Source organism: Stegostoma tigrinum, chromosome 38, assembly GCF_030684315.1.
Source record: "Stegostoma tigrinum isolate sSteTig4 chromosome 38, sSteTig4.hap1, whole genome shotgun sequence".
Taxonomy (NCBI): domain Eukaryota; kingdom Metazoa; phylum Chordata; class Chondrichthyes; order Orectolobiformes; family Stegostomatidae; genus Stegostoma; species Stegostoma tigrinum.
In genome coordinates this window covers 5448556-5592212 of record NC_081391.1, presented here as the reverse complement: position 1 = coordinate 5592212, position 143657 = coordinate 5448556, and the positions used below count along the sequence as shown (strand labels likewise).

General features: G+C 45.8%; 4 protein-coding genes and 1 non-coding gene across 6 annotated transcripts in view; 1 reads left to right on the top strand and 4 right to left on the bottom strand.

The window, feature by feature from the left end:
* Positions 1-13352: 13352 nt before the first annotated feature.
* Positions 13353-13424, bottom strand: trnaq-cug (transfer RNA glutamine (anticodon CUG)). The gene has a single exon. It is a non-coding gene; the product is annotated as a tRNA-Gln (tRNA).
* An 11468-nt stretch (positions 13425-24892) lies between these two features.
* rbx1 (ring-box 1, E3 ubiquitin protein ligase) lies at positions 24893-35879 on the bottom strand. Its single transcript, XM_048521548.1, has 5 exons — positions 35747-35879; positions 30828-30906; positions 28971-29041; positions 27578-27663; positions 24893-25289 (listed from the first exon to the last, which is right to left on the bottom strand). Exons 1-5 carry the CDS (start codon positions 35819-35821, stop codon positions 25277-25279), a joined length of 324 nt encoding a protein of 107 aa, XP_048377505.1. The 5' UTR covers positions 35822-35879; the 3' UTR covers positions 24893-25276.
* An 8228-nt stretch (positions 35880-44107) lies between these two features.
* Positions 44108-81269, bottom strand: xpnpep3 (X-prolyl aminopeptidase 3, mitochondrial). 2 transcript variants are annotated; one of them, XM_048521642.2, is made up of 10 exons: positions 81088-81269; positions 80512-80628; positions 79037-79444; positions 64841-65043; positions 60623-60685; positions 59244-59357; positions 54354-54439; positions 50818-51001; positions 49180-49300; positions 44108-46771 (listed from the first exon to the last, which is right to left on the bottom strand). In XM_048521642.2, exons 1-10 carry the CDS (start codon positions 81143-81145, stop codon positions 46608-46610), a joined length of 1518 nt encoding a protein of 505 aa, XP_048377599.1. In that variant the 5' UTR covers positions 81146-81269; the 3' UTR covers positions 44108-46607. The 2 variants fall into 2 exon arrangements, 1 of the variants encoding a protein (XP_048377599.1); XR_007246535.2 differs by having other exon boundaries at positions 46658-46771; positions 50757-51001.
* A 365-nt stretch (positions 81270-81634) lies between these two features.
* On the top strand, positions 81635-123341 carry st13 (ST13 Hsp70 interacting protein). The gene is made up of 12 exons (XM_048521381.2): positions 81635-81801; positions 95412-95469; positions 96826-96898; positions 98254-98324; positions 99738-99804; positions 101145-101229; positions 103948-104058; positions 110469-110571; positions 115959-116075; positions 119456-119504; positions 121712-121809; positions 122875-123341. Exons 1-12 carry the CDS (start codon positions 81692-81694, stop codon positions 123001-123003), a joined length of 1071 nt encoding a protein of 356 aa, XP_048377338.1. The 5' UTR covers positions 81635-81691; the 3' UTR covers positions 123004-123341.
* Positions 123342-127301: 3960 nt separating this feature from the next.
* The window catches only part of LOC125447164 (transcription factor AP-4-like), a 24315-nt gene continuing 7959 nt past the window's right edge, over positions 127302-143657 (bottom strand). Inside the window, exons 2-7 of the mRNA XM_048521351.1 lie at positions 142531-142696; positions 141369-141467; positions 136658-136804; positions 135795-135941; positions 130954-131118; positions 127302-130573 (exon numbers count right to left, since the gene is read on the bottom strand). Coding sequence (XP_048377308.1) covers positions 130283-130573; positions 130954-131118; positions 135795-135941; positions 136658-136804; positions 141369-141467; positions 142531-142696 — 1015 coding nt within the window. The 3' untranslated portion in view covers positions 127302-130282. The remainder of the gene's footprint in view (positions 130574-130953; positions 131119-135794; positions 135942-136657; positions 136805-141368; positions 141468-142530; positions 142697-143657) is intronic.

The following is a 143657-nucleotide window of genomic DNA, read 5'->3' as shown; positions in this document are numbered from 1 at the left end:
TTAGGAAAACAAAGTTGCTGAAAAAGCTCAGCAGGTCTGGCTGCATCTGTGAAGGAGAAAATAGAGTTAACTTTTCAGGACTGGTGACTCTTCCTCAGAATGGACTTGAAACGTTAACTGTGTTTTATCCTCCACAGATGCTGCCAGACCTCCTGACCTTTTTCAGCAAATTTGCTTTTGTTCCTGATTTATAAATGTGAGGTGATTCACTTTGGGAGGAATAATAGGAAGGCAGAATACCGGGTCAATGGAAAGATTCTTGGTAGTGTGGATGTGCAGAGGGATCTTGGTGTCCATGTACATAGATCCCTGAAAGTTGCCCCCCAAGTTGATAGTGCTGTTAAGAAGGCTTACGGTGTGTTAGATTTTATTGGTAGAGGGATTGAGTTCTGGAGCCGTGATGTCATGCTGCAACTGTACAAAACGCTAGTGCGGCCTCATTTGGAATATTGCGTGCAGTTCTGGTCGCCCCATTACAGGAAGAATGTAGAAGCATTGGAAAAGGTGCAGAGGAGATTTACCAGGATGTTGCCTGATCTGGAGTGCAGTCCCTATAAAGAAAGGCTGAGGGACTTGGGCCTGTTCTCATTGGAGAGAAGGAGGCTAAGAGGGGATTTAATAGAGACATACAAGATGATCAGAGGATTAGATAGAGTGGACAGTGAGAGTCTTTTTCCGAGGGTGATGTCTTCAGCTTGTACAAGGGGGCATAGCTACAAATTGAGGGGTGATAGATTTAAGACAGATGTCAGAGGCAGGTTCTTTACTCAGAGCGGTAAGGGCGTGGAATGCCCTGCCTGCCAATGTAGTTAACTCAGCCACATCAGGGGCATTTAAACAGCCCTTGGATAAGCATATGGATAATGATGGGATAGTGTAGGGGGAGGGGCTTAGATTAGTTGACAGGCCGGCGCAACATTGAGGGCCGAAGGGCCTGTTCTGTGCTGCATTTTTCTATGTTCTATACCTGGCATATATGAGGATGGTTGTAGTTGTCGGAGATCAGTTTTCTCAGCTCCAGGACATCTCTACAGGAATTCCTCAGGTTCATCTCCTAGGCCCAACCATATTCAGCTGTTTCACCATTCAGCACCATTTGCGACTCCTCACACACCGAAGCAGTCTACAGTGAAATGCAACAAGGTTTGGACAATATCTCGGCTTGGACTGACAAGTAGCACGTGTGCCGCACAAATGCCAGGCTATGACCATTTGCAATAAGAGATGACTTAACCACTGCTCCTTGACATTCAATGGTGCTACTATCACTGAATTCCCCCACTATCAACATCCTTGGGGCCACCATTGACAAGAAACACAACTGGGCTCATCACGTAAACACAGTGGCTACAAGAGCAAGTCAGAAGCGAGGGTTACTGCAGTGAGTAACTCACCTCCAGACTCCTCAAAGTCTGTCCACCATCTACAAGGCACAAGTCAGGAGTGGGATGGAATACTTCCCACTTTCCTGGATGAGTACAGTTCCGACATCGGTTGAGAAGCTTGACACCATCCAGGACAAAACAGCCCACTTGATTGGGACCACATTGACATTCGTCGGCTCCCTCCATCATCAATACTCAGTAGCAGCAGTATATACTACCTACAAGATGCACTGCAGAAATTCACCAAAGATCCTCAGACAGCATCTTCTAAACCCATGACCACTTCCACCTAGAAGGACAAGTGCAGCAGATACATGGGAACACCACCTATTTAAGTTCTCCTCCAAGACAATCACCATCCTGACTTGGAAATATATTGCAGTTCCTTCACTGTTGCCAGATCAAAATCTTGGAATTCCTTCCATAATGGCATTGTGGGTCAACCTACAGCAGGTGGACTGCAGTGGTTTAAGAAGGCAGCTCACCACCGCCTTCTCAAGGACAACAAGGGACAGGTAATAAATGCTGACTGGCCAGCAACACCCACATCCCGCAAAATGAAGAAAAAAAAGTTATCCTAATGGCCTAGCCAGTACTTTCCCCTAAATCAACATCACAAAATCAGACTATGAGGTTGTTGTCACATTGCTCTTTATGGGGGCTTGCTGTGCACAAAGTGCAGCATTGGCTACACTTCAGAAAGTGCTTTATTGGCTGTAAAGTGCATTGTGATGTCTGGTGGTCAGAAATACTAGATTTTCTATGTAGCTATACAGTTTTCTGTATAAATACACAGATTTTAATAAAAACAGTTTTCTCTATAAATATACAGGTGATCCATGTAGAAGTGTCTCATCACCTGAATTACTGTGCTATGAGTAAATTCAATGTATCATTTTTCTTCCAAGCTCTGTTGCCGTGTCTATTGACAAACATATTTCAAATTTCTGTTGACACAGGTGAATTGCAATCTTTCATTCAACCACATGCCTCAAATCAATTAAAATGTATTCCCCCAAATTCGTGGACTAGCTAGTGTTCTTCATTGAATAAAGTGACAAAACCATTGCTCTGGAAATCAGAGTGCTATAGCAACTTAAAAGATTTTGAATTTATCATCAACTGCCCTTCTATTAGTGTTCCCTTCCAGACCATGGAGGAGCTAGGGCAATTGAGTCTTGGTTAGCCATGGGACAGTAGGGAGGATATGCAGTGTGTTGTAGGTTCAAGATTTTAAACCAAAGTCTTGCCTCTCTTCTTGGGGAAGGTGGTGAGGGGAAGGCACGTAGACATCCCCACAGCATCTTTCTGAAGAAAAGCAGGGTTGTCCTAACCAACACACACACACACACACACACGTAAAAGCAAATTATTTGGGTGTTTTCATATTTCAGTTTGCGAGAGCTTTGAGTGCCAATTGATGATCGCTTTCCCCATATTACAACACTTCAAAATTATTTGAGTGGATTTGAAGCATGTTGAGACATCATTCAGTTGTAGCGATTGCAGAGCACAGAAGGAGACCCTTCAGCCAATTGTGTCAATGCCAATCATATTGCATCCATCTTATCCAATCACATTTTCCAGTAATTGGCCCATAGCCTTATATGCTAAGGCCTGTTGTAGTAATGGGAACCATGACCAGGTAAATTTCATTGACTATGAGATTTTTAATTGGGGTTGTTAACCTGGGCCAAGCAGGGAGCCTTTGCTGACAAATATAAACAGGAGATTCAGAAGGTCGTCTCACTCTAGTGACTGGCTTTGAGCTGGCTGGTTACAGCCCATGTAAACAAAGGGTGACTTGGTGATGGGATACTGGCCTCTGTGCAGTTAGTTAATATTTCAAGAGCTCAGCAAAACTGTATGTCTTGCCATAGTGAAAGGTGCTATAGAAATACAAATAACAAAATGGTCTCTCAAATGGTAGAGAGTGAGAAGCAGAGGATTTTGAGAGCCTGCACACAATGATCCTTAAGACGCAGCAGTCAGGCACAGAAAATAATCAAAAAAGTTCATGGAATTTTGCCATGATAATAAAATGCCCCAAAATTTAAGACATCAAGGTGTAGAGCTGGATGAACACAGCAGGCCAGGCAGCATCAGAGGAGCAGGAAAGCTGACGTTTTGGGTTTGGACTCTTCTTCAGAAATGAAGAAGGATCTCGACCTGAAACGTCAGCTTTCCTGCTCCTCTGATGCGGCTTGGCCTGTTGTGTTCATCCAGCTCTACACCTTGTTATCCCAGATTCTCCAGCATCGGCAGCTCCTACTACCCCCAAACTTCAAGCAAGTTTTAGTTCAGCCACATAAAGCTCCAGTTAGACCACATCAGAAGTACCAGTTTCAGTGCTGCGGACTTCACCTGAGCAAGAGTGCCTAAATCTCAGAAGGAATGCAGAGTAGATGGCCCAGCATGTTAACAGGTCTCCGAGGATTAGATTAGGAAGAAGCAGAAACGTTGGAGTAGAGGTAGGCCATTCAGCCTCTCTAGCCTGTTCCACCATTCTAGGTCATGACTATTATCAACCCCAGTGCCATTTTATCTCCATATCCCTTAATGTGAGTAGTTTAGAAATTTATTGATTGCTGTCTTGAATTTCTGAGCCTTTGAGGTAGAGAATCTCAAAGATATACCACCCTTTGAGGGAAGAAATTCCACATTGCCCAAGGGCCTGACCTAATCCTGAGACTGTGACCCCTGGTTTTAGGGGCCCCACCCCACCAGTCAGGGAAAGCAACCCTTTTGCATCCAACCTGGTTAGATGCATGAGGCAGGTATGCCCTGCAATATGGAAGGTTAGGGGAAATTTGAATGACCATTTGGAAAGGAATTGATTAGGTAGATTGAGAATGGCTTTTTTCAGTAGTTGTAACATCCCAAACAAACAAAGTAAACTAAACTTAAAACCAGAGCAGGCCATTCTCAACAACAGCAGTAGGGAATGGAACTCTTTACTAAAGAAAGCAATAGACACAAGACCAAATCTGAGAACACTAGAATTTTTTGTACTCAAGGCTACAAAAGGAAACAGAGCTAAATTAATTGAAAGGAGTTCAGATACAAGTTAGCCATGATATAGGGTGAAATAACTCCACAGAGGCCAGTGTCCCATCACCAAGCCACCCTTTACTTCCGCAGAGAAAGTACTTCGCACTAATCCAACTCTCTCATTGCCAGGTCTCAGAGTAAACAGGATGTCTGGCTCTTTGATGAAGAGTCTAGGTCCAAAACATCAGCTTTTTGTGCTCCTAAGATGCTGCTTGGCCTGCTGCGTTCATCCAGCTTCACAGTTTGTTGTCTGACACTCCTGTTCTTATCTGTCAGCCAGGGGTCCCTGATTGGACCAGATTAACAGCCTCATCAGGGATCTCATTCTATGAGGGCCACCTGGTTGACCTCATTATAATCATTACACAGGTTAGCCCTGATATTAGTTAGCCAGGATACATATTTTCTTGGATAGGCACGTGGATGATAATAAGATGTAGGGTAGTTTGATTTTAGTAGGATCATAAGTCGGCACAACATCATGGACTGAAGGGCCTGTGCTGTGCTGTACTGTTCCATGTTCTATGTTAACATAAGTTTGCCAATCTGAAGTTAGCTGGGATACAGGTTAGCCATGATATAAATCAGCCATGATACAAGTTAGCCAGGATACAAGCTAGGCATGAAACAGGTTAACCAGACCTGCTGAATTTTTCCAGCAACTTCTGTTTTTGTAACCAGGATACAGGTTAGCCATGGTATGGCTTAGCCAGAATATGAATGAGCCAGGATAAAAGTTAGACATGATGCTCATTGGCCTGAGATAATGGGAACTGCTCCTGGGATGCTCCTTGGCCTGCTGTGTTCTTCCAGCCCCACACTTTGTCCTCATTGGCCTGACACAAGTTAGCCATGATATAGTCTAGTGATGATGCAGGCTAGCCAGGATACCAATCAGCCAGGAGACAGGTCAGCTGTGATCTGATTGAACTACAGAGGATGCTCACAGGCCAGAGTGGCCTCCAGCCAGCACTATAAAATTCTATATAATTCCATCTAGTTCTGAAGTGAATGGAAGGAAGCTATGAATAAGAAATTCAATTTCCATACCTGCCTCTGTAATTTCTTTATTTACATGCTTCACTTAAAGTTATAGAGAGATTACAAATAGTTATGTATATGCTTCTGAATATTAAACAAAAACAGCTTTCGTGAAATAGTAAACAGATTTTCATTATTTTTCTTTGTGCAAACGTGCCAGGGAATAACGTCACTATAAATGTCACATTAAAGGTCATGTGGAGTAAATCAACAAGGAGAGAAGACAAGGAAAACCAGGAATTAGCAGGAGGGTGATAACAAATGAGTGTCTTAAAAGGCTGTAGATTATAGGGGGAAGAAGGACTGGAGGTGGTGAGAAGCTTCAAATATTCAGCTCCTGGAAAAGAAACATTTCCCACCCAATCCTATTCGGGCAGGAAGTTTAAGACAGTTTCCACATACCCCTGTGTGTGAAGATAAGGAGCATAACAATGAATGGGATGTTATCCCATTAACATCTCATTCCCTCCTTTTATCATTCCATGATAACCCATATCGGAGCCGGGAAGGGAGCTACTAGTCTGTTGGCAATAATTCTGCAACAGGAGTTCAGGCATACCATGAATACACAACAAACAGTTATGACAATCATTAAGATAGCCAACCCATGCAGTAGGTATGAGCCCCAGAAACCGCCCAGAAGCCATCCCAACCATCTGTCCCCAGGTCGGGGTTCCTCCCTGTACCGGTCCAACTGTCCCTCTGTATGGTTTGGATGGCCTGGGTAATATTATAGGATTCATCGGTAACATGGATAATGCTTTATCCCCCTGTAATTGTACATATTCCTCCTTGTTGAGCCAGCTGATAGTCCACTGCATACCGGGTTTGCTGAGCCAAAGTTCGCCCAGTCCTTGATTTACTGCCTCCAATGCCAGCATTGTGCTGTTTCCCAGGGCGGTGAGTCCACATAGAAGGTAGTTTCAGTTTTTAGCGGATACCACCCCTGAGGAGCCTTCCAAACTGACAGTTCCCAGGAAATCGTATCCCAAGGGAGAGCCCAGGGTGACCAGATCCTGCCACTCAGTGCAAAACTTACGGAGCATGTGACAATTCGTCGTCGAGTATTTGCTCATTGGGGACAAGGGACCGTGAGAGATCCACTGGTCCCAACAGCAAACAGCACCAGCAAAGTTGGAGCAGCAGTAGAAAAGGTCCCATTGAGAAGGAAAATGAATCCCTTCTTTGCCCGGCAGCAGGTAACGGACTGACGTACTATCTTGTAACTATCCCAGGAGGATTGACCCTGAAATGGTTGGAAGTCTGTGGAGTGAATGGAAATATCCCATACCCCGTTTTTACATGGGTGCCATTACAACTCCCGTCCACTGTATGCCTGAAGTCACTTTTACCGCGCTTGATTCCAACAGGGGCAGTTCAATAGCCCTCCTTTAGTTGTACTAGTCCTTTTTACACACTGACAGGGCCAGGAAGCATCATGGGGATGGTTAGTAGACAACAAGTCCCAGTACCATTAAAACAAAGCAGACAGCTATTACGATCCATACAGTTGGTCCCTTCCTTCCCAGGCTTAGGTTTAGTAGCTGCACAATTGGAAGGGCCATTAACCACCAATTCTACGCATTTACCCTGCACACCCCTCTTCCAAGTTCCTCCCTCTCCTTGGCAAGGCCTACCAGAATAATCTACTTCATAGAGTTGGTGAGGGTTCCATCCTGGTGTTGCTACAAATAAAGCCTCTACAGACTGTGCTAGTGGATAACATGCTGTTCGATTACCATGCAGTTGGATATGTGTCCTATAAAACGAACTGTCCTCCAGCCCTCGCACGGTCAGAACAATACACACTCCAATCATTAGTTGCAAGCTGGTGAGGGGACCCATCGTTTGCGGTCACTTAGGTAGATCCAGCGATTTTGTCCCTTGATTTTAAGGGCTGTCAGAGTCTGGAGAAGCCCATATCCCTCTAAACCCTTCCTATTCATATACCCAACCAGGTGCCTTTTAAATGCTGTAATTGTTACAATCTCCACCACTTCCTCCGGCAGCTCATTCCATACATGCACCAGCCGTTGAAAAAGTTGCTCATAAGCGCTCTTGTAAATCTTTCCCCTCTGACCTTAAACCTGACGACTTTTATCCAGAGACCAAAGTAAAGAATGGAGATTTTAGTGCAATCCAATGTATGGATTGCAAACTTGGGCCAGGGATTGAGAAGAAACACAATAATCTCAAAAGAAACGCTATTAATTATCTGATAAAACTGTCAAAGTCCGATTAAACCCATTTGTATTTAGGTTTGTGCGTGACTCTGATTTCTACCTGACTTGAGATCTTGTGAGTACACGTTTGCTTTTGGTAACACATTTATCTAATGGCAAAGTGCACACGGAACGGATTTTGACCTAATTAACAAACTGAGTTTTCTATTCTGGAATTTCTCTCTCTGTTCTTACTTCTCTTGGCATGATATCAACAAGTCAGTGGCCCAACTGATTGGGAGATTTGGGCTGATATTTCTTCTCCATTGCTCCTGCATTTTCTGCTGCACTACCTTGCAACACTCCCCCCCCCCCCTTACTTGCTGGGTACCTGGGCTTCACATATTGACGATAACTGTCCTGGGAAAATTGTTTGTCTTAAACAAAATCCTTTGAATTCTTTCGTTGTCTTTTTTTTAAAAAAAGCTTGAGAATAAAGGGCTGTTTGGATGATTTTTGATTATTGATCGATCAGAAATTAAGAGCTCTCCGACTGGTGTAGGAAGGTGGAGTTTGGTGAGGATTGACATGTCAGGGAACCAATAGCAGCAGCATGAGCTTTGATGAAGAATCACCTCGCTTGCTCTCTCTCGCTCCAAGGACGCTGCCTGGCCCGCTGTGATCGCCGGCACTTTTTTTTTGTTTTCAGTAGGACAGTGGGAGGTTGTGTGATGAAACTATCCACTGTCGTTGGTCTCTCTAAGCACTTGGAAAGTGATCCTCGCCGTGTTTCCCCCTCTGTATTGCTACTTGTCCTTATACTAGCTACTCTAACCTTACCATATAATGATCACTTCTTACATGTTCCCTAAATGATACTTGACCTACGTCATTTCTCAGGATCTGATCCAGCAATCCTTACTGCCCTTTTTTGTACTGGAAACATACTAATCTTGAAAATTCACTTCAGAAATGCCTCTCCCTGCACCTTTACTGTCCCAGTCTACATTACGATAATTCACCCCTTTCAACTACTGTAACTTTTATATTTAGTAATTTCCTTCTAAATTTGTTTCATTGTATCTTTCCCAATGTATTGGTTGATGTCCAATAGAATGCACTGATAATTGTAATGGTAACCCGATTGTTTGTTAGATCTTAAAATGTGAGGCTGGATGAACACAGCAGGCCAAGCAGCATCTCAGGAGCACAAAAGCTGACGTTTCGGGCCTAGACCCTTCATCAGAGAGGGGGATGGGGGGAGGGAACTGGAATAAATAGGGAGAGAGGGGGAGGCGGACCGAAGATGGAGAGCAAAGAAGATAGGTGGAGAGGGTGTAGGTGGGGAGGTAGGGAGGGGATAGGTCAGTCCAGGGAAGACGGACAGGTCAAGGAGGTGGGATGAGGTTAGTAGGTAGCTGGGGGTGCGGCTTGGGGTGGGAGGAAGGGATGGGTGAGAGGAAGAACCGGTTAGGGAGGCAGAGACAGGTTGGACTGGTTTTGGGATGCAGTGGGTGGGGGGGAAGAGCTGGGCTGGTTGTGTGGTGCAGTGGGGGGAGGGGATGAACTGGGCTGGTTTAGGGATGCAGTGGGGGAAGGGGAGATTTTGAAACTGGTGAAGTCCACATTGATACCATATGGCTGCAGGGTTCCCAGGCGGAATATGAGTTGCTGTTCCTGCAACCTTCGGGTGGCATCATTGTGGCAGTGCAGGAGGCCCATGATGGACATGTCATCAAGAGAATGGGAGGGGGAGTGGAAATGGTTTGCGACTGGGAGGTGCAGTTGTTTGTTGCGAACTGAGCGGAGGTGTTCTGCAAAGCGGTCCCCAAGCCTCCGCTTGGTTTCCCCAATGTAGAGAAAGCCGCACCGGGTACAGTGGATGCAGTATACCACATTGGCAGATGTGCAGGTGAACCTCTGCTTAATGTGGAATGTCATCTTGGGGCCTGGGATGGGGGTGAGGGAGGAGGTGTGGGGACAAGTGTAGCATTTCCTGCGGTTGCAGGGGAAGGTGCCGGGTGTGGTGGGGTTGGAGGGCAGTGTGGAGCGAACAATGGAGTCACGGAGAGAGTGGTCTCTCCGGAAAGCAGACAGGGGTGGGGATGGAAAAATGTCTTGGGTGGTGGGGTCGGATTGTAAATGGCGGAAGTGTCGGAGGATAATACGTTGTATCCGGAGGTTGGTAGGGTGGTGTGTGAGAACGAGGGGGATCCTCTTGGGGCGGTTGTGGCGGGGGCGGGGTGTGAGGGATGTGTCGCGGGAAATGCGGGAGACGCGGTCAAGGGCGTTCTCAATCACCGTGGGGGGGAAGTTGCGGTCCTTAAAGAACTTGGACATCTGGGATGTGCGGGAGTGGAATGTCTTATCGTGGGAGCAGATGCGGCGGAGGCGGAGGAATTGGGAATAGGGGATGGAATTTTTGCAGGAGGGTGGGTGGGAGGAGGTGTATTCTAGGTAGCTGTGGGAGTCGGTGGGCTTGAAATGGACATCAGTTACAAGCTGGTTGCCTGAGATGGAGACTGAGAGGTCCAGGAAGGTGAGGGATGTGCTGGAGATGGCCCAGGTGAACTGAAGGTTGGGGTGGAAGGTGTTGGTGAAGTGGATGAACTGTTCGAGCTCCTCTGGGGAGCTCATCCCCTCCCCCCACTGCACCACACAACCAGCCCAGCTCTTCCCCCCCACCCACTGCATCCCAAAACCAGTCCAACCTGTCTCTGCCTCCCTAACCGGTTCTTCCTCTCACCCATCCCTTCCTCCCACCCCAAGCCGCACCCCCAGCTACCTACTAACCTCATCCCACCTCCTTGACCTGTCCGTCTTCCCTGGACTGACCTATCCCCTCCCTACCTCCCCACCTACACCCTCTCCACCTATCTTCTTTGCTCTCCATCTTCGGTCCGCCTCCCCCTCTCTCCCTATTTATTCCAGTTCCCTCCCCCCATCCCCCTCTCTGATGAAGGGTCTAGGCCCGAAACGTCAGCTTTTGTGCTCCTGAGATGCTGCTTGGCCTGCTGTGTTCATCCAGCCTCACATTTTATTATCTTGGAATCTCCAGCATCTGCAGTTCCCATTATCTCTGATACTATTTTAACCTCACTGCGAAGCCTCTTCCAGGGATGCCTAACCTGAAGAAGTTACCCTCCTCCCTCCGGACCAACCTCAGGGAATCTCTCTCCCATTGCAACTCTCTTGTAATCTCTACACCACCCACGCCCTCCACCTCCTCCAGGACTTCCAATTCCCTGGCCCCCAACACCTCATATTCACCATGGACGTCCAGTCCCTGTACACCTGCATTCCGCATGGAGATGGCCTCAAGGCCCTCCGCTTCTTCCTGTCCCGCAGGCCCGACCAGGCCCCCTCCACCGACACTCTCATCCGCCTAGCGGAACTCGTCCTCACACTCAACAACTTCTCTTTTGACTCCTCCCACTTCCTACAGACTAAGGGGGTGGCCATGGGCACCCGCATGGGCCCCAGCTATGCCTGCCTCTTTGTAGGTTACGTGGAACAGTCCATCTTCCGCACCTACACAGGCCCCAAACCCCACCTCTTCCTCCGGTACATTGATGACTGTATCGGCGCCGCCTCTTGCTCCCCAGAGGAGCTCGAACAGTTCATCCACTTCACCAACACCTTCCACCCCAACCTTCAGTTCACCTGGGCCATCTCCAGCACATCCCTCACCTTCCTGGACCTCTCAGTCTCCATCTCAGGCAACCAGCTTGTAACTGATGTCCATTTCAAGCCCACCGACTCCCACAGCTACCTAGAATACACCTCCTCCCACCCACCCTCCTGCAAAAATTCCATCCCCTATTCCCAATTCCTCCGCCTCCGCCGCATCTGCTCCCACGATAAGACATTCCACTCCCGCACATCCCAGATGTCCAAGTTCTTTAAGGACCGCAACTTCCCCCCCACGGTGATTGAGAACGCCCTTGACCGCGTCTCCCGCATTTCCCGCGACACATCCCTCACACCCCGCCCCCGCCACAACCGCCCCAAGAGGATCCCCCTCGTTCTCACACACCACCCTACCAACCTCCGGATACAACGTATTATCCTCCGACACTTCCGCCATTTACAATCCGACCCCACCACCCAAGACATTTTTCCATCCCCACCCCTGTCTGCTTTCCGGAGAGACCACTCTCTCCGTGACTCCATTGTTCGCTCCACACTGCCCTCCAACCCCACCACACCCGGCACCTTCCCCTGCAACCGCAGGAAATGCTACACTTGTCCCCACACCTCCTCCCTCACCCCCATCCCAGGCCCCAAGATGACATTCCACATTAAGCAGAGGTTCACCTGCACATCTGCCAATGTGGTATACTGCATCCACTGTACCCGGTGCGGCTTTCTCTACATTGGGGAAACCAAGCGGAGGCTTGGGGACCGCTTTGCAGAACACCTCTGCTCAGTTCGCAACAAACAACTGCACCTCCCAGTCGCAAACCATTTCCACTCCCCCTCCCATTCTCTTGATGACATGTCCATCATGGGCCTCCTGCACTGCCACAATGATGCCACCCGAAGGTTGCAGGAACAGCAACTCATATTCCGCCTGGGAACCCTGCAGCCATATGGTATCAATGTGGACTTCACCAGTTTCAAAATCTCCCCTTCCCCCACTGCATCCCTAAACCAGCCCAGTTCATCCCCTCCCCCCACTGCACCACACAACCAGCCCAGCTCTTCCCCCCCACCCACTGCATCCCAAAACCAGTCCAACCTGTCTCTGCCTCCCTAACCGGTTCTTCCTCTCACCCATCCCTTCCTCCCACCCCAAGCCGCACCCCCAGCTACCTACTAACCTCATCCCACCTCCTTGACCTGTCCGTCTTCCCTGGACTGACCTATCCCCTCCCTACCTCCCCACCTACACCCTCTCCACCTATCTTCTTTGCTCTCCATCTTCGGTCCGCCTCCCCCTCTCTCCCTATTTATTCCAGTTCCCTCCCCCCATCCCCCTCTCTGATGAAGGGTCTAGGCCCGAAACGTCAGCTTTTGTGCTCCTGAGATGCTGCTTGGCTGGCTGTGTTCATCCAGCCTCACATTTTATTATCTTGGAATCTCCAACATCTGCAGTTCCCATTATCTCTGTTTGTTAGATCTAACCAAACTGAATGTCTCCTTCCTTCCCACCTGTTCGGCAGCCACCACCCCCAAACACAAATACACACACACACACACACACACACACAGAACAAGGGCAGCCCAATTCCAAGAATATGACATTGTTATAGGAAACAGATGACAGAATTTTACTTTGCAAAATGACTTATAAATACCTCGAATGCAGTGGCAGCAGATTCATTTTTTTTCACAAGGGTATTGGATAAATCAGAATAAATCTGCATGAACACAGGGAAGAGGCATGCAATCATTTGGAAGGCTATTTCAACGACCCCGCGCAGGTACAGTGCGCTGAATGGCCTGTCAATTCTGTGCTAGGTAGGGAGGTAACTTGACAAAATGAGATTTACAAACATTATTCCGAAGTGAAGGATAATAGAACGGAAACTAATTTTCCTCATTTCGGAGTACCTTCTGATATCCTAGAGTTAATAATCTGTTTTACGAGCTGAATGTTATTTTAAATTACAGCTGGGCGGAAAGATGTTTAGCTCCTGATTCGCGGAGTACAGTATTCATACTGGTTAAAGTGCAAAGTAGATTTAAACCAAAATTTAAAATATCGCATAGGTTCCACCGAGATTTGAACTCGGATCGCTGGATTCAGAGTCCAGAGTGCTAACCATTACACCATGGAACCACATGCTAAACAAAGCTGACAATGTAATTAAAAAATTATGGATATGGGCACCTAGCAACAAAAAAAGTCTAATTCAAATTTTCTCCCCCAGGTCCCTGCGCCTGATTCCTGAAGCCGGTAGAATACCTGGATTCCGAGGTTACAAAAAGGGGAACCTCCGCCCCCAACGGCAAGCAAATTCGCAACATTAGAGACTCCGCTCAGTGAGAATAAGGCCCAGCTCCGATGTGTGGGGAGGAGGAGAGTATGAATTTTATGCCGGGGTGGGGTGAGGATTTTGTACAGGGTTTGGGAGTGAGGGGGTGGGGTGAGGATTTTGTACAGGGTTTGGGAGTGAGGGGGTGGTGTGGGGAGTTTGTACAGTGATTGGGAGTGAGTAGGTGGGGTGGTTATTTTGTACAGGGGTTGTGAGGGGGTGAGGGTTTTGTACAGGGGTTGGGAGCGAGAGGGTGGGGGTGGGGGTGGGGTGTTTGTACGGGGGATGGGAGTGAGGGCGTGGGGTTGGGGATTTTGTACGGGCTGGATGTGAGTAGTTAAGAGTGAGGGGGTGGGGGTGGGGTATTGCGAGGTGAGGATTTTGTGCAGGGGTTGGAAGTGGGGATATTGTATAGGGGTGGGTGTTGAGGGTTCGCTGTGAGGGGGTGGGGGTGATTGTGTGTGGATGAGAGCTGGTCCTGGGTGAGGGGGATGGGGCCGAATACCGGAGACGGGCGCAAAGCTGCAGTTTGCCGGAAGCTGTGTGCAATCGAAACCAGCCGCAGCCTGTCCACAGAACTGGATCCAGTGTGAATTGTCACGCATACACTCTCATCCACAAAAGCAAACGGTCATTACACGCACGCACACACAACCAAATGTTCAAGCCTAATCAGGAAATGCATCAAATATGACTTGCGCCATGTTACCAGCACATTGCTGCATTCACTCTGTCCCACTTTGGGAACTTGTTCTGTTTCAATATTAAAGTTGGGAGAGCAGTTGGGGATGGGGGTGAGAGATTAGAGACCACCGCCTGCTCCTTAAGTTCTTTGCAGGCAATTGAAAACTAGTTTGTCTCTGGTGGGGAATTTGCGAATTCAGTGGTTAAAAACTGAAGTCTGGATTTCATTTTCAGCTGCATTCAGGAATGGAGCACAGGTACAAACCATTTTCACTCGATATTACATTTCTAGTGGGTATATCCGTGCTGGAGAAGGGAGTGCTGAAAAATTAATATTCACAAGAGCCAGGGCAAAAAAAAATCACACTACACCAGCATATAGTCCAACAGGTTTGTTTGAAAACAAGTTTTTGGAGCCTCAGTTCTTCTTCAGGTGTTAGTGAGAAAGGGAGTATCAGACACAACATTTATAATTAGAAGATCGAAGTGTTACTACACCACTGCTGAGGATGTACTAAACAAACCTAAAGATACTGTTAAATCTTTAATTAGCTATAAAGGTTTTAATTGGTTAATATGTAAATGTAAATCCCCAAATTCCTTTCAAGTCATGGTCCCGAGAGAACTAAAGGTTTTATCAGTGTAGAGAGGTGACATTTTACATCGTCGACACACAAAAGCCATTTCAACTCCTTAAGTTATGAAGGTTTCAAATAAAGCCATTTAATGATCGCAAGATGACTGCATTCCAGAGTAAATCATGGGGCAGGGATATGTGGAGTTCAGGGGCTGAAAGAAGACAGAAACTGAGGAATAAATTATTGTAACAGGAGTGACAGCAGGGAAGCAGCCCATAACGATGGAAAGATGGACGGCCCTGGTAGCAGCTGCCAAGTAAATTACAAAGCAGAAATAAGGAGTTGATAAACGAGGATGTGTAAAACAAACTTGTATTTATATAAGATAACAAAGTGTGGAGCTGGATGAACACAGCAGGCCAAGCAGCATCTCAGGAGCACAAAAGCTGATGTTTCGGACCTAGAACCTTCATCAGAAAAGGGGGATGGGGACAGGATTCTGGAATAAATAGGGAGAGAGGGGGAGGCGGACTGAAGATGGAGAGAAAAGAAGATAGGTGGAGAGGAGAGTATAGGCGAGGTAGGGAGGGGATAGGTCAGTCCAGGGAGGACAGACAGGTCAAGGAGGTGGGATGAGGTTAGTAGGTAGGAGATGGAGGTGCAGCTTGAGGTGGGAGAAGGGGATGGGTGAGAGGAAGAACAGGATCCTTCTAGGACCAAAGAATAGCAGCAGGGAGAGTTTTAACAGTAATGTTCTCAGATTTACACAATGCTAGATGTGTACAAAGTGAATTGAGAGGTTCCCAAGGATAGGACTGTGATGAGGAGGAATTTCACTCTCTGAAGGTTGAGAGTCTTTGGAACTCCTTGCCACAGAGAGCTGTGGGGACAGACTTCTTGAGTTGAATTAAGGCCGAGATAGATTCTTGATCAGTTGGGGAAATCAAGGGTTATGGGTAAAACACAGAAAAGTGGATGTGAGGAACGTAGAACAACACAGCGCAGAGCAGGCCCTTCGGCCCTCGATGTTGCGCTGACCTGTCAACTAATCTAAGCCCCTCCCCCTACACTATCCATATACTTATCCAAGGACTGTTTAAATGCCCCTCATGTGGCTGAGTTAACTACATTGGCAGGCAGGGCATTCCACGCCCTGACCACTCTCTGGGTAAAGAACCTGCCTCTGACATCTGTCTTAAATCCGTCACCCCTCAATTTGTAGCTGTGCCCCCCTTGTACAAGCTGAAGTCTTCATCCTCGGAAAAAGACTCTCACTGTCCACCCTATCTAATCCTCTGATCATCTTGAATGTCTCTATTAAATCCCCTCTTAGCCTCCTTCTCTCCAATGAGAACAGACCCAAGTCCCTCAGCCTTTCCTCCAGAACAGGCAACATCCTGGTAAATCTCCTCTGCACCTTTTCCAATGCTTCCACATTCTTCCTGTAATGGGGCGAACAGAACTGCACGCAATATTCCAAATGAGGCCGCACTAGCGTTTTGAACAGTTGCAGCATGACATCACAGCTCCAGAACTCAATCCCTCTACCAATAAAACCTAACACACCATAAGCCTTCTTAACAGCACTATCAACCTGGGTGGCAACTTTCAGGGATCTATGTACATGGACACCAAGATCCCTCTGCACATCCACTCTACCAAGAATCTTTCCATTGACCTGGTCTTCTGCCTTCCTATTATTCCTCCCAAAGTGAATCACCTCACATTTATCCGTATTAAACTCCAATTGCCACGTTTCAGCCCAATTCTGCAGTTTATCCAAGTCTCCCTGCAACATTCTTCCACACTGTCCACCACTCCACCGACTTTAGTGTCATCTGCAAACTTACTAACCCATCCACCTATGCCTGTGTCCAAGTCATTTATAAAAATGACAAACAGCAGTGGTCCCAAAACAGATGAATGTCAGATCAGCCATGATCCTATTGAATGGAGGACCCAACCAGGCTACTCAGATTCATACAGTGCAGAAAAGGCCCTTCAGCCATCGAGTCTGCAGCAACATAAACACAACTAAAGATGTGCTAATCCCAATTTCCTACACTTATCCTTGAATGTTATGATATTTGAAGAGCTTATCCAAATTTTTTTTAAAAGGTTGTAAGGTTTCTGGCTTCCACTACCTTCCCAGGCAGTGCAGTCCAGGTTCTTACCACCTGTTGAGTGAAAAAGCTTTTTCCCAAATCTGCTCTGAATATCTCGCCCTTTGCCCTAAAACTATCCCCTCTCATGATTAAACTCTCAATCAAGGGGAACAGCTGGTCTCTATCTACCCTGTCAGACCTCACATAATCTTGCAGACCTGAATCATGACCCTCTCAGTCTTCTGTGCACTATAAGAAAACAGAACACAGAACAGTACAGCACAGAACAGGCCCTTCAGCCCACAATGTTGTGCCGACCATTGATCCTCATGGATGCACCCTCAAATTTCTGTGACCATATGCATGTCCAGCAGTCTCTTAAATGACCCCAATGACCTTGCTTCCACAACTGCTGCTGGCAACGCATTCCATGCTCTCACAACTCTCTGCGTAAAGAACCTGCCTCTGACATCCCCTCTATACTTTCCACCAACCAGCTTAAAACTATGACCCCTCGTGCTAGCCATTTCTGCCCTGGGAAATAGTCTCTGGCTATCGACTCTATCTATGCCTCTCATTATCTTGTATACCTCAATTAGGTCCCCTCTCCTCCTCCTTTTCTCCAATGAAAAGAGACCGAGCTCAGTCAACCTCTCTTCATAAGATAAGCCCTCCAGTCCAGGCAGCATCCTGGTAAACCTCCTCTGAACCCTCTCCAAAGCATCCACATCTTTCCTATAATAGGGCGCCCAGAACTGGACGCAGTATTCCAAGTGCGGTCTAACCAAAGTTTTATAGAGCTGCAACAAGATCTCACGACTCTTAAACTCAATCCCCCTGTTAATGAAAGCCAAAACACCATATGCTTTCTTAACAACCCTGTCCACTTGGGTGGCCATTTTAAGGGATCTATGTATCTGCACACCAAGATCCCTCTGTTCCTCCACGCTGCCAAGAATCCTATCCTTAATCCTGTACTCAGCTTTCAAATTCGACCTTCCAAAATGCATCACCTCGCATTTATCCAGGTTGAACTCCATCTGCCACCTCTCAGCCCATCTCTGCATCCTGTCAATGTCCCGCTGCAGCCTACAACAGCCCTCTACACTGTCAACGACACCTCCGACCTTTGTGTCGTCTGCAAACTTGCTGACCCATCCTTCAATTCCCTCGTCCAAGTCATTAATAAAAATTACAAACAGTAGAGGCCCAAGGACAGAGCCCTGTGGAACCCCACTCACCACTGACTTCCAGGCAGAATATTTTCCTTCTACTACCACTCGCTGTCTTCTGTTGGCCAGCCAATTCTGTATCCAAGCAGCTAAGTTCCCCTGTATCCCATTCCTCCTGACCTTCTGAATGAGCCTTCCATGGGGAACCTTATCAAATGCCTTACTGAAGTCCATATACACCACATCCACAGCTTGACCCTCATCAACCTTACTAGTCACATCCTCAAAAAACTCGATAAGGTTTGTAAGGCATGACCTACCCCTCACAAAGCCGTGTTGACTGTATTTGATCAAGCCATGCTCTTCCAGATGGTCATAAATCTTATCCCTCAGAATCCTTTCTAACACCTTGCAGACGACAGACGTGAGACTTACCGGTCTATAATTGCCGGGGATTTCCCTATTTCCTTTCTTGAAGAGAGGAATTACATTTGCCTCTCTCCAGTCCTCAGGTACGACTCCAGTGGAGAGCGAGGATGCAAAGATCTTCGCAAGTGGCGAAGCAATTGCATTTCTCGCTTCCCAAAGCAGCCGAGGACAAATCTGATCCGGGCCTGGCGACTTGTCAATCTTAATGTTTGACAAAATTTTCAGTACATCAGCTTCCTCTATCTCTATCCATTCCAGCATGCACACCTGCTCTTCAAAGGTTTCATTCACTACACAGGTCGTTTCTTTCGTAAAGACAGAAGCAAAAAACTCATTTAGGGCTTCCCCTACCTCCTCAGGCTCCACACACAAGTTCCCTATGCTATCCCTGATCGGCCCTACTCTTTCTTTGACCATTCTCTTATTCCTCACGTAAGTGTAAAATGCCTTTGTGTTTTCCCGGATTCCTTCTGCCAAGCCTTTCTCGTGCCCCCTCCTGGCTCTCCTCAGACCATTTTTGAGCTCCTTCCTTGCCTGCATGTAATCCTCTCTAGCTGAACTTGACCCTAGCTTCCTCCACCTTATGTAAGCTACCTTCTTCCTTTTCACTAGAAGCTCCACCGCTCTCGTCATCCAAGGTTCCTTTATCTTACCCCGTCTTGCCTGTCTCAGAGGGACATATTTAAAACAATCCAAGTCTATCTAGTATCTCGTTATAGCTCAATTTCTCCATTCCAGGAAATAGCCTGTTGAATATACTCTGTACTTCCCTTCTGTAGTGATGTGACCAGAGCTTCACACAGAACTCCAGCTGTGTCCCTTATGCCTTTATAATTATCCTATTCACATGGTCTGCTGACTTCAGGGATCTATGAATAATTAGCCCAAGATCCCCCTGTTCTCTAACTACCCAGTGTCCTGCCATTTATTAATACTCCCTCATCTTGTTTCTTCTTCCAAACCTCACACTCATCAGGGTTAAACACTGTTTAACCAGTTTGCTCATTTGATCAACCCAGATATGCCTTCCTGTAACCTACAACCACCTTCTTTGCTATTAACTACTCTACCAATCTTAATGTTATCTACAAACTTGCTTAACATTCCCCACACATTTTCATCCATATCATTTACGTGTATAACATACAACAGTCCTTTTAGTGCACCAGTGGACACCAGCCTCTGGTCACTCAGCCTTTTATCTCTGTGTCCTATTACTAAACTAGTTTCTGATCTGTCTCACCAGGATTCCTTCCATTCCATGTGCTTTAATCATCTCAACCAGTCTCCGATTCAGGACCTTGTCAAAAGCTTTGTTAAAATCCATATAAACTACATTCAACTGAACTTTCCACATCCACAGATTTAATCACATTTTCAAAAAAATTCTAACAGATTTGTTAGGCACAACCTCCCTCTGACAAAGCTATGCTGACTATCCCTAACTAACCCACACCTTTTCAAGTCAGTATTAGTTCACTCCTTCAGAATTTGTTCCGTAATTTCCCTATTACCAACGTGAGACTCACTGCTCTGTAACTTTCTAATTCATCTCTACTACCCTTCTTGAAAAGTGGAGTCACATTAGCCATCCTCTGGCACTTCCCCAGTGGCCAGAGAGGAATTAAAAATCTGTCTCAGAGCCCCTGCAATTCGTCTATTTTTAAGCCCAACATAGCTCCAATACCTCCCTACATGCTACATCAAACAGTATATGTTCCTCACTGGCCCATTTCCCTAATTCTGTACCTGCATTCTCTAATTGCAGAGCAAAGACTAAAGAAGACTCAAAGCAGAGATAGACAGATTTTTAAATCAGTAATAGGATCAGGGTATGGGGGGAAAAAAGTAAAATTGAGTTATTAGGTCAGCAATGATCTCATTCAATAGCAGAGCCAAATAGCCTGCTTATTTCCTGTGTTTTATGGCCTTATTTGCCCTGGAGGAAGTGAGCTGCTTTCCTGAACCATTGCAGTCCTTGTGGTGTGAATACAGGCATGATGTTTTTAGTGAATTATTTGGATACAATTGGTTGGCTTATTGTCATTTCAGAGCTTGTTTAGGAGTAAATATTGGCCCAACCAGGGAAGAGTGTGACATTACCTCCCTTTTGAAACATTAAGTGGGGCATTTTCATGATCATTAATAATGAGACCAGTGGCATTTTATTTCACATTTATTAATGAATTAAACACATCAGCAGTGGTGAGATTTGAACTCTCACTTCCAGTTAGTGCTCAATGCTAGATGGTTAATTGAACACCAAAGTGATATTCTACCTCCATGATGGCATCCATTTAATTGTTGGTGTTAGTTGACTCCTGTTGGGTTGGAGGAGTTTAGTTCAGTTTGACTGCTGTAACTCAAATCAGGGCAATTTGGCTACTGGGGTTAATTGGATAGATTCCTCTTGCTAGCATACACTAATTATTCCAAATGCTCCTTTTAGCTGACTCTGGTTTGTTTTAACCCACATCATTAGCATGATCCAAGTTCACTGAATTTAATAGGGATCTGTATCTCTTTTAAAGAAATGGGTACAGAGAGGCTTTGGGCATAGAATTGCTGTGTTGTGGTGAGGTTTACTGCAAAAAAACTTTGAAAATAGTTGAGTGTTGCTAAGGTTTTGGAAGCAGCAGATAAGAGCAGATTATTTGAGATCTTTAACTTAACTTCAGTTTATCTGCTAAACTCTCAATTTAAACCAGGATGTCATAAGGAGATGATGTTTAGAGTGATTATCCAGTATTTCGATTTAGAAGGGAATCCTGAAATCCTGCTTAAATCCCTAGATGTTGCAGCTAGAATTAGCCGGTATACAGTTAGGCTCGAGTTTGAAGGCAAACAGAACAGGAAAGATAAAAGAAGTGGAAAGTAAGGCAAGAAAGAAAAACAGGAAAATGTAAAATGACAGAGAGGGGAACACAGTCACTAATGGAAAAGGAAGTAGCATTTTAAAAAGCATGATCTCCAAAGAAATTAGGGCAACTACACAATATGCTTTGATCAAAGAAAAGCTTTGACTTAAAAAAAGAGATAGCAAATGTGTAAGATGATTTTGATTCAACTCAGAATTTGGGTGATTCTTCCTACTGACTCCACCAAACATTCCTATTCTGAATACTTACACCAGGTTTCCTCTTAACCTTCAGACAGTGGGGATAAAAGGGGCCTTTTTCAGGGAGGCAGCTGGTGGCTAGAGCATTCTGCAGGGGTCAGTGTTGGGACCACTATAATACACTAACATTCTGGATGAAGGAATGGAGGATATGGTTGCTAAGTTTACAAATGACACAAAAGATAGGTGGAGTGACAAATAGCATTGAGACTGGAAGGCTGCAGGATTTGGATAGGCTAGGAAGTGGAGATAGAACACAATGTGGGAAAGAGTGAGTATTTAGGCTTTGGTAGAAAGAATAGAGGTGTAAATTATTTTGGCAGTGGGCAAAGGTTTTGGAAATCTGAAGCACAGATGGTCTTAGGACAATCCTGAACAAGGACTCCAAAGGTTAACATATAGGTTCAGTTGGCAGTTAGGAATGCAAATACAATGAATGTTAACATTGAGAGGATTAGAATACCCAGAGATGCAGTGCTGAGGCTGTACAAAGGCTCTTGTCAGACAGGATTTGGAATAATGTGAACAGTTGTGCTTGTTATGTTAGGAGTGGTAGAGGACTCTGGGTCTGTACTCTGACTTTAGAAGTATGGGAGCGGATCTGATTGAAACTTATAGAATATTGAGTAGATGTGGGGATGTTTCCACTAGCAGGAGAGACTAGGAGTTGATGACACAGCCTCAAAAGGGAAGGGATGACCCTTGAGAACAGACATGCATAGGAATTTCTTCAGCCGGGGGTGGTGGGGGGTAGTGTATCTGTGGCAGCCAAACCATTGAATGTATTTAAGACAGATAGGACTTGACTAGTAAAGGGATCAAGGGTTATGGACACAAGGCAAGACAATGGGGTGGAGAAATAAATATATTAGCTATGATGAATGGTGGAACAGGTTCAATGGGCTGAATGGCCTAATTCTGCTCTGGTCCTATAAAAACTTAGTCTTGAGGAGAATAACACCAATTTTGTCAATCCTGCCACATAACCAAGCTCCCTCATTCCTCTTAGGATACTGGTAAGCCTCCTTTCTTAAGAGCCCAGAGAGACTACTTGCTTTCCTGATGTGTCGCCTTGAATTATACACAATATTACAAATGAGACTTAAACAGTTTTTTTAATCTTGAGTGTGACTTTCTGTACTAAATGCTTTTATTTACAATTACCTGATACACTTCCTTAACCTGCCATTTTCAAAGGTTTGTAAATATACACCTTCTGCCCAAGTCAGACTTAGGTTTACTGGCATTTTCTTGTTGTTTCTGTCTATGTATGTCACCTTTCAGTTACCCACGTGAACTGTATCTGCCAGTTCACTAATATGTGCAGCAGTGCATGTACTTACATAAGAGGGCTTTCAGTGAAAGCTAGTTGATCAATCTGTTAAAAATAGAAGTCTTACAGCTCACAGTTCCATTCAATTACAATCCCAATTTCTTATTGTATTCTTAAAATGCAAACTTCATCAATAAATATTTCACAGTAATATCCACCCACCACTGAAAGTGCTCCACTAGTATTGTTGGTGAGCAGGTCTTCAATCTATGTACCATGCCCAATTAATTTGGCTTCACTTGGTATGGATTGCCTGCGTAAAGAGGAGCCCAACAAGTAGATATTAATCTATAGCATTTCCGCAACATGCTCCACTGTCATCTTATTCTTCCCTCCGACTGCAATAATTTGTCTCCCTGTTGGGCCCATCTCTTGTTTTGCAGCATCATCATCTCTGGTCATTTTAATCACTTGCAGGTGTCCAGCCAATCATCAACATTCTCTTTTAACTGTACCTTTGCCCCGACTCTTCAAGAAACTGGAAACAGTTGTGGCTTGGCCTGCTGCACGATTCCCAGTGTCTATTTATTTATCTACATTCTGTCACAAAAATTGAACACCAATAGCTGGGCCAGCATTTACTCTCCATCCTTGGGGAAGTGGGGTGGTGAGCTGCCTGCTTGAAATGTGCAGTCTTTACGGTGTAGGAGCACCCATACAGTGGTTAGGGAGTTAAGATTTTGACGCAGTGACAGTGGTAAGGAGGATGATACAGTTCCACATCCAGTCAGCGCATGGTTTGGAGGGAAATGGAAGGAAAACAATGTTTAAGATTTTGTTTTGTTAAACTGGACACCATTGGCAAAAAAACAAAAACAACCATCACCCTTTCCTAATTGGCTTAAATTGAATGGCTTACCATTTCAGAGGGCAGTTAAGAGTCAGGAAGGGACAGCAAGTTTCTCTCTTCAAAAGGATGTTAGTGAACCAGGTGGGCTTTTAGGGACAAAGATAGCTTTATGGTCACAAGTACTGAGCCTATCTTACAGACCCATACTATTAATTAAATTTAAATTCTACCAATTGCACTGGGATTTGAACCCATGCCTCTGGATTAGTAATCCAGTGACATTACTGCTACATTTGAAGTGGTGAATTATGAGAAGAGAGTGGAATTAATTAGATCACCTCTTTCAAAGAACCAGCACATGCACAATGAACTGAATAGTCTTTTCTAGCCCCTCACTTCTCTTTAAAAATTCTTATTTTTCTTTCATACACTCCCACCGACTGCAATCTTGCCTTATTGCTGTATCAAGTTCCACAAAGTGAGTTTAAGAACATTGGAACTAGGAGTGGAAGTAGGCGCTTTGAGCTTATCGACTCTGCTTGATAAGTCAAGCAGATCATGTCTGACATGTGTGTTTTCACATTGAAGGCATTGCCCAAATACAGAGCAGTTGCTGGAACTGGCCTGCAGGCATATACCCATTCCCTTAACCCCAAATTAATTTCAGATACCAAATTACTGGCCCTGTTACATTCCAGGGATTCTGTGTCTGGAAACACAGTAACTGTTGCCAGGCGACCAATTTACAGGGATAATACTCTCAATTCAAACCATATCTTTAATTAGGATCTAAATACAAACATGCACACTCACTCAGAAGTAACCAATGACAGTTTAGAACAAGGTCAATTACTGCTTGTGGATGGACACAAACTACAGCCTGTTGGATACCCCGAACCAGCTGAGCTCCAGGGCAAAGACACCAGGGTGACTGAGTGAGGGAGCTAAACCCATGGTAGTTTCACACAAAGCCATGGCAGCATCACAGCTCAGTTTTAAAGTCAGGTTAGGTTTAAAAACTTCCTGTAGAGACAAAGGAAATAATTACACCTCTTCAAAAGCGGTCTGCTAAAGTAATTTTTTAATTAAATATAATACATAAAGAAAATCCTAATGTTTTTCTATCCATAACATGGAAAAGGGATGGTAAAGCAAAAAAACAGTTTTCACATGGAGTATGCTTTGGCTCTCCACTACAATAGTGTGAACAGTTTCCAGATGCTTATTTTAAACACAAGTTGAAACATTTGCAGCTGCAGAAGGTAAAAGGGCATTTTTTTTAAAAAAGGGTCAAGTTTATGGTCAAGTCTTTGCTATTTAAATAAACATTCCTCACTTAAAAGATTCTGGGAAGGCAGAGCAGGTTGAGTGGAATGCTGATGTCAAGGACAGCACATCAGGGAGGCTGCTAACATTGGCCACTGAGGCATAATGATGCCATTTCCGTTTAATGGCCATACCTGAGGAAATAAAATATTTTAAAGTCATTTTCGCATATTACTCAAAAGTCTCTCAACAGAACACATTGGAGGCAGCTCTTTGTTAAGACTACAAAAATGGCATTTGTGTATCCAGCAAAGTTAACTGTCTATCCCCGAATCTAGGTTCACTACATCCACTGCAGTGCCAATGCCTGGCTTAAGGGGCCACAAATTTTATTTTTCTCCTTGTTCCCTAGCCCATGAACTCCCCCTTAGAAATCATGTAACTGAGGGCAAGTAAATCCTTACTAGAAACATAGGACACAGGAGGGAGGACTAGGTAATTCAGCCCTTTGAGCCTGCTCTGCCATCGTTATGATCATGGCTATTCCCAATTTTATCCCACACCCTATGATCCCTTAGTCTGAAGTGCTATATCCAACTCCTTTGTGAAATCATACAATGTTTTGTCCTCAACTGCTGTTCCTTGGTAGCAAATTCCACAGGCTCACCACTCTCAGGTGAATAAATTTCTTATCCCAGTCTTAAAATGTTAACCCCACATCCTTAAGACCGTGACCCAAGGTTCTGAATTTCCCTATCATTGGGAACATCCTTCCTGCATTCAGGCTTTCCAGTCCTGTTCAGAATTAAGTTTCTATGAGATCCCCCCATATTGTTATGAACAGTAGTGAATATAATCCTAACCAACTTAACCTGTTCTCATACACCAGTCCTACCATCCCAGGAATCAGTCTGGTAAACCTTCACTACAGTCCCTCTTTAACAAGAGCAAGCTTCCTCAGATAAGGAGGCCAAAACCACACAGAATTTTCCAGGTGGAATCACACCAAGGTCCTGTATGATTTGCAGCCAGGCATCCTTGTTCCTGTAATCTAATTGTCTTGCAATGAAGGCCAATGTACCATTTCGCTTCAGAGTCTGCTCAACCTCCATGTTTACCTTCAACAACAGATGAGGACACCCAGGTCTCACTGTACATTACCTCTCAATTTATAGCTAGATAACAACAAGCCACCCTCCTGTTATTGCTACCAAAGTGGATAACTTTACATTTATCCACATTATATGGCATTTGCCCACTCACTCACCTTGTCCCGAATCACTGAAGTGGCATCTTTACAGCTCACCCTTCTACCCAGCTTTGTCTCACTGCACATCTTGAGAGATTACTTTTTAGTTCTCTCATCTAAATCATGAATACATATTATGAATAGTTGGGCACTAGTCCTTGCAAACCTGTACCCAATGTTACCTTCCTGCTATTCAGAAAAAGGCCTGTTTGTTTCCTGTCTGCCTACCATTTTTCTATCCATCTCAATACACTACCCCCATGCCTTGCACTAATTTTTAGTTTTACACATTAATCTTGAGACACTTTTACACCACATCTACTGGCTCTGCCTCAATCCCAACAGTTACACCCTCAAAAAGAATTATAGCAGATTTGTCAGACAACTTGCCTTTCGTAAATTCATGCTAAACAGCCCAATCCTGCCACTATTTTACAAGAATCCTCGGCTTTCAAATCCTTCAGAACAGACTCTAGCATTTTCCCCCCCACTAGACATCAGACTGACTGGTCTATAACTGAGTTTTCTACCACCCTTTTTGGGTGGAGTGGTTACATTAGTTACCCTCCAACCTGCAGGAATTGCTCCAAGGTCTATAAAATTTTGAAGATGACCACTACTCCATCCACTATTTCTAGGGTCACCTTAAGTACTCTAAAATATAGATTACCAGGCTCTGAGGATTTATCAGCCTCCAATCCCAATGTCCCTAATATCTTTTCTCCACCAAAAGAGATTTCCTGTAGTTCTTCTTTCCCATGAAACCCTCCGTTTCCCACATTTGTTACACTATTGCTTCCTCCTCTGCAAAGACACAGCCAAAATATGCATTTAGTTGGTCAGCCATTTCTTTATTCCCCATGATAAATTCCCATTTCTGACATTTGCCTTCACCAATGTTTTCCTCTTCACATACCTATAGAAATATTTTTTTAAAAATACAGTCAACATCCCCTTGTTCACCTTTGCTGATTTATGAACAGCCCACACTCAGGTCTGTTGGTTATTTTTCCTGGCTTTTTTTTTGTGTCTGTTCATTGGATCTCATACTGTATGAAATTTTCATGAAGTACTGAATACTAGCTGTAATATGACCTACATGCACGAATGGACTTCAATACATTTACCATGCAGAATTCCCAGAGTCCTACATAAAGATATTTTGCACAAATGTTCAATTTGTTCCTCTAAAATTCATTTACCAGACACTCCCACAAAAATGTTCCTACTTACTTCTGGAATTCCCACTCCCTGTTGTCCAAGGGGCAAACCTGTCTGGTCTTCAGCCAACGTGAAATGCAGTGGAAATGGAAGGCATGCTGCAAAAACAGACAGGAGAGAGGGAGTGCGAGGGAGAGAGAGAGGTGGAAGGTTAACGGTAGCAGTCATCATCTGCTTGTCTGTACACACAGTATTGTTCTACTGAAGGGGTAACAGTGCTTGCAATATCTTGCCTGGCTTTTTGGTGCTGTCATTTGATCTGAAATCGATGAGGTGGGGCCAAGGACTGTAACAGTAATGTCACTGGACTAGGACTCAAGATCACAGATGATGAAATTTGAATTCCATACAAATCTGGAACTGAAAGCTGGTCTAATGGTGACCATTTAACTACTGATTGTGAAAAGCCACCCAGATTGTGAACGCTAAGAAATCTGATGCCCTTACCTGGTCTGCATTACATATGACTTCACACCCATAGTAAAGTTGACTCTTAACTGTCTTCTGGATGTTTCGGGGTAGGCAACAAATGCTAGTCTAGCCAGTGACTCTCCAATGCCATTACAAAACAAACAAGTCATACGTTTGGATGTCTAAAAGTACAATATTAACAAAAGTAAAAAGACTTTAGGCACTGGAAATCTGGAATAAAAACTGAAAATGCATCTGCTGTCAGATTCACAGGAAGTTTTCATTTAATTACCTGTGATTCTAGATGGATCAGATCCATGTACTGACAAGACAGAATGACAGAACAGTTTCCACAACATTTAGGGCAGTTAAAGGCCACACATGCTCTGATTTCATAGGTCAAACTGCTCAGATAATAGTCATCTTAGGCAAGGTAACACGTAACCATAAAAGTGATGCACAGGAAAACAGTCCTCAAAAGAAGGCAAGGTGAATAAGTAATTAAACTCCAGTTTATTACTTGCTCATTTTGCAAGAAGCATTGCAGGATGCAATGGTTTAAAGATAGAGGTGAAATTATTATACCATGTGGAGGAACCTTGCACTTTCAATCGTTCCTTCATAATACAAAAGCATCACAAAGCACTTCACAGGCAATTTAAAAAAAGGGCTGTAGTGTCTGCTGAATCACTGGAAAATTCATGGCAAGGTCCAAGAACAGCATCAACCAGACACCCATTTTTGGATGATTTTGCTTGGTGGAACAAAGTTGGTCAGGTCACAGGAGACTTTTGCCTGCTGCTGCAGGATATAAAATCCATTTATGAGGGTGGAGGGGACCTGCTTCTCTGCCTTTTCAAACACAAAAAGATGCTGACAATACAGAGTTCTCTCTGTATGCACTGAAGTAGCAGCTCAGATTCTTGTATCTAACAATATCACAAGCTTATGCCCAAAGCCATCAGATACAGTAATGGAGACACAAGATACTTACATTACACACACCCCAAGCGACAGTGCACTCCTCTGAAGTAGCCGAAGCCTGGTTTGCTTGACATTCTATACCTACAAATCAGAAAAATTCAACAGCACGTTACCTACCCAATTTGGTAGCAGTGCATGTGCTGGCATTGCCAAGTGGAACTAAATGTTGACTGAATGAAGCAGGTTCAGGTCCCCATTCTATTGTGTTGTTACAGTGTCCTGGATACAGGCAGATTTCAAACAGCACCTACAAAGCTGTAGTTTCAGGGTTACAGTGAGTTTTGCAGATTCCAGACCACTTTGATTTGTTGAAAAACATCCAGAATTGTATATTATTCAATATTTCAATTTGGATCAAACCTGCCTAACCATAAATTGATCAGGTATGGCAAGCAACAAATGCTGTACAGGGTAACAACACCCACATCCACAAAAGAATAAAAAAGCTTCACTCCAGCCATAGAAATGGGGTCAAAACATTCGCATTCTACTTCTCTTCGGTAGAGAAAGTAGAGAGGTGCCTGATCGAGACATCTGAAATGCTCAAGAATCTGATGGGGGCATGACATATTTAGAACCAGGCCATTTAAGGTGAACCAGTAGGCACCGTTTTCCTGCAGAGGGGAGTAGTCAGCTGGATTACTCACTCTTTCAAAGACTATGGATTGAGAGAAAATTGCAACTTTCAAAATGGAAGTCAATGAATATGAAAAATAGATCAAGTTCATTATCACCACAGTTTCCCTTCCTCTCCCCAATAAATAACTGCATTTATTGGAAGTCCATATATGGGGAAAATTGTGAACTATCAGGTGAAAGCCAAATCATAGGAACAGGAGTAGGTCAGTCAGCTCTCAAATCTGTTCTGCAATTCAGCGAGATCACAGCTGATCTGTGGCCCAATTCCATAACCTCCACTTTGGCCCATAGCCCTTAAAATTTAAAAAAAACAAAAACAACTCTTAGATTCAGTACTAACAAGTGATTCACCATCCACTGCCATTGTGGAAGAAAGATCGCTACCATTCTATATGTACTGAACTGCTTCCTAATTGCTCCTCAAACAGTCTAGGTTGATTCGCAGACTATGACCCCTAATTACAGAATCCCCAAACAGTGGAAATAGCTTATCTTTATCTACCCTGTCTTTTCTTGTTAATATCTTGAATACTTCAAATCAGATCACCCCATAGACCTTTTTAAAGAATTTAGAAGGTTAATTTGTATGATCTCTCCTCATAATTTAACCCCTAAAGTCCAGGTATCATTCTTGTAAACCTAGGCTGAACACTCTCCGAGGCCAATATAGCCATCCTTAGGTGTGGTGTCAAGATCTACTTACAGTAATCCATATGGTGTCTAACCATGGTTTTGTATAGTTTGCAGCATTATATCTGGAGGACTGCAGAAGTAAAGGCCAGCAATTAGCATTCGATTATTTTCTGTACTTTTTCATGGCATTTGAAAAATCTATGCACCTGAATCCCCAAGTCTCTTTGGACATCCATTGTCTTTAACTTCATACCACCTAGAATGTATCCTGATCTATTCTTTTCTAGTCCAAAAGCTAATAAACTCAATTGCTTATACTGAATTCGGTCTGCCACAGTTTTCACCACTGAGTCTACCAATATTGCTTTTTAATTTTATGCTATTATTTACACTGTCTACAAAAGGTGTCTAACTTTGCGCCATCAGCAATTTTAGATATCTGACTGACAATATCTAGGTCATTTATAAATGAAATGAATAATTGAGGCCTTAACACAGATACCTGTAGGACATCACTGGCTACATCCTGCCAAAGTCAAACGGCTTCATAACATATCTGTAATTCTTAAGTTCTCTGAATGCAGCACATACTCACAGAGGTCCATGATGTGATTTCGGCAGATGGCACAGTTATCCACCACAATGTCCCAGGCCCACAGGGCTACTGCATTCCACTGCAACAAAAACCCAGGGTCAACAATATAGTTAAAACAACTCTGGCTAGGGACAGTAGATTAATACCCTATTCGCAGAAGATTACGATAAACACAGGTGAAGGTGGGCCACTGAGTATGCCACTAAATTTAAAAAAAAAGAAAATGCCAGAGAAACTCAATGTCTGGTAACACCTGTTGAGACAGAACCAGTTATGCTTTAATTTCAACAGCTTCGTCAGAACTGAGACTACTCCTGCCGCATTCAAATGCTTTACAACAATTGAAGGGATTTCACTTTCACTATTCTAACATGCATTGATCATATGAAGCATGTTTTGATGAGTCATCATTATCTTTAATTTAGTAAACTTCAGTTTATAATACTCCAGATTAATCTCCTTTGCACCCAGTTATAATCCCTTATGCCTCTTAAGCAATCTACAGATACCTCCTATAGAGGGTGCAGCTTTTACAAAGAACACATTGACTTCAAGTGACAGATTGCTGGCAATTGTAGAACCTAAGTATGTGAAGATATCCATAACATCCAATGTCACACTGTCAAATCTGATAGATGTTGCCACAGCATCATCTGGACCATGATATTTATCTTTCCTATTCTGACAGTCAAACCAACTCTTTACAGATGAGATAGCTATGTAAATGGACAGATTCTATCAGCCTGTAGGGAATGCCAGTGGACAGTCAGTATAGAGCATCTCCCTTAATATACCTTTACCCGAGATCCAAGTCAGTTATTTTGGAATGTAAGTAGATATCCTGTAAGAAGATATCCTGACTTAGAGGCACATGATAGTGGCAAGAAGAACAGGCAAAAGGGTGTCAGCACCAGTACATAACCCTAGCTAAGTGCATTTCACACCTTGAAGGATTGCATTTGTGCCTCAGCTGTCACAGAAAACAAGTAACAGATCAGCATCTTTGACAAGTGAGAAATTTTCACTGGCAAAATAAATACTTTCTCTGCTCACTCGCTCGAATGCCACAGTGCAACTGGTGGAGGCAATAAACAGCGGTGGCCCTTGCTTACAGCATTTTGCCATTGGCAAAGCCTGCTGTCAGATCAACTGAATACATCACCTTAGGAAAGAAAAAGAATTCAAATTGCTCTTCTTGATTGGTAATGTGAAGATTATGTACCTAGAATTGTCAGACAAATTGCACCTGATTGATAACAAGCAAAAGGCAGCCCCAATCGACAAAACTGAGTTTCCCTTCAAAGATCAACTCACCAAAAGAGAAACATAAGCTCATCTGGTATGAGAAGAATTCAGAATAAATACAGAAGCAAGGTATAGGCTTCACTGTAACAATCTCACACATATAGAACTCCCCTTATGGAGTCAGAATGGTCCCTCCAGTTAACCCCATGTAGTCCGTTATGACAGATATATACGGGCCGAATGGCAATATATCCGCCCCGTGGGACGCCCGCTGTCGGGACACACACACACCCCTCCCTGATTCTTCATCTGTGAAGACTGAGAATCAGAAAGCAAATTGTGAAAACAATTAATCATGAAATTAAAGACATTTACAGGCTCCGAGACAATTGTTCTCAGGTTAAAAATCTAACATCAAGGATTTTAAGGACTGTTAAATTATATAGCCTTTGTTTTTCTTGCCTGTGCCAGGCACATTTTTAGAAAAGAACATTACATCTGCACTTGATTATGTGTTTTTACTCATTTTCTTAGCTAATAGGATTTCTTTCACTCAGTAAGCCTTGTAATGGACTCCTTAATTTTGACTAGTATTAAATTTTAATTGTAGTGCGATAGCTACATGCTAAAAATAAATTTAAAATTGCTGTGACTGACCAAAGGGAACTTTTTTAAAAAAAAAGCCAAATTAGACCTGTAACAAACTTTTCAATTTAGTTATTGGATAGTTTGCATGACGGGTTACCTTATTATTATTTAAAATAATACTGGATATCTGGAGAAAACTGGAGGGAAAAATGGACATAGTAAATGGACAATTGCACGCCCCCTTTCGCACTGCGCTCTTGAAATATCTTAGACTGGAATAATGCTTTCCTAGTTCTGATTTCAGACCCTGGTTTGTGGTGCTGTGTACGTGCAATGTCAATAAAAGCATGACATGACGTTGAAGAGACACTTCCACTGCATCATCCCATCAAGTTTGTAAATGCTTCGTATACCGCAAAACTTTGAACGCAAAATAGTTTAAAAAAAAACTTACACAATCCCTCAATTCAGTTTTCAAGTAACTCTTAAAATAACCTCAAAAAAATGAAAGAAATATCATTGGACTTCTGTACCATCACATTATTTGCAGATATTGGACAAACCACACCATAACCAAGTGGGAAATAAGTGGACAGTCTGGAAAAACTCACATCAGCAGAACAACAATTTAACATTAAGCTCTAAACTGAATGTGATATTAGCTTCAAATACTTATGACACTTTAAAAGAGGATCACTGCCTACTGATGGGGGGGGGAGTGGGAGGAAGAGAAGAAAAGAGAGAGAAAAAGAGACCTAGACAGAGAGTTTTTCTTTCCTTCATCTACTTACAAGTTCTGAATCTATTACTAAATTCCTTTCCCAATTCATTCCTAGGATGCAAATATCAACAAGTTTGGCATTTGCTGCCCATTCTAAAAGGCCTTGAAAGGAGTTAACTTGGCAACTATTAGAAACTGAATTTAGCATATTCTAGTTTCCGTAGTCACCTCCAGACCTACTACATTCCTGATCACTGCAGCATCAGCAGCCATGCAGTTCATAAAACAAACACAGTCATTGATATGTCCACTAAGAAATTCAGGGTGAAGGTACTAAGGTATAGCTTAGATGTACTGCAATTAAAGGGAAGCAGGATTGGTACTTAGGGAGAAAGGAGTAAAAGAATATGCTGGCAGAATGAGATAATGTAATAAGAGAAATTAGTGAGAAGCAAATACTGGCAGACGAGACTGCACTAAGTGTAACACAGGTATGTCAGATAAAGACTGAATGACCAACTGCACAGCTTTCTATAAAGGGCCAAATGAAGAAATATCATTAAAGACTGCACTCACCACAAATGTTCATGCTTAGGCTGCACCTAAATTTGAGAAACTCAAGGGAATTTAAACACTTTGGGGCAGTAAGTTCCAAACTATTTTGAAAACAACAACCTCAATTGGAGGAGCAAAAGCAAAAGCAATCATATCACAAGAACTGTCTCCCCTTAGATAACAACCAGCATCACATCCCAGACAGCATCCAGCCTTACCCTGCTATTGTCTGGTACTCTCTATGGCCAATGGGCTACTTCATTTCTTTACCACAGAAACAAACAAACAAACAGTCATATAATGTTTCTTGCAGAAGCACTCCCATTTATAAAGTCTGGTCCCTGGTATCGGGTGCCCCCAAGCTGAACAGTGGCGTGTCTCAGCCAACCCAGAACTGTGATACTACAGAACAATCTGGGATCCAACATCAGTCACCTGAAGACTAGAGTCTATATTTCTGCTCTTTTCTGGCCAACATGCCAGATCCATGACCCAGATTGGCTCACGTTAAATCACTGCACACCCCTAGAGTCAACCACATTGGTGTGGATCTGATGATACATGTAGGACAGACCAAACATGGGCAGCAGTTTCCTTTTCTAAAGCAAATTAATGAACCAGATGGGTTTTTCCAACAAACAGCAATGATTTCATGTCATTATTGGACTCCTCGTTCCAATTTTTAATTAGTAAATTCAAGTTCCACACCTGCCAAGACAGGATTTGAACTGAAATCACCAGAGCATTAGGAACAATACCACTAGGCCTTCACACCGATCCAGGTACACAAAATAACATTTATAAAAAGACATCATAAAATTTATTATTATGTATTTGTAACAATTACATGTCAACCTATAATACAACTTTTAAGTTTACACAGCATTTTGACAATGAATATTTGTTTTTCTCTCAAATAACTGAGAAAAGTGAAAACATTTGTGAACAATGGAAGTGTCTCTATTACTGTTAAATGCATGCAGGGACAAGGGCTACAACCCCTCAAGTCTGATGACAAGTTTACTTCTGAACTCACTTGCACCATTGAAAAGCTTTTTTTTAAAAAAAAGCAAGAACTTCTTGCACAGGGTAGGACTCATTTTTTTCTAATACATTGAAATCATTTAATATAAACTGTAATTAACTTAGTTCTCTGGGATAAAGGAATAAAGTTGAGGACTCAATACATTTAACTTTTCTCTTCACAGATGCTGCCAAACCCAGAGTTTTTCCAGCAATTCCTATTTTCAATTACAAAGCAATTCTTACTTTTATTGTTAAACAATATACCAAAAATGCACGTACGAATGTGAGCGGGAAGTGAACTGTTTGTTTCTGTAGAGTGTTAAAATGGGTCCGTACTGGAAGATACTATCAGGAGCTGCTGGTAACAAGTCCACACCCGCTCCTCTGGTCATCTGTCTCCCTGAGAAACAGACGTGCACCCAGCGGCCTAAAAACAAACACATGTATGTGACAGAGGCCCAATGACAAAGCAGCAAGCGAGCAGTCTGCGCCTCTCAGGAAGGGCAGGCCGGGGGCGTGCGAGCGTGTCAGACTAAGATGGCAGGAGGTGGGAGCGGGATGAGATTTAGGGGGCACGGAGACACTAGGGGCGCAAGAACCTGCCCAATGCTCTTACGGTTAGCTCACGGCCACCATTAGTCAGCTGGTGCTGCCAATTAAGCCGCCAACATCCGGTCGTGTTTCGATCCGCTTCAAACTGCCAGATTTGGAAACATCACACGTTTCAATACCCAGCCCTGCTCCGTTGGAAGCAGTCTGTATCCTGCATCCTAGCATACTGTACCTTCTTAACCTCGAAGCGCTTCTTCCCGCCACTGTTGGTAGAGCTTGGTGCGTCCACATCCATTGCCGTCGCCATTTTGTCTGCCTTCAGCCGGTGGCTACCTGTTGCCAACCAATCAGCTATGTTCAATTTGCACATGCGCAGCCGACTGGTTAACGCCCCGCCTACTTAGCGTCACGAGGATCCCGACAACACTAAACTTCAAAAACACTGTACTCAGCCCCGCCTCCTCCGGTATGGAGGGGCCAGGAGTCCACTAAGCTCCGCCTCTACGTCACATGTTCTCGTCTACACCCCGGAGTTTCCGTTTCCTCTCTTGTGGAGGTACCCAAACAAAAGTCCTGCCCCTTCGCAACGCGTTTCTGGCCACGCCCACTGCACGAAGCAGAGCTCCACCTCCTCCCGCTATTTCGCCACCAAACCCGCTGTACATCAAAGGCCTGCCCACCTACTGGCACGTAAACATCACCGTGTGGCGTCACAGAGCCACGCCACTTTCCGTAACGTCACCCCAGTAAAGCCTCGCCTCTCTATGTCGTCACCTAGTACCGCCTCCGATGGTAGGACCACCCGGATGAGATGCACAAAGCCCACCCCCAGAAGTGACCGCCTACACAAAGCACCGCCCCCATCTCGGCATGGCGCCACCTGCAGGTAGTGGTTTGCCGTGATTTCTTCCTCACCCCCACGAGGCCATGGCCGCTGTTATTGGGGATCATTGCCCTGTTGTTACCATCCTCACCACCAGGAAATCAAATCCCTTTGTGTTTCAATTATGTGGAATTTGATTTTTATTGGAGTTGACGTCAGTTGTGCTTCATCGAATACAACTGAGCATGTTGAACGTGGAATATTCCGAGGGGTTTGATAAAAGCAAATAGTCGAAGCAAAGATAGAATGCTGGCAGCTTGAACGCAAAATTCTTCCATAAAACTTATGGATACTGGAAGAGTGGTAAAAAGATAAGCAGGGCCAATTGGAGACCAAAGTGGGAATTTGTGCAAGACTTGGTGGAGATGTGAAATTAGCACTTCAAAACTTTTCACAATGTAGAAGATACTGATCACACCTTAGCGAGACTAAAACACATGAATTGGAGGCTGGAGCAGGCCACTTGGTGCTTCTAGCTAGCACGGCTGATCTAATTTCCATCAGTCTTCACAGTGGAATTCACCAGCAGCATACCAGAACTGAAAGAATGTCGATGAACAGAGATGAGTGTGGTGGCCATCACTTAGGAGAACATACTTGCAAGGCTGAAAGGTCTGGAGGTGGATAAATCACCAGGACCAGTTGGACTACAAGTGTCTGGAGGAGATAGCTGAGGCGATTATGGATGCATTGGAGGATCTTTCAGGAATTACTGGAATCAGTGAGGGACCTAGAGGACTGGAAAATGGCTGATATAACACCTGGTTAAGAAGGGATGGAGGCCAAAGACTGGAAATTATAGGCCAGTTAGCCCTGGTCAATCATTGGTAAGATTTTAGAATCCATTATTAAGGAAACAAGATGGTTTTTTTTAGATTAGATTCCCTACTGGGTGGAAACAGGCCCTTTGGCCCAGCAAGTCCATACTGCCACTTGAAGCATCCCACCCAGACACATCTCCCTATAACCCACGCAACCCTGAACACTACGGGCAATTTAGCATGGCCAATCCACCTAGCCTGCACATCTTTGGACTGTCGGGGGGAAACCGGAGCACCCGGGAGGAAACCCACGCAGACACGGGGAGAAAGTGCAAACTCCACACAGACAGTCACCCGAGGGCGCTGTGAGGCTGCAGTACTAACCACTGAGCCACCGTGCCGCCCCAAATTGTGTTAGAGGCAAGGTATTGGTTGAGCCAGAGGAATGGCTGACTGGCAGAAGGCAAAGCGTGAGGAATCTGAGCATGCTGATTAAAAATATCGACATTGAAAGTTCTTCCATTTCACATTGAAATGTTTTGAAGTGATTCACCCAAATAACTACTTTTAAAATTGATCCACAGAATAATATAGCAAAGAAGGAGGCCACTTGGCTATTATGTCATTACTGGTCCTTCAAAATAACAGTCTATTACACGGCTCTTTATCCCTGGCCCTGGAGGTATTTTCCCTTCAGATATCTAGCTACTTTTGAATCTGGTTCCGTCACGTTTTCAGTGATTTCCAGATCACAAGTGCACTTCCCTCGTGTCATCTCTGTTCTTTTGCTCATGAAGCCTGACATCGGTGTTGGGAAAGTTGTTGGAGGGGATCCTGAGGGACAGGATTTACTTCTATTTGGAAAGGCAAGGACTGATTAGGGATAGTTAACATGGCTTTGTACATAGGAAATCGTGTCTCGCTAATTTGAGTTTTTTGAAGAAGTAACAGGATTCATGAGGGCAGAACAGTGGATGTGATCTATATGGACTTCAGAATGGTGTTCGACAAGGTTTCTCACAGCTGACTGGTTTGTAAGGATAGATAGCATAGAATACAGGGGGAACTAGCTATTTGGATACAGAACTGGCTCAAAGGTAGAAAACAGGGGGTTGTGGTGGAGGGTTGCCTTTCAGACTGGAGGCCTGTGACCAGTGATGTGCCACAACAATTGGTGCTGGGTCCACTGGTTTTTGTCATTTGTACAAATGATTTGGATGTTACTGTAGGAGGTATGGTTAGTAAGTTTGCAGATGATGCCAAAATTGGAGGTTTAGTGACAGTGAAGAAGGTTACCTTAGAGTACAACGGGATCTTGACCAGATGGGCCCAATGAGCTGAGGAGTGGCAGATGGAGTTTAATTTAGATAAATGTGAGGTGCTATATTTTTGAAAGGCAAATCAGGTCAGGACTTGTACACTTAATGGTAAGGTCCCGGGGAGCGTTGCTGAACAAGACACCTTAGAGTGCAGGTTCATAGTTCCTTGAAAGTGCAGTTGCAGGTAGGTAGGATAGTGAAGAAGGTGTTTGGTATGCTTGCTTTTATTGGTCAGTGCATTGAATAAACGGGTTGGGAGGTCATGTTGTGGCTGTACAAGACATTGGTTTGGCCACATTTGGAGTGTTGTGTGCAATTCTGGTCTCCCTCCTATAGTATGTTGTGAAACTAGAAAGGGTTCAGAAAAGATTTACAAGGATGATGCCAGGGTTGGAGGGTTTGAGCTATAGCTAGAGGCTGAAGAGACTGGGGCTATTTTCCCTGGGGAGTCAGAGGCTGAGGGGTGACTTTTATAAAGGTTTATAAAACCATGACGGGCATGGATAACGTAAATAGGTATTTTCCCTGGGATGGGGGAGTCCAAAACCAGAGGGCAATAGTTTTAAGTTGAGAGGGGAAAGATATAAAAGGAATTTAAGGGGCAACTGTTTCACGCAGAGAATGGTGTGTATATGGAATGAGCGGCCAGACGAAGTGGTCGAGGCTGGTATGATTACAACATTTAAAGCATTTGGATGGGTACATCACTAGAAAGGGTTCAGAGGGATTTGGGCCAAATGTTGGCAAACGGGACTAGATTTATATAGGATATCTGGTCGGCATGGACAAGTTGGACCAAAGGATCTGTTTCTGTGCTGTCTATGTCTATGACTCCAAGTGACTACATGGTAGACAAGTGCAGCAACATTCAACAGAGTTAACATTTCACGTCTGGTATGGCTGTCCTTCAGAAGTCATACTGAACTCAAATTGTTAACTGTTTCTCTCTGCATAGATACTGCCAGACCTTTTGGGTTTCTCTAGCATTCTGTTTGCTTCAGTTCCAGCATCTGCAGCATTTTGCTTTTATTTAAATACTTTGTCCAATGTTTCTTAACCAGGTTCATACTTCATTTTTAGGTATGTCTGACACTGCTTCTGGCATGCCCTCCTCCATTCTTGTTTGAACCAGGGTCAATCGCAAGTTTGTTCATTATGGGAGCGCGCTAGGCTGTCAGATTAGAGGTTGTAGTGGAATGTAATTCTACTGCTGATAGTACACAGTACCTCATGGATGCTTAGTTTCGAGTTGCTAGATCTCTTTGAAATCTATCCAATTAGCTGATGGTAGTGCTGCACTATGAGGCAGGGCAGTACAGTGTTTGGCACTGCTACCTCACTCCGCCAGCAACCACAGGTTCAATTCCAGTCTTGGGGGACTCTCTGTGGAGTTTGCACATTCTCCCTTTGTGTGCATGGGTTTGTGCCAGGTGCTCCGGTTTCTCCCACAGCCCAAAGATGTGCAGGCTAGGTGGATTGGCCATAGTAAATGCAGGGTTATGGGGATAGGATGGATCTGGGTGGGATGCTCTTTAGAGGGTCAATGCAGACTCTATGGGTCAAATGGCCTCCTTCTGCACTATAGGGATTCTGTGAAGATATTGTTGATGAGAAACGGGGACTTTAGCCTCAACAAGGACTGTACATTACTCCTACCAAGACATGGTGAGATGCATCTGTAATGACTAGTTTAGTAGGGATGAGGGCAGGTAGGTTTTTACCTCAATGGCTTCCTCAGCACCTGTTGCGTACTGAGTCTAGCAGTAATGTCCTTTGGAACTTGCTCAGTTGGTCAGTAGTGGCGCTATTCAGTCTTCATAATGGACATTAAAATTCCCAAGCCAGAATACATTCTGTGCTCTGGTCACTTTCAGTCTTTCATCCAATTAGTGTTCAACATTGAGGAATAGTGATTATCAGTTGATGGAGGCTTGTGTGTGGTAATGCACAAATGGTTTCATGCCCATCTTTGAACAAATGGCATGGCACTATTTGGAGTTGAAAGTCAATGTTGTGGACTTCTAGGGCAACTCTTTCCCAATTGTATATCACTGTACTGCTGCTGGTAGGGTAAACCGTGTGGGTGGGATAGGCCATAACCACAGGTGTTGATAGCTGAGATGCTGTGTGTATGGTATGACTGAGCAAGAACAACTATATTAGGGTGTTCCCGGACTACTCTGTGAGTCAGTGCTCTCTATTTTGGCACAAATATCCAGGTGTTAGTAAGGAGAGCTTTGCAGGATCAACAGAGTTGGGTGTGCCATTGTCATTTCCACTGCTTAAATTAATCCCAGTGGTCTGACTGGTTTCATTTTCTTGGTGGCTTGTTAGGCCATTTCAGTGTCAACCATATTGCTGTAGTTTGGAGTCATGTATAAACTGGACCAGGAAGGAGTAGCAGCTTTTAATTCCAGATTTATTACTTGAATTTAAATTCTACCAGTTGCTTTGTTGGGATTTTAACCCATGTCCCTGGACTGCTAATCCATAATGATGCCATCACTTCCATTTTAAATACATATTACTCCTGTGAGTAACTCATCATTCTCCCAACAGGGTGAGCAGAATCCAGGGAAGGGAAAATGGTGAAGGTGTAAGGTTCTATAGCCCAATGATTATGATCCAGCAACCCACAGAAAGCCATTCAGTTCAAGGGCAGACATGGATGGGCAACAAATGTAGGCTTTGCCATCAATGCCGTATCAGATGAAACAAAAACCTGAAGAAGGCTATAGAAAACCCCAAAGAACTGCAGATACTGGAAATCGGAAACAAAAAACAGAAATTGCTGGAAAAACACTACAGGTCTGGCAGCACCTATGCAGAGAAAGCAGTTTGGGAGAATGAATAGCTGCTAATAGGGAGCATTAGTGACTGACTGGGTTGTTTGTGGTAGCAGGCCATGTGATGATAAGATCACGTGTGTGGCGTTAGAGTAAGGACATAGGAGAAGGTGCTCAACTTCTAAAATTGATGAAGTCAGTAATGAGTGCAGTAGGCTACAGGGTTCCCAAGCGGAAAATGAGGTGTCATTTCCAGCTAGTGCTTAACATTGCTGGAACACTGTAGTAAGCCTGAGACAAAGACGTTGGTCAGAGAACATGGTGGTACATTGAAATGGCAGGTAACCAGAAGCTCAGGGTCATACTTGCAAACAGAATGTGGGTGTTCTTAAAACAGTTGCTCAGTCTGTACTTCATCTCTCCAATGTCTCTCTCAAAGGAGACTTCACTGTGAGCAGTGAATACAGTAGAGAAGACTGAGTAAAGTACAGGTAAATTGCTGCTTCACCTGGGAGGTGTCTAGGGCCTTGGATAGTGAGGAGAGAGGAAGTACAGACAGGTATTACAACTTCTGTGATTGCGAAGGAAGGTGCTGTGGGGATGTGGAGAGGTGTTGGGAGTGGAGCAAGAGTAACCAAGTGTCCTGGAAGGAATGGTCCCTGATGAAGGCTGCCAAGGGAGGGAAGGGTAAATACGTGTCTAGTGGTAGCATCCCATTGGTGGAAATGGAGGCTAAAGATCCTTTGCATGTGGATGCTGGTGGGATGGTAAGTGAGGATAAGGGGATCCTATCCTTGTTGTGGGAGGGAAGAGAGGCGGTGAGGGCTAAAGTGCGGGAGAAGGGTAAGACACAACTAAGGGCCCTGTCAACCATGGTTGTGGTGCATCTCAGTGGACGAAGAAGGTAGATATTTTAGAGGCTCCCTTGTCGAAGTTGGCATCATTGGAACAGATATGATGGAGATGGAAGAACTGGGAGAATGGAATAGAGTCTTAACAGGAAGCAAGACGTGAGGATGTATAGTCAAGGTAACTGTAGGAGTTGGTGGACAGTCTATCCCCAGAAATGGAAACAGAGAAGGGAGGAATCAGAGATGGACTAGGTGAAGGTGAGAGCAGAGTGGAAATAGGAAGTGAACTATATTAACTGTTTCAATTCCAGATGTGAGAGGGAAGTTATTGATGTACCGGAGAAATAGTTGATGTTGGGGACCAGAACAGGACTGGAACAAGGAATGTTCCACATACCATGGGAGCATGTGGATAGTTAGGAAGTGGAGTTTAATACAGTCAATACTTTTGGAGAACAGACTTGAAGGGCTGTGTGACCTACTCCTGTTGCTAATTCTTGTGGAAAAGACTAGTAATGGTTGATGCAAAAGCCAATTAGTTCAATAATCTGGAAGGGTCATTGATGCTGCTTCGCTTGCGGAGTATTTCCAGCATTTTCTGTTTTCATATCACTTTTTGAGGAGCCGCTGTATTTTGCTTTTGTAATTCACTAACCTAGTCTGGCCTGACTATGGATTCCCCCAAGGCAACTATGAATGGACAATGCAGTGTAACCATTCCTAGAAACACTCAGAGTTTTGAAAGAAAATTCCACCTGTTTACCCATTGCAAATGAATATGGGTAGTTTGTCACAATTTAATGCCTCATCAAATACACTGCTATGGAAAATACTAATAAAACTTTGCATTATCCATTAGTGCTTAATGTGAATCATCATTGCTTACATTTCATTTACTAATCTTAGAAAACAAAACTAAAACCAGGATCGAATCATGCAATTTGTGGAAATTGCCAATGACGTATAAGCCCTTTGATATTGCCTTGATACAATGATTTTCCTGTTAGGCAGATGCAGTTTTCACATTGTCCAGTTATTGAAATGAATTGCTAGTAGGTCCATCCCACCACATTCATAAAAATGAAAACTCCATGACACAGGTATATATACAATTTATATCCACCTGATATGAAGAATAAGTTTATACTTTTGAGGTCATTTTGGTGCTGCATGCTGAAAATTCTTGAATATTTTCATGCATAGAAGTGGAACCAGTTGGACAGCATTTTGCTCTTGTGGTGCAACAGTACTGTCTCTACCTCTGGGCCAGAAGGTTCCATTCCCACTTACCATGGAGGTGAGTCATAATATGTTCAAACAGGTTGATTTAAAAATTATTTTAAAATGCATCAAATAGCCTCATTCTGACTTATAAATGCAAATTAGGATTGCTAGGCATCAATTAAGATTGAATTAACAACAAAAATGCTACTTTTAGAAAAGGATGCAAACAATAGATTCCTGATTATAAGGAAAACAAAAGGAAGCCTAGTAAAGCACAAAGCACAACATTGTTCCTCATGTTCTAACTAAGGACTGTAGTTTCCTCTGATGTACATGGCTAAGAAAAGAATGACCTCCTTCTGTGATGCAAGATCTGATAATTAACCTGAAATTGCACAGTAATTAATGAAGTAATCAACAATAAATGGGGTGCAGTATTATGTACTGAGGTGTTGCACATAGAGGCACATGTAGAACACCATGCAACCTCCTCAGCAGTTTCGGGTATGGTAACATTGAACTATTCTCCATAGTATATTTGGCTATCTGTCACTAAAGTGCATATAAAAACAATCATCTGTAAGATAGTATTAAATAAACCAGGTAATGGAGGGAAACCTTTAGCAGAGTTTCAAATGTTCTGATGACTCCCAAATCATCGAACATTTTGTAGAGCTGGATGAACACAGCAGGCCAAGCAGCATCTTAGGAGCAGAAAAGCTGACATTTCAGGCCTCTAAGGCCCGAAACGTCAGCTTTTGTGCTCCTAAGATGCTGCTTGGCCTGCTGTGTTCATCCAGCTCTACACTTTGTTATGTCAGATTCTCCAGCATCTGCAGTTCCTATTATCTCTCATCATTTTTCTTTCTTTCAGATGCTGTCAATTTCCAGTGTGCCTCCATTTTATTTAGGAAGAATAATAAAATTTCAGAATGAAAAGTAAAAGATAACATGAAAAGCAAGGAGGGGTGAGATGATGTGTTGTTCCAATGAACTGTTCCGAACAGCATGTAAGTTGCAGAATTCCAAGTTGCAGACTTCAGATTCATTATTGCAGAGAGTGTTTGTGTTGGGGCACCAGAATCTAGACACATCCTGTGACTAGGGATGGGAAATAAAGGAGTTGCCTGAGGTCTACTGTCACATGTTTCATCGGCTCCATCCTCCTAGTTATAGGAGTCAAAACAATTATGGGGAGAGGGAAAAATTTACCTGAAACAGATAGGACTTTCTCTCAACTTCACAAAAGTGCATTTTTTGAAGGGCCCTTTTTTGACACAGTGGCAGTGTCCTTGGATCAGGAACCCTAGGGTCAAGTTCCACCTGCTCCAAAGGTGTGTAATAACACCTCTGAACAGGTTGATTAGAAAAACAGGTGAAACATTGAGTTCTAGTTTTTTTTAATGTTTTGTGCCATTTTTTCAACAAAATTTTATCAATACAACTTATAAAAATACTACACATAGGTAAGACTAGGGCTTTTAAGAAGGTATACAGTGTTTTAGCTTTTATTAATAGAGGGATCGAGTTCCAGAACCAAGAGGTTATGGTGAAGCTGTACAAAACTCTGGTGCGGCCGCACTTGGAGTATTGTGTACAGTTCTGGTCACCGCATTATAAGAAGGATGTGGAAGCTTTGGAAAGGGTGCAGAGGAGATTTACTAGGATGTTGCCTGGTATGGAGGGAAGGTCTTACGAGGAAAGGCTGAGGGACTTGAGGCTGTTTTCATTAGAGAGAAGAAGGTTGAGAGGTGACTTAATTGAAACATATAAAATAATCAGTGGGTTAGATAGGATGGATAGGGAGAGCCTTTTTCCTTGGATGGTGACGGCGAGCACGACGGGGCATAGCTTTAAATTGAGGGGTGAAAGATATAGGACAGATGTCAGAGGTAGTTTCTTTACTCAGAGAGTAGTAAGGGAATGGGACGCTTTGCCTGCAACAGTAGTAGATTCGCCAACTTTAGGTACATTTAAGTCGTCATTGGATAAGCATATGGACGTACATGGAATAGTGTAGGTTAGATGGGCTTGAGATCGGTATGACAGGTCGGCACAACATCGAGGGCTGAAGGGCCTGTACTGTGCTGTAATGTTCTATGTTCTAATCTGTAATATCCTGCATTGCTTCTAAAGCTCTATTTAAAAAGAACAACCCTCAACTTCTGATGACCTTTAGCACCCAATCCAATTGTCCTGTCTCCACAAGATGATAGCATCTGAAGGGTTTTTCACTTAGAAAGATATTACAACCTTTCTGAACTTACACAAACACATAATTTCTAGCATGGACACAGGCAATGTGTCCCCTGTGCTGTACAGATGGGCAGACAGGAATATGTAGCACAGGGAATAAACAGGCTGCATGCAAGAAACATTCTCGTTAAGATGCAGATCAATTTCAAAGGGACTCTGCAGTACAACAAGCAGCTGCACACATCAAACAGATGTTAGAGGGAACACCGGCCATGGATCCAGAATGGTAACTCTGATTTTTTTTTAATTTCTCTCATCCAGTGGCACAGTCCCAAAATCTAAGGACTTGATGGCAGCACGACATAATTCTGCATACGTTGAACAGCACTTCCACTCAGTACAACTCAGCACCACACCAGCATTTCACTAACACACATCACCAGTATAAGAGTTTAAGCAGGTTGAGGTCGTAAGCCAGCTATCAAAATTCCAAGATAACAGTTGGGAGAGATTATGATTAAAAAACCTCTTCTACAGAAAAGGGTTTGGACGGAGCTGAAGGCTTATGACAATCAACACCAAATGTTTAAAGGAGAGCTAAATGGGTTCCTAACTGTAGTGGATATCAGAGTGAAAATCCAGATGGAGTACCTGGTGTGCCATACAGTAACCATCATCTCCGTAATCTGAAGTCAGAGAGGACATCTTCCATGTTGAGTTTCCAACTTGACCAAGGGTCTTTATCTCACAACTGGCTGTTACTGGGGATCAAAGTGTCCAATCATTCCATGTCTGTGCAGCACAAATTTGATTCACCAGCCAATATTTGTCCTTCATTTTAATTTTAAAATAAAGTTCTTAAGTGTCGTTCCGGTGTCTTGTTATATAACTTATGTCCTGGAGGATAGATAAATACTATTCCGAGTTTTACATATCTGAATAGGCTGATAGCATCACAACATACCTTTGCAGAGCTATAACAGTGAATAGAGTTGCAGCATTAACTGGGAATCTTCTTGTCCCTTATAGCATTTAATTATAAATTATGGAGGTATCAGTGCAAGGGCTGTTTGCTAATGGTCAGTCCAGATCTGTTCTAATTCATGTAATTCTTTGGGACAATCTGCAGATAGAATAGTTGGCCCCTCTTCTGTTATCAAAACATCATCCTCAATCCGAATTCCCATTCCTCGGAATCTTGATGGAGCTGATGTGTTGTCTTCTGGGATGTAGATTCCTGTTGTGGAATTAATGATCCAAAAAGCAAAATTTACCAATTGCATACCAAAAGCTTTGAAATAAAATAGTCACTTATGTCAGCAAAAATAAGAATATATGAAAAGTTGTGGGTTAGCATCCTACATAGCAAATTGCCAATTTCAAAGTGATTTCTGCAAAAGCGTTTTCCTGCCGTGAAGGAAAGGGGGAAGATGAAGCGTGTGAGGGATAGGGAGTGTGAGAGGGAAAAAAACAGGCAGGAGGTGACCAATCGGTACTTCTTTCATCAGAAACTTTAAATTATAGATCAAGATATTTAAACAATTAGCAGGCAGCGTCCTCAAGCAAAGAGAGAAAAGCTTGGGAAGGGAGGCGACGTGTCAGGGACAGAGTTTCAGAAGGTGCCAAGTGTCACACTGAAAAGCCTCCTTAAGATATAATTGCTTTAAATAGGATGGCAAAGATATCAAGTGGTTTAAAGTAAGGAGGCTGAAGAGGTGGAGGCCCTTGTAGAGTTTAGTAGGGTAACAGGCTGACAATTGACAAACAGCGCTGTTGAAAATGAAGGAGAGGTAAAGGGTCTGTGACCTGGACTAGTCCAATGGATCTACACATGATTATCTGTGTAGTTTTTATGGGGACTGGGTGATTAGTATGAGCAATGTCTTTAGGTAACCATTGTCTCTTGAAGTATTTTTTTAATACTCCTATAGTAATTAGTTGATAGGATGTGACTGATTAGACCAGCACTTGCTGCTTATCCCAAATTGACTTTGAAGAAGGTGGAGAAGGTGATAATGAACCACCTTCTTGAACCATGTGGTGTGGGGGTACCTACAGTGCTGTTAGGAATGCTGTTCAGGATTTTGATCCAACAAGTGAAGGCATGGTAATGTAGAAAATGCTGGAGAAACTCTGGCAGCATCTCTACAGGGAGAGGAACAAAGATAACTTTGAGTCCAACAGGGCTCTTCTTCAGAACTCTAGGGGGCAGGAAAATTATGGATTTTATGCTGTTGACAAAGGAGAGAGGAGCAGTAAGTGGAAATGATGGTGAGGGGACACAGAGCAAAAAGCAAATGGAATGTCATGGTAAGTGTTAATAGCATGACCCGTGTTGAGAGCTGATGTTAGTTGAGAACTAACCCATGCAAACAAGAAATGGTGGGGCGGGGGGTAGTAGTGGTGGTGGAGAGAGAAAAAGGGAATGTAATCAACACGGGGACAGTGTTCATAGACTGAAGATGTTGAACGGTGTTAAGTCCAGAAGACTGTAAAGTGCTAAAGTGAAAAATGAGGTGCTGTTCCTCCAGCTTGTAGTGAGCTTCACTAGAACAATACAACATGTGTAGGACAGAAATATTAGCACGAGAGCAAAATGCTGTATATCGGGAAGGTTGGGATCAATCTTATAGACAGAGCTGACGTGTTCTGCGAAGTGGTCACTCAGTCTGCGTTTGATCTTGCCAATGTGGACAAGCCTATAGTTTGAGCAGCAAATGCAATAGTCAAGAGTGAAAGAAGTACAAGAAAATCACTGTTGCCTGGAGGTTTCTGTTGGGGCCTTGAACATTGAGGAGGGGAGGAGTAAAAAGATAAATGCTATTGCAATTGCCAGAATATGGTGCCACAGGAGAGTGAAGATGTGCTCAGAGTAAAGGAGGAATGGGCCAGGGTGTGTGAAGGGAATAGTCCTTGCAGAGTGCTGCCAAGCAAGAGGGTGTGTTTGGTTGTGGTATTCTGTTGGAGGTTGCAGAAATTGTGGAGATGATCCTTTGAATGGAGAGGCTGGTAAAATAAAAATTAAGGACAAGTTGTTGTTCTGTGAGGAAGGGAATGGGGCAGGGCAGTTATGGGGGAAGTGGGTCAGACATGACTGAGGGTCCCGTCAAGTGGTAGGGAGGAATCCTCAGTTAAAGAAAAAAGTCGTCTTGTTGGAAGCACCCCTGTTAAAGACGGCATTGTTAGAACAGATGTGACCGATATATCAGATGTGGAACTAATTACTTCAGGTCACATGAAAACATCAGTGAAAGAGGGAATAAAATATTTTACTGGTATTTTTAGTTAAATTTTGCTGGAGAAATAAAGACTTCTAATTGGAACACATCACTGGAGCTTTGTCACTGGTCCTGCTTGTGGTAGTTCATGGAGATTCTTTAAATGGACCCTGTAGACTTACAAATAGAAAAACAGTCTGACAGTGAGACTGACAGACATCTCGACAAATGTATTTTCTTGCTAGTAAAATCATCAAGACTCTTACTTGAAGTGAATGGAATCCATATTGTGGGCTATGATTGTCTGGACATCAGTTCAAATTTAGCTCAAGGCAGAAACTAGTTGTCAGGTGTTCACCCTAATCACCGACTTTGCACCGTGCAGGATTTAGCTTTCTCAACTTACTTCTAGCCCTGTATTTCTTACCAGGTTCGATTGTCACCACCATCCCAGGTTGGAGGGCTATAGACCGGGAGATGCCTGGCGTGTCATGGACATCCATTCCCAGATAATGTCCAACGTGGTGTGGGCAGTAATTGATAGCAGCCTGCAGGAACAGAACAGAACTCTGCTCAATGACAATGGAGAAATCTCTTAGTCCAAAATATGCTGTACTTGTTTTTTTTAAATAGAATGTAAAAAAGGAGATTTCCTTAGTGGCATGAGATTTTTTTATTTACACAGTGTCTTGCATATGCTTAGGATGTTCTAAAGCACTCAGAGATAATATTTATTTTTAATCCAGAGTAATGATGAATCATAAACATAAGATAGTCCATAATAAATATAATAAATCTAATAAGAAATTGAGGAAGAATATTGTTATCCAGAGTGGTGAGAATGGGGAGGCTTGCTATCATGAGGATTAGTTGAGGCACTGGTGCATTTAAGGGGAAATTGACTAAGTATACAATAAATAAATAAAAAGCAAAACAGAAAGTGAATGACAAAAGAAGCAGGGTGGGAGGGAACTTGTCTGGGTCATAAACATTGACATTGACCAAACGGGCTGAATGGTCTCTTCTACGCTGTGAATATGATCTATTTATAAATAACAAGATCCCATAAGTGCAAATGAAATTATTGACTTGTTAAGTGTCTTTAGTGGCAGTGGAATAAATGTTGGTCCTGCCCTTCTATATGTCCCCTCAAATAGGTAAGCAGAACCTTGATAGAATCTCTCATTTGATAGGTGGCACTTTTAAAAGTGCAACTCTCCCTCAGTCTTAAAATGCAGTATGGTATAGTGAAAGAAAAATGAACAACTTGCATGTATACAGTCTTTTCTTCACAAAATCTGAATGTCTCAATGGGCATTACTACTAATAAATTGTATTTGAAGCATAGTTCCAATTGTGATGTAGGAAGCATGATAGTTAAAAGACATTCAGCAAACTCACATAACAGCAATCATAATGGCCTGATAATCTAATTTTGTGATGTAGATGCAGGCAATGAACAGGACAACACCCCTGATCTTCCTTGAAATAGTGCCATGGAAGCTTTTACATCCATCAAGGTGGCATGGAGGGCCTTAGTTTCACGTTTCATCTGGAAAACAGCACTTCTGACAGTGCAGTATACCCTTATTACTGCAGTGGAATATCAGCTTTGATTTTGTGCTCAAGTTCCAGAATCAACCCTTGTGACTTAGTGTCGGGAGTGCAACCAATTGAACCATGTCTAATACCGAGAAGGTGGTAGGGGACTGAACAAGAGCTCCTACTTTGAAACTCAATCTTGCTGACATTTCAGCTTGAGTTTTGCAAGCTTCAAAACATTGACTACATTTCAAAAATATTTTATTAATTGTAAAACAGATTGGTAAACCTTAAAGTGAAGAAATTTGTTATTTATTTCCATTAGTTGTGCTGGTGGGATTTGAACCAGTGTCCACACAGCATTACTTTGGCATCTTTGGACTACTGCATCAGTGACATCACTGCTGCGCTACTCTCTTCTCTATGCAAACCCCTTGCGATCTAACATTTTACAAACTTAACTGTAATTGACTGCTGTGAGCTTAATCCGTGGGCTATAAATGTGCCAGCACTTGGTATTAACCTTGTAAGCATCATTTTGATTACAGTTCTCCTGCAGGATCCCCATGTCTTTCAGCTTTTGCCCAAGCATGGTCAGCATGAAAGTGTAGATATTGTCCAGACTGATACCAGGAGTGCAGAGGCTTAGGCAGAATTTCTGTACATCAAGGACAGCCTGGTACAGCTCAGCCTGGGGTCCCGTGAATCTGCAACAAAACAAGTCAGTCTTAGAATTTTCCAACAGGATACGAGGAAGGTTTTACATGTTACACATTTTCAGAGGAGACAGGTTAGGTGAATTACGTAGGATGTGCAGCAGAGAGGCAGGCTATTCATCCTAACTATTCAATGCCAGTATTTGTGTTCCACATGCATCTTATCCAATCTACTTCAGCCCTCTCAACATATCCATCCATTGCATTTTCTCTCAAGTGCTTCTACACTATTTGCCATGCTGAGTCCCCCATTTAACTGCTCCCTTTCACTTATGCTCTATAACAAAATTACTTTTCTTACACATACAGCAGTAAACTAATTACTTTTGAATGGGCTTTTTCAACTTTCAAACTAAAATGAATTTTTGCGCAAATAGTTCACTTTTGGAAGTGTTTCTCTTGCTTGTTTCGCATTTCTTGTAACGACATTCCGTTACTGATGACCAAGTTATTAGCTTTCAAGCTGCCATTAGCACCCACTCCTCCACAGCGTGCAGTGATCTTTAGCAACTTTGATTTCCATTGAACATGAAATCATCATGTGGAACGGCAGCCTTGACTTTTATCTATTTGTCACATGCATCACACCTTCCTTTCCAACACACTGACTCAACTACACCCTCTATAATACCAATGTTTGTGCAGTGTGTTTATATAGGTCTATTTTCAAGGGACTAGCCTACAGTTTAAGGTTGATATAACAAGCTACTGCAGATGCTGGGAATCTGAAATAATAAGTTCCAGAGAAACGCAGCAGGTTTGGCAGCATTTGTGGAGAGAGGAACACAGTTACTGTTTTGAGTAGAAAATGACTCTTCTTTGGATATGCTTTAAATATTAACTATCGGAGCTTTGCTTAAGGTTAGTTCAAGCAGAGGGCTCCGTAGAAAACAATTAATTACATTTTGTTTTTATACTTTATTAAATTTTTTTTGAGAGACATAATTGAAAAGTAGGAAGATCAAGTTAAACTTGTATAGAACCTCCAGTAGACCACATTGCATGCTTTTGGTCTCCAAATTGTTAAAAGGATTTCAGGACACTGAAGAAGGGGCGTAAAAGCATTACAAAGAAGGCACCTGCAGAGCTGAGAAATTATATGCATTGGAAAAAATTAACAAACTGGGGCTCTTTTGCTAAAAAAGAAAAGGCTGAGGGAAGACATGATCTTTTAAAAACAGAGGACTTTGAAATAGTAGATATAGAGAAGATGTTACCACTTATCAGGGGAGTACAAAAACACAGGCCATAAATATAAGACAGCACTAATAAATCCAATAACAAATTCAAGAGAAATCTATTTTTTCTGGACAATTCTGGTTAAAATGTGGAACCTCAGTAGTTGAGTCATCTTGGGTGCATTAAGAAAGGTAAAGAAGTACATGGGAGGGGAAGGAACAGAATAGTACTGGTCTCCCTGGAAAGGGTTCAGCAAAGATTTATCAGGATGTTGTCAGGAATGGAGGATTTGAGTTGTCAAAATAGACTGGAACTTACTGAAGCATAGGAGGTCGGGGGGGTGACTTCAGAGGTTATTACATCATGAGAGGTATAGATTAGGTGAATGGCAGGTCCCTTTTCCCTTGGGTGGGGTTTTCAAGACAAGGGGGCATATTACTAAAGTTGAGAGATTTAGAAAAGACATGAGGGGAAATTTTTCTTTTTAAACAGAGGATGTTTCGAGAATTAAATGAACTTCCAAAGGAAGCAGTGGTTGTGGGTACAGTTAGTATGAGTACATGAACAGAAAAGGTTTGGAGGGGTGGAGGACTAATTTTAGTTTGGGATTATCTTTGTTGGACTAAAGGGTGTTTCCATGCTGTATGACTCCATTCAATGTATTTATCAGGTGACAGAAGCACCAACATTGAAATGGACCTGTTGGACTAAAATGCATAACCTTGCTGATTAACTGCAGTAGAGAAGTTCCCACTCCTCCCTTGTATACACTCCATAAGGCTGAGGTTCCATAGACAGGAGCAGTCATTTGTACCTTAGCATTCCTTGTATTTACTCCCCCACAATGAACATCCCCTATTCAACAGAACCACAATAAGAATCTGATCCAATCTACCTTGACACACTCCCTGGCTAGGGAAGTCATTGGTTTGGAAATGGGACAGGGAATCCTAGGTGAGATTCCCTCTTTTATCTAGTGTCACTGTGGGTGAGAATGGTTTTACTGCTCTCTTGGCCAAGACTTGGTACTGAACTTTCTTATTTGAACAGCTGGGTCTAAATAAAATATTGTGGTTGCTAAGTGATTTATTGCAGTGCTGGCAGTTACCTTTTCATCAGTAAACACTGTAAGGGCAATTGGGGCTCATTTGTACAGTTTAGGCAGGAACTAGGGACTCATATTAGATGCCGTTATGAAGGAGCCGGCAGAACACAAACTTCTTCTGAGAAGCACTCCAGAAATACCTATCAAATGAGTGCTCCTGAGAAGTAATTACCTTTGCTACAGGACGATTGTTGAAGTAGATGCACAAGTAATGAGATATTGTAACTGTAGTAAAGAAGCAGTTACATAAGGACACCTTGTTTTGATGCCACTGAACAGCTGTTTGCCACAACTAGAACAGAGAAGAGTTGCCCCGTTTCCCAGCCAGTTAGGAACATTATGAAGGCAGGGTAAGACATTGGCTAAGGCAATTAATAGCATACAGTGTTTAAGAACCTCAGCAGGAAGAATGAACTAATTGTGAACCTTCAAACAAATATTAAAATGTTCTGCAGCCATATGCAAAAAACCCCATGTTTTCCAATACTGAGTTAACCAAGCATCAGGTAAAGTCTTTCTTCATACTGCACCTTTCACAGCCTCAAGATGTTCCTAGGCACTTTTACAAACAATTAAAAATGTTATGAAGCGTAGTCATCATTGTAATACATTTAATACAGCAACCAATGGGTTCATAGCAAGGTTCCACAAACAGCAATCCTCATATTCATGTGATGTTGGTGGAGAGATTGATATTGCCCAGTACTGGGGAGAACTCCCTTCTTCCTTTTCTTCAAAATGATGCCATGGGATCACTGACATTCTCCTGAGATGCCCAGCAAGCCCACAGCCTTATACTGTACGTGTACTGACATTGGGTACAGGCACATTCAGGATTAGTATAAAGGCCCAAATTGCTTGAATGGTCTGTTGCTCCTTCGCATCCAGGGTAACTTGAGAAATTTCCATTTAAGCGGGTTCTAAGTGCCTGGGGTTGAAACATACTCAACGTGAGGAAATCCCTTCTCAAACAATGGGCAGGAAAATGGTGGACCATATACCAAAATAATGAGAATGATGGAGGGTGGGGTAAATGGGTGGATCAAATCTGTGTCTCACCTTCCATTGACAGGCCAAACGCGAGTGACATCGCTGACGTAGCCAGAATACTCACAACCACCATCCAATAAGACCATCTCCCCATCCTAGGAAAAGAGTGAAGTTAGTGGGTTAATAAAGAGACAAGAGGAGGTCACCAGCTCCTCAAGCTTTCTCTGTCATTCCACTCGACCATAGCTGATCTGTATCCTAACCCACCTTGATTCTGTAACCCTAATACCTTGCTCAATAAAAAACAAGATCAGTTTTTATAAGTTTCAACTAACTCTCAGCTTCAACAGCAATTCTGAGACAGAGATTTCCAGGTTTCTACTATCCTTTATATGAAGAAGTGCATCTTAACATCATTCTTGTCTGGGTAGTTCTAACTTTAAAGTTAGGTCTCTGTATTGTAGACTAGCCCATCAGCAGAAATAATTCCTCTATAGATCATAGAAATCCCAGAGTGTGGAAGCAGGCCATTTGGCCCAACAAGTCGACATCGACCCTCCAAACGTGATCCCACCCAGACCCACCACCTACCCTATCCTATAACCATGCATGTCCCATGCCTACACATCCATAAGATCATAAGACATAGGAGCAGAAATTAGGCTATTCAGCCCATCGAGTCTGCTCCGCCATTCAAGCATGGCTGATAAATTTCTCAACCCCATTCTCCCACTTTCCTGAGATATGGGGTCCAAAACCGCAAAATACTCCAAATGTGGCCTGATCAGAGTCTTATAGAGCCTCAGAAGTACATCCCTGCTTTTATATTCAAGTCCTCTCAAAATAAATACCAAAGTTGCATTTGTCTTCCTAACTACTAACTCAACCTGCAAGTTTACCTTGACAGAATCCTGGACTAGAACTCCCAAGTCTCTTTTTGCACCTAAGACATCTGAATTTTCTCGCAATTTAGAAAATAGTGCATGACCTCACACTTTCTCACAATGTACTCCATCTGCCACTGCTTTGCTCACTCTCCTAACCTGTCCAAATCCTTCTGCAACCTCCCCACATCCTCAATACTACCTGTCCCTCTACCTATCTTTGTATTGTCCGCAAACCTAGCCAGAATGCCCTCGTTCCTTCATCTAGATAATTAATGTGTAAAGTGAAAAGTTGTGGTCCCAACACTGACCCTTGTGGAACACTTGCCACCAGCTGCCATCCTGAGAAAGACCCTTTATTCCTCACTCTTTGCTTTCTGCCAGACAGCCAATCTTCTATTCATGCTTGCACTTTGCCTCTAATACCACAGGCCCTTATCTTACTCCGCAGCCTCCTGTGTGGCACCTAGTCAAGAGTCTTCTTGAAGTCCAGGTATTCACTGGCTCTTGGTCTAACCTGCTCATTCCTTTCTCAAAGAATTCTAACAGATTTATCAGGCATGACCTCCCCTTGATGAGGCTATGCTGACTTTACCCTATTTTATCATGCACTTCTAAGTATTTAGAAATCTCATCCTTCACAATGGACTCTAAAATCTTACCCATGACCAAGGTCAGGCTGATTGGCCTGTCATTTTTAGTCTTTTGCATTACCCTTTTTTTAAACAACGGTGTCACGTTAGTGATTTTCCAGTCCTCTGAGACCCTCCCTGACTCTTGCAATCCCTGAAAAATCATCACTAACACCTCCACTATCTCTTCAAGAACTCTGCGGTGTAGTCCATCTGGTCCTGGTGATTTATCCACCTTTAGGTTATTCAGTTTTTCTAACACCTTCTCCTTGGTGATGGCCACCATACTCAGCTCTGTTCCCTGAATCTCTTGAATTTTTGGGATATTACTCGTGTCTTCCACTGTGAAGACTGATGCAAAGTACTTATTCAGTTCCTCAGCCATTTCTTTGTTCCCCATTACTATCTCTCCAGCTTCATTTTCCAGTGGTCCAATGTCAACTTTTCCCTCTCTTTTGCCCTTTATATATCTAATGAAACTCTTACAGTCCTCCTTTATATTACTGGCTAGCTTACTCTCATACTTAATCTTCTCCCTCCTTATTTCTTTTATTGTTGCCCTCTGTTGGTCTTTGTAAGCTTCCCAATTCTCTGATTTCCCACTGCCCATTTCTACATTATATGCTTTCTCATTTGCTTTAACGCTATCCCTGACTTCTCTAGACAGCCCATGGTTGCCTCATTGTCCCTGCACCATGGTTCTTCTTCTTAGGGATGAATTTTTGCTGTGACCCCTGAATGATTCCTAGAAAATCTTGCCATTGCTGTTCCACTGTCTTGCCTGTTAGGCTCCTCCCCTAGTCAATTCTGCCCAGCTTCTCCCTCATGCCTCTGTAGTTGCCTTTATTCAACTGTAATACTATCACCTCTGATTTTATCTTCTCCCTTATCAAGGCTGCCTCACTGCACAACACTAAATCCAGTATTGCCTGTTCCCTCATGACCTCCACCACAGTCTGCTCCAAAAAGCCATCCTTGGACAGTATGGGCAATTTAGCATGGCCAATCCACCCCAACCTGCACATTTTTGGACCACGGGAGGAAACTGGAGCACCCAGAAGAAACCCATGCAGAGATGGGAAGAATGTGTAAACTCCACATAGACTGTCGCCCGAGAGTAGAATTGAACCTGGGCCCTTACATGTCTAGGTTTTATCAATAGCTACAATTCCTTTTGGGAAGGTCTTGTGGTGCAATGAGTAGCATTCCTGTCTGTGAGCCCGAAGTTATGGGTTTGTGTCCCACTAAATGAACGTGGAAGGTATGTTCATACCAAGCCAAACAGATTAATTAGCAATGTGCACATCGTTTCGACACAAATGGCAAGAGATAAGATCCTTGCTCACCACATGATGCAAAGAATATCCGAGCCTCCACCACTACCATTTGTAGTTCTGGGCTACAACACACATGTAGAAGTGCATGTTGCTAAAGCACCCACTGCAATTCTTTTAATCATCTTAAAAACTTAAATTAGTACAAGCCTTAAACTTTTATACAGCACTCAAGGAAATACAAGACTACTTTGTGCAATTTGTCTTATAATAACGACTTTCATTTATGTAGTACTCTTGCAGTAGTTAAGCATCCCAAGGAATGTCATAAAATGTTATCAAACAAACTTTGTTTGAGCCTCATTAAGAGAGTTAGGACAAGTGATCAAAAATTTTGTCAGAGGCATTATTTAATGAATGTAAAAAGAAAGGGTGAAAGGGTCAAAGAAGTGAGGGTTTGGATTTGGAGGTCCAGTCGAAATGCCAATTTGAATGATCAGAGGAACTCAAAAATTTTCATTTGTTCATGGGAGTTGGGTGTTTCTACCGCAATTGACATCCATTACCAAAAGAACAGTTAAAGATTCAACCACATTGCTCTGGTTCTGCAGGTGTGAGTAGGCCAAGCCTGGTAAGGATGCTGATTTCCTTCTCTAAAGGACAGTAGTGAACCAGATTGGTTTTTATGAGAATGAACGATGGTTATGTGGTCTCCACGACGAGAGCTTTCATTCTAGATTTTTGTTCAATTAAATGTAACAATGTGAAATCATGTTCCCTGAAAATTACCGTGACTAGTTTCTCGATTTACTAGTCCGGTGACATTACCATTATGCCACCATTTTCCTTACATTGAAGGATGGAGTTATACAATAAAAGGAGGGAGCCACAGCGCTGGAGCCAACAAAATCTTTACTTTGGGGATATCACCAGAAATTCCTCAATATGTAACTACTGATCCTTGGCAGGTGCAAATTAATCCTTCTGCTTCTTCAGCATCAACACTCAAAAGTACAAATGACAGCAAGCGAGTTCTCCTCCAGAAGTAATCAAATTACCCAGGAAAAATTAATCATGGTGACTAAGAAATCTAGAAAGGAACTACTCCTACAAATCACAAGCTGCTTCTGCCCAGTAGTGAGCCTGTCAGCATCAAGCAAGGCAAGTAAACAGGCCCCTGTGATTGAAGGAGCAGCAAGAAGGTAAGATGACACTGAAGTGTTCCCCAGCTGGGAGGGAACATTCTTCTCTGGTGATTGTTGTGTGGTGTCAAGGACGCTTACCCTCTGATCTTCGGATAAGTGTCCTCTAAGGTAATCTTTGAAATACACAACAACGCAGAATTGCTGAACAGAAACTGGTAGCCGACTTCCATAACCATGAAGATGGCCTCAACTGTGATCTTGGGTTCTTTGTCATGCTACATGTGACCCTACCACACTGATCTGTATGTGAAATCTTCGCTACTGCCCCGTTTTATCACCATCACCTGGATAAATTGTTGTGATTTCTCCACCTTAATTACTTTGTACAGTTTTGAATTCCTTATTACTTTGGTTAGATCCTCAGCATGTGACTCTTATACCTAGCGTGTTATTCCAGTCATTTGGCTTGTCTCCAGTGCCACGTTATCTTCAAGTTTTTGTAATTATCTCTCTGCCTCACTTAATCGGATTATAGAGCATCCCTTCGCTTGTTATTCAGCTGTTGACACTTTACTCACAATGTCTAACACTTTGGATCGCCTGCAGAGACTTATTATTCGTCACACCACTCACACCATTTGCATGGTCTTTTGATCTCTCTGCCCTTAATCTCTCGCAGCCCATAAATCCTGTATTCTGCGTGCTCATCTCTCACCTGACAAAGGGACTATGCTCTGAAAGCTTGTGATTTCAAACAAACCCATTGGACCATAACCTGGTGTCATGTGACTTCTGACTTTTTCCACCCCAATCCAACACCGGCACCTCCACATCATGGCAAATACAGAAGCTACCGGTGACTGCTTCTCACCTAATGAAGGAGATAGCGAGAATGAGAAAGCAGCCTCCAAAAATCAAGAAGTAGCCTTTCAGAAATCTCAAGAACAGCCCTTAGGAAAAAGAAAATATTTTGACTGCAGTTCAGCATGTACCTGTGTACAATAAGGAATGATTACACTCTTACCTTAATCATTTGGTTATTTTCCACATAATGCAGTATATTGGAGCGATTGCCACCAGCTACGACCGGAGGGTAGGCCAAGAAGTCCGCCCCACGAGCTCGGCACTCAAAGTCAAACTACAATTGAAAAGTATTATGGAATGGCAAGTTATGAATGACTGCTCTCTGATATGTTTTATGTATGTTGTACATAAACCAAACATACTTCAGGATTTTGTTCCTGCACTTTCGGTATGACAAGCATTTAGCTGAAACAAAAGTATAACACTTCATTAAAGTATAACTTGGGGAGTCTTTCAACAGTAAACCTGCAGTGGAGAGTCAAACACTCCCCTACATATGCGAATGTACACAATATACAAGAAGAGGACCATATTTAATGGCAGTAATCTATCTCCAGTATATTCTCCCTGTGTCTGTGTGGGTTTCCTCCAGGTGCTCTGGTTTCCTCCCACAGTCCAAAGATGTGCAGTTAGGTGGATTGGCCATGCTAAATTCCGGTAGTATTCAGGGAGGTGTAGATTAGGTGGGTTTATAGGGGGATGGGTCTGGGTGGGATGCGGTGAGGTTTGGTGTGGACTTTTTGGGCCAAAGGGCCCGTTTCCACACTGTAGAGCTCCTATGATTCTATGATATGAGATCATGATCTACTGCTTTGACTCATTACATCACTAACTTGCAGCTTTTGTATGCTTTGACTACATTAGCCACTTTGTCTTCCCCATTGCTATTATCTTGGTGGTTCAGTTTTTATACTCTTTAGCTCTGTTTCAATGTGTGGAAATCAAAGCACAATACACAGTGTCCTATTTTAACTCTCAACCTTTTCTGACTTAGGAACATAGGAGCAGGAGTAGGCCATTCAATCCCTCAAGCTTGCATTGCCATTTTAGATCATGGTTGATCATCTCCATGCCATATTCCAATGCCAGTGTCTTTAATGCCATTAATAAGGAGCGGTCTACCAATCTTTGTGTTGAATTGACTTAATGACACAGCTTTCCCTGCCCCGAAGGGTGGATAATTCCAATGATTCACCACTCTGAGTAAAGAACTTCCTCCTCACCTCAGTCTTAAATGGCTGTTCTTTTATTCTAAGATTGAATCTCCTGGTTCTAGACATACAGCCAAGAGGAAACATCCCTTCTTCATATATTCTTTTTATCCCTTTAGGAATTTTCTAAGCTTCAATAAGACCATATTTCACTCTTCTAACCTACAGAGAAAAAAGACTCATCATCTCAGGAGTCAGTATTGTGAATCTCTGCTGCACTCCTGCTAGGATTTAGCACACTTGCTAAGCCACCCCCACCTATTGTTATATTATTCCATGTAGTACTGGCTGCATTCACCCATGAAAGTATCCATACTTTGCTGCTTACCTTTGCATAAAGATAGGCCTCATCAACTGGAGCCTTGGTTGAGAACATTGTGCTGATGAATGCCTGAAAATAAACAGCCAACCTTGTATCAGTTCCGTGGCAATCTGCAAACTTTGCACAAAACACAGAACAACTGCAACACAGCAACATAATTACAAAACTAGAAGTATCTGTACTGGGATGAGTACACATAGTTTTGAGACTCATCACAGAGAAACTTTCTCCAGGCATAAAGGACACCTATTTAGCAATGGGATGATGGTGGGCCAATTCATGCAGCCATACAGTCAGAGATCGACAGCACAGAAAATCATCCTTTTGCCCATTATGCTAGTCAAAAGCAACAACTTAACTAATCTAATCCCACTTTTCAGCACTTGTATAGCCTTGACATTGCAAGTGCATATCTAAATACTCTTTAAATGTTATAACGGGAGACACCGTCATTGGTTTCACAGCAACTGGTTCTACTTTGAAGCTGTGTGATGTATTTTTATGTAACAGAACATAGAACAACACAGCGCAGAATAGGGCCTTCGGCCCTCCATGTTGCACCGACCTGTGATCTAATCTAAGCCCATTCCCCTACACTATCCCATCGTCAACCATATGCTTATCCAAGGGCTGTTTAAATGCCCCTCACGTGGCTGAGTTAACTACATTGGCAGGCAGGGCATTCCACGCCCTTACCACTCTCTGAGTAAAGAACCTGCCTCTGACATCTGTCTTAAATCCGTCACCCCTTAATGTGTAGCTGTGCCCCCCTTGTACAAGCTGAAGTCATCATCCTCGGAAAAAGACTCTCACTGTCCACCTTATCTAATCCAATGATCATCTTGTATGTCTCTATGAAATCCCCTCTTAGCCTCCTTCTTTCCAATGAGAATAGACCCAAGTTCTTCAGCCTTTCTTCACAAGACCTTCGCTCCAGACCAGTCAACATCCTGGTAAATCTCCTCTGCACCTGTTCCAACGATTCCACATCCTTCCTGTAATGGAGCGACCACGCAATATTCAAAGTGAGGCGGCACTACCGTTTTGTAGAGTTGCAGCATGACATCACGTCTCTGGAACTCAATCCCTCTACCAATGAAACCTAAAACACCATCAGACTTCTGAACAGCACTATCAACCTGGGTGGCAATTTTCAGGAATCTATGTACATGGACACCAAGATCCCTCTGCTCATCTACACTGTCAAGAATCTTTCCCTTGACCCGGTGTTCTGCCTTCCTATTATTCCTCCCAAAGTGAATTACCTCACATTTATCCGGGGGGGGGGGGGGAGGGGGGGGGGGTAGAAAGGAGCACGAGGAGGGGGAGGGGAAAGGAGCACGAGGAGGGGGAGGGGAAAGGAGCACGAGGAGGGGGAGGGGAAAGGAGCACGAGGAGGGGGAGGGGAAAGGAGCACGAGGAGGGGGAGGGGAAAGGAGCACGAGGAGGGGGAGGGGAAAGGAGCACGAGGAGGGGGAGGGGAAAGGAGCACGAGGAGGGGGAGGGGAAAGGAGCACGAGGAGGGGGAGGGGAAAGGAGCACGAGGAGGGGGAGGGGAAAGGAGCACGAGGAGGGGGAGGGGAAAGGAGCACGAGGAGGGGGAGGGGAAAGGAGCACGAGGAGGGGGAGGGGAAAGGAGCACGAGGAGGGGGAGGGGAAAGGAGCACGAGGAGGGGGAGGGGAAAGGAGCACGAGGAGGGGGAGGGGAAAGGAGCACGAGGAGGGGGAGGGGAAAGGAGCACGAGGAGGGGGAGGGGAAAGGAGCACGAGGAGGGGGAGGGGAAAGGAGCACGAGGAGGGGGAGGGGAAAGGAGCACGAGGAGGGGGAGGGGAAAGGAGCACGAGGAGGGGGAGGGGAAAGGAGCACGAGGAGGGGGAGGGGAAAGGAGCACGAGGAGGGGGAGGGGAAAGGAGCACGAGGAGGGGGAGGGGAAAGGAGCACGAGGAGGGGGAGGGGAAAGGAGCACGAGGAGGGGGAGGGGAAAGGAGCACGAGGAGGGGGAGGGGAAAGGAGCACGAGGAGGGGGAGGGGAAAGGAGCACGAGGAGGGGGAGGGGAAAGGAGCACGAGGAGGGGGAGGGGAAAGGAGCACGAGGAGGGGGAGGGGAAAGGAGCACGAGGAGGGGGAGGGGAAAGGAGCACGAGGAGGGGGAGGGGAAAGGAGCACGAGGAGGGGGAGGGGAAAGGAGCACGAGGAGGGGGAGGGGAAAGGAGCACGAGGAGGGGGAGGGGAAAGGAGCACGAGGAGGGGGAGGGGAAAGGAGCACGAGGAGGGGGAGGGGAAAGGAGCACGAGGAGGGGGAGGGGAAAGGAGCACGAGGAGGGGGAGGGGAAAGGAGCACGAGGAGGGGGAGGGGAAAGGAGCACGAGGAGGGGGAGGGGAAAGGAGCACGAGGAGGGGGAGGGGAAAGGAGCACGAGGAGGGGGAGGGGAAAGGAGCACGAGGAGGGGGAGGGGAAAGGAGCACGAGGAGGGGGAGGGGAAAGGAGCACGAGGAGGGGGAGGGGAAAGGAGCACGAGGAGGGGGAGGGGAAAGGAGCACGAGGAGGGGGAGGGGAAAGGAGCACGAGGAGGGGGAGGGGAAAGGAGCACGAGGAGGGGGAGGGGAAAGGAGCACGAGGAGGGGGAGGGGAAAGGAGCACGAGGAGGGGGAGGGGAAAGGAGCACGAGGAGGGGGAGGGGAAAGGAGCACGAGGAGGGGGAGGGGAAAGGAGCACGAGGAGGGGGAGGGGAAAGGAGCACGAGGAGGGGGAGGGGAAAGGAGCACGAGGAGGGGGAGGGGAAAGGAGCACGAGGAGGGGGAGGGGAAAGGAGCACGAGGAGGGGGAGGGGAAAGGAGCACGAGGAGGGGGAGGGGAAAGGAGCACGAGGAGGGGGAGGGGAAAGGAGCACGAGGAGGGGGAGGGGAAAGGAGCACGACGGGGAGAAAGGAGCACTGGGGGGAGGGGGGAGAAAGGAGCCCGGGGGGGGGGGAGAAAGGAGCACGAGGAGGGGGAGGGGAAAGGAGCACGAGGAGGGGGAGGGGAAAGGAGCACGAGGAGGGGGAGGGGAAAGGAGCACGAGGAGGGGGAGGGGAAAGGAGCACGAGGAGGGGGAGGGGAAAGGAGCACGAGGAGGGGGAGGGGAAAGGAGCACGACAGGGAGAAAGGAGCACTGGGGGGAGGGGGGAGAAAGGAGCCCTGGGGGGGGGGGGGGGGGAGAAAGGAGCCCTGGGGGGGGGGGGGGAGAAAGGAGCCCGAGGAGCCGGGTGGGTGGGTGGGTGGGTGGGGGGGGGGGGAAGGAGCACGAGGAGGGGGAGGGGAAAGGAGCACGAGGAGGGGGAGGGGAAAGGAGCACGAGGAGGGGGAGGGGAAAGGAGCACGAGGAGGGGGAGGGGAAAGGAGCACGAGGGGGGGAGAGAAAGGAGCACGAGGGAGGGGGGAGAAAGGAGCACGAGGGAGGGGGGAGAAAGGAGCACGAGGAGGGTGTTCCAGACAGATGGCTAAAAGACATGCTCGTCCCTTGTACATGTTAACAAGAGGTTCATTGCCTGGTTTAGGCTGTTCTGCCTTTTACTGGGCTGAATGGAGCTGAAACTGGACCTGTACTCAAGACACTCACATCTTCATTCAGCCCAGTAAAAGGCAGAGCACCGTTTGCTACGTGAATGGCAGTAGCCCTAACACTGGGTTTCATGTTGGAGAGCTGTTGAAGCAAAAGATTATCTTCTGCCCATTGAGTGGGTGAGCCAGGGAGACCAGGAAGGTTTAAAGCTAGTTGGTTAGTTGTGCTGGCAGTGGGACCATGACAATTGATCTCAGTTGCCCTGACTTAGGGAAGGGGTTGGTTTTTGAACCCATGCTTCTCGATGTGCCTTAATAACTTTGACTTGAGTACAATTTCAAAGAAGAGCAAACCTAAACTAAAGGATACAATTCCAAAATAGTGCAGGACAGGTGTGTACCTGAGACGTAACCATTCTGCGATCTTATATTTGTGGCACCTAATTTTGGGGCCTCCCCAAATGGAAGGTGGGGGAAGCAGACGGAAAAATGGAATTAAGGTCAAAATTGGATAAGCCATTGGACAGTGGAGCAGGACCAAAGGGCCCAATGGCCATCCCGTACTCCTAAGTCCTACATTTCCATGAAACTATTACAACTGCAAAAAATGAGATGCATTTTCTCGTCAGCAAAAAAACCCAGCCCTGTAACTCACTCCCAATTCCGTTATGATATGACCTACCTCAGAGGTGACCTTTGCAGCCGTTTTCAAGAGTCCAATCTCTGTGTCGGACTTAGTGAGTCGTAGATATTGAATAAGTCTCTGAACTGGTTGGACTTTGTTGTTGCTCTGCATCTTAATGGCTAGAAGGGGCTGCACATAATCTACGTGCAACCTTGGGTGAACAACTGGCTCACTGTCGTACCACACCGTGCACCCTTCATCTATTTGAGACACAGACAGGAGACGAAAGGCAGTTCTTTATTCAGTGCAGTGCAACAAGTTTCATTTGTATAGAGTCTTTAACATCATGCTTCATGGAAGCATTATAAAACAGAATTTGACGCTAAACCTTGCACATAGATATTTGCATATAAGACAAAAAGCTTTATCAAAGGGCTAGGTTTTAATAAAACAATTAAGGTGTTTGGGATCTACAATATACGGCAGTACAGCTCATTCTGTTCCGAGCTGCTGGGTGTACACCCAAGTTTTCTTGCAATCGTCCCAACTTAATCAAGAATGGTCAGCATGGCTACTGAGGAGGGGCATCATGCCTAACAAATTTGATTGATTGCTTTTAGGTGGCGATTGGGTAGATTGGTGAGGCTGGTGCAGTTGATGCAGTCTGTGTGGACTTCAGTAAGGTTTTTGACAAGGTCTCCTATGGCAGACAGGTTAGGAAGCTGAAAACCCATAGGATCCAGGCCAAATGGCAGATTGGATCCAAAACTCACTTTGTGGCAGGAGGCAGATGGTGATGGTCAAATGGTTCTTCTGTGTCTGGAAGCTTGTGTCCAGTGGTGTAACACAGGATTCAGTGCTGACTCCTGTGCTGTTTGTTGAGCACATAAATGATCTAGACACAAGGATGTATGAAGCTTGATCACCAAATTCATAGACGACATGAAAACTGGTGGTGAGGGAAACAGTGAGGAGGAAAGCCTTAGACTGTAGGACAATATAGTCAGGCTAGTCAGATTGGCTAAATGGTAGCAAATGAATTTTAACCCTGAAAAATGTATGGTGATGCACTTTGGGAGGACTAATAAGGCAAGGGAGTACATGTTGAATGATAGGACACAAGGAATTACAGAGGATCAGAGGGACCTTAGTGTGCATGTCTATAGATCCTTGAGGGCAGCAGGACAGGTAGATAAGGTTGTGAGGAAGGCAAATGGGATACTTGCCTTTATTAATCAAAGTACTGAATACCAGAGCAGGGAGGTAATGGTAGAGCTGTATACAACATTATTTAGGCCACAGCTGGAGTCCTGTATACAGTTTTGCTTGCCACACAAAAGAAGAGTGTCTCAGAAATGGAAGATCTGATTGCGCCAGAGAGGGTGCAGGTGAGATTCACGAGGGAGTTGCCTGGGCTAAAGTGGTGAACAGCAAGTAGATAAGCTGGGTTTTTTCCTTACAGATGAAAAGGCTGAGGGAGGGCTTCTGATTGACAGGGTAGATGCATAGACAGGTAGGTGGGGAGAAACCTTTCCCCTTAGGACAGGGATCAATAACCAGGGGGCACAGTTTTCAGATAAAAAGCAGGAGGATCAGAGGGGACTTGAGGAAAAATACTTCACACAGAGGGAGTGAATATCAGGAACTCATCGCATGAAAGTAGAGCCAGGAACTCTAAAGACATTTAAGAACTGTTTAGATGAACACTTGAAATGCCATAGGATACTTGGCTATGGGCCAAGTGCTGGAAAATGGGATTTTAAAAAATGGATGTCTGATTAACAGGGTGGGCCTCTTTTTGTGCTATACACGACCTGACTCTAACTTGATCCTAGCAAATAGAGATCGCAGTGTGCAGTCATTAGCGTTGCTGCAGGAGAAACAGCATATCTCAACTTCCCAATTGGTTGTACATGGAGATAGAGGTGGAGCAGAATCATACAGAATTGAAGAAAGCCATTCAGAACATCATGCTGTGTCAGCTCATTGTAAGACCAATGCAACAATTCCTGCACCCTGTACTTTCTCCATAACCTGACAAATCTTTCTCCATTAAGTATTTATCCAACTTCCTTGTGAAAGTTAAAACAGAATCTACATCCAACAGCCTTTCAGTTAACACACTACAAAAGTGTGCATATTCTCCATGAATTTTTTGTTCATTTTTAAATCTGTGTGCTCCAGATTTTTGTTACTAGTTGAAATAGTTTCTCCTTATCTACTCAATCAAAAGTCCCCTCTCATTTCAAACACCACGATCAAATCTTTTTCAATCTTTGTGTCCTCAGAATCTTTAGTCTCTCCATATTCTGGTAAAAAAAATTCCTCAAGCGTGGCACTGTTGTCGTAAATCTCCTCTGCAAACTCATCACGATTTCACACTCTTCATGAAGTAGTGTGCCCAGAATCAAACACAATACTCCAGTTCAGATCTAACCAGGGATTTATTGCATTCATTCTCAATGCCGCTACTCTTAAAGCCAATCACATCTGAAGTATTTGTTTTCTGGGTTGAAAGTTCAGGTCTGGTCGTGTCCACATAGGTATATTGTTTAGCCATGTTACAGTCTGTTCTCCACCACTACTGAGAGAAGACAGCAGCAAGGTAATCAATGACAGATAACTCTGCATTCCTAATGACTGATTCACACTGCTTTTAAGAAGGGATAAACAATGCCTGAAGAAGGAAAAGAGAGTGAACCTTTTATTCCCTTTATCATCTTGACCTGTCGCCTTCACCAGGTGGATATATGTCTGTTGCTGCGGTCCATTGAATCTGTATCATTTAATTCATATTTTGCTTTTCCTCATTTTTCCTTCCAAAATGCAACAATTCACGTACCCATTATATTTCATCAGCTTGTGACCTGTCCATTTGAGCAGGTTCACTCCCTTAAGTCTGCTACCTTGCTCCTCGCCACGTATTACACTCCTAACAGGTGTTAACACAAACCTGGCAAAAATGACCTCCTCCCCACTCAAATTAAGATCATGATAGCAAAAAAAAAAGCAGAACCATGATAACCTTACAGACAATCTTGTATACATTCATCTGATTTGGAAAACAATGCCCCACTACTCTGTTTTTCACCTTGCTGTACCTTTGGTATCACTGCCTCTTTAATTTCATGGGCTTCAGTTATACAAACAAATCTGTTGTGTGGTATCCTATTCAATGCCTACTGAAAATCCATATTCACATGGACAGTACTATGTTTATTAATCCTCTCCATTGTTTCAGAAAAGACTCAAGCTTAGTCAGTGATGACGGGCCTTTAACGAGTCTGTGACATCTGTCACTTATTAATCCACATTCTTTCAAATGACATGGAGTTTTGCCTCATTATCTCTAGAAATGCCCTCAGCACAAATGCTAGTGGCTGATTTGCCAATATATTATCCTTCTTCCATTCATTTTAACACAAGGAAAAGGTGTTTGAAAAACTGGAAAAATAAGTGAGTGAAAAAGTTAATGCTGACATAAATGATGTCAACTATGACTAAAATATTCTTGAGGCTTGCTGATTTGTCATCAGCATTGCCCCAGAACATTTCAGACCAGCCTGACCTCCAGTACCATATAGCCAAACACAAGTGACTCAGGTATAATGGGAACTACAGATGCTGGAGAATCCAAAATAATATGTGAGGCTGGATGAACACAGCAGGCCAAGCAGCATCTCAGGAGCACAAAAGCTGACGTTTCGGGCCTAGACCCTTCATCAGAGAGGGGTTGAGGTGAGGGCTCTGGAATAAATAGGGAGAGAGGGGGAGGCGGACCGAAGATGGAGAGAAAAGAAGATAGGTGGAGAGAGTATAGGTGGGGAGGTAGGGAGGGGATAGGTCAGTCCAGGGAAGACGGACAGGTCAAGGAGGTGGGATGAAGTTAGTAGGTAGATGGGGGTGCGGCTTGGGGTGGGAGGAAGGGATGGGTGAGAGGAAGAACAGGTTAGGGAGGCAGAGACAGGTTGGACTGGTTTTGGGATGCAGTGGGTGGAGGGGAAGAGCTGGGCTGGTTTTGTGGTGCAGTGGGGGGACGGGACGAACTGGGCTGGTTTAGGGATGCAGTTGGGGAAGGGGAGATTTTGAAACTGGTGAAGTCCACATTGATACCATTAGGCTGCAGGGTTCCCAGGCGGAATATGAGTTGCTGTTCCTGCAACCTTCGGGTGGCATCATTGTGGCACTGCAGGAGGCCCATGATGGACATGTCATCTAAAGAATGGGAGGGGGAGTGGAAATGGTTTGCGACTGGGAGGTGCAGTTGTTTGTTGTGAACTGAGCGGAGGTGTTCTGCAAAGCGGTCCCCAAGCCTCCGCTTGGTTTCCCCAATGTAGAGGAAGCCGCACCGGGTACAGTGGATGCAGTATACCACATTGGCAGATGTGCAGGTGAACCTCTGCTTAAAGTGGAATGTCATCTTGGGGCCTGGGATAGGGGTGAGGGAGGAGGTGTGGGGGCAAGTGTAGCATTTCCTGCGGTTGCAGGGGAAGGTGCCGGGTGTGGTGGGGTTGGAGGGCAGTGTGGAGCGAACAAGGGAGTCACGGAGAGAGTGGTCTCTCCGGAAAGCAGACAGTGGTGGGGATGGAAAATTGTCTTGGGTGGTGGGGTCGGATTGTAGATGGCGGAAGTGTCGGAGGATGATGCGTTGTATCCGGAGGTTGGTGGGGTGGTGTGTGAGAATGAGGGGGAATCCTCTTTGGACGGTTGTGGTGGGGGCGGGGTGTGAGGGATGTGTTGCGGGAAATGCGGGAGACGCGGTCAAGGGCGTTCTCGATCACTGTGGGGGGTAGTTGCAGTTCTTGAAGAACTTGGACATCTGGGATGTGCGGGAGTGGAATGTCTTATCGTGGGAGCAGATGCAGCGGAGGCGGAGGAACTGGGAATAGGGGATGGAATTTTTGCTACTTGTAACTGATGTCCATTTCAAGCCCACCGACTCCCACAGCTACCTAGAATACACCTCCTCCCACCGACCCTCCTGCAAAAATTCCATCCCCTATTCCCAATTCCTCCGCCTCCGCCGCATCTGCTCCCACGATAAGACATTCCACTCCCGCACATCCCAGATGTCCAAGTTCTTCAAGAACTGCAACTACCCCCCACAGTGATCGAGAACGCCCTTGACCGCGTCTCCCGCATTTCCCGCAACACATCCCTCACACCCCGCCCCCACCACAACCGCCCAAAGAGGATCCCCCTCATTCTCACACACCACCCCACCAACCTCCGGATACAACGCATCATCCTCCGACACTTCCGCCATCTACAATCCGACCCCACCACCCAGGACATTTTTCCATCCCCTCCCCTGTCTGCTTTCCGGACAGACCACTCTCTCCGTGACTCCCTTGTTCGCTCCACACTGCCCTCCAACCCCACCACACCCGGCACCTTCCCCTGCAACCGCAGGAAATGCTACACTTGACCCCACACCTCCTCCCTCACCCCTATCACAGGCCCCAAGATGACATTCCACATTAAGCAGAGGTTCACCTGCACATCTGCCAATGTGGTATACTGCATCCACTGTACCCGGCGTGGCTTCCTCTACATTGGGGAAACCAAGCGGAGGCTTGGGGACCGCTTTGCAGAACATCTCCACTCAGTTCGCAACAAACAACTGCACCTCCCAGTCGCAAACCATTTCCACTCCCCCTCCCATTCTTTAGATGACATGTCCATCATGGGCCTCCTGCAGTGCCACAATGATGCCACCCGAAGGTTGCAGGAACAGCAACTCATATTCCGCCTGGGAACCCTGCAGCCTAATGGTATCAATGTGGACTTCACCAGTTTCAAAATCTCCCCTTCCCCAACTGCATCCCTAAACCAGCCCAGTTCGTCCCCTCCCCCCACTGCACCACAAAACCAGCCCAGCTCTTCCCCTCCACCCACTGCATCCCAAAACCAGTCCAACCTGTCTCTGCCTCCCTAACCTGTTCTTCCTCTCACCCATCCCTTCCTCCCACCCCAAGCCGCACCCCCATCTACCTACTAACCTCATCCCACCTCCTTGACCTGTCCGTCTTCCCTGGACTGACCTATCCCCTCCCTACCTCCCCACCTATACTCTCCTCACCTATCTTCTTTTCTCTCCATCTTCGGTCCGCCTCCCCCTCTCTCCCTATTTATTCCAGAGCCCTCACCTCAACCCCTCTCTGATGAAGGGTCTAGGCCCGAAACGTCAGCTTTTGTGCTCCTGAGATGCTGCTTGGCCTGCTGTGTTCATCCAGCCTCACATTTTATTATCTTACAAGTGACTCAGGTACTGTCTTCACTCTTCTTCTTGGGTCAATGCAGCTCAAGGAAACCTCAATAATCTTCCAGATGTTGTAAACCCTTGCAGATGAACAATTCACACCATACTGAATGTTGACACCACCCCTTGTGTTCCGGAACTAACCCTATTTCTTGCTGAGCAGCCAAAGACGCAGCCAGCTCCCTCCCTGACCTTTTGTGTACATCAACAACACTGCACTATGTCATTTATGGGCATCCATGTCTCATTCCATGGGGCTGAGGCTGAATCCAAAGTAGGTGTTACCTATTGGCACTATTTACCATACCTCTCCTTGGCACAGAATAGATGTATTCCTTCCAGTATACTGCAGGGCCGGTCAACCACGCTAACTTGTGGTGGTTGGCAGTATCAAGGGCACCTATTTGCTTTGAGATAGGTGCACATGGCACCCGACTATTGTCACAACTGCATTTCCAGTCTTTTATCAGTTGTTCAAGGCTAAAAACGTGTCCTTAGTGTACTTCCATTGTAAAATTGCTGATTCCTCAGCATGTTTCCTCTGAGTTTATGTTACAATTTCCACTGTTACAACATCATTATGCACTGCTGTGTTGTTCTCCCCTTTTTGCAACACAGCTTACAGAAGTGGGTCAGGAGGGGTTTTGTGGGGAGGATTGGGGAAGGCTATTTGGAGGCCACATAGAGAAGGAGACAGACTCGCTAGGGATAGGAGTGAGGCTGCACTGGGGATTGGCATGGGAAAGAACTGCTGTAGATCAGGGAAAAACTCACTGGAGATCAGTGAGAGAAGGACTCACTGGAGTTTCGGGACGGAAAAACTCACTGACTAGGTGACTCTGACTGATTTTCTGCATTACCTCTCTGGTTCTTTGCAAATGGCAGTTAGTACATCTCATAATCATGAAGGCCTAAGTACAGGCTTTGCATCACTTCCCACCAGCTTGTCCACAGTGGCCATACCCAGCCCTCAGTGCACTGGTACTTCAATGCCAGGAAATTCCACCTAAGCCAAGAAGAATGGGTTAAGGACAATATTAGGCAAAGCTGGGGTTGAGAACAAACAGCTTAAAGATTACAGATAATGGGAACTGCAGATGCTGGAGATTCCAAGATAATGAAATGTGAGGCTGGATGAACACAGCAGGCCAAGCAGCATCTCAGGAGCACAAAAGCTGACGTTTCGGGCCTAGACCCTTCATCAGAGACGGGGATGGGGAGAGGGAACTGGAATAAATAGGGAGAGAGGGGGAGGCGGACCGAAGATGGAGAGTAAAGAAGATAGGTGGAGAGGGTGTAGGTGGGGAGGTAGGGAGGGGATAGGTCAGTCCAGGGAAGATGGACAGGTCAAGGAGGTGGGATGAGGTTAGTAGGTAGCTGGGGGTGCGGCTTGGGGTGGGAGGAAGGGATGGGTGAGAGGAAGAACCGGTTAGGGAGGCAGAGACAGGTTGGACTGGTTTTGGGATGCAGTGGGTGGGGGGGAAGAGCTGGGCTGGTTGTGTGGTGCAGTGGGGGGAGGGGATGAACTGGGCTGGTTTAGGGATGCAGTGGGGGAAGGGGAGATTTTGAAACTGGTGAAGTCCACATTGATACCATGGGCCTCCTGCACTGCCACAATGATGCCACCTGAAGGTTGCAGGAACAGCAACTCATATTCCGCCTGGGAACCCTGCAGCCATATGGTACCAATGTGGACTTCACCAGTTTCAAAATCTCCCCTTCCCCCACTGCATCCCTAAACCAGCCCAGTTCATCCCCTCCCCCCACTGCACCACACAACCAGCCCAGCTCTTCCCCCCCACCCACTGCATCCCAAAACCAGTCCAACCTGTCTCTGCCTCCCTAACCAGTTCTTCCTCTCACCCATCCCTTCCTCCCACCCCAAGCCGCACCCCCAGCTACCTACTAACCTCATCCCACCTCCTTGACCTGTCCGTCTTCCCTGGACTGACCTATCCCCTCCCTACCTCCCCACCTACACCCTCTCCACCTATCTTCTTTACTCTCCATCTTCGGTCCGCCTCCCCCTCTCTCCCTATTTATTCCAGTTCCCTCCCCCCATCCCCCTCTCTGATGAAGGGTCTAGGCCCGAAACGTCAGCTTTTGTGCTCCTGAAATGCTGCTTGGCCTGCTGTGTTCATCCAGCCTCACATTTCATTAGCTTAAAGATTACATCTGGTGCACTTTCAATAAAACTGCAACTTTTGGAGACATCTGGAATCTGGAGGCAGACCGCGGCAGCGGCCTGGATGCAGGCAGGGACGCCGCGGCAGCGGCCTGGATGCAGGCAGGGACACAGTGGGAGCAGTGTGAATACAGGTGCACCACGGGAGCAGTGAGGATACAGGAAGTCACTAATGGACCCAAGTGCAGCACAGGCTCCATGACCAATGTCAAGGTCCATGTGGAGAACTGAGCTCACCATGCAGTGGCTGCATGCATGGGCTGAACTGCAGTGCTGGACCAGTGCAGCTTGCAACCTTTAGCCCAAAGCCTTTTTGATGCGCACTTGCTCTTTTGATTCCTTGGATGTTCCCTGCAGTCAATGCCAGTCCTGCGTCACACTTTGTGGAAGCATTAAATGAACCATGTCACACTGTGAATTATGCTTTGTGTCTCTGTCATTCCAAGATGATGGACTTGATGCAGCTATGCCAGTATCAATCACTGGCATTTTTGCTCACTCTCCTGTTTTCCACTACTCCATCTAGTGATCCATCTATCCCACAGATAATCTACCAGGACCCAGCAGTTCAATTACTGAATTGTGAGCATTGTCAGCAAATGGAACCATGTATTTAAAATCAATTCTTCTACCCAGTCTTCGAGTGAAAAGTCATCCTGGCATCTACATACTCTCACACAACGACTGTAAGGACAGAACGTGTGTATTCTGCTCAGTCCTTCACTGATGAATAAAAGCTTTTTCTCAGTTTGGCTATTTTTTAAAAAAATCACGCATGGGATGAGGGCGTCGCTGGCTAGGCAGCATTTATTGCCCATCCCTAATTGCTCAGTGGGGAGTCAGTAATCAACCACATTGCTATTGGTCTGCAGACAGACCAGGTAAGGATGGCAGTTTCCTTCCCAAAAGGACATTGGTGAACCAGATGGGTTTTTCCTGACAATCAGCAACGGATTCAGGGCAATAGTTAGACTCTTGATTTCAGATTTCTTTCTTTGAATTCAAATTCTTTCAACTGACGTGGCAGAATTCGGATCTGGGTCCCCAAAAGATTACCTGGGTCTCTGTATTAATAGTCCAGTGATAATACCACCTGGCCATTGCCTCCTCTATTTCAGGGATGGTTAAGAATCAACTACATTACTGTAAGTCTAGAGTCCATATTGGAGTACTAAGATCAATTGAGATCAAACTTACTGTGGTAAGAAGTATTTTTGAAGTTTTGAACCTATTTAATTACTGAATAATACTTGACACTGAAGATGTTTACAGGGTCATTAATCACAATGTGATTGGAGATTTAACAATTTCCAGATCGGGCCTTATAACAGGATTATGACCCCCTGCGAAACAGGAGGATGGTTCATTTTACACTTTGGGACCGAGTTGGGAGTTACAGTACGTTGAGCAAAAGGTGCAATATTCTCTCTGTTTCTCCAAGGTGATGCATTGGATGCTGCTTCTGTCTGACATATTAGTGTTTTGTGTTCCATTAAAAAACATTTTAAAAAACCAAATGCCTGAAGCTCATTTTTGTTTTTTTTTCTATAGTTTTGGCTTTTCCTGCTAACAGCACATACCCGGCCAGCAGCCAGTCCTCTGCTAATGTTGATCTTTGAGAGGTCATTAAAGGGAGTGTCCACTACTGATTGTAACACTAAAGTCAGGCCCTAAATTCAATTCCCTAGCCAGGTTTCTGGCAGTTGTCAGCTTGTGCAGTTTTCTGGGAAATTTCCACAGAACCATGGAATAGTATGAGTGATGCAGAAAGGGGTTAAGTTTGTAATAAATAACCTGAATTTTGAAAGGGACTGTCTATTTATTTTGCCTAACTAATACTGGCACGGTGGCACAGCGGTTAGCACTGCTGCCTCACAGCACCAGGGGACCTGGGTTCAATTCCAGCCTCAGGCAACTGTCTGTGTGGAGTTTTCACATTCTCCCCATGTCTGTGTGGGTTTCCTCCCACAGTCCGAAGATGTGCAGGCTAGGTGGATTGGCCATGCTAAATTGCCCGTAGTGTTCAGGGAGGTGTGGGATGTGGGAGGGTGAGTCTGGGTGGGATTCTCTGAGGTTCGGTGTGGACTTGTTGGGCTGAAGGGCCTGTCTCCACACTGTCAGGATTCTAATTTCTAACATAATGATCAGCACCAGACAACTTAATTGATCGGAGAAGTCTCTGGCAATTGTGTGACATTGTATAGACAAGCAGCTATCTAACACATTCTAAATACATTACTACCTGTCCGCAGTGATGGCTCTGCAGCTTTTGCCCCACTGCCTTGTCACCCAGCCTTTGCCAGTTGTCCTTCCTGGAGTATGAGGCCATGCCTGGCTGATACTGCATCTCTGGAAATTAAACAAGGAGGTGGCAAGGTGCAAAAGCAGCTCTGGCCCCCAGATATAGCCGCAGTTGCTCATTAGTTTGCTGAGCCAGTTGTTCCATGGTGTACAGATGTTTTGTTACCATTCCAGGTAACATCATCTGTGTGACCTCTAATCGAAGTGTTGGTACCATGTTCTCTGACTGTCATTTGTGTTGTAGGCAGTAAATAGGACTAAATTGATCAAAAACAAAGTTGCTGGAAAAGGTCAGCAGGTCAGGCAGCATCTGTGGAAGAGAAAACAGAATTAATGTTTCGGGTCTGGTGACCCTCCTTCAGAACTTTGAGGAATGTTCTGAGAAAGGGTCACCAGACCCAAAAAGTTAACACTGTTTTCTCCTCCACAGATGCTGCCAGACCTGCTGAGCTTTCCCAGCAACTTTGTTTTTGTTCCTGATTTACAGCATCTGCAGTTCTTTTGGTTTTTATCTGGGACTAACTTGACATACAGAATCCCATGCAGTGAGTGCAATAAACATGACTTTGGACAAAGAGGGAAGAAACTGATGGCCAGGTCACACAAACACCAGCTGGCAGTGAAAAGGCATAACCAACATTCAAGTGTCTCGATACACACAGACAATGAGGGCTATCGGTTCGACTGCAACAAAGTGACTATACTGGGACAAGCGAGCAACAGACATACAAGGGAATTTCCAGAAGCTTAGTTCTCAACCCGGGACTCCATTAACAAGCGCATAGAAATAGACCCTGTGCACAGACCACTGATAAATAACGGAACTGGAAGTAACAAGACCCACCACACCCGTGGTTCATATAAATTCAGAACAGAGCAGAGCACCAACGGTTCAATTACAGGTCACACTGATGATGTTGCCTAGAATGGTAACAAAATGACTGTACACCACAGAACAACCAGCTTGGTGAGTTAACGAACAACTGCATCCACGACCTGAGCTACAAACTTTCAATAAGACCCAGGTATGGCTTCCCAGCTCTGGAACTGAAAGGCAGTGCAGCATGGCACTGGAGATGGTCAGGGAACTTCTTAATCTTTGAATGTTAATGATGAAGACTTGACAAGGCAATTGACTTCGGCTCAATTCTGATCTTTCCTGATCCGCAGAGTCATCTGGGAAGCTCCTCATGGTCAGCCCCAGCTTACTGTGCCCTGTTTTCACTTCCAACTGGAACAATTGGCAGTACAATCTTAAAGGTAGGCCTGTCGCTTCCACCAATTCATAATTAGACTGAGAGGCCCCAGCTTGGGTGCCCCCACGGACGGTATTGACAGCATTCACAGCCTTAAGTTTGTGACTTTCTGTTATCTACCAATCTGCCAGCAGAATCAGTTGCTCCCTGCTTACCATGGCAAAACTAGTTGTAATTTTGAGTATCTTCATTCAATCGTTCATTAACTTCCTCTACGCTTAAAGACAATCTCTCTAGTCATCTCACATAGCTGAGCTTTGCACATTTACGCATCTGAATTCCAAATTCACCTCCTAGCTAGTCAGCCAAACTTGTCAACTGGCCTCAGTAGTCACTGTGGCCATCTCTGCAAGTCTAGCATTTGTTGCTCATCCTAATTGTCTTTGAGATTGGCTTTCCAGGCCATTTCAGCGGGCAGCTAAGAGTCAACCACATTGCTGTGGGCTGAACACAAATGTTCAATTCCCTAAAAGACATTAGTGAACCAGGGTGGGTACCTAAAACAACTAACAATAGTTACATGGTTGCCATTCGCCTCATTTCTAAATTTCACCAGCTACCGTGGCAGCACCCATGTCCCCAGAACACTGGTCTGGACTATGGATTAACCGTCCAGAGATATTATGGCTTTGCCTCTATATGTAACCAACATCAGGTTCCACAGTTGCTCTGGAAATTCAAGCTTTTCCATCACCAAATGTTTTATGTATAAGGCGCTTTAACAAAGATCTTGAATTTAGGAGCATCCTGGTCAATGTAACTCTTGCTACTGTGTCTACTATTTGGTTGTTACAAATGTAGATGAAGTCACCGCAGGAGGTATCACATTTCTGGCCCTAGGTTCCATATCACTAGCAATTCCAGCACATCAAACTTACATTAATGGATGCAAAAATCAGTTGGGCTGGATTCTAAGCTCAGCATGCAGGAAATGTAATGCATTAGGAATGCCCAAAAACACAGTACTTAACACATTCTCAGGGTCCATTTTCACTAGATCACCCACAACTCTACCCAAACCAATCTCATTTATGAGCGATTGTTGAATAGCAGCTGATCACATCAGTACATTTGTCGCAAAAAGTTGCTAAATACCTAGTCCATCATCTACAAAGTACAAGTCAGGAGTGTGATGAAATAGCTTTCACTTGCCTGGATGAGGGCAGCTCCAACAACATTCCAGAAACTTGGCACGATTCAAGACGAGGAAACCGGTTGACTGGCATTGCAGTCACCACCTTAAATGTTCATGCGCAAATTGATGTAAATGGGTACGATATAATTGAGATTATGGAGACGTGGCTGCAGGGTGACCAGGGGTAGGAATGTCCTAGGGAATGCAGTATTTAGGAAGAACAGGCAATAAAGAACAGGTGGTGGAATGGCACTGCTGGATAAAGAGGAAATTAATGCAACAGTGAGAAAGGATATTAGCTCTGACAATGTGGAGTCTGTCTGGATAGAGTTGAGAAAAACCAGGGGGGCAAAAACATTACTAGCTGTCATATATAGACACCTAACTGCAGTGGTGATGTTCAGAATGGCATTAAACAGGAAATTAGAGACACATACGATAAGGGAATATTGGTGATCATGGGTGATTTTAATCTGCACGTAGATTGGGAAAACCAAATTAGCTACAATGCCATAAAGGAGGAATTTCTGGAGTGTGTACGGGATGGTTTTCTTGACCAATATCCTGGAATTCCCTTCCTAAAACCATTGTGAATGTCCCTCCACCCCAAGGATTTCAGCGATTCAAAAGCGATTCACCACCACCTTCTCAAAGGCAATTAGGGATGGGCAATAAATGCTGGCTTAACCAGCAACAGGCACATCGTATGAACGAATAACCAGAACAATAAGAAATTCATTGTTAAAATTAAATTCTGGTATGAAACTGTATAAAAAAAGGCCCGCATCATTAGGACCGTTGATGGAACTAGATCAACAGAATTGGCTTCCTACAAATGAAGATCATTCTTTTTTGTTTGATCATCCCCATGTTTACTGCTGGGGAAAGTAATGGTTTGTTCAAGGACCCCACCTAGAATACTCTCAGATCAGCAGCACAGCAGAACTGATGTGGAAGTCCCTTTACTCTACCGTGTACAGGATCGTAACCTCCAGCCTCTGAATGATGACTCTGGCCTGACATTTCCATTCCCCCAACAAAAACAATTCTACACTGGTTGAGATTGTCTCTCCAGTCCCAATGTGGTTTCCCACTTACACAAAATGCCACTGACCTTTAAACCTCTGCATGTAATGTCTGAATTCCTCTGTAGTGTAGGCCTCATCCACACCTGTGAGGGAAACTGCACCATCTACCCCAGAGCGTGGTCCATCCCAGAGCTCTCGGCTTTGGTTCCTTCTTGGCACAAATAAGACGGCTTTGTGGGAAGGAAGGCTCTTTCCGGGAATACTGTGGAGTAGCAGTATGCTGTCTGGCTCCTGAAAGCCGCAGAGGTAGAGGAAGTTTGTGTTCTGGTGAAAGGGAAACGGGATGTCATTCGTCATGTAGCAGGTGGGGTGGGACAGCTGAATGATGGCATGATCAGAAGTCCCCAACCTCTCGGCTTCTTTGTGGATGAGGCTCAGCAGTTTATGTCGACGCAGAGCATATTCAACCTGTGACAGCCCGGGAGTGACCTCGCCTGTCGATGATGCAGAAATATGGTCATACTCTGAAATATCACAGCTTCTTGAAATGCTCTTCATAGAAACAAAATATGTTAGAACTTCGTAGCAGGTGAGAGAGGGAGGACAAGTTAACCATTCTTCCCTCTCAGACCAACTGTCAGCTAGATTTCCAGCATTGTTTTAATTGCAAGAATTGACATTTTCTTTTCTTTAAGCAATTGTTTATATAGGATTTGGATTAATCAGAACAAAGTGTAGTCCATTTGAATAGCACATGCGTTTAACAATGTATATCTGTATAGCACTTTTAATGTAATCAAACATCCAAAGAGAACTGCTGCACAACAGCGTTATAAAACAAAAAAAATGACACCGAGCCACACAGGAGATAATGACTGTTAAGACTGGTCAAAGAGGTAAATTTTCAAAATGTGTTTTAAAGGAGAAATGTGAGGTTGAGGTGCAAAGAGGTGTAGTGATGGAATTCCACAGCTTGGGGTCAAGGCAACTGAAGGAGGAGTCACTGATGATGAAGCAAGTATGACCGGAATACACACAACACCAGAAATAGAGCAGGACAGTTATATTTAAGGTTAAATTTGACAGATTTTTGAATGACAAGGGAGTTAAGAGTGACAGAGAGAAAATTGGAGTCAAAGCCACATCAGTTCAGCCTACTCCTGCTACTAAGTTGCATGTTTTAGATTCGATCATAATTTTAAAAAAGAAACAGTCAAAGGGAAAAAAAAGGACTAATGAGGAAAGGGCAGAGGATTGGGAATAACTGGGTTGCCCTGTCAAAGTGCTAGCAAACACATGTTGGTACTTCTGTGATGTATCATGCTATAAGCTTGAAGCTAACAAATCATATTGTCCTTAATTTGCACCAATAAAGCCTTTTTTATAAGCAGGCTTTTCCAAACCTCCCATCTTTTAACATCTTGAAACCAACTAGGATGAAACACCATGAAATAAGGAGCTGAATTCCTTGGACTTTGTGGACTGATCTGCCTAGGTTTGGAAGCGGCATGTCCAACAAACACGTAATCATCAATCGCTCATTTTTTCATTAACTTCATACCTGTTTTAAGGAGATGCGGGTGTGTGAAGGGGCTAGGCTGACCAAGGTAGCGAGGGGGGAGGTTCTTCTGTCCTGAAGGTATTATGGAAAATCTCCTGTGGAAGCAGATACTGCATCCTGAAGAATAGAAAGTGCACTTAACATTAAAGGCCAAAGAGAAAATCTTCAGGCTACTTCACACACTTACTGATGGGAACCTGTTCTGATAAACGGTCACAGATCTGAAACATATTACTGCTTTTCCATCTTCACAGACGTTGGGTACACATTTCCAAAACTTTGTTATTATTTGAAACAGTTGCAGGTGGCTCACGAAGGGGGGTTAAAAGAATTTTTTTAAAAAAGTAATTTATAGGTTTAAAAATTCCTGTGCACCTTTTTATCTGCTTCTTGGAGTCATTTACAGATCCAGTACGGGCTTTCATCTTGCCCAAAAGTCCCTTCATCAACTCAGTTTAATTTGTTTTATAATTCAGCAGTTTAACACAACTGAGCTTCCTACATAATATTGGAAGTTCCTATGGGTGTTAAACAGCTTTCCACCGTGTTCCCTCCCCACACTCTTGAGAGTCTAACCTTCAACACTGAGATTCTTTACAGGTGTACTGATATTTCTTAATGTTTTGAGAAACATGACTGATTATCCGTCAGTTAGCACCATTATTTATAAACACTGCAGACACAATCGCATTAACAAGCAGCCAGCACGTTATCTACAACATGGCCTGAGAAAGCCGCCTCAGGTCAAAAGACATCGCTCTTGCCTGTCACAGCCTTGTCGCAGTCTGATGACGAAGGAACAGCGCTTCCGATCGTTCGTTGGTCGAGAATTACGCAATCTTTAAGACAATTGGTTAGCCTGGAGATCACGTGGGCAGTTGCCGCAACCGCGCTTGTAGGTGGTCTTAATACTGCCTGACATTGCAAACTCCTCGCCCGGTAATGAGAGACGGAAGGCTTTTAAAATACAATAAAGAAACAAAACAATAAGGGTTTGATGTTAGAAATTGATTTGGGTATTTTCGGCTGAGGCCAAACCACGATTTGTAAGCAGGCTGTGCGGTGGGTGACAATTTCCAGAAAGTTCCTGAAGTCGCAAGCACCGCGGCGGTGTTGCGCATGCGTGCTAAGGGGTGGGTGGGAGCAGGGAAGACTTGCAGCGCGCAATCACTCAGCCAGCATGGATCCACAGAAACTGCGGGATCTTAGCGCCTTTGTGCAGCTTTGCAAAGGGAACCCGGCTGTGTTGCATCTGCCCGAGTTACGCTTCTTTAAGGAATGGCTTGAAAGGTAAGCATTCTATGGGTGGCACTAAAAGCGGGGGGGAGTGGGCGCGCGAGTTGTGCGTGAAGTGTGTGTTCGTGCGCGTGTTGTGAGTGTGAAGTGTGTGTTTTGGGGGAGGTGTGAAGAGTTCATGCGCGTGCTGGCGGGAGTGTGTGAAGTGTGAAGGGGGAGGGGCGCAGAGAGCGCGCGCGCAGGGGGAGGGGCGCAGGGAGGGCGAGAGAGCGCGCGCAGGGAGGGCGAGAGAGCGCGCGCAGGGGGAGGGGCGCAGGGAGGGCGAGAGAGCGCGCGCAGGGGGAGGGGCGCAGGGAGGGCGAGAGAGCGCGCGCAGGGGGAGGGGCGCAGGAGGGCGAGAGAGAGCGCGCAGGGGGAGGGGCGCAGGGAGGGCGAGAGAGAGCGCGCGCGCAGGGGGAGGGGCGCAGGGAGGGCGAGAGAGAGCGCGCGCGCAGGGGGAGGGGCGCAGGGAGGGCGAGAGAGAGCGCGCGCGCAGGGGGAGGGGCGCAGGGAGGGCGAGAGAGAGCGCGCGCGCAGGGGGAGGGGCGCAGGGAGGGCGAGAGAGAGCGCGCGCGCAGGGGGAGGGGCGCAGGGAGGGCGAGAGAGAGCGCGCGCGCAGGGGGAGGGGCGCAGGGAGGGCGAGAGAGAGCGCGCGCGCAGGGGGAGGGGCGCAGGGAGGGCGAGAGAGAGCGCGCGCGCAGGGGGAGGGGCGCAGGGAGGGCGAGAGAGAGCGCGCGCGCAGGGGGAGGGGCGCAGGGAGGGCGAGAGAGAGCGCGCGCGCAGGGGGAGGGGCGCAGGGAGGGCGAGAGAGAGCGCGCGCGCAGGGGGAGGGGCGCAGGGAGGGCGAGAGAGAGCGCGCGCGCAGGGGGAGGGGCGCAGGGAGGGCGAGAGAGAGCGCGCGCGCAGGGGGAGGGGCGCAGGGAGGGCGAGAGAGAGCGCGCGCGCAGGGGGAGGGGCGCAGGGAGGGCGAGAGAGAGCGCGCGCGCAGGGGGAGGGGCGCAGGGAGGGCGAGAGAGAGCGCGCGCGCAGGGGGAGGGGGCGCAGGGAGGGCGAGAGAGAGCGCGCGCGCAGGGGGAGGGGCGCAGGGGGAGGGGGCGAGGAGGGAGGAGCGCGGCGCGCAGGGGGAGGGGCGCAGGGAGGGCGAGAGAGAGCGCGCGCGCAGGGGGAGGGGCGAGAGAGAGCGCGCGCGCAGGGGGAGGGGCGCAGGGAGGGCGAGAGAGAGCGCGCGCGCAGGGGGAGGGGCGCAGGGAGGGCGAGAGAGAGCGCGCGCGCAGGGGGAGGGGCGCAGGGAGGGCGAGAGAGAGCGCGCGCGCAGGGGGAGGGGCGCAGGGAGGGCGAGAGAGAGCGCGCGCGCAGGGGGAGGGGCGCAGGGAGGGCGAGAGAGAGCGCTGCGCGCAGGGGGAGGGGCGCAGGGAGGGCGAGAGAGAGCGCGCGCGCAGGGGGAGGGGCGCAGGGAGGGCGAGAGAGAGCGCGCGCGCAGGGGGAGGGGCGCAGGGAGGGCGAGAGAGAGCGCGCGCGCAGGGGGAGGGGCGCAGGGAGGGCGAGAGAGAGCGCGCGCGCAGGGGGAGGGGCGCAGGGAGGGCGAGAGAGAGCGCGCGCGCAGGGGGAGGGGCGCAGGGAGGGCGAGAGAGAGCGCGCGCGCAGGGGGAGGGGCGCAGGGAGGGCGAGAGAGAGCGCGCGCGCAGGGGGAGGGGCGCAGGGAGGGCGAGAGAGAGCGCGCGCGCAGGGGGAGGGGCGCAGGGAGGGCGAGAGAGAGCGCGCGCGCAGGGGGAGGGGCGCAGGGAGGGCGAGAGAGAGCGCGCGCGCAGGGGGAGGGGCGCAGGGAGGGCGAGAGAGAGCGCGCGCGCAGGGGGGAGGGGCGCAGGGAGGGGCGAGAGAGAGCGCGCGCGCAGGGGGAGGGGCGCAGGGAGGGCGAGAGAGAGCGCGCGCGCAGGGGGAGGGGCGCAGGGAGGCGAGAGAGAGCGCGCGCGCAGGGGGAGGGGCGCAGGGAGGGCGAGAGAGAGCGCGCGCGCAGGGGGAGGGGCGCAGGGAGGGCGAGAGAGAGCGCGCGCGCAGGGGGAGGGGCGCAGGGAGGGCGAGAGAGAGCGCGCGCGCAGGGGGAGGGGCGCAGGGAGGGCGAGAGAGAGCGCGCGCGCAGGGGGAGGGGCGCAGGGAGGGCGAGAGAGAGCGCGCGCGCGCAGGGGGAGGGGCGCAGGGAGGGCGAGAGAGAGCGCGCGCGCAGGGGGAGGGGCGCAGGGAGGCGAGAGAGAGCGCGCGCGCAGGGGGAGGGCGCAGGGAGGGCGAGAGAGAGCGCGCGCGCAGGGGGAGGGGCGCAGGGAGGGCGAGAGAGGGCGCGCGCGCAGGGGGAGGGGCGCAGGGAGGGCGAGAGAGGGCGCGCGCGCGCAGGGGGAGGGGCGCAGGGAGGGCGAGAGAGGGCGCGCGCGCGCAGGGGGAGGGGCGCAGGGAGGGCGAGAGAGGGCGCGCGCGCGCAGGGGAGGGGCGCAGGGAGGGCGAGAGAGGGCGCGCGCGCGCAGGGGGAGGGGCGCAGGGAGGGCGAGAGAGGGCGCGCGCGCGCAGGGGAGGGGCGCAGGGAGGGCGAGAGAGGGCGCGCGCGCGCAGGGGAGGGGCGCAGGGAGGCGAGAGAGGGCGCGCGCGCGCAGGGGGAGGGGCGCAGGGAGGGCGAGAGAGGGCGCGCGCGCGCAGGGGGAGGGGCGCAGGAGGGCGAGAGAGGGCGCGCGCAGCGCAGGGGGAGGGGCGCAGGGAGGGCGAGAGAGGGCGCGCGCGCGCAGGGGGAGGGGCGCAGGGAGGGCGAGAGAGGGCGCGCGCGCGCAGGGGGAGGGGCGCAGGGAGGGCGAGAGAGGGCGCGCGCGCGCAGGGGGAGGGGCGCAGGGAGGGCGAGAGAGGGCGCGCTCGCGCGCAGGGGGAGGGGCGCAGGGAGGGCGAGAGAGGGCGCGCGCGCGCAGGGGGAGGGGCGCAGGGAGGGCGAGAGAGGGCGCGCGCGCGCAGGGGAGGGGCGCAGGAGGGCGAGAGAGGGCGCGCGCGCGCAGGGGGAGGGGCGCAGGGAGGGCGAGAGAGGGCGCGCGCGCGCAGGGGGAGGGGCGCAGGGAGGGCGAGAGAGGGCGCGCGCGCGCAGGGGGAGGGGCGCAGGAGGGCGAGAGAGGGCGCGCGCGCGCAGGGGGAGGGGCGCAGGGAGGGCGAGAGAGGGCGCGCGCGCGCAGGGGGAGGGGCGCAGGGAGGGCGAGAGAGGGCGCGCGCGCGCAGGGGGAGGGGCGCAGGGAGGGCGAGAGAGGGCGCGCGCGCGCAGGGGGAGGGGCGCAGGGAGGGCGAGAGAGGGCGCGCGCGCGCAGGGGGAGGGGCGCAGGGAGGGCGAGAGAGGGCGCGCGCGCGCAGGGGGAGGGGCGCAGGGAGGGCGAGAGAGGGCGCGCTGCGCGCAGGGGGAGGGGCGCAGGGAGGGCGAGAGAGGGCGCGCGGGGAGGGCGAGAGAGGGCGCGCGCAGGGAGGGCGAGAGAGAGCGCGCGGGGGAGGGCGAGAGAGGGCGCGCGCAGGAGGAGGGGCGCGCGGGAGGGCGAGAGAGGGCGCGCGGGGAGGGCGAGAGAGGGCGCGCGCAGGAGGAGGGGCGCGCGGGGAGGGCGAGAGAGGGCGCGCGGGAGGGCGAGAGAGGGCGCGCGGGAGGGCGAGAGAGGGCGCGCGGGGAGGGCGAGAGAGGGCGCGCGGGAGGGCGAGAGAGGGCGCGCGCAGGAGGAGGGGCGCGCGGGGAGGGCGAGAGAGGGCGCGCCGTGGAGGGCGAGAGAGGGCGCGCGCAGGAGGAGGGGCGCGCGGGGAGGGCGAGAGAGGGCGCGCGGGGAGGGCGAGAGAGGGCGCGCGGGGAGGGCGAGAGAGGGCGCGCGCAGGGGGAGGGGCGCAGGGAGGGCGCGCGCAGGGGGAGGGGCGCAGGGAGGGCGCGCGCAGGGGGAGGGGCGCAGGGAGGGCGCGCGCAGGGGGAGGGGCGCAGGGAGGGCGAAGAGAGCGCGCGCGCGCAGGGGGAGGGGCGCAGGGAGGGCGAGAGAGAGCGCGCGCGCGCAGGGGGAGGGGCGCAGGGAGGGCGAGAGAGAGCGCGCGGCGCGCAGGGGGAGGGGCGCAGGGAGGGCGAGAGAGCGCGCGCGCGCGCAGGGGGAGGGGCGCAGGGAGGGCGAGAGAGCGCGCAGCGCGCGCAGGGGGAGGGGCGCAGGGAGGGCGAGAGAGAGCGCGCGCGCGCAGGGGGAGGGGCGCAGGGAGGGCGAGAGAGAGCGCGCGCGCGCAGGGGGAGGGCGCAGGGAGGGCGAGAGAGAGCGCGCGCGCGCAGGGGGAGGGGCGCAGGGAGGGCGAGAGAGAGCGCGCGCGCGCGCAGGGGGAGGGGCGCAGGGAGGGCGAGAGAGAGAGCGCGCGCGCAGGGGGAGGGGCGCGGGGAGGGCGAGAGAGGACGCGCGTGGAGGGCGAGAGAGGGGCGCGCGCAGGAGGAGGGGCGCGGGGAGGGCGAGAGAGGGGGCGCGGGGAGGGCGAGAGAGGGCGCGCGCAGGAGGAGGGGCGCGGGGAGGGCGAGAGAGAGCGCGCGGGGAGGGCGAGAGAGGGCGCGCGCAGGAGGAGGGGCGCGCGGGAGGGCGAGAGAGGGCGCGCGGGGAGGGCGAGAGAGGGCGCGCGCAGGAGGAGGGGCGCGCGGGGAGGGCGAGAGAGGGCGCGCGCAGGAGGAGGGGCGCGCGGGGAGGGCGAGAGAGGGCGCGCGGGGGAGGGCGAGAGAGGGGCGCGCGGGGAGGGCGAGAGAGGGCGCGCGGGGAGGGCGAGAGAGGGCGCGCGGGGAGGGCGAGAGAGGGCGCGCGGGGAGGGGCGAGAGAGGGCGCGCGGGGAGGGCGAGAGAGGGCCGCGCGGGGAGGGCGAGAGAGGGCGCGCGCAGGAGGAGGGGCGCGCGGGGAGAGGGCGAGAGAGGGCCCGCGTGGAGGGCGAGAGAGGGCGCGCGCAGGAGGAGGGGCGCGCGGGGAGGGCGAGAGAGGGCGCGCGGGGAGGGCGAGAGAGGGCGCGCGGGGAGGGCGAGAGGGCGCGCGGGGAGGGCGAGAGAGGGCGCGCGGGGAGGGGCGCAGGGAGGGCGCGCGCAGGGGGAGGGGCGCAGGGAGGGCGCGCGCAGGGGAGGGGCGCAGGGAGGGCGCGCGCAGGGGGAGGGGCGCAGGGAGGGCGAGAGAGAGCGCGCGCGCGCAGGGGGAGGGGCGCAGGGAGGGCGAGAGAGAGCGCGCGCGCGCAGGGAGGGCGAGGGAGGGCGCGCGGGGAGGGCGAGGGAGGGCGCGCGGGGAGGGCGAGGGAGGGCGCGCGGGGAGGGCGAGGGAGGGCGCGCGGGGAGGGCGAGGGGGGGCGCGCGGGGAGGGCGAGGAGGGGGCGCGCGGGGAGGGCGAGGGAGGGCGCGCAGGGAGGGCGAGAGAGAGCGCGCGCGCAGGGGGAGGGGCGCAGGGAGGGCGAGAGAGAGCGCGCGCGCAGGGGGAGGGGCGCAGGGAGGGCGAGAGAGAGCGCGCGCGCAGGGGAGGGGCGCAGGGAGGGCGAGAGGAGAGCGCGCGGGGAGGGCGAGAGAGGGCGCGCGCAGGAGGAGGGGCGCGCGGGGAGGGCGAGAGAGGGCGCGGGGAGGGGCGAGAGAGGGCGCGCGCAGGAGGAGGGGCGCGCTGGGAGGGCGAGAGAGGGCGCGCGCAGGAGGAGGGGCGCGCGGGGAGGGCGAGAGAGGGCGCGCGGGGAGGGCGCGCGGGGGAGGGCGAGAGAGGGCGCGCGCAGGAGGAGGGGCGCGCGGGGAGGGCGAGAGAGGGCGCGCGCAGGAGGAGGGGCGCGCGGGGAGGGCGAGAGAGGGCGCGCGGGGAGGGCGAGAGAGGGCGCGCGGGGAGGGCGCGCGGGGAGGGCGAGGGAGGGCGCGCGGGGAGGGCGAGGGAGGGCGCGCGGGGAGGGCGCGCGGGGAGGGCGAGGGAGGGGCGCGCGGGGAGGGCGCGCGGGGAGGGCGCGCGGGGAGGGCGCGCGGGGAGGGCGCGCGGGGAGGGCGAGGGAGGGCGCGCGGGGAGGGCGAGGGAGGGCGCGCGGGGAGGGCGCGCGGGGAGGGCGCGCGGGGAGGGCGAGGGAGGGCGCGCGGGGAGGGCGCGCGGGGAGGGCGCGCGGGGAGGGCGAGGGAGGGCGCGCGGGGAGGGCGCGCGGGCAGGGCGAGGGAGGGCGCGCGGGGAGGGCGAGAGAGGGCGCGCGCAGGGGGAGGGGCGCAGGGAGGGCGCGCGCAGGGGGAGGGGCGCAGGGAGGGCGCGCGCAGGGGGAGGGGCGCAGGAGGGCGAGCGAGAGAGAGCGCGCGCGCAGGGGGAGGGCGCGCGGGGAGGGCGAGGAGAGGGCGCGCGGGGGACGGCGAGGGAGGGCGCGCGGGGAGGGCGAGGAGGGCGCGCGGGGATGGGCGCGAGGGAGGGCGCGAGAGGGCGCGCGGGGAGGGCGAGGGAGGGCGCGCGGGGAGGGCGAGGGAGGGCGCGCGGGGACGGCGAGGGAGGGCGCGCGGGGAGGGCGCGCGGGGAGGGCGCGCGGGAGGGCGAGGGAGGGCGCGCGGGGAGGGCGAGGGAGGGCGCGCGGGCAGGGCGAGGGAGGGCGCGCGGGCAGGGCGAGGGAGGGCGCGCGGGCAGGGCGAGGGAGGGCGCGCGGGCAGGGCGAGGGAGGGCGCGCGGCAGGGCGAGGGGGGCGCGCGGGGAGGGCGAGGGAGGGCGCGCGGGGAGGGCGAGGGAGGGCGCGCGGGAGGGCGAGGGAGGGCGCGCGGGGAGGGCGCGCGGGGGAGGGCGAGGGAGGCGCGCGGGGAGGGCGCGCGGGGAGGGCGCGCGGGGAGGGCGAGGGAGGGCGCGCGGGGAGGGCGAGGGAGGGCGCGCGCGCGGGCAGGGCGAGAGAGGGCGCGCGGGGAGGGCGAGAGAGAGCGCCGGGGAGGGCGAGAGAGAGCGCGCGGGGGCGCCGGGGAGGGCGAGAGAGAGCGCGCGGGGGCGTCGGGGGGGGGGGCGAGAGAGAGCGCGCGGGGGCGCCGGGGGCGGGGCGCCGGGAGGGCGAGAGAGCGCGCGCGCAGGGGGAGGGGCGAGAGAGCGCTTGTGCGCGCAGTGGGGAGGGGGCGCCGGGAGGGCGAGAGAGCGCGTGCGCGCAGGGGGAGGGGCTGCAGAGAGTGCACGTGCGTGCCTTTTGCTGAGGAGATGTGGCGGGCATTGCTCCCGCCCCGTGATTGTGGTGGAGGGCGTGTGAAGCGCTTGCGCGCGCTGTGTGGGGCAGAGTGTGTGAAGTGCCTGCCATATGCGCACACCTGAAGTCTCCCTACAGTGTGAAGTGAGTGTACATGTGCTTTTGTTGTTGGGCGGTGGCGCGAGTGAAGTGCTTGCGTGCTGCATGAGTGTGTGCATATGACGGTAGCGGGCTGATGGTCAGATTGAGGTGGAGGAATACCTCGGTAGGACATGGGATGACTTGAAGGCAACGAGGGGAGTAGATGGGGATAGTTAGGTGTACAATACGTTCAGAATGCAGTTCAAGAGCTGAGGGTAATAAAAAATCTGCAAGAATCGTGATTTGGTCTTCTTTCAGCTTCTGCTAGTAGCAGGAATTGATTTTATACCAGGATTGTATTACCAATGTAGAATTCAACATTTTCTTTGTGCTTTTGAGCTTCATCAATAAGTATTAAAATTTCACAGTATTTGCTCCACATGCAGCACCCATCCCCATGTAACGGGAACCTCCAGGCATTTTTGGAATTTGTGCACGTGGTGGTGTGTGGCAGCTAATACCAATTAACCTTGGCTGCATGGTGGATTGGATCATTAGTTGTCTGCTTTTGTACAGTGGAGTCTGGGTTTCAACAAACAAAAGCCATACAGTAAAACAGCAACAGGTTCCATTCATTTCAGACATGTAGGCCCTGTGCATTGTGATATACACACTCATCTGAAACCACATTACATATCAGGGAAAAGAGATAACAAGGCGTAGAGCTAGATGAACACAGCAGGCAATGCAGCATCAGAGGAGCAGGTAAACTTACGTTTCGGGTCTGGTCCCTTCTTCAGAAATGGAGGTGGGGAAGGAGATTCTGAAATAAATAGAGGGAGAGAGGTGGATGGAACATGGATAAAGGAGCAGATAGGTGGACAGAAGATGGACGGGTCAAGGAGGTGGGGATGGAGCCGGTAAAGGTGAGTGTAGGTGGGAGTTAGGGTGGTGGTTGGTCAGTCAGGGGAAGACAAAATGATCAAGGAGGCGGGGATGAGGCTGGGAGGTAGGAGATAGGACGGACAGGTTAGGGAGGTAGGGACAAGCTGGGCTGGTTTTGGGATGCGTTTGGGGGCGGGGAGAATTTTGAAGCTTGTGAAGTCCACGTTGATACCATATACATGGTCACAGAAATTTGAGGGTGCATACACGAATGGTCGGCACAACATCGTGGGCTGAAGGGCCTGTTCTGTGCTGTACTGTTCTATGTTCTATATCAGGTAAGTGGTTCACCAATGTTGTAGTCTTTTTTTTGTTTGAAAAAAGATGACTGAGAGGCAGTGTTCAAGATGATGAAAGTATTGGATGTTTCCACTTGTGTTTAGGACCAGAATTGCCTATGAAATGTAGAAGTTACTAAAATTCAATGTGAGATTCTGAAGAAACCTTTCAATGTGAGTGGCAAGAATGTTTAATTTGTGACTAAGTGGAGTAGTTTAGGTGAAGAGCATGCAGAAGGAAAGCTAGATAACATATGAAGGATAAAGGAATAGAAAAGTATGTTGATAAAATGTGAGGCTGGATGAACACAGCAGGCCAAGCAGCATCTCAGGAGCACAAAAGCTGACGTTTCGGGCCTAGACCCTTCATCAGAGAGCTCTCTGATGAAGGGTCTAGGCCCGAAACGTCAGCTTTTGTGCTCCTGAGATGCTGCTTGGCCTGCTGTGTTCATCCAGCCTCACATTTTATTATCTTGGAATCTCCAGCATCTGCAGTTCCCATTATCTCAGAAAAGTATGTTGATTGGATTTGAGGTGGATTGTGTACGATATAAGTGCAACCCATAATCTGTTGGACTGAATGGTAGTTTCTGTACTGATAATATTGTGAAGCTTTTGGGAGAAGGTAGAAAACAGAAATTAGGCCAATTATTTTGGCAAACCTGTAAAATATGCCATTCGCTGCTTCAGGTGATTGAAACTGGTTGAGAAAAGATCACGTGAACCTGACCTAAGATTGCTTTTGTATCAGTAACATGTCTGGAAACAGTAACATCCCTGGAAATATTAGTGACCTCAGCTCAATAAACTTGAAACAGATCATTGAGCTAAGGCTGCTTTGAAGCATACTGGCTTGGGCTTAAAGAGTTATCTGCATAGCTAACAGGTTTCGAGCTAGAAATCAATGTTGTACTCATCTTCTGCAGCTTTTCCAAAGCCTGCATCCATGTGAGGGCATCAAGGCTGAGGAGGTGGCTTAATGAAGCCTAATCGAGGTTTTTCATAGCACAAAATGGTATCCTTTGTTTTGTAATGAACTGCCCTGTATGTTTAGCCTGTTTGCTTTAGATTCATGGTAATAACTGTGGCCCTTTAGAGGCAGATTGTATTACCAGAACTTTTTCTTCCACTATAGGTTCAGTTCTGTCACCTCTGGGGTATACGTATCTATATCATTATGCTAACCCATGTGTTACTGATTTGACCATTTTATTCCAAATATGAATCCATTCCTCAACATGTTGAATCTTACATTGCTAAAAATACATTTTGTCAAAGTCTCTAACTAGCACTCATCAGGGCAATTTACAAGAATATCGGGTGAAAGGGAAAACTAACATTTAGTGTCTGAGAGGAGAAGGCAGATTGATTGGAGAAAAGAAAAAAAAAGTGTGTTGCTACAGAAAATGCTCCAGTTAATGATATGATTTTATTTAAACTTTAGACTGGGTTGCCTTCGGTTGAGACATTGCCCTGAGAAATGAGCCAACAAACAATTGCTGCCTAATTTTTTGAGCTGAGTCATTTTGCATTTCTTAAATCCTTGCAAATTGGCCTGATGGGTGCAGGATGAAAATTTTGCCAAAAATTTATTTTTTTTGGCATTACGCAAATTCTGTACTACCAAATGCTGAGATCTGTTTGTAGTTGAACTGCTTCTACAGTCCCAGCACTTGGGAATGTCTGCCAGCTGGTAATCACGTGTAATACTTGCATCTGGATCATTAATGGATTAAGAGCAAGCAACTTGTAATGGGGCTCTGAACAGAACCAGATCTGTTAACTACTTGCTGATGGCATTCAGCCAATTTTCACTCCACACAGATAAATTATTGTAAAATTTTAAGAAGTCAAGATTTTTTCATGTTCTGAAGTTCTGAAATCTCTGCCCTGATCTCTGTTGAACCCTGGATTTCTTTAGTTCTGTTGTTTGATGTCTGCTGCCTTTGCCTGGACTTCTGTAAGCCTCTACTCTTGCTCCTCTTAAATGGATCTTTAAAGCCCACTTCATTAACCCAACTTTGTTCTTCCTGTCCTAATATCTCCTTACCTGGAATTATGTCAAATTTTGTTTGATACAGCTGCTGTGAAGTTGTGCTGTTTTACTATGCTAAGGTTGCTATATGAAATAGCATCTCTTGTGATTTAACTTCTCTTTTTTTTTCCCCCCCAGACAATCAGTGTAGAGCATCTTTTCGTAGGGTGCCAGCTTTGATGGCAGGGTTAGCGTTTGTCACCTATTCGTAATAGCCCTAGGGTGGTGGCGATCTGCTGTAGATACAATCATAGTGCTGCTACAAAAGGAGTCCCAGGATTTCAACTCAGTGACTGAAGGAATGATGACATTGTTCCAAAGTGCATTGATGTGTGACTGGGAAAGGAACTTGCAGTTGCTGGTCCCAGTCACCATCTGATATTGCAATTCTCGGCATTAGAGGTCATGGTTTCGTAAGATGCTATTGAAGTGAGTTCCAGCAATGCATCTTTGTTAATGGATTCTGGTGGCACTGAAATTCTGTCCTTTAGTCTTTCCTTCTTGCTTTTTAAGGTGATCTTTAAAGCCTACTTCTTCAGTCAAACTTTGGTCATCTCCCCTATGCTTACATAGGGTCATACAGCATGGAAACAGACCCTTTGGCCCATCTGGGATTAGAAAGTGTAGCCCTGGATGAACACAGCAGGCCAAGCAGTATCGGAAGAGCAGGAAAACAAGGGTCCCAACCTGAAAAGTCAGCTTTCCTGCTCCTCTGATTCTGCTTGGCCTGCTGTGTTCATCCAGCTGTACAACTTGTTATCTCAGATTTTCCAACATTGGCAATTTCTACCATCTTTAGTCCACCACATTTGCGCTTCGGGATATCCCAATCTGACACAGTCCCATTTGCCAGTATTTGGCACATGTCCTTCTAAATCTTTTCAATTCATATACCCATCCAGATGCTTTTTAAATGTTGTAACAATCAGGTTAATTTTGACTAATTAACATTTCTATGAGCATTGTGGGATGTTCTGTTACACAAAATGACTGTGTAAATGCAGATTGTTGTAATTATCTGTTTTAAGCGAAAATAAACATTCCAAGTGATTTAACCAAGGTTTGCTTTCTTCCAAAATGAACTTGTAGTTGATCATGTAGGGAGTGTGTATTCAGGAGCTAGGGTCTGTATTCCCTACAGGGCTCGACTTATTCATAGAAACATAAAATAGAAGCAGGAGTGGCCCATCCGGCCTTTACGCTGAGTCCGTCACTCAATGTGATCATTGTCTTAATGCCATATTCCTGCTCTTTCCCCATATCCCTTTCGAGAATTCTGTCTTTGTCTTTCTTAAATTTATTCAGTGAATTTGCCTCCGGGGTGGCTCAGTGGGTAGCACTGCAGCCTCTCAGCACCAGGGACCCGGGTTCGATTCCAACCGCGGGCGACTGCGTGGAGTTCGCACATTCACGTTCACAGCAGGCCAAGCGTGTCTGTGTGGGTTTCCTCTGGGTGTTCCGGTTTCCTCCCACAGTCCAAAGATGTGTAGGCTAGGTGGATCGGCCATGCTAAATTGCCCATAGTGTTCAGGGGTGCGTGGGTCATAGGGGGATGGGTCTGGGTGGGATGCTTCAAGGTACGGAATGGGCCGAAGGGCCTGTTTCCACACTGCAGGGAATCTAATCTAGTCTAATAGCCTTCTGTAGTAAAGAATTCCACAAGTTCATGACTGAGTGAAGAAATTTCTCTTCCTCTTAGACTGAAATGGTCTGCTACATCTTCTAAGAAGATGATTCCTTATTCTAAATGGGAAACATCATGCCTGCATCCAGTCCATTTAGCTCAATCAGGATTTTATACTTTTTCATATGGACCCTTCTTATTTTTCTAAACTCAGTGAATTTGTGCCCTGTCAACCCAATCCCTTGTCATACAACAAATCTGAAACATCAGAAATCCTTAGGTCTCTGGTTCATTTCTGGATCGAAGGCAGTTACTTCTGTGTTGCCCCAGTGGCCTAATGGATAAGACACTGGTCTCCTAAGCCATGCATTGTGGGTTTGAGCCTTATCTGGGATGTGTCGAATTTACTTGGAGCGGCTCGGCCCAGCTTGGGTGGGGGGGGATGTGTTGGTGGTTAGCACTGCTGCCTCAAGGCGTCAAGGACCCGGATTCGATTCCACCCTTGGGCGACTGTCTGTGTGGAGTTTGCATGTTTTCCCCGTGCCAGTGTGGGATTCCTCTTGGTGCTCTGGTTTCCTCCCACAGTCCAAATTTGTGCAGGCTAGCTGGATTGGCCATGGGAAATTGCCCGTAGTGTTGAGGTGTAGATTGAGTGGCTTGTAGGGGGATGGGTTTGGGTGGGATGCTCTGTGGATCGGTGTGTACTTGTTGGGCCGAAGGACCTGTTTCCACACTGTAGGGATTCACTAATTCTATGAAATCACTCTGATGAATCTTCACTGTATTCTGTCTATGGCAAGAATATCTTTTCTTTGTTAAAAAGAGCAAAGCTACACCATACTCCAGGTGTGGTCACACCAAAGCTGCAAAAAGATTTCCTTGCTCCTGTACCCGAGCTGTCTTGTAATGAAGGCCATCAGCCCTCCTAACTGTTTGCTCCTGCCTACTTGCTTTCAATGACCAATGTAGAAAGACACCGAGATTCCTTAGTATGTCAATCTTGTACAATCTATCGCCATTTAAATAATACTGTCCAGTTGTTTTCATACCAAAGTGAAAAACCTTACAATTATTCACTTTATGCTGCATCTGCCATGTATTTGCCCACACATGCAACTTATATAAGTTGCCCAGAAGCTGCTTCATGTCTTCTTGCCACTCATTTCCACCTACAGTAGAAGTTTAAAAACAATGACTTTCAGAGCTAAGACAAATTGCCAGAAATTACCAGCACCATGCCCTTTGAAAATGTGGAAATAAAAAGCAGCCTGGCCCTTTGTGGTGTTTGAAACATCTTTTGTTTGCATTCTGATGCCCGTCATCCATTCCCTGTGCCTGTGGAACTTGGTGTCACTGACAGCTCTCTTGAGTCCTTGATGCACTCTCAGACAACCACTTTGACACACTGAGGATCGTTAGACTCATTCACACGTTTGCTCAGCAGTGACGCAGCTGTCTATGACTAGTAGTTTGGTAACCAATAGATTTTCTAAAATTACAGCTCTGCTTTTTCTTACAGTATGGGAGCAGCCATCCCACCAGCAGCAGAACACCCGAAATTTCAGGAGTCGTCAAAGGTAAACCGTTGGGCTATACCGTATTGTCGTCAACATCAGTTGAACCAGTTTGGGTGATCTGGATGTAATTCTCCAATAAGAATTTCTCTCAGACTTTTTTCCCATCCTCACATTGATCTGAATTGCCTGCTTTGCTTTTATCTATCTCAGAAAGTCACATTGTTTTTGGTGGATGAAGAGTATTGTCTAAGGTTTTGGCATAGATTTGTAGCTCGGGTTGTGGGTGTTGAGGTTGATTGGCTTGCTGAGCTGGTTTGCCGTGCTGCATACGTTTTGTTACCATGCTGGGTAATATCATCGGTGCAGGATGTGATGAAGCATCAGTGTGTTCTCCCCCCTGGTTTTTAAACTCTGGGTTTTTGAACTGGATTGCCATTGAAATAGAGACCAAACAGCTGTCTCTCAGCTGATGTTTATTGGAACAGTTGCCCTTTCTGCCTGGTGTTTTCTTACATTCTTTTATAATCTGTACCTTATGCATTGTTTGTGAAATAGTTAGTACTGCAAATGATTTTTCTGTATCTATGCAAAACTCCCAATTGACAGGGTTTTATGGGGATAATGGAATAAACCTTAAGCACCGTGGTTATTATAAACTCATCCTAGCACCAAAAGCGGTCTGTAGCTTTGAAAAATCTAAGCACTGCCTCACTTTTCCTCATACTTACCTTCCATTTCAGATACATTTACAGATTGAAAGTTACTTGGGCTTCACTGAGGGGTCTGTTGGCATAGTGGTAACAACACTAGTGAAGTAATCCAGAGGCTTAGATCACTGTTTTGGGTACAGGGTTCAAATCCCACTAAGCTGGAATTTTAAATTCTGTTAATAAACATAGAATTGAGAGTTAGTCTTAGTGACAGTGATTGTTACTATCATTGTAAAAACTCATCTGGTTCACCAATGGAAGGAAATCTGCCATCCTTATCTGCTGTGGCCTACCTATGACTCTGCACCCAAAGTGATTGACTCTTGTGTATTAACAAGATAAATGCATCCTAATCTTGCTACATAACCTTTTTGTTTCCCATAATTCTTTTACAGGATGTGTGCATTGCTGACGAGGCCGGCAACATGCCCATCTCTAATTGCCTTTGACCTTTGGTTTGATAGCCATTTGAGAGGATGGTAATCAAACTTGAAGCTTCTAGCTGGGCAAGCTAATGGTGTGGCACAAGATCTACAGTTGTGTCCAGTTTACTCTGCATTAATTCTGATATGTACTTGGTATTGGGTGGCAAAAGTGAGACATTTCGTTCCTCAAGTGTGTCATAAGTTTCCTAGGGGGTTGGTGAGTGTGTGTGTCTGCAATGTGGGCCGACTAAACAAAAATCAATTATTTTGCATTTCTACAGAAAGCAGACACAGAAGAGAAGGCACCGGCTCCATCTCCAGAGCCATCTTCTGAGAGTGAAGAGAGTGAGCTAGGTGAGCACAGAAAATTTATTATAACTTGTCATGGTTATTATAATACAACTTCTGGTAATGCGCTTATTGTGGAGGATATGTAGGGATAAGGTAACAATCTAAGTTCACAAAATGTTATCTGGGACTTGCGTGGTCTGGATATCTAGTCTCTTGCAGAAGTGAATATGATAAAGGATGTGGAATAGTGTTCAAAATACATGAGGGTGGCAGGCAGATCCACCCCGGAAATCAACCAATAAAATCTACTTTTGGGCTATCTGATCAGAAAAGCCAGCGCCGTGAATAAAAGAAGAAAATAGTGGGTTGCATCTCCAATCACAAATTGTCCCTCTTGTGTGTTTGTTGTTAATAGGCTCACAGGGAGCCTATTACCACACAAGTGTCGCAATGAACCCATGAGCAGCAGCAACAGCCTGTAGTTAGAGTAATAGCAAGAGGCAACTGACAAAAAAGCCAGAGAAAGCAGGGGTGGAATGGGGATAGAGACTCAGGAATGAGCTGGGCATGGAAGTGTGAGGCTGCAAAATTGATGTGAGGAACTTTAATTGGGTAAAGAAGGGCGAAGAGGTGCTGCAAAGGTTGGTGAGGAGGGAGGAACTGGAAAGGAAAGACACCACTTGTAAGCTTTTCACAAAGGAGCACTGTCCTATTTGGGAACAGGAAAATTTGAGATAATTAACTGTTTGAAATTATCGTGGAGTCTCTAGATTTAATCCCCCGAGTTTGTACTACTATATGGGAGAACCTGTAAATGTAATTGTAGTGAAAACTGATGATTTTCAGTCTAATCATACAGTTTCTTTTTGTAAAGATTTGTATGTGTGTTCTGGCATCAGTGTCTTACATACAGTGAATTACTTGAGTTGCAGTGACTGTTAGAGACAAACACTTAACAGTTTGGCTGTGACTTCAGTCTGTTAGAAGTGTTTTTAGGGTAATGGCTTTTTGTATGCAGAGTTGTCTTCCTTTTAAGTATTTGTTGCTAACTTAGGCGTATTGTCTGGTACTGATTTTAATTGTTTAGTGGATTAGTGATGATTATTGAGGATGAATTCTTTTGCTTCTTTGAGTCTAAATCCACTATAAATCAACACACATACAGATGTATTGTTACTAAGTGATTGCATCACCAAATGAAGCAGTTCTGAGACTGAGAAAAGAGCCCCTGCACATCAGAAAGTTGCTGTTGGGATCTCTCTGGTGGGTGGTGGTGGAGTATGTATTATGAGCCCTGACATGGAGCAGATTGGAAAAGATCCACTCTAGTACAACAGTGAAACAGATCTCTTAATACACATTGCACCTGTCTGGTTTCAGATATGTTTCTATTAATGAGCATGTGGCTTGTTCTCCAGAGATCGATAAGGAAGGTGTGATTGAGCCAGATATTGATGAACCCCAGGAAATGGGAGATGAAAGCCTTGAGGTAATTTTTTTTTTTAGTCTATCATCCATGCCTAAAGGTAGTGATATGTGTGCAAGAGCTTGTCAATGACCTCTACACATTTTGAATCTGCAAGCTCATTTTTAGGAAACATTATTGGGCTGTAATAAGAAATTCTGCATACTTTACAACTTCTACATTGGGCAAAAAATTGAGTGTGCTTAAGAAAGTTAAAATGACTCTATGTGGACTGCTCTTGATCAACTTGTGAATTTTCAAATACTTGCTAATATCGATCGACCTTGGTATTAAACCATAATTAAAGACGAAAGATGAGTGGGGAGGGGATTAAGTGTGAAGTTTACGTCTTCAAAACAAAATGTGGAACTAGGATTGTTGAGTGAGGTGAATTTATGACCGTAATTCTTTGCAGCTTTACCACTTGCCTCATTGAAATGATTAGGTGTGTTGTCCCACATCCCCCTCCATTCCATTCCAGTTGCTGATGTGGCTTTGAAGGAGATTTCTGGTTTGCTTCTTGAAGATAATTGTGGGACAGGACCAAACAATGAAATTAATTAGACGCAAAGGATCTACAGATGCTGGAATCCAAGGTGGATGCGCAGGAGGCTGGAAGAATGCTGCAAGCCCGGCAGCATCTGGAAGAAAGAAGTTAATGTTTTGGGTATTACCCTTCTTTAGGACTGAAATTAATTAAACATGAGCCTGGGGAATTTGCTGTATATCACCTAAATGTTTCAGGTATTGAATGAAATGAAGCTATACTAGGCCATATTTCCTTCAGATGTAAAGTGCCGATGCTTCACAATGCTATTCTCCATCTCTATGCTGCCCCCCCCCCCCCCCAGCCTCAAAACACACTTGTTTTTGTACCTATAATTCTCTTTCCTCGCCATCTAGATAGAATAGTCTTTCTTCATTTCAGAAAGAAGTCAGCAGCACCCTGTCTTAATAAAAACTGAAAGAAATGCGGATCCTGTAAGTCAGAAACAAAACAGAAAGTTGCTGGAAAAGCTCAGCAGGTTTGGCAGCATCTGAAAGAAAAAACAGTTAACGTTTCGGGTCCATTCTGTGGAAGGGTCACTGGACCCGAAACATTAACTCTGTTCTTCCCTTCGCAGAACTGCCAAACCTGCTGAGCCTTTCCAGCAACTTTGTTTTTGTTATCACCCTGCTTTGTTCCTGTGTGTAGTTCTATGGGCAAGTCAAGTTATCAGGGCAGCAGATAAAACTTGTGCTTGGATTATGATTGCGCAGATCCCCACAGCCACCTGGAGATTGACTTATTTGGTCTTTCTTCATGCTTGAAGATGGACAGTAACCTTTCAGCTGTAAACAGTAGTAACTATCATTTTTAAATAAAGCAGTTTTTGTTGTTGCTGTCACCTAACATTGTATAGTTCACTTTCATTACTCAATGTTGTATTGCTTTAGGTTTCAGAGGAACTAATGGATCAAGCCAATGAAAAGAAAATGGAAGCTATTAATGCATTGAGTGAGGGTAGGTATAAATTGAAGCAAAGTTTTGTTTTGGGTAGGGAAAGGTTCATGCTCAGCATTTGGATAGTTTCAAGTTGTTTGGTTTTGTTTGTTAAACTCTAAAGACCTCTGTGTGTGTTTTGGGGAGCTGGTGGTGTTATGCAGATTCTGGACCTCCAGAAACGCTGGAGGTTCCAGAAGTAGGGGTTGTAGTCACAGGGCAGAGGATTGGCCAATTAGAAGAATTTGAGGGGAAATCTCTTCACTCACAAGTTGGTGACTTTTTGCATTTCTCTGTCAAAGACTCCTATGGATGTTTAGTCTATGAATATAATCAGGACTGAGATGGCAAGATATTTAGGCACTAAGAGAATCCAAAGCTATTGGAAGAAGGTGGGAAGGTTGAATTGATTTGAAATTTCAAGTATGACCTATATAAATGAGTGTAGGCTCAGCATGATCACTTTCTGCTTTTTTTAAAAAGAATATGACCTGTAGTTTTTTGTTCTTTGCAAGTAAATACGTTGTGTCCATTGAAATGGAATGAACTGTGTTGGGTCACTCCTCAACCATCACCTCTTTTTTTTTTTGAGACCTAGGTTATTCAACCTTTTCTGCTGGGTACAACTTGAAGTTGTAGTATTGTCCCTGGAAAATGTTCTTAGAGCTTCTCTAGTACATGTTTCTTAAATGCTTCGCATGCACAGCTGTTAAAGCTTTAATTCTCCCCCACAGGAAAGATGTTAAACTTGAAAGTGTTTGGAAAAGATTTACAAGAATGTTGCTGGGGTTGGTGTTTGAGCGAAAGGGCCAGGCTGAATAGGTTGGAGCTATTTTCTTTGGAGCATCGAAGGTTGAGGGGGTGATCTTAAAGGTTTGTAAAATCATGAAGGGCATGGATAGGGTTAACAGCCAGGTCTTTTTCCCATGGTAGGGGAGTCCAAAACTGAAGGGAATAGATTTAAGATAGGAGGAGCAAGATTTAAAAGGGACCTAAGGGGTAACTTATTCACGCAGAGGGTGGTGCATGTATGGAATGAGCTGCCAGAGGAAGTGGTGGAGGCTGGTATAATAACAAAATTTAAAAGGCATCTGGATGGGTACATGAATAGGCAAAGTTTAGGAGGGTATGGACTAAATGCTGGTAAATGGGACTAAGTTAATTTAGATTATCTGTCTGACATGGACGAATTGGACCAAAGGGTTTGTTTCCATGCTGAACAAGTCTGTAATTAACCTGTTTGCAAAAAAAAGTTAGCTTTTTCATTGTGTATTGATAGGGATGGAAACCACCTGGAAACTTTAATCCTTCATGTTTATAACGCATAAACTCTATTTAAGCTTTTTGATGTCTTGATACAGGAAACTTGGAAAAAGCTATTGGCCACTTTACAGAGGCTATTAAGTTGAATCCACGTCTGGCTGTTCTTTATGCTAAACGAGCCAGGTAAGGATGCTGAAATGGGGCATTGAGAAAGGGCCGATGTTTACGGTCTTCCACCAGTAACTTATGAATAGCGGAAGTGCAGATATCAGTCAGGGGAGTAATTGGAACAAGACATCGCCTCAAGCCATAGGCAGGATTAAAAATGATGCTTCCTTGTTCTGTCTTTAGACGTGCACATTAGAATCAATGCATTACCATCCCTGTCCTGCAGCACTGGGTTGTTGAAATTATAAAATCATCCCACTGTCTGAAACACTAAGAAGGAGCATGTGAATTCTGTAAGAAAGCTGACTTTGGGACCAAAGGTGATGTGCAAATCTTGAATTTTCTGTTCTGGATTTTTTAAAATTCATTCGTGGGATGAGGGCGTCACTGGCCAGGCAGCCTTTAATGCCCATCCCTAATTGCTCCGAGGGCAGTTAAGAGTTAGACACATTACTGTGGGTCCAGTCTAACATGTAGGCCAGACCAGTTAACGATGGACATTGTGAACCAGATGGGTTTTTCCAACAAGCAACAATGGATTCACAGTCATCATTAGACTCTTACTTCCAGATATTTACTGAATTCAAATTTTACCATCTGCCATGGCGGGATTTGAACTCGGGTCCCCAGAGCGTTACCTGGGTCTCCAGATTAATGGTACAGCAATAATACCACTAGGCCATCACTTCCCTGCTGGTATTCAGTTCTTGCTCCTTTACCAAATATAAAGAAACATTGTCAATTGGCAGTCTTTGTCAGTATATTACAAAATGTCCTTTTGTATTAGCAGTCTGTGTAAAACAGGATTTTCCATTTTTTTTTGCCTTTTATACTTCTGTGTGTTTCTAGAATAAAATGCTGAGAAGTATCATCCTTGAAGTGTCCCCTTAAACACTGCACAGTGGAGTGGGAGAAAAAATGTTTGAGATCCTATTTTTAAGGGATGGGTTCCTAGGCACTTGTCTGATGTAAGTTCGGAAACCTTTTGGTGATGTTGTCCTAATGCCAATCTTTTGGAAAAGTGCTGTTATTGGCCATTATAAATTAATTACTAGATTTTGGGGAAAGCATTGAGCAAATGAATCCAAAATGTGAAGTAAAAGTGCTGACTGTGCACTCCAGCTTATCCAGTATTCTTTGCACACAGTAATGAATCAGGACATCTGAAAAGAGACTGACATTAAATCTTTTAGTAGGCTGAGCCTTTGTTGTTTTCAGTTAGCTGAGTGGCCAGTTCCTGACGGAGAATGACGCCAGTAGCCCAGCCCAGTTCAGTTCCCATACTGTTCGATGTCATCATGAAGGCCTTCGCAGCATCACTCCCATCCCTTGTGTGAGGAATGATGACTCTTCGGCTAACCTCACCATCAGTCATCTCAGAGAGCCTGTGGTCCTCTGCAACTACGGTGACTTTCCCGTGTTCAGCTATTTCATCACTGCCTAGTTACTCACTGGGCTGTTAGCTGTCCTAACAGATATAATCTTTGCACGTTTTTCTCACACATTATCGTTGCTTTTTGATAATGAGTATGTCTCTGCGCTAGCCGCTGTTGAATTGAGCCATACTTTTGGTTTTACTTTGAACTGGCCACTAAATATATAATTGGGACCACGAATGATTGTACTTCTTTCCCCTGTATTATCCAAACCCCTTCTATCCATAACCAAGCTTAGGATAGATTTGCATACAAGCACTGTTGTTCCACAAATATTTACTGACCACATAACTTGGTCACTTATGTTTTGACTTCTGGTTAACCTACGATTGACCATAAGACATAGGAGTGGAAGTAAGGCCATTCGGCCCATCAAGTCTACTCTGCCATTTAAATCATGGCTGATGGGCATTTCACCTCCACTTCCCTGCACACTCCCCGTAGCCCTTGATTCCTTGTGAGATCAAGAATTTGTCGATCTCTGCCTTGAAGGCATCCAACGCTACCCCAACACTTTACAAGATCTTGGATGGGACTCAACCCGCGTGTTCTCTTTGTTAGGAGTGTTCCCCAGCTCTAATTCAAAATCTGTGAATGCTTTCTAATGCTATCAATGACCAGGCATTGGCTCATCAGCTGATTAGTTGGTTTCTGTTTTGAACATGTTTGCTCAATGTTTGAGCTTCTACAACCCTCTGGGGTAGAGAATTCCAAAGATTTACCATCTTCTGAGTTAAAAAAGATTCTTTTTAATTTCAGTCTTAAATGTCCTAAATCCTTGTTGTGAGTTTGTCCCCTGGTTCTAGACGTACTAGCTAATTTCTCTTTCCTACTGTCTTAGTGGTACTGTGTGAACCCGCACTCAGACGACTGGATAGAGGCTGTGCCCCAACTATGATGTGGTCTTATTTTCACATGATACCCAAAAAACATTTGCCAGTAGATGTCACTAGATAGCAATTTGGATCTGGAATTTATTTCCCTTTTAACCTTGTAGTTTGGGGGCGCAGGCTCATTGTAACATTCTACTTCAGTTTTTGCTGTGATTACCTCGTTTGACATGGGTTTGGTATTAGATATGAGGCCTTGTGATCAGTATATGTCCATGTGTCTTTCTCCCCAGCAGATCATTAGGGCAATACTAAATATTTATTTCTAGTGGAACAGTCAGCATAAGAGAATATTTCTTGTTTCAGACTGAATATTATCCTTTTTGTGGCTTTTTGAAAGCATGAGGCTACCTGTGTTTCACACTTTTTCTTGTCATGTAGTAAGCAATATGCTTTTCTGTTTTCAGTGTCTATGTGAAAATGCAGAAACCTAATGCAGCTATTCGGGACTGTGACAAAGCCATCAGCATCAATCCTGACTCAGCACAGCCTTACAAGTGGAGGGGAAAAGCACACAGGTGAGGTGGGAAGGTGGTGTTATAGCAATGAATTGTTAAAGCTTGTTTAGAAACACTCAAAAAGGATTGAGTGCTGAAGGCATCTAAAGTGTTTTACGGCTGACAAGTACTTTTGAGAGGTATTCATGTTCCATGTTCAAATGGAGTCCCCTATTAAATGTTGTCCAGCATCCTTCCAGAATAGTAGTTTAAAATTTATCCTATTTTCTGCATGACTCGGGTATGGAGTATAGTTAGAAGTGCAGCTTTCAGCCTGTATGTACATTCAGGAGCCATGTATGAGGCAGTAAATATTGGTGAGTGAATATTAAGCTGAGTTGTCCAATGCCCATTTCATGTTAGACTATCAAATCCCCTCCTGATTGCTGACCTGGATTGATATCTAATCCAGGCCAACAAACTGGCAATTCCTTCTTGTTTGAACTGCAGGGACAGGGGGCGAGGGTGAGTGCGAAGTTGAAGCTCTTTGGGTTGGTTGGTGGGGTTCTAGTCAGTTGTGTGGGTGACGCTAAGGTTCTGCTGCAAATAGGACAAGATTGAGTTTTAAACGAGTTGCTGGGTCAGGACTTCCTCTCTGTACATACTTTTCTACCTTTCATCTGTGTTTACTTTTGGAGGGGGCTGCTCCATTTTCTTGTTTAGTCCATGTGTAACATTCATGCATGAGCCTTTCCCAGATTTAGGCAACATCGAAACTCTGGAACGAACTACAATCTGATCTTCAGCTTCCAAAGGCAGTTTCAGTGAAAGTGGTTTAGTGTCTTATTGGGACCACATGAGATCATATACTACTGAGTTAAGTGAACTTATCCACTACTGACAGGTTTTGATAACGACTGAAACGCCAAGCTTGAGCTGGAACTTTCCTGGATGCTAATATGTTACTTCAGTTTTCTTTGTGGTGTACAGCCAAAGTTGTTGCTTGCATTGGAAAACAAAGCTACATTGCCTGTCCAGCTCTGAACCATCCACTGGTCATTGACAAATTGCAAAATTGTCTATGGAGGCTTTACTCTTTGTTTGGAGTCATCTCAAGTTGAGCAACTTCCTGTCTATGCCATGTGCAATTTTATTGAGGATCAACATCGTGGAAGGCATCAGAGCGTGATGGAGAAATAAACATAATGAGTTGGTTCTAGTATACAGCTCTGTCTAACTCCATTATTAGCTCGGAATTGGTCAGAAGACCCACTGTCACCCAGGGTATATAAAACATGGATCGCTTATTGATTTCTGTGGGAAGCTGATCCCTTTCCAATGCTCTTCTCAGCTGACTATGTCAACCGTCTTAGTCAAATCAACAAAAGGCTACCTGTTCTGCTCTTGCTTTCCTGCTGGAGCTGTTAGTTGCAAACACCATATTGATGGTTCCTCAAACCTTTCCTAAAATACATTGTCTCTCACAGTTGATCCTAGTTGAGATGCCATACTAAGTGATTTGGAAGGATTCTGTCTACAGGGGACAGGGATGAGAATTCATTACAATCATTCCAAGAATTTTTTTTCCATCTGTTTGAGCAGGCACTTTTTGTAATCTTCCAGGATGGTTGCCTTGTTCTCAGATTGAAAGTGAGCTTCTTGATCAGGCATTGACTTCCAGCCACACACAGCTCAGCTGTGATAACATGACCTTATTCTTTCTCGTTGGGTGTGGACTTAACTAGCAAGACTGGCTTTTGTTGTCCATTGATAATTGCCCTTGAGTGGAGCAGCTTGCTGGGCCATTTCAGGACTGTTATGAATCAATCACATTGCTGTTATTTCCTTCCCTCATGACATTAGTGAACCAGAAGGGTTTTTACAAAGATTGTTGATAGTTTCATATTGCCATTACTGAAGCCAGCATGAAATCTAGATTTTATGAATTGAATTGAAATTTTATTAGTTTCAAATCTCGCCAGGACACCTATGTCCCCAGTGCATTGATTAGCCTGGGCGTCTGAATTACTAATGGAGCAGAAAGTGACTATGCCACAACCAATGTATAAAGTTGCTGGTGCTTTGCCACAAGACAGGAATTTGACTGCATTTGCTGTTTCTAATGAGAAAATGTCATGAGAGATCAGTTGATAGCAATGTGTGGCAGTTTGTTGATGATTGTTTCATCATTAGCTGTAGGCTGATTTGAGGATTTGCTTGAAATACTCTGTCTATATTTTGAGCACTTGGGCTCTTTCTGTGAGCAGTGCTGATAAACTAGTAGAGTGAGAGCATCTCAGAATCTCTTCCAGTCTTTGTAGTCTGGATGTTCCGGAAGTTTGCCTGCTTCTGATTTAGTCAAGTGCTTTTCATCCTGTGTTTGCGCTGGACAGTTGCTGTGATCCCAGCTGGTGTTACTACTGGACAAGTCAGATTGCAGAATGAAATTTGGCTTGAAAGATCATTCTATATAGTTTCTTTTTATCACGGTGATCCTTCACTTAAACCAAGGCTCACAGGACTACAGATTTTTTAAAATTCATTAACGGGATGAAGGTGTCACTGGCTAGACAGCATTTGTTGCCCACGCCTATCTGCCCAGAGGGCATTTCAGAGTCAGCCACATTGCTGTGGGTCTGGAGTCACACGTTGGCCATAGAACATAGAACAATACAGTCCAGAACAGGCCCTTTGGCCCTTGATGTTGCGCCAGCCTGTCAACTAATCAAAGCCCCTCCCCCTACACTATCCCATCATTATCCATATACTTATCCAAGGAATGTTTAAATGCCCCTAATGTGGCTGAGTTAACTACATTGGCAGGCAGGGCGTTCCACGCCCTTACCACTCTGAGTAAAGAACCTGCCTCTGACATCTGTCTTAAATCTAACACCACTCAATTTGTAGCTGTGCCCCCCTTGTACAAGCTGAAGTCATCATCCTCGGAAAAAGACTCTCACTGTCCACCCTATCTAATCCTCTGATCATCTTGTATGTCTCTATTAAATCTCCTCTTAGCCTCCTTCTCTCCAATGAGAATAGGCCCAAGTCCCTCAGCCTTTCTTCATAGGGCCTGCGCTCCAGACCAGGCAACATCATGGTAAATCTCCTCTGCACCTTTTCCAATGCTTCCACATCCTTCCTGTAATGGGGCGACCAGAACTGCATGCAGTATTCCAAATGAGGCCGCACTAGCGTTTTGTACAGTAGCAGCATGACATCACGGCTCCGGAACTCAATCCCTCTACCAGTAAAACCTAAAACAACGTAAGCCTTCTTGACAGCCCTATCAACCTGGGTGGCACCTTTCAGGGATCTATGTACATGGACACCAAGATCCCTCTGCACATCCACACTACCAAGAATCTTTCCATTGACCCGGTATTCTGCCTTCCTATTATTCTTCCCAAAGTGAATCACCTCACATTTATCTGTATTAAACTCCATTTGCCACCTTTCCGCCCCAATTCTGCAGTTTATCCAAGTCTCCCTGCAACATTCTTCCACACCGTCCACCACTCCACTGACTTTAGTGTCATCTGCAAACTTACTAACCCATCCACCTATGCCTGTGTTCAAGTCATTTATAAAAATGACAAACAGCAGTGGTCCCAAAACAGATCCTTGAGGCACACCACTAGTAACCGGACTCCTGGCTGAATATTTTCCATCAACCACCACTCGTTGCCTTCTTACAGAAAGCCAGTTTCTAATCCAAACTGCTAAATCTCCCTCAATCCCATGCCTCTGTATTTTCTCCAATAGCCTACCATGTGGAACCTTATCGAAAGCTTTACTGAAGTCCATGTACACCACGTCAACTGCCCTACCCTCATCCACATGCTTGGTCACCTTCTCAAAAAAACTCCATGAGGTTTGTGAGACACGACCTGCCCTTGACCAATCCATGTTGACTATCCCCAATCAAGTTGTTGCTTGCTAGATGATTATAAATCCTATCTCTCATAATCCTTTCCAAAACTTTTCCTACAACAGACGTAAGGCTCACTGGTCTATACTTACCTCTGTCATCTCTACTGCCCTTCTTGAACAAGTGCACAACATTTGTAATCCTCCAGTCCTCTGGTACTAAACCTGTGGACAGTGAGGACTCAAAGTTCAAGGCCAAAGGCTCCGCCATCTCCTCCCTAGCTTCCCGCAGAATCCTCGGGAAAAATCCCATCTGTCCGAGGGGATTTATCTGCCTTCACACCTTGTAAAATTGATAGCACCTCCTGCTTACTAACCTCAATCCTTTCAATTCTAGTAGCCTGTAACTCAGTCTTCTCCTCTACAATATTCTCCTTTTCCTGAGTGAAAACAGATGAGAAATATCCATTTAGCACCTCGCCGATCTCCACAGGGTCCAGACACAACTTCCCACTTCTGTCTTTGACTGGCCCTCTTCCTATCCTAGTCATCCTCTTATTCCTCACGTACCTATAGAAAGCTTTAGGATTCTCCTTTTTTCTGCCTGTTAACGTCTGCTCATGTCCCCTCCTTGCTCTTCTTAACCCACTCTTTAAATTCTTCCTAGTTAATCTGTAACTCTCCATCACCTCATCTGAACCATCTCGTCTCATTGTCACATAAGCCTCCCTCTTCCGCTTAACAAGAGATACAGTTTCTTTAGTAAACCACAGTTCCCTTACCTTATCGCTTCCTCCCTGCCTGACAGGGACATATCTATCAACGACACGCAATATCTGTTCCTTAAACCAGCTCCACATTTCGATTGTCCCCATCCCCTGCATTTTGCTAACCCATTCTATGCCTCCTAAGTCTTGCCTAATGGCATTATGATTGCCCTTCCCCCCATCTATAACTCTTGCCCTGTGGCATGTTCCTATCCCTTTCCATCGCTAAACTAAACGTAACCAAATTATGGTCACTCTCTCTAAAGTGCTCACCTACCACTAAATCAAACACCTGGCCTGGTTCATTACCAAGTACCAGATCCAGTGTGGCCTCCCCTCTTGTCGGCCTTTCGACATACTGAGTCAGGAAACCGTCCTGCACACATTGAACAAAAGCCGATCCATCTGACGTACTAGAGTTATAGCATTTCCAGTCAACGTTAGGGAAGTTAAAGTCTCCTACAATGACCACCCTATTCCTTTCACTCCCGCCCAGACCCGTTTACCAATTCTCTCCTCCACGTCCCTGGAACTTTGCGGAGGCCTATAAAAAACTCCCAGCAGTGTTACCTCTCCTCTCCTGTTTCTGACCTCAGCCCATACCACCTCAGTAGACGTGTCCTCATCAAAAGTTCTTTCAGCCACCATTATACTGTCTTTGACTAACAAAGCCACACCTCCCCCTCTTTTACCACCTTCCCTGATCTTAATGAAAGATCTAAACCCTGGAACTTGCAACATCCTTTCCTGACCTTGCTCTGTCCAGGTCTCTGAAATGGCCACAAAGTCCCAGGTACCAATCCATGCTGCAAACTCACCTACCTTATTCCGGATACTCCTGGCATTGATGTAGACACACTTCAAACCAGCTTGCTGTCTGCCAGCACACTCCTGTGACAGTGACATCCTGCCCATGTCCTCCCTACTCTCTTCCTCCTGTGTACTGGAGCTACACCACAGTTTCCCATCCCCCTGCTGAGCTAGTTTAAATCCGCCCAAATGGCACTAGCAAATTTCCCACCCAGGATATTAGCACCCCTCTGGTTCAAATGGAGACCGTTCTGTTTGTAGAGGTCCCACCTTCCCCAGAATGAGCCCCAATTGTCCATGTACCTGAAGCCCTCCCTCCTGCACCATTCCTGCAGCTACGTGTTCAGCTGAAATCTCTCCCTGTTCTTTGCCTCGCTATCATGTGGCACAGGTAACAAACCAGAGATAACCACTCTGTTTGTTCTAGCTCTCAGCTTCCACCCTAGCTCCCTGAAATCCTGCCTGACATCCCTATCCCTCTTTCTACCTATGACGTTGGTACCTATGTGGACCATGAGTTGGGGCTGGCCACCCTCTTCCCTTCAGGACCCCAGAAACATGATCCAAGACATCATGAACTCTGGCACCTGGGAGGCAACACACCAATCGTGAGTCTCTTTCGTTCCCAACAAACCTTCTATGTGTCCCTCGAACTATTGAGTCCCCAATGACTAACACTGTTCCTTTCTCACCCCTTCCCTTCTGTGTAAGAGGGACAGACTCTGTGCCAGAGACCTGCACCACAATGAGTTATTTCATTTGTCTCTACATGCATTTAACAAAGAAAGCTGAGAGCTTGTTCACTTTTTCTTCATTCTGTGATACTAGCAGATTTTAAGTAATAATGTACGATTTCGTGATGAAGTAAGGGTACGAATGCACAGGTACACTTTTTGCTTGTCGTTAACACTGTTCGTCCTGTTGGCTGCATGTGACCATGTCCATTCTAGTAACTATTGATAGTTGTTGAAAAACTGACTGAGGCTGTGGATTTGAAGCTTCCAGTTGTAAACCTTGCTGTTTTATAATTATTCCATCAAATAGATTGCTTGGTCACTGGGAGGAGGCAGCACGGGATCTGGCCACAGCCTGTAAATTGGATTATGATGATGATACCAGCTCTACGCTTAAGGAGGTGCAACCTCGGGTCAGTGACCACGTTCTAGTCACATTTTTGCTTAAAATTTTGTGGATTGGAGAATAAATGGCAAAGTAAACTTATAATTGTATTTCTAAAGCACCTTCAAGTTCTTTAGAACTTCAGAAGTGTTTTGCATCTGATTTACTTTGTAATGCATTCAGCTATGTGAGCATATTCTATTTATGTTGGGCACGTGGCCAAAGAAGGATTTGCTGGTGGAAGTGGTTTCTCTGGCCTAACAAGGGTAGGAGAAAAGTTGAGAATTTGTGCAGTCTTCAGATTAGCTTTTGTGTAAAAAAAAAATCATTGTATGGAAGTGCTTTCAAAAATCTTATTCCAGTTTCAAATCCCTCCTTGGCTACCTAATTCTACCAGTATAAATATCTCCAGTTCTATAACTTAGTGATCTTTGCCATCTTTCACATCTGACTCCTTGGATATCTCCATTATTAATCAACATCATTATTACCAATGATGATAAGCTGCTAAGGCCACGACCTCTAAATTCTCTCCCTAAACTCCTCCACCACCTTCTCTCCTTCCTCTTCAGAAAATCCTTAAAGCCTGCCCAATTGATCAGAGTTTTCCTTACCGAGTTCCGTAATTTCTCTTTCATGGCTCAGTATCAAACTTTTCTAGTGCTCTTGTGAAGCACCACAGAATACTTGATGTAAGTGAAAGTTGTTATTTTGCATATTATTGTAATATGAAATAAAAGCAATTAATGCTGAAAATGTGGAGTGGGGGATTTTTAGTGGCCAGAATTATATTTTTTCTTTTCATGAGAAGTGGGTATTGATGACTAAGCCAGCATTTATTGCCAATCCCTAACTGCCTAGAGGGCAATTAAGAGTAAACCACATTGCTGTAGGTCTGAGGTAACATGTAGACCAGACTGGTTACAGATGGTCACTTTCCTTCCCTAAAGTTCATTAACAAGTCAGATGGGTTAATATGACAACCAGCAGTAGTTACCATGAGAGCCATGAGGCTAAATTATTATTCCAGATTAGTTTTTGTTGCATTCAGACTTCATCTGATGGGATTCAAACCTGTATCCCCAGAACATTAGCCTGGGGCTCTGTGTTACTAGCCTAGTAACGTTAGCACTTTGTCGCCACCTCCCATTATGTTCTGAGCCATTGTAGCCCTTGATGAGTTTGCTCCTGCGTCAAAATGGTTGACACTTAACTGGAATATCAAATCAAGACATTTACATACGGCTAATAAGCATTGGGTTTATCGCATTCCAAGATTGGGGTTACAAAAAAATAATTGGAGCTGTTTAAGTTTAGAATCTAACTGTACTCAAAGTAGTCTGTCAACTAGTTATTTTAAACGTGCACAGACAGCTGGGAAAAGATGGATTACTTCAAACGTGCCCTGCTTAAAAACAAACCTATTCAACAATAATCTGCAGTTATATAGGGTCTTTAATGTAGCAATAATATCCTAAGGCATTAAACAGAATTTGATATGGAATCTCTCAGATGTTGGGGATAGTTTTTATAGTCATTGAAGTACAGTCACTGACTGTTTCAAAAGCTCCAGCTACTTCTAGTTGTGCAGTTGAAATGTAATAAGACCAAGATATAATGGCCATTCCTAAACATCTTGATAATGTTACATTTTCTTCAGGGGCCCAATTAAGAGTAAACTACTTTTGGTATGGGACTGGAGTTGTGTAAAGTCAGGTTATTTTCTGTCTAAATGGCATGTACGAATCACTTGGGTTTTTGTGGTAATCCACTCTAACCAATGTAAAATATACAGCAGGCAGTTCGCACTCGGCAAACTCCCACAAACACAATTTGCTTATGATAATCTCTTTTTGATGTTTGTTGAGGTATCAATTGAGAACTTATATTTATTTGTTGGAGCACCTGGGAATACTCCCATGTTGTTCTTTAAAATAACTTGCGCATCAGAGAGGGAAAATGGCCAAGAGTGCTATGCAGAGACGCAGCTAAATTTCTGGATTATAACGAGGAGTGGAAGTCATAGCTGTGTTCTGACTTGTGGAACTACAGCCTTAAAGACTTCTTCTTGTAAGAAGTAAGAATGTGAAACTGTTACTTTGAGCTTATGTGAACTCTCTTTCTGGCGCTGTATGCTGTAGCTACTCGTAAAAGAAGTTGGGAGAAAGAAATGTTCAGTGCAGTATCTGAAACTAACAGGTGGCGAATGAAGTTTGTAATTACAAATGCTGATGGGCCAAGAGTACAGCTGCTATCGGAGGGTGGGTTGGATGGTTACAGCATGGTGCAATTTTAAAAATGTAGTTTGAATCATGAGCGAAGTGGCTTAACTGTCTTACTTCCTGTTTCTTCTAGCCCAACAACATTAGCTAAAAGAAAAAGTGGCCATTCTACGAACATCTCATTCTGCTTGCCTTTGATGGGAAAAATAAAGGCATGGGGGTTTGCCATTTAGTTGTTAAACCTTTTCTGCCTTTGAGAGTTCATGGCTGATATATGACCTAACTCCAAATCAAATTTTCCCCAAGACTTATTTCTTCTAGATAACAAAAAAAAGTAGCATCAGTTGACCTATGCAAAACAGTTACATACTTTGATCACCCTGGCTTATTTACATCTCCCTGCTGTTCTCTGCCTTTATAGTGTATAAATTATATATAATTACTTAAACTTTTACTGCTAGTTTGAATGCAGGGCTGGAAGGTACGATAGTGAGATTTGCAGAGGACACAAAAATTGGTGGGAATGTAAGTTGCAATCAAGAAATAAGAAATTTATTACTGAATAAGTAAATAAATTTAAGTGAATTGGATAAAATTTTGCTGATGGAATTTAACATGGATAAATGTGAGGTTAACAAAAACAAAGTTGCTGGAAAAGTTCAGCAGGTCTGGCAACATCTGTGGAGGAGAAAACAGAGTTAACGTTTTGGGTCTAGTGACCCTTCCTCAGAATTCTGAGGAAGGGTCACTGGACCTGAAATGTTAACTCTGTTTTCTCCTCCACAGATGCTGTCAGATCTGCTGAGCTTTTCCAGTGTTTTTGCTCCTGATTCACAGCATCTGCAGTTCTTTCGGTTTTTATTAAGTGTGACGCTATCCATTTTGGTTGAAAATATAAGGCAACTAATTATTTAAATGGTGAGAAACCTCAAATTTCTTTGGTCCAGAGGGATCTGGGTATCCTCATTGTGAGATCACGTTCAAAGAACCAGACGACCAGGTGTAAGGCGAAATAGAGTCCCCAAAATCAGCGCTCAAAAGCAGCCATTTTATACAGAATTCGAGCATACATTAACATTCTGACACTTGAGTGTTAAGCGGTAGACATTGTACAAAAAGTGTTTTGCAGGAAATCTGAGATGTTACCAGTAATTGAGTGTTAATGGTTATTTTAATGAGATTAGAGTGCCCTTGCATAGTTCAAAAGGTGTTAGTTTTGTTATTTTCAAGATTTAGAATTTTAAAGTTAGAAAAAGGCATCTTGTGTTTTATAAATAAATGTCTGCGTTCCCACCAGTTCCCATCTGTGGTTTTTATTCACTATCGCTCGTTTATTTAGTTTTATGCTTGTGTCTATCTGTGGGTTCTGTTTACTAACATTCATTCATTCATTCGTTCATTCATTCATTTGGGGTTGCGTGGGTCTGGATACAGTGCCATTAGTTTTATTAGTAAGTTAAAGGTTGCTTACATACACTGCATAACATTTTTTAGTTTTATTAGTGGGGTAAAGTTTTTATATACATGTTGAATAAAAACTTGGGACAAGTACCTGGCTACATAAATTACAGGAAAAGTCTGCCGGGCAATCCGGTTATCACCTTTGATTGATATTTGCAGTTACTCTAGATGGAGGGAGAAGGTGAACAATTTGGTAGTAGCGGCTATTCAGTTGGATTTTAATAGCAAATAACACAGTTTTTGGTGTTGGAGTGCAAAAAGATTCCATCCTGTACAGTTTTTTTAAGCCGTCACATCTGACTGCACCTTTGAGTGGAATGTTGGTCTTGTTTAAATGAGGTACTTTACATAGCGTGTTATGCATGAGTGTGCTTTCAAGTGAGGTGTAACCGCAAATTGAAGAGGTCGTAACCTGCCTGATACAGTAGCAAACCTCTGAATGTTTGAATGGGGGCTGGCTAGTACGTGGAAATCTGCAGTTAGTATTATAACTATGAATTAGTGGATTAATAGACATGATTTATGGAGTTATAGTAAAAGTCGTTAACACCTTTGAATTCTGATATATCATCATGCATGAGTTGCAGAAAGCTGGTATGAGGTACAGCAGATAATGAGGGAAAACAGAAATTGCTGTAAAAGCTCAGCAGGTCTAACAGCCTCTGTGGAGACAGAAACAGAGCTAATGTTTCAGGTCCAGTGACCCTTCCTCAAAACTTCACGAAATGTTAACTCTGATTTCTCTCCACAGAGGCTGCCAGACCTGCTGAGCTTTTCCAGCATCCACAGTTCTTTTGGTTTTCATTTAGGGAAAATTTAATGTTTTCATTTATTGTCAAATGACTGGAGTATGAAAGTAGGGAAGTGTTGTTGCAGTTGCACAATGCATTGGTATTGGTGAGACCACATCTGGAATACTGTGTACAGTTTTGGCCCCCTTCCTTGAACAATGTAATTGCATTAAAAGCAGAATAGAGAAATCTTTAATTTGAGTTGAAAGGCTTGTTTTAGGAGAAGAGGTTGAGCGGTTTAGACCTGAACATGCTGGATTTTGGATGGAGGAGAAGCAACATAATTGAGGTATGCAAGATGCTAAAAGAGATTGACAAAATAGAAGTACAGTGGATGTTTCCTCTTGTGGGGTAATCTAGAATGAGAGGTCATAGTTTTGGGCTGACAGGTGGCAGACTGTAAACACATGAGGAATGACTTCTCTTAGAGGATTCATTCCAGTGTGCTGTGGGTGCCAAGAGACTGAATAAATTCAAGGAGGAGTTTGGCAAAATTTTAAACAGTAATGGGTTACACGGTTATGGGGCGCTGGTAGGAAAGTGAGTTTGAGACCGAGATGAGATCAGCCAGGATTGTATTAAATGGCAGAGCATGTTCAAGGGGCTGAAATGCCTACTCCTCCTGTTCCTAACTCTTAAAGTTCATCAGGGGAAGTGTCCTATTTAATGTTTGTGCGAACATAGATTTAATTAAGCATTTCTAATTAACTCTTGCATACTGCTTCGTAATGCATAGCTATTAACCATTAAATGTTAGTTTTCATTCATGACAGGATCGTTGTGGGCATGGACATAAGTTTGCAAAAAATCTTTTACAGCTTGTAATGGATATGCAGAGGATCTGACTGTCCTTGTGGAGTTTAGCTTGGAGTAGGTTGTAGGCTGATGAACAGGTCTATTTATTAAAGAATCTTTATTATATTTTGACCAAATCTCCATAGGCTCAAAAGATTATAGAACACAGAAGAAAATACGAAAGGAAGCGTGAAGAGAAGGCTATGCGAGAGCGAATAGAGCGTGCAAAAAAAGCAAAGGAGGAACATGAAAAAGCACGTAAGGTAAGTGGTATGGTGCTAAAAATCACATTCACGTTTTCTTTACTCCAAATTCTCCCTTTTTTCCTCCTGATGATACATATTTCTGCTTAGAGTACATGGATTCTCTGGCTGCTTTCAACTCCACAGGCAAATATTAATCTCAGAGAGATTCTGGTCACAGAACGTTAATAGTCTTTTAACTTATGAGGGTCTGTACAACTGACTTCAATGCCTGTGCATGCACGTCTTGGCAAGAATCAATGAATAATAACTGTGCATAGTATCTGTAACTTTTATATAGAGTCAAGTACAGAAACAGTTCCCTTGGCCCAACTGGTCCATATCATCCTCTTCCTACATATTTTCATCCTACCTGTTAAGGCAAAACCTGAAACACTATAACTATCTTCTTCTTTATGGTTTTTCTTATTTTACTTGAGAGTTGCAACAATGATTAATTTTTGTTCAGTCATGGGATGTAAGCATTACTGGCTGGGCTAGCATTTACTACGTCATTCGTAGGTACCCTTGAGAAGGTAATGGTAAGCTGCTTCTTGAACTGCTGAAGTCCCTTTTGTGGACTGACCTGCAAAACGTTTTAGGAGAGAGCTCCCACCTTTTGACCCAGGAAGGAATGTTTCCAAGTCAGGATGATGTGCATCCTTGGACAAGTTGCAGATCGTGGTGTTCCCATGTATCTGCTGTGTTGATTCTCCTAGTCTGGCTTATGACATACACGTCCCAAAAAAACACAGTTAAGGTTGCAAAGCCATCTGAATCTCAGTACATATATGATCAGGATTGTCAATAACTTTAATGTGATGGTACCAGTATGCTGCTTCTGACTTATACCTGAGCTTCATGCTTTGTAATTGAAACTGCTGTCAAGCTGCTACAGATTTGAAACATCAATCTATATTTACTGTTAGATCATTTTCGTAGTTTAAATGAAAGATGTGTGAATTGCATTACACTTGAATCGAACCTTTGACTATGTTGGTGCATCCTTACAAGCTAGGTCTAACTATAGAAAATTTCCTGACACTCCGATTTAAATAAAGCACTACGTGAGAAAAGAAGATATACAACAGTTATTTTTGTTGTTTCACAATTCCAAATTTTAAAAAATCAATTTGTAACTCAGAATAAAGACCTGCTTTGAAACTTCAGATTGCATCACCATAAATGCTGTTATGACCAAACATTTGCAATTACAGAAAATTATTCAACCAGAAAGAGCACAACCCAAATTACCAGGATTTTTAATAATGCTATAAGTCCCAAATTTGAAGATGGAATAACGGACATCTAGCTCTTCACAAAATTATCAACAGAGGTGACTAAATTGTTCACCAAAGTAAGCAATTTTTTGAGAAGGGTTTGAAATGAAAACTGCCAAAAAGAGTTGAGGCTTTTCAAACTCAACCCCAGAGTTCAGAAATCATCATCTATCTGAATTCACTGAATTGTCATTAGTCACAAGTTGCTTTTCAGGCAAGTCTTCAAAGAGGTCAAGAACTTGCATAAAGCTTCTCATTGTGTAAAGTATATCCCAAAGAACTTAGCAGTTAATAAATTTTTCTGTTCGAGTGTAGCCAATTTATACACAATAGGATCTGTAGCACTTGACACAAGTAACTCGTTTATGTGTTGTGTGTGAGAGTTGAATACTGGCTATGGTACTAAAAAAAATCCTGGCTCTTCAAATGTAGCATATGTATATATTAGCAAGCAATATGTTGTCATCTTCTTAAAGTACTGCAGTGAATTGTTAGCCTAGATTTCGTGCTTGCATCCTGCGTGGGATTGTACTTGAAGCCAAGTACTATCACAACTCGAGAGACACCTGATCAGTAAAATTCTGCCACACTTGTGCCTGCCAGGATGACCTGTTTGTTGTGACTCATTGCCAGTGTACTACTCACTGGGCAGGCTCAATTATTCCAGTCTTCAATTTTATTGTTGCTCTGATGCTAAAGACTTGATTGGTCACTAAATTCAGTGACAGTCTGGTTAGTAAATTTGTACTTGACCGTATCTCAAGAGGATTGGCGACATGGAGCAGATATCAGCATTTAAATTCTGGAAGCTTCAAAATGGTATGAAATAAAAATCCCAAAGCAGCAAAGTAGGTTTAAACACCAAAATGAATCTTCAAAATGAGCTGACCCATTTTGAACTTTCGGTGATGAGATTGAGCTAGGTGGGCTGAAGTTCAAATCAACTGGTGGCGTCTGTTGTTGAGCCTTTGTTTTTCCTGAGTTTTGTTTCTGGGCTTATTTGGATAATCAATTCTTTCCATGCAAAGTTAAGATTATAAAAGATGCTGTTAATGCTTGTTACAATAGGACAATGGGCTGGCAGATGTGTTACATTTTGGACAGTCAGTTTGACCCAGCATGCTATTGACAATGAACCAACATTTAGACATTCTACTGACTTCACCCTTTTGCTGCAGAGGTGATCTTAATCGTGAGCAGAGCAGGAGTCATTACTGAGTTAGGATGTCGGATTCTCTTTTAGGAAGTGGTGTAGCCCCAATTTTGACTAAAAAGAAAGGGCAGTGTAACTTCAAAGCTGCAAGATGAGCAAGCAGTGCAGCAGAAGTTAGAGGTTTTGTCCAGGAATGTAGCATAGAAGGTGGGTGGGTTTTCTTTCTTGAGAAAGGTGACTCTCACCAAGGTGGAATAGTGTATTTTTATATTCATACATGCAACTGGTTGATAACTGTGATCATACCCAATGATCTGTATTCTTCATCTCATGAAGTTAAGCCATTTATGATTTCAGACAAACTTTGCCACCTCTGCTGTTAGTTTGATCTTCCTTTTTGTGAGAAACTAAGATAAATATGTGAAAGATGTTAAGTATTCAGTTCAGGTTATAAGCAGATGCTGTTATTGATTATATTACTGCAATATTAGATGTAGAGCAGTGAAAATAAAATCAGAGGGATTCCAGTCCTTAAAGAGTGACTAATGTTGGATAACCTGAGGAAGTACCTATGGTAGACTGGAATTTATAAACAAACCTTCAATGATAACTCAGTAATCTGCAGGAACTGAATGCCTGACAATCAGGGACTGAAGTTTGTTGTGTTTTTTTCATGGGATGTGCAGTACTGGTAACGTTGATCAGATCCTGGAGATTCTCTTTGAGATTTTAAGGAGACTCTGACTTGTGGCTGACATTTTACAGTCTGAAAGTTGGCTGTAAACACTTGTACCCAATAGAATAATTGACACCAGATGTTCTGCATAGAGACGGGACTCCAAAGGGGACATCAATGATTCACTATATCCATGTTTAGCAGTCACAACAGCCTTTGTATTCAAACAAATGTTTAATTTCTTGATTTGTAGCCTGTTTGTGGTCCAGAAACATCTCTTCTCTTATTTCAGGAGGAAGAGGCTCGCCGTCCAGGGGCAGCTGGATTCAGTGGTTTCCCAGGTTTGTTTTTCTGTATTCCTTTGTACTCCCCAGTTGGCCAACAAAGGATGAACATCTCAACTAAGCGGTGACTGCTGTTTTAAGGCAGCTGCGAGGAATGCAACACCTGACCAGGGATACTCTGCTATACGGGGCAAATCCTTCCAACTGCTTTACTGAACAGTTTTGAGTTTTAAAAAAATCATTCATCGCAATGGAGGTGCCAAGATTTGCAATGAAATATTGCACATTTCTGATATGTTTATCAAGGTTTCTTCAGTGATGAGATGCTCCCTATAGCCAGTGGTTGCTGCATGGTAATTGTTATGCTTTCTTCCCATTTAGCCTCCTTTCTAGTTTTTTTTTAATGGTTTTAGCACCAGTTTGAGTTTGTGACCCACCATGAAAGTGTTCATGCCGTTGTCCTTGAAGAAATGCACTAGTATGTGTTCCGAGACGCCCTTTTATTTGCCTTGCTATTCCCAGTTGATCGCAAACTGGCAGCCTCCTCAAGCCAAGCTCTGGGTAAGTAATCCATTGCATCGATTCTTACTAGGCTATGGTTTCAAGGAGGCAAGCAACATTCTGATTATTCTCCAGAAGTGGCTGTTTTTCATGCTGTCCCAGACAATGAATGTCAGTGTGCTATTCAATAACCGAGGGCATCGCAACAAACTCTGCTCTGTTCTTGCCCAAACCTTGTCACACATGCACTCTCTGACAGGAGTCAGTAAGTCAGACTCGGTGCCTAACCTTGCTAGACCAAAAGTGTATGACCGTTGCTATCCCACTGAAGATTGGGCCACTACCATAAACTGGTAACAAAATGTGAAGCTGGATGAACACCCCAGGCCAAGCAGCATCTTAAGAGCACAAAAGCTGATGTTTCGGGCCTAGACCCTTCATCTGACCCTTTTCTGATGAAGGGTCTAGGCCCGAAACGTCAGCTTTTGTGCTCCTAAGATGCTGCATGGCCTGCTGTGTTCATCCAGCTTCACATTTTGTTATCTCAGAGTCTCCAGCATCTGCAGTTCCATTATCTCTGATACCATAAACTGGTTATTTCGCACATCTGCACCTTCTGTGGTATGAGTGCATTTCATAAAATGAACAAATGCAGTTAGTGGTGGGGCATTGGCTAGTGTTGTCAAACAGAGACTTAGGGGTTCAGGTAAACAGTTCTTTGAAATTTGCATCACAGGTAGACCAGTTGGTTAAGAAGGTGTTTAGTTCACTTGCCTTCATTGTTCAGACCATTGAGTATGAATTGGGACATCACGTTGAGGTTGTACAGACGTAGGTGAGGCCGCTTTTGGAGTTATGGCGAGTTTATGTTATAAAGAGAAGCTGGATAGGCTGTGACTTTTACTGGATCGTAGGAGGGTGTGGGGTGACTTTATAGAGGTTTATAAAATCATGAGGGGCATAGATAAAGTGAATAGCAAAGGTCTTTTCCTTAGGGTGGGGAATTTCAAAACTGGAGTGTGTATTTTTAAGGTGAAAGGAGAAAGATTTAAAAGAGACCCGAGGGGCAAGTTTTTCTCACACAAGGTGGTTTGTGTGTGTGATGAACTGCCGGAAGAAGTAGTAGATACAAATACAGTTACAACATAAGACCTTTTGATAGGTACGTGAATCAGAAAGCTTTAGTGTGACATGGGCCAAATGGAGTCATGTGGAACTATTCTACTTTGGGAAACTTGGTCAGCAGGATGTATTGGACTAAAGGGTATATTTCCTTGCTCCATGACACTCTGAATGTAGAATTTGACCCCAGGATAATTTAGAAACCCAATGTGCTTGTTGTTTAGAGATATTTCTGACATTCTAGATTAAGTTTTTATACAGACAGCAATGCTGTAAATCGCTGCAGGTCAGGCAGCATCTGTGGTGAGAGAGCAAGTTATCGTTTTGAGTGTAAGATTGAAGCACAATAGCCTTTTTGTTTTTTTAAACAATTGTTAAAGCCTGAAAATGTTTCTGAAGACACTGTTTTGCTGTCTTTGAAGCTGACCGCTGCTTTCTGTCACTTGCCAGTAAGGTCAGCTTTTTCTTGGCACGTATTCACACATTTATACAAATAACAGCCTACGATATATATATCTGTTCAGTTGGAGGTCAGTTCCATCAATCATGGGAAAAGATCATTGTTTCTGTATTACTTCTTGATCACCTTGTCATTGAATTCAGAATCATTATTAATTATTTTGTAATCTTCCTATCTTCAGGAGGTGCTGGTGGTTTTCCAGGAGGAATGCCTGGGATGGCAGGAATGCCTGGTTTGAATGATCTACTTGGTGACCCAGAGGTGCTTGCAGCTATGCAGGTAACTGAAAATCGAGTTTTCAGTCTCAGCGCACAGTCGTGTGTGGTAGTTTCTCACTGGAAAAACTCTTGTAGTCAGAGTTGCCACTACTGTGGTGGATAGTAGAGGGATTGGGATTGGAATCCTGATATTTAAGCCCCTGGGCTATCTGATCCAAATGATGCCATGTCACTGTACATATCCAAGAAGGTCAAATTGTTGACTTTTGAAACATATGTTTACAAAGAAGCTCGCTGTTTATAAGATGAATGTCCAGCTTGAGAAACTGTTGCCTTTGGTTAATGTCTCAAAGAGAAATGAGATATGTATTCAGCATCATGTTTCCTGCTGTGCGTTTGTGATGCACTTGCTTTCTTGCTACCTTTGTTTTCCTCTCCTCTTCATGTTAGACAATAGCAGTTTGTAGTCCTTTCACCTGCTTTGACCAATTTCTGTTGAGTGGTTACAGGCTGAAAGCAGCTACTTGTTTGGGGAGAGAGATGTTTTTGCTTCCCCTTTATCTTGCCTGTTTTGAAGGCAGTGATTCATACTAGAATGCACCTTCACAAAGAGCTAAGAAACTATATCACTCCCCAGTTATGTTTAATATGGCTTTGGACAGAATTGTATTGTGAATTGGGAGGGGATGTGACAGTAAAGTTGCTAAACTTCCAGAGGACCATAGAACAGCTCTCATTATAAACAGATGACTGGTGTTGGTTTAACCAGAGGTTTGCCATGTCTTGGCCAAGATCAAGAAGGTAGAACCTTCATGATGACCTCAGTCATTCCAGAAAGGGTGTATGAATGAATGAGAACTGAACTATTGTCAGAGTTATCGATGGCTGCACTTCCGGTAATCCTGTTTTGTGATTTAGAGTTGAAGTTGGCATGATTACTAACTTGGGATTGCTCTGTCACTTTTCATGAGATCTGCTGAGTACACAGATTGGGAGCGAGCTATGATCCTCGTTTAGCCTCAGAAACTGGCAGTCAAAAGAAAATTTATGAAGCTAGCCTTAAACTTTGTGCATTTTCCTGCATTCCTTGTCTATTAGAGCATTATTTATCTGTTTTTCTCTGCAGGATCCTGAGATAATGGCTGCATTCCAAGATGTGGCCCAGAACCCAGCTAACATCTCAAAATACCAGAACAACCCCAAGGTGATGAATTTTGTGGGAAAACTATCAACTAAATTTGGTGCCAAGCCATAAAGGGGCAGATCACAGGCTGTTGGAAATTTAATCTTAATTAGAATTCCCTCCCCACCACCCCATGCACTGCTCTTGTATCTATATACCTCCCAATGTTCAGAGTAGCCTGCTATATTTTTGAGTCTCTTTCTTATAGACTTTGGTTTTTTTGAAACGGAAAAAAATTGTTTCTCATGCAAATAAACTCTCATGCTGCTTAATGTCTATGGTGACCTGGGTCTGGAAACAGGTTTATCACTCACACTGAGACTTGAGAGTATTAACCCTTTCACTACAAACGTTGGGGATATTTGATGCCTCTTCTATCAATTAATGCTAAAATAAACTGTTTAAAATTGTGGAGTGGAAAATTTAATGCAAACATGGACTGGCCTTAGAAAGAAAAACATGGGAACAAATTAACTTTGTGGAGGACAGACATTAATGTGCTTCTAACCTACCTTTGGCATAGTTAAGCACGGTTTTGTATTGTGGCATGAAACCAAAGGCTTTTATTTGAACTATTTCAGGTTTAAAACTTGATTAATCCTCTGCTATAGTAGATAACATTAAAGAAGCCCTTGTACTGCAATCTGCTGAGTTAGCTAACCTCCAAAGGGCATTCATTTGGATGCTGTCAGTCACCTTGGATTATACAGATGAGCAATCCCTACTTCCGGTGATTTCAGTGCATGTTGTGGTTTTTGAATATGAGGAGAAATTTGATAGACTTATACTCTGGTCAAACGGAGATGTAGCAGTGGGTTGTAAATGCCATTTGAGCTGCAGCCAAGCATAAATGACTCTACTGAAATACTAATTTCATGGTAAAGTTCTCATGGGGAAAGGGGTGAAAGTTGAGCACTTCCTAGCTGAAATATCTTGGGTATTTGGTCAAAGGGGCACGATAACTTAGTCTTTGACATACAACTTTGAGCACCCAAGTGGACAAATAGCCACTCCCATGAGGTTGCAACTAGGTTAATTGGTTCTCAATTATATTTCTCCCCAGTAACAATCAATATATTTTGAAAAGGAGATTGAATATCTAACTAGAGAGAAATATAAATGTAAATATCAAGTATGAGAGCTCTACTTATTCTGACCCTAAAAATGTCTTTGTTTGCCTCCTTCATATGATTAAAATCTGGTGAATTCATGGTTGTCTTAATTATCTGTATCAATCCCATGTTATTTCAAGTTTCCTAGACTGATTTTTCATGAAAAAGCTGTTCTTTTAATATATATTAAAAACTTGAGATACAGTTAACCAAGATAATAAAATGTGAGGCTGGATGAACACAGCAGGCCAAGCAGCATCTCAGGAGCACAAAAGCTGACGTTTCGGGCCTAGACCCTTCATCAGAGAGGGGGATGGGGAGAGGGAACTGGAATAAATAGGGAGAGAGGGGGAGGCGGACCGAAGATGGAGAGAAAAGAAGATAGGTGGAGAGAGTATAGGTGGGGAGGTAGGGAGGGGATAGGTCAGTCCAGGGAAGACGGACAGGTGAAGGAGGTGGGATGAGGTTAGTAGGTAGATGGGGGTGCGGCTTGGGGTGGGAGGAAGGGATGGGTGAGAGGAAGAACCGGTTAGGGATGCAGAGACAGGTTGGACTGGTTTTGGGATGCAGTGGGTGGGGGGCAAGAGCTGGGCTGGTTGTGTGGTGCAGTGGGGGGAGGGGACGAACTGGGCTGGTTTAGGGATGCAGTAGGGGAAGGGGAGATTTTGAAACTGGTGAAGTCCACATTGATACATTAGGCTGCAGGGTTCCCAGGCGGAATATGAGTTGCTGTTCCTGCAACCTTTGGGTGGCATCATTGTGGCACTGCAGGAGGCCCATGACGGACATGTCATCTAGAGAATGGGAGGGAGTGGAAATGGGGTCTCCCGTATTTCCCGCAACACATCCCTCACACCCCGCCCCCCCCCCCCCCCCCCCCCCCCCCCCCCCCACAACTGCCGAAAGAGGATCCCCCTCGTTCTCACACACCACCCTACCAACCTTCGGATACAACGCATCATCCTCCGACACTTCCGCCATTTACAATCCGACCCCACCACCCAAGACATTTTTCCATCCCCACCCCTGTCTGCTTTCCGGAGAGACCACTCTCTCCGTGACTCCCTTGTTCGCTCCACACTGCCCTCCAACCCCACCACACCCGGCACCTTCCCCTGCAACCGCAGGAAGTGCTACACTTGCCCCCACACCTCCTCCCTCACCCCTATCCCAGGCCCCAAGATGACATTCCACATTAAGCAGAGGTTCACCTGCACATCTGCCAATGTGGTATACTGCATCCACTGTACCCGGTGTGGCTACCTCTACATTGGGAAAACCAAGCGGAGGCTTGGAGACCGCTTTGCAGAACACCTCCGCTCAGTTCGCAACAAACAACTGCACCTCTCAGTCACAAACCATTTCCACTCCCCCTCCCATTCTTTAGATGACATGTCCATCATGGGCCTCCTACAGTGCCACAATGATGCCACCCGAAGGTTGCAGGAACAGCAACTCATATTCCGCCTGGGAACCCTGCAGCCTAATGGTATCAATGTGGACTTCACCAGTTTCAAAATCTCCCCTTCCCCTACTGCATCCCTAAACCAGCCCAGTTCGTCCCCTCCCCCCACTGCACCACACAACCAGCCCAGCTCTCCCCCCCACCCACAGTCCAACCTGTCTCTGCCTCCCTAACCGGTTCTTCCTCTCACCCATCCCTTCCTCCCACCCCAAGTCGCACCCCCATCTACCTACTAACCTCATCCCACCTCCTTCACCTGTCCGTCTTCCCTGGACTGACCTATCCCCTCCCTACCTCCCCACCTATACTCTCTCCACCCATCTTCTTTTCTCTCCATCTTCGGTCCGCCTCCCCCTCTCTCCCTATTTATTCCAGTTCCCTCCCCCCATCCCCCTCTCTGATGAAGGGTCTAGGCCCGAAACGTCAGCTTTTGTGCTCCTGAGATGCTGCTTGGCCTGCTGTGTTCATCCAGCCTCACATTTTATTATCTTGGAATTCTCCAGCATCTGCAGTTCCCATTATCTCTGATACAGTTAACCATATTTGTTCAGTAGTGGGGAAGCAGATGAAAGACCAAGTGGACAATTTCCCACATGTGGGATAAATTAAGAACTCAGCAGTATGAATTTATAATTTTTAATTTAAAGGGGTGGCCTCTGTATGATCTATGTAGCTATACTGCCCTTTCCTCCCCTCTTCGGCTCTAATGAACTAGCACTTTCTGGGGTCTGAGGGATAGAGCCTCAAGCCTGTTGTCATTTGGGAGTTACATAGAACATAGAACATTACAGCACAGTACAGGCCCTTTGGCCCTCAACGTTGTGCCGACCTGTCATACCGATCTCAAGCCCATCTAACCTACACCATTCCATGTATGTCCATATGCTTATCCAATGACGACTTAAATGTACCTAAAGTTGGCGAATCTACTACCGTTGCAGGCAAAGCGCTCCACTCTCCGAGCAAAGAAACCACCCCTGACATCCGTCCCACATCCCTCACCCCCCAATCCAAAGCCACGCCCCCCCGCGCTCGCCGCCACCATCCCCGGAAAAAGGCTCTCCCCATCCAACCCTCCGACTATTCCACATGCCTCCCTTAAGTCACCTCTCAACCCTCCTCCCTCCAACGAAAACAGCCCCAAGTCCCCCCCCAAGACCCTCCCTCCACACCAGGCAACATCCCAGCAAATCCCCTCCAAAGCCCCCACATCCGTTGTTTCTTTTAGTATCAAAAGTAAAATGTGGAACTGAGGGTGAAATTGTCACTCTTGCTCTCACTATGTTATGTTATCATAGAATCCCTACAGTGTGGAAACAGGCCCTTGGCCCAACAAGTCCCCACTGACCCTTAGGGGGATGCTCTATAACCCATCTAATCTGCACATCCCTGTACACTACATGGCCAATCCACCTTGCACTGAGGGGAAAACTGAGCACCCAGAGGAAACCCACACAGAGATACAGAGAGAATGTGCAAACTTCACACAGTCAGTCACCTGAGGGTGGAATCGAACCCAGGTCCCTGGCCCTGTGATGCAGTAGTGCTAATCACAGCCACCGTGCTGCCCCCCAAAGGGAGTGGAGAATGCAGGCAGCAATTCCTCCAACCTCTCACATGCAAAACAAGCGGCCTTTTGAGCTAAGTAATGGCTGACATGGACAGGGATCTTCCACTATCAACATGAGCAGATTGTCAAACTCCCTTCTGTTTAGGAAGCAATAAATAAAACATTCAGAAGTGTTGTTCTTCAAAAGAATTTCTCAGTAACACACAATATAATGAAACATCTATTTTAGAAAAAAAAAGCTGGTAGTGCTTTAATGACAATGCTGTATGTTAGAACATGAAGATGATAACCAATTAACATCCTGTAAGCCTCAATGCAGCTGGAGAGTCTGACACCCATAGGCAAAGCTGTAGGATTCCTTCATGTACAGCATCCCTAATGTATGCACTTTCAACCCTGTCACCAATTATCATTCTTTATGCATGGTTCGTGTTCATTTATTGCTATTCTGCTACAGCCAGAGTACTCTGAAATGTCCATGTTCATCCCCACTCTTGATGCTGCCAACTAACACCATCTCAGCTCAGTGAGATGTGTAATTCTATTGGCATGAGCATTGCAGCTCACCCCACGGAAGGGTAAGCACAAGTTCTGTTGGTGCAACTCTTGCTCAGTCTAATCTTCAATGGGTGTAAATCACCTTCTGGTGCCCAGTGTTCAAAGATCACATGTGGTCCTTTACTCAAAACAAGTTTCCATGAATTGCAGAAGCACATCACAGTCCATCTCAATCTGCGCCTGCTCTGGGTCTCAGAGCAAGAACATAAATTTCTACTTGCTAATTCACTTGAAGAGCTTTTCACAATTTCACCCTTGTCTGTGGGGGGCTTTTGGCCTGTGACAGTCACTTCCAGACAGTTGTAGACCACGTGTGCAGCAGGAAAAGTCAAAAATACCCAGGGCCGCAAACCCTCTCAACCTCAACCATAACTTCCAGTGGGAAACAAGCAGCAGCCTGAAAGAAACACTCAACTACTCCTCTGACACAGACTTGACATTGAATGGCTGATCATACAGTTATTACAGCACAGAAGACAGCCAATGAAACCAGGGAATTGACAAAATAGTTACAAGTCTGCTCTGCCATTCTATAAAATCATGTTAGATCATTAACTCCACTTTCCTGGACACACTTGCTAACACTGTTTCCTTTGGGTTTTTTTTCCCCCCCAATCCTTCTATTACTGTTAATCTCCTTTGATGTATCTCAATCAATGGATTGTGTTTTGGAAGCAGACTGGACGTGGGGAGGATAATTGCACATGGTTCACACCCATGCTTGTACAAAAGGAGACTGGGCAGCCAACAAGAAACTGCAAATCCTGTCAGTAGCACACCTGTAAATCCACCCTATCTCTGAGTTGACATAGAAGAAACCCTGAGGCCTCTATGCTCTACACAGCTGAAACAACATTCAAGATGATACATTTACACATGGAGTGCTCTTTTTAAAAAAGGGCACAAACCATCAGTTTAGAGATCAAAGCATTTTTTCCGAAAAAGTCACAAGTCAATCTTGTGCGCAAAGCATTACACTCAAATTGTTAAAAAGACACTACAATTTGAAGTGTGAAATTTTAAGAAAATAAACAAAATAACCTTTATAAACTCAACTTTAAGTGCTCTAAAATCATTTTGTACAACCCTTGCCTCCCATACAATATACAGACGGGAGTAGTACTGCTAAGACTGGGCTACACCAACCAGATTCTAGCAATATACTGAAAGGCCTGGGACCAAAGATTGTTCTGCCACATGCTGCACTGACAACATTTCATACTGTGACTCATAAAAGACAATTCATATCTGTTTAAAAGACTGCCAGGTTCTTCTTTAGCATTATCCCATAAATGCACTTTTTCTTTGAAAAAGAAATTGTGTAAAAAGATATCACCTACAGTAAAGCCTTACATCAAACCCTGTAGTGACTCCACAATGCATCCATACACCATGAAGCAGTTAATCAGCCCAAATTGCTCAAAAAATCTACACAAATGCAGAGTCCATCCAAACTGTTCCCAAATTGGCTAGTCATTTTTAACAACCTAATCTCATGATTCTTTCCACCCCTCCATTTCAGACCACGGGTAGAGCATCCCGAAGGTACAGGGTCACACTCGTGCTCGTTTCAAATCTTGCTGCTAACCAGATATTTTCTCTTAAAATATTTTGAGAAGGGATTTGGCTTGATCAGTGTGTTTACTTCATAACTGATTTTTAGGTGTAATATGTCTTGGGGTTCTTCCAATCTCACGGTTCTATAATGAATTACTGGGTGCAGTGCCAGCCCAGAAGGTCCCAGTTTCCATTCCTGGTCTGTGCAAAGTTGCTCTGAGGTATGCATTGCACTGCTAAATTGGATCTCCTGGGTCAGGCCGGGAATAAAGTAATGAAGCCTGGTCTCTTGCTGCCAATTCACTCTCCAGTAACCTTTCAGTGGAAAGTATGAGCATGTGATAAAGCCAGCGTCAAACAATGCGCATTACTCCCACCCCAGTCAAATTGACTACCAATGTTTGTTAAGCAAGGTACGTACATTAAAGTCAGCTTCTCGAAGCAAGGAGAGCAAATACAGGGCACATAGGTGAGTGACACAGGCAAACCACCTCAATCGAGGCACAGCTTTCAGGGAGCAAGGCACAAAAAAAAAGCAATAGTCTTTTGCTAGGAGACAAATGGTCCAATATTTTCTCACCTGGTCTTGGAATCGCACTCAGTCACAAGAGACATTTGCCCTTGCATTTTAATGCTTGATTATTTTGCTATGTAGATTGACACTGGTGACCAAATATCAAAAATTGGGCTGTTGAAAAAGTGTAATTTACTACAGTGGTAGTTGCTAAAGTAAATTAAGTTTTGTGAAAGATATTGGATTTACCTGGATGGTGTGAAATTATGAAGTCAGCCATATGTGCTAATAAATTCACTGACAGGAGATCCAGACAACAAGCTTATCTCTCAGATGCAACTGGCCAGAGAGGAAACTGCAGCAATCTGAACTGGCCAAGAAAAATCAACCCCTTCCACCTTTCGGTGCACAAAGCTGCAACGAGAGTACATTCAAGGCTGCTCTCACTCTGGAAGGATAGAAAGGGGTTAGTTTGGGAGGAATGCCACTCAAGGTTCCCTTAATCTCAAACTCTATAGACTGGCCACAATGTCCTCCGTTCCTTGGTTCGCACTGACACGTCTCTACAGTCTCCCTTAGAGGACACCAGTTCCTGGGACCAGTACAGAGGGAACTGGCTCCACCTCCACTTTGGGCCTCCTCAGCATTGCCAGCATATCTCTCCCATCAGTGTCCTGGCTTCCAGCCTCCATGTCACTGAAGGAACTCTTGATAATCAGTGGCGAAGCTGTCACCAGCCCATGCCACTCCCTCTCCTTGACGCCCTCCTGCATCCTGTCAAGGTTCACAAAAGCTGAGATGTCTTTCTCCATTCTCGCTGGGTCCTCTTTGATGCCCTGTTCATTGGCTTCAATGTGCTGAATAGCCTTGGAAGAGAAAGATTATATTTAGGTGACTGCTGAAGACAATAAAATAAATTTAATACTGAGGTGATCCCTCTTGTTTTGCCCTGTTATGGGAACATATGTCAATATTAATAGTCCCCTCTTATGAAATGGTCAGCTCTCCTCACCCCCACCCCGCTACTGTGCTGAAAGATCATCACTCAGTGTCTCTACACTCACTTCAGGTCCTCAATTCAAATCTACCAGAGCTAGGAAACCACAAGCCACTTCAGTCCTAACAGAAAAGTAGAGGAAGACAACTTCCCGGACCAGAGTGACCACCCACAAGAGCGACCCTTCAACTCACTGTAGCTATCTGATCCTGTAAATGTGATAGTGTCCCTCTGAACCCACCCTCATACCTGTACAATGGTATCCAAGTTCTGTTTCGATGTGGACACTGTGTTGATGACAGAGCTCGGCGCCATGGTTACCACATTGACCTGGAGGACACTTGGAGTCAGGGGTGCTGGCACTATGACTGTCGGGTGTTGAGTTGGAGCTGGGGGACTGTGCGAGATAGACACCTAACAGGGAGGGAAACAAGAAACATCAGAGGAAAAAAAAAATCACAGGCCGTTATAAAAAAAATTCAGCTGCATACATTGTGAAGGAGGGAGAGTCAGGCAGGTCGAGAGAGAAAGTGGATGATGAAAAATCCAGGCAAATGAAAAATGGATATGAAGGGACAGATGGGTCAAAAAGGGAGGCATGCAGAGAAAGAGACACAAAGAAATTGTTAAAATAGTTGATAATAAAATGTGAGGCTGGATGAACACAGCAGGCTAAGCAGCATCTCAGGAGCACAAAAGCTGACGTTTCCCTCTGATGAAGGGTCTAGGCCCGAAACGTCAGCTTTTGTGCTCCTGAGATGCTGCTTGGCCTGCTGTGTTCATCCAGCCTCACATTTTATTATCTTGGAATCTCCAGCATCTGCAGTTCCCATTATCTCTGTTAAAATAGTTGATCTGACTGCAATATACCAAGCACAGCCCCTCATTGCTATGTTGGTAAGTACGGAGTATTGAATCTGACATTCCAGTACTTTATTAGAAGTGAGAGAAGCACTTTTCCATCAGTGATCACCTCCTTACCCATTCTACTTTCTCAACATCATCAGGAAAATGGGCAAGGAAAAGAAAGAGATGGAAACACCAAGCTTTGTCACCCTCACTTCCGGAGAGCTTCTACGCAATGTGACACCTGTACATTTTTAACATTGGTTTGAATAACACTTCTGTGCTTGAATAGGGCAGCAATCTCATCTCCACAAATACATCCCTACACACCAAGCCATTGCAGAGACAGAGAGGGAGGGTCTCGAATAGAAAGACTTAATTTAAGCCATTGGTATAGAGATGAAGAAGACACAAGCCATGTTTTTACTAGGTTATTTGCAGCCAAAAGATCTGACGTGGAACTCAAAGGCAACATGGTAACCCCAAAATTCCAACAGTGAAATATATTACTTAGTGTGGAGTTCAGAACTGGAAGGCCATCCAGCCTCTTGAGCTTGTTCTGCAGTTCAGCTGGATCATGGCTAGTTGGGATCTTAACTCCGTTGACCCAATTTAATATTCTCTTCCGATAAAAGTGTATCAGTCTCGGTTTTGAATTTTAACATTGGCACCTACCCTCCCTCAGCCCTGTCTTTGCAGCATTTTTGAGGCAGAGAGTTCTAAACTCCTACTCTTCTTCATGTGAGCAATACTTTCCAACAACATTCCTGAGTTGCCTGACTATAATTTTAAGATAAAGACCCTTTGTTGCAGATTCTCTCCATCTCAATGGAATGCTTTAATCTTAAAAGACAATTCAAATTTTCTGCGCATGAAGGAATACAAGCCCACTCTCAGCAACCTGCACACACTGTTTAACCCTTTCAGAAACTCACAAACAGCAAGGCTGCTGAGAAACGGTGACCTTTGGGAACCCACAGGCCCATAGAGTCATACAACACAAAAATAGACCCTTGGGTCCAACTAGTCCACACTGACTATGGTCCCAAACTTAAACTAGTCTCACTTGCCTGCTTTTGGCCCATGTCCCTCCAAACATCTCCTATTCATGTACTCATCCAAATGCCTTTTAAACTTTGGAACTGTAGCTGCATCCACCATTTCCTCTGTAGTTCATTCCACACCACGAACCACTGTAAAAAAAAAGTTGCCCCTCATGTCCTTTCTAAAATGTTTCCTCTCACATTAAAAATGTGTCCCCTAGTTTTGAATTCCCTCTAACTGTGCGGGAAAAAGAAAGGTCATTAATCACCTTATCCATGCCCTTCATTTTATAAACATCTACAAAAGGTCACCACTCAACCTGCTACACTCCAGTGGAAAGAAAAGATCCCAGCCTACCCGGCCTCTCCTTATAACTCAAATCCTCCATTCCCAGCAATATCTTGGTTAATCTTTTCTGACCTCTCTCCAATTTAATAATATCCTTCCAATAACAGGGTGACCAGAACCGCACACAGTAGAAGAGGCCTCACCAATGTCCTGTATAATCTCAACATTATGTCCCAATGCTTATACTCAAAGGTCTGAGCAATGAAGGCAAGCGTGTCAAACACTTTCTACCTGTGAATCAAATTTCCAGGAGAAGGCAGAGTTGGAGCAGCAGGAGAAGAGTGATGGGTCTGGACGGAAGGAGCAGCCAGCTAGGCTGTGAGGCTGAGCTGGCAACAGATCAAGGAAAAATGCAACAGCAGCTATGACCATATCCATTTACAGGAGAAAATCAAAACTAATCAACAGAGACAGAACAGTAACACAGACCGCTGAGAAAGAAGCAGTCAGCTACTTGCCCTCGCCACCAAGGAGGGTTAATTCCTCCAGAAATGTCAGGCTGGGAAATGAATTCCCTGAATACATGTCTCCCAATACATTCTAGAACTCCTGCTCAATTCCAGGGGACAATGAGTTATTATTAACTCATTGGTCCATATTTTATGGATTCCCCTTCCAGTTTCCTCCCCCTTGCCACCAACCATTATCATCATTTCCAGTCCTTGTTACATATTGAAATCTTGTAGCAAAGAAACAGGCCATTTGGCCCAAAAGATCTGTACCAGCCCCCCATGGGAGAACTCCCATTTCACCCCATCAGCTTGTTGTGTTACTTTCTCCCGAGTTTCTCTTAAATACGTCAACGCTATTCACCTCCCTGTGTGAGCAAATTCCAGATTCCGAGTGTAGAGCTTCCTCCTTGATTCCTTATTGTATTCATTAGTTATCTCAGATTTGAGAGTCCTAGCTATGTACTTGAAGGTCTAGTGGCACAGTGAACAGAAGTTCCAGGTTGAAGCCACACCCCAGAACTTGTTTAAGGAAAGTGCATTTATAATGTAGCCAAACAGGTTATCTGTCGAACCAGCAGGTTGTGAACGTGGGGGAGGTTTTTGGTCACCCTTTAAATAAAATCATTTTGTGGGATGTCAACATGGTTGTTGCCTGTCCCTAACTTGAACTGAGTGGCTTGCTTGGCCACGGTTAAAAGTTCCCCGCATTGTTCTGGGTCTCGAATCACGTTAGCCTATTCCTGGTAAAAACGACAGATTTCCTTCCCTATAAAGAACACTGCTGAACCAGAACAGTCGGTGGTCACCGTCACTGACACTAGCTTTCAATTCCAGACTTATTAATTGAATTCTAAATTTCACCAGCTGCTATGGTAGGATTTGAACTCATAAGCATTAGCCTGCGCCTTCGGATTCTTAGTGGAGTTACATTGGCACTAGGCCACTGTAATGGAAGGGAACTAGAGTCTCCACTATTACGATCCACATGACTGCAACATGAATGTAAAACAGAGTGCCTGTAGTTCTCCACTGGCTGGGGCATTTGCCATGGAGAAAGCGATTTTGTACAGTTAATTAGTACCCTTTTCTTCTGTCGCATAAATTGTTGTGATGTTTTAAAAATTGGCACTCTTTTCTGTCCTGATGAAAAGATTTGACAAAATGCTTCTCTTTTCAACAATATCCACTTTCTGTACGACCAAATGACTGCTGTGCTGTTTGCTGCAACTGTCCTGGTGGTGGGCATCTTTACAAACTCCTTCCATTCCTGCCTAGCCCAATGGCAAAGATAGCAATGCCTTGTCACTAATCCCACCTGCGGACCTGACAGTGTCAGTCAAAGATAAATTAAATGTTACACACCAAAGCATGGGATGCAGCTGTTCCACTGTGCAAGCAGTTTTTATCGTTACCCCCATTCCCAGACAGAACGAATAAATCAGCAAAAGCCCTGAGGGGAGATGAGAAGACTTCTTTTAAAAAGCAGTGAGTTGTTGCCTTAAAATGAGTGGAAGCAGATTCAATAATAAAACTGAATGATGAAGTGGATAAATACTCCAAAGGGAAAACAAATGGAGTAGCTCAGAGGGCTGGCACAGGCACATTGGGCCGAATGGCTTTTCCCTATGCTGTAGTTTGATGATCACAGTGGCAAGTTAGTGAAAGAAGCAATAATACATGGGAGCTTTGTTTTTGAACAGGTACAGAGGGAATGAACGTGGACACCACAGCAAGGTGCCTGGATATATTTGCATTCAGTCTGGCTGCTTCTATGAGGTCTCCCATTTGTGTTTTTCAGATTTATATCAAATAAATACATGCCAATTTTTCACCCTACATTTACCCCCAACTTGCTGTAGCCCAATATTTTAAAACAAAAGTAAAATCTGAACATTTTAAATGCATGTTAAAGACCCAATATTGAAATATTGTGCTGTAGAAATTTTCTAACTAATAACCACCAAGGTGACAATGCCCAGGCTCGTCAGTTAATAATACTGCCTCCTTAAAGGGACGTAGTAAATAAGAAGTGTACTTTATTTGCTTTAAGTTAAGTAGTCTATTGCTGGTTTTGCACCACACTGACCGACCAGGTCCTGTGGCATATAGTGGGTGTGGAAGGCCCCCACATAATGACGTACACAGTGCATTACAGTATCCACCCAAGATCAACCACAATTCCTTCCACAGCGTGGCTCCAATCTGGGCCTGGCCATGCCCCCTACGAGCAGGCCCACGGGGAGATATCCAGATTGGCCTCCTTGCACGAAGTTCAGGAATAGGGGACAGATGTCGAGGAGGCAGCAATTTCCTCCATAGAGTGGGAGAGGGCACAGGGTTATGGAGAATGCAGCCTGGTCCAGGCTGCCTGAGGGAGAGAGGAGCTGCAGAAGGTGATACCTGTGCTGGTATGTTGATGCTTCTCTGTTGCTCCTCCAGAAGCTGCCTCTGCCGGTCTAGTAGCACATCGTGCTCCTGCTGTAGTTGGGCCTGGTGTAGGATCTCCTTCAGCTTGCCGGGCTGTAGCTGTGACTCCAGAGCTTTCACCTACAAAAAGGGAGAAAGGGGCCAGAAGGCCGATGGAGTCAGTGCCTGATGTGACTCCCCAGAATGATACAGCATAGACATTCAGGCTGTCAGCTCTTTGCAAGTGCAAATGAGTGAAGTTCTGCCCTCCCCCTCCCCAAATCCCACTCCCACATCCTTGGAACCATTTTGTTTATAAAAACATTTTTGGGGTATCTTTGTCCCAAATTAAGACTGGGTCTGGTCTATGTGTGCAGTATGTGTGATGATAGGTGTGTCATGGTGGGTTGTGGATGGCAGTGGTTGCTGAGTGTGGCTTTTCAGGACGTCCATGTGCTTCTGTGACGTTATGGTCTGGATGCACACTTCATCCGTCAGCTGCAGTCCAGAGGGGTTCCTGTGTCCACTCAGTCCAGAAGCAGTGGTCAGATGGGGGACCTGACAAGAGTTCTGAGCCTGCATTTCTTGGCAGCTGGCACCAGTGGCACTTTTCCAGCTCCAGGGGGACTCCGCACTGTCCTTTCAGAGGGGAGGCCCTCACATACTTCAGCCAGAAGTGGGAACGTCAAGTCAGTGGAATTGGGCACTGTGTGAGGAACGTGACCAACGACCCAGTTGGCAACGACATGGAGTCTGCTACCAAGCCAAGCCCGAGGGCAGGCTGAAGGGCCACGTCACAGGCAAATTGTGGATGGGCACATGGTCCCAGCAGCCCCTGGGGCAAAGGACTAACAAACCTTCTCTTCCAGTGTAATCCGGATCAGCCTCTCCTTCTCCAGGTGTTGCCTTAACTCAGCCAGCTCTTCATCTGCGGAATCCGGAGAACCGATCCCTTCATCGGATTCGTCACCTCGTTTCCGTTTTGGGGAGGAGCCAGAATATTCCTGGGTACAGGATTGGGGGGGGGGTCGGGGTAGGGAGAAGGCAAGTAGAAACCACATCTGTGTAAGGCTCACTCAGCAAGGCTTGAAATACCATAGAAACATTGTGATAGAGAATATGCCAACGGCAGTATTCCTACAATCTGATTTTGAGGAAGGATTACGTAAATGAGCTGAGCCTGGGAAGGTAATCGGACTATGGTTTTTAAGGACTTTGAATCAAACACAGAGTAACAGAGAGTCAACTGCCTCCTGGTGGGAGATACCCAATGGACATTAAATTAAAATGAAAGCTAGGCCCATCAGGAGAGAAGTCTTTTTTGACTGAAGGTTGCTGAAAGTATGAAACTTGTAATAATCAGCAGAGCAATTAAACATTTTAAATCAGAGATTGTATTCCTATTGAGAAAAAAAGTCAGAGGGATATAGGAGCAAAGGTGAATGATTGAGTTAACACACAGATATGTCACAATCTCATAGATAGAACAGACTGAAAGGGCTGAATGGCCTCCTGTTCTTATATTCTAAACACTTGTATTCGAATCACCCAAAATGAGGGATATAATGGAACCAGTTCGATTTCACATATTCATCATCCAGCAGCAGAGACTCCAAGATCAGGTGTAACATGGACCAGGCACACAGTACAATTCCTGCCACCCTGACCTGGCATTGTCTTGTTCAGTATAAAAAGTGTCAAGTAAATGACCCAAAACTTATAAATGGCTGTGAGGTAGAACAGAATTTGAACACCACTGAAAACAACAACAAGTCAAAGTTTTTCTGTCTTTCACACATCAGGACAAATGCCAAATTTCAGACCATCACAACAATTTATACAACAGGAGAAAAGGAGACTGACTGGTCAGCAAGTTGGCTCTGATTGGCTTAGGTGCCACCATGGAGGCAGCAACAGGGAATTGTGCACTCCCTGATCTTGTGCGTAAAGAAAGGCTCAAGGCTTGAACAGCTTCCCCAAACTAGCCACCAGTTTAAAGTAATTGGTCAAGCTCATAACTTGGCTCATTTCCATTTGCTAGAAGTGACCTACAATATTTTGCAGGAACCCATCCTTTGCAAACAAAAGCAATATGTCCAGGCCTTGTGACCAAGAGCAAACAAGGGCAATTCATAAAGACACCATGCAGAGCAGATAGACCAGGGGTGGGAGGACAATGGTACAGTGCTAGAGAACAAGATCTTTATTCTACACAGAGCAACTGCCCACTCACTGTCCACCCTTCAACTGTAATAGCTCAAGCATTTGGATTCTGCCACAAAGATGGTGCAAAATGAAGAAAGGGTCTGATTGGGGTCGACTTGGAGTAGAAGGTTTCACTCGTGGCACGGTCCAATCCTAGGGGACAATCTCCTGAAGATGGCTATCACGAAATCTAACAGGAAATTCAGGAGAAACCCTCTTTCCCAGACAGTGGCACTGCCAACCATTGTAGGAAGTGAAACAACGCGAGGACGAAGAAAGGAGAAGGATTAGCTGAGACCCAAGGAGAACAAGGCTGAGAAGAGGTTTGAGTAGCTTAATCTCAGACATGGACTCACTGAAGTGAATGACCTGTTCCTGCAAAATCCTACTTAAGCTGTGTAATGGAGAGCCTGGGGCTTCAGTGAGCAGAGGTAGTAGGAACTGCAGATGCTGGAGAATCCGAGATAACAAGGTGTAGAGCTGGATGAACACAGCAGACCGAGCAGCATCATAGGAGCAGGAAGGCTAACATTTTGGGCCTAATCCTTTCTGATGCTGCTTGGCCTGCTGTGTTCATCCAGCTCTACACCTTGTTATCTCGGCTTCAGCAAGCAGTTTTTGTAGAACACAGGACTGAAACCATGTCCCTGGAGGGTTTCTGAGAAACCACCTCACCGTCAGTTTTGCTGCTTTTGTCGCTGCACTGTTGGATGGGCAGCAGTTTCCAGCATTGACCCGTTGGGTAAGCAGTTCCTCCGGCAGCTGTGGCCCCTTCCCCAGTCAGACAGACAGACAGCCCAGACAAAGCAATGCAGAACTGTGGCAATGGAACAGAAATCAAATCAGCGGCACCTTCTGTCGCTGCTCATTTTCCTACAAGGATCAGCATTTTCTTTGAACAGGACGGTAGAAGGAAAAGCAGATAATTCAGAGCCCTGTCCCTAATCTCAGCAGATTTGTTGAACCACTGAGCTTTAAGCATATACATTTACTTACAGTACTGGAATATGCAATACTGTGAAATGCTGCCCTCACTGAATTACATAATGCACAGAAAAAGGCTATTTGGCACAGCACATCCCAGATCACAAATATAAGATGGTGACTAGCAAATCCACAAAGGATTTCAGAAGAAGCTTCCCGAGAGTATCCTATGGATGAGCTGCAGTGTATGGTATTGATGGATGGAAGAAACAGCTAAGAAAGTATGTGAAAAGCTGAGGTATAGAAGGATCTGCTGCTAATAGGTTTAGATGAAAAGAAGTTGAGTGTTAAGCATATCTCTTGGCAGAGGTTTAGTGGCTGCTCCAGTATTACACACTGTCTTTCTGCTTCCCTTTAGACATATCCAAGTTACACTCAAACCTTAGCTTATTAAAAGGAATCTGTTATTTCATAGGACGTGGATGTCATGGACAAGGCCAACACTGGTTGATCATCTGTAATTGCTCTTGAACTGATTGGCTGTCCAGGCCATCGCAGAGGTAAGTTAAAAGTCAACAACACTGCTGTGGGTCTGGAGTCACATGTTGACCAGACCAGGTAAGGATGGGAGTTTTCCTTCCCTACAGGACGTTAGTAAACCAGATGGGTTTCACAACAAATAGACGATAACGCCATGGTCACCATCATTGAGACCAGCTTTATGTTCCTGATTTTTCTTTAGGAAATCATTGGTTGAATTTAAATTCCATCAGGCACTGTGGTGGGATTTGAACCAGTGTCCCCAGCGCTCTGGGTCACTAGGCCAGGAACATTACCACAATGCCACTATCAAAGTGGTCAAACCTGCATTCCCGTCAAGCAAGAATCTGATTGGCGTATTAAATCTCTTAATTTTCTCTGATCTATGAAGAATAAACCTAATTTCTTCAATCTTTCCTTTATATACAAAATTCCACATTGCTGGCATCATTCTAGTAAATCTCCTCTGTACTCTCTCCTGGGCTTTAACATGTCCAGAACTGAACACAATACTCCAAATGTGTTCTGATCAATGATTTATAGAGGCGCAGCAACACTGGCTTGCTTTTATACCCAATGTCTCTATTTATAAACCCAAGGATCCTATAAGCCTTCTCAACAAATGTTTCAACTTGCCTGGCCACCTTCAGAAAATTATGCACATGAATCCTCGAGGTCCCTCTGCTCCTGTATTCCCCTCAACGTTGTACCATGAGCCAGTATTGTCACTCTATTGTTTTAAATACATTACCTCTGCACAGAAGTTCATCTGTCAGGTATCTGCCCATTTGACAAATCTGTCCACATCCCTCTGAAGAATGGGGAGGGTCATGTTGCAGGTGTACAGGACATTGGTTGGGCCACCTTTAGAATACTTCATTCAATTCTGGTTTCCCTGCTATAGGAAGGATATTGTGAAACTTGAAAAGGTTCAGAAAAGATTTACAAGGATGCTGCCAGGATTGAAAGGTTTGAGCTACAGGGCAAGGCCAAGTAGGCTGGAGCTATTTTCCCCAGAGCGTCGGAGGCTGAGGGGTGACCTTAGAGAGGTTTATAAAATCATGAGGGGCATGGATAGGGTGAATAGCCAAAGTTTTTTTTCCCCCCCAGGTTAAGGGAGTCCAAAACTAGCGGGCATAGGCGTAAGGTGAGGGGGAACTTTTTCATGCAGAGGGTGGTGTGTACATGGAATGAGCTGCCAGAGGTAGTGGTGGAGGCTGGAATAATTACAACATTTAAAAGACAAATGTTTGGTACATGAATTGGAAGAGTTTACAGGCATATGGGCCAAATGCTGGTAAATGGGACTAGATTAATTTAGGACATCTGGTCGGCATGGCCAAGTTGATCGAAGGGTCTGTTTCTGTGCTGTACATCTCTACGAATCTATAAGTCATTCAAGCATTATCCTCACAATTCACTATTCTCCATAGCTTAGCACCATCTACAAATTTAGTAATTTGTTCATATTTGTCAAAAATGTTATTTTTGTTGTCTTTATATATCAACATGAGTTTTGGATTGTTGGAACCTCCAGAATTGCCTCCCATTATAAAATATGTTCACTGTTTGTGATGTTTTCCAGGAATGAAACCCTCACATAAATCCATCTGTAATTCATCTAAAGCAGTCACCATGCTAAGGAGAGTTCCACATTCTCACCAATTTGTGAACAAAAAGGTTTCTCCTGAATTCCCAATTGGATACATTGGCGACTATTTTACATTTCCATTCCTGAATTTTGATCTCCTTGGAGATGCGCAGTGTGGAAGCCCAAAGCATTTGTCCATTTTAACCAATGAAACTTAATGCACAAAGTGTGCTGTGACGTTCCTGTAGGGCCAGCAAGTGGTTCTTACATTGGCTGCAGGCGCCATGCCAACCCACCCTCCTGCTCACCTGGACCAGTCTTTTCAGATGTGCGTTTTGCTGCACCAATCGGGTCTTATCCTCCTCCAAAGCAAAGATATACTCAGCAGTCTGCTGAAGGATTGCTGCCTGTCAGAAGAGAGGCACAAGAATCAATCACCTTCCAGAATTTATTTTCTGTACATTTTTTCAATCAATTGATCAGTCATGTTATGACACATCTCTGCAGCCAACACATCCCAAAAGGGGACTTGAATCAGGACCTTTTCGCCCAGAGGCAGCGATATTACCACTGTGCTGTAAGGTTTCGAAAAGTTCATCGTGCACTGTGTTCTACCACAATTTGCATGTATGTCGCACAGTAACATCAGGAAAGGGTCAGGGCTGGCAATCAATAAATTGCAGAAAGAGGTCAGTTGGAAGAAACAGTCACTGAGGGGAGAGATGTAGAAAAGCGGAGCGGTTTCGGTGGGGGTGAAATAGCAGCCGAAGGTACAGTTCTGAAAAGGGCTGATCTAGGTGCCAGAATTGGGAAATGCAGCTCACTAGTTGTATATGTATGAACCTCAAAGTGTCAACCCCGTCAGGCAAGGCCAGATAAGGATAATAGCTCCCAAGTACCACTCTATAAGACCATCAGAAATAGGAACAGGAGTAGTCGGAGCAGCTCGAGGGGCTGAACGATCATGTTGTAGGATCAGGGCTGATTTGACATTCCTGGCACCCACATTTCCCGTCTTTCTCCGTCACCTTCGAGTTACCCAATCTGTCTACTCTGCCCCTCACAGCAGTCTATGCAAAAGAGCTCCCGAACGTCCACCTTGTGAGCTGGTTTGGGAATGGAATTAACAAAGCTCATAGCGGGGCGGGGGGGGGGGGGCTCAGAGATTCCTGTGCTGTCGGAGATTAGCCAACACCATCAGGCTGATCGAACACGGGAAGCATCACAGTTAGTGTCGAGCAGAGTCAGGGACTGGAGAAAACGGAGACCCTGAGCCAAGAAGAAAATAAAACAGAAGCACAAAACAAGCTGTGGATGTGCGGTTCAAGTCCGTATATTAAAAAAAGGAAAGCGTTGCGCAAAGCTCCAGTTTAAAAAAAAACGCAGGAAAAGCTTTTGTTTGCCAGGCGCCAGTCTGCTCGCTCGGGACAATGGCAGGAAGGAGGATGGATCCTGCAGGTGTGAACAAACCTTGCTGAGTTTCTCTCCGTCTGTGTGCGGCAGCAGCACTTTGAGTGACTGGAAGCCAGCATTAATGCTCTGCATGCGCCGGCGCTCATTGCTGTTGGCTATTTCCCTGCGAATCCTGCGGTCGTGATCCCGCTGGCTCTCCGGTGTCAGCGCGATGTTCGAGAGGCTGCGGTGAACGACAAGAGACAAGAGAGACAACAGGAACTAAGACCATCAAATCAAAACCCCACGCATTCCGGAGATCTCAAATTTCAGGAAAAGAAACACACAAACTGCTGGAGAAACTCAGCAGGTCTGGTGACTTCTGTGGAGAGAGAAAAACAGTTACTAAAATAAAGACCTGCGGATGCTGAGGATCTGAAATTAAAGTCGAAATTTCTAGAGAACCTCATCAGGTCACTGTTTCTCCGTCTCCATGTTGCCTGACATGCTCAGATTCTCCAGCACTTTCCTGAAAGAGTTCATGTTCGTAGCCTAATATGACTTCTTCAGAACAGGAGAAACTGAACTCCAAACAAGCAGCAATATTTTGAGTCCAAACATTGGATGCCACGGGAGCTCAGCGTTCGGGACCCAGGTTCAATTCCAGCCTCGGGTAAAATGTGGACTTTGCATGTTCTCTCCAGGTGCTCCGGTTACCTCCTACAGTCCAAAGTTGTGCAGGTTAGGGTGGATTGGCCAGGCTAAATTGCCCAGTGTCCAGGACTGTGAAGGCTTGGTGGGTTAGACATGAGAAATGCAGGGTTACAGGGCAGGGTCTGGGTGAGATCCTTTTTGGAGGGTTGATGTGGACTCCTTGGGCCAAATGACCTGCTCCCACACTAGGGATTCTATAATTCAGTTTAGGTGTATATCCTGTATCGTTAGGTTCCCTGGTTTAAATCATACAAATATTCTGTTCTTAGCAGTCAGTTCTTTTAGAGTCAGAATTTTAATGAATGTGCAGAAGTGTCTGGGCTAGGCTGTGACTTCAGTGGTCATGTGCTTGGATTCTGCTACGAGGTTGCAGCCTGGATAGCTGGGAACTTGCTGTCTGTCACCTTACTGTCATCTACACTCTGCTAACAGTTCTTTAAAAGGAACTCAGAAGTCAGGCCTGAGCTTGCATGAAGATCTGAAAACCCCAC

What these genes read in the sequence shown, in the direction of transcription:
- rbx1 (XM_048521548.1), bottom strand. Translation starts at nt 35,821, where the DNA reads ATGGCGACGGCAATGGATGTGGACGCACCAAGCTCTACCAACAGTGGC. An exon ending in AGCGCTTCGAGGTTAAGAAG is followed by an intron (nt 30,907 to 35,746) that starts GTACAGTATGCT and finishes TTTTTGTTGCAG; the next exon opens with TGGAATGCAGTAGCCCTGTG. An exon ending in AAATCACATCATGGACCTCT is followed by an intron (nt 29,042 to 30,827) that starts GTGAGTATGTGC and finishes TCTGATTTGTAG; the next exon opens with GTATAGAATGTCAAGCAAAC.
- xpnpep3 (XM_048521642.2), bottom strand. Translation starts at nt 81,145, where the DNA reads ATGTTTCTCAAAACATTAAGAAATATCAGTACACCTGTAAAGAATCTC. An exon ending in TTACATGCAGAGGTTTAAAG is followed by an intron (nt 65,044 to 79,036) that starts GTCAGTGGCATT and finishes TGTCTCAAATAG; the next exon opens with ATGAAGGGTGCACGGTGTGG. An exon ending in AAAATAACCAAATGATTAAG is followed by an intron (nt 54,440 to 59,243) that starts GTAAGAGTGTAA and finishes CTCTTTTCCTAG; the next exon opens with GATGGGGAGATGGTCTTATT.
- st13 (XM_048521381.2), top strand. Translation starts at nt 81,692, where the DNA reads ATGGATCCACAGAAACTGCGGGATCTTAGCGCCTTTGTGCAGCTTTGC. An exon ending in CTTTATGCTAAACGAGCCAG is followed by an intron (nt 101,230 to 103,947) that starts GTAAGGATGCTG and finishes TTCTGTTTTCAG; the next exon opens with TGTCTATGTGAAAATGCAGA. An exon ending in AACATGAAAAAGCACGTAAG is followed by an intron (nt 116,076 to 119,455) that starts GTAAGTGGTATG and finishes CTCTTATTTCAG; the next exon opens with GAGGAAGAGGCTCGCCGTCC.